The 141,127-nt window shown below is 41.3% G+C and overlaps 11 protein-coding genes and 1 long non-coding RNA gene across 20 annotated transcripts in view; 2 read left to right on the forward strand and 10 right to left on the reverse strand.

The window, feature by feature from the left end:
- Nucleotides 1-331: 331 nt before the first annotated feature.
- LOC113122722 (casein kinase II subunit alpha-like) lies at nt 332-5,681 on the reverse strand. Of its 3 annotated transcripts, none has more exons than XM_026294252.1 (15): nt 5,531-5,681; nt 4,788-4,883; nt 4,563-4,642; nt 4,279-4,407; nt 4,055-4,166; nt 3,827-3,928; nt 3,648-3,698; nt 3,499-3,558; nt 3,317-3,400; nt 3,074-3,184; nt 2,784-2,885; nt 1,934-2,034; nt 1,681-1,829; nt 1,439-1,528; nt 332-1,171 (listed from the first exon to the last, which is right to left on the reverse strand). In XM_026294252.1, the coding sequence occupies exons 4-15, from the start codon at nt 4,377-4,379 to the stop codon at nt 1,056-1,058; spliced, it is 1,179 nt and encodes a 392-aa protein (XP_026150037.1). In that variant the 5' UTR covers nt 4,380-4,407; nt 4,563-4,642; nt 4,788-4,883; nt 5,531-5,681; the 3' UTR covers nt 332-1,055. The 3 variants fall into 3 exon arrangements, with proteins under 3 accessions (XP_026150037.1, XP_026150038.1, XP_026150040.1); XM_026294253.1 differs by having other exon boundaries at nt 5,484-5,601; XM_026294255.1 differs by having other exon boundaries at nt 5,448-5,564.
- A 775-nt stretch (nt 5,682-6,456) lies between these two features.
- On the forward strand, nt 6,457-8,822 carry LOC113122633 (uncharacterized). Of its 3 annotated transcripts, none has more exons than XM_026294109.1 (9): nt 6,457-6,565; nt 6,710-6,771; nt 6,859-6,891; nt 7,058-7,105; nt 7,375-7,422; nt 7,526-7,594; nt 7,829-8,287; nt 8,395-8,457; nt 8,635-8,822. In XM_026294109.1, the coding sequence occupies exons 1-8, from the start codon at nt 6,558-6,560 to the stop codon at nt 8,442-8,444; spliced, it is 777 nt and encodes a 258-aa protein (XP_026149894.1). In that variant the 5' UTR covers nt 6,457-6,557; the 3' UTR covers nt 8,445-8,457; nt 8,635-8,822. The 3 variants fall into 3 exon arrangements, with proteins under 3 accessions (XP_026149894.1, XP_026149895.1, XP_026149896.1); XM_026294110.1 differs by having other exon boundaries at nt 7,544-7,594; XM_026294111.1 differs by lacking the exon at nt 7,058-7,105.
- Nucleotides 8,823-8,981: 159 nt separating this feature from the next.
- On the reverse strand, nt 8,982-11,792 carry tyrobp (transmembrane immune signaling adaptor TYROBP). The gene is made up of 5 exons (XM_026294402.1): nt 9,943-11,792; nt 9,816-9,836; nt 9,566-9,709; nt 9,407-9,474; nt 8,982-9,286 (listed from the first exon to the last, which is right to left on the reverse strand). Exons 1-5 carry the CDS (start codon nt 9,977-9,979, stop codon nt 9,230-9,232), a joined length of 327 nt encoding a protein of 108 aa, XP_026150187.1. The 5' UTR covers nt 9,980-11,792; the 3' UTR covers nt 8,982-9,229.
- Nucleotides 11,793-11,921: 129 nt separating this feature from the next.
- hcst (hematopoietic cell signal transducer) lies at nt 11,922-14,725 on the reverse strand. 3 transcript variants are annotated; one of them, XM_026294404.2, is made up of 6 exons: nt 14,319-14,725; nt 14,042-14,159; nt 13,536-13,608; nt 13,346-13,366; nt 12,880-13,038; nt 11,922-12,373 (listed from the first exon to the last, which is right to left on the reverse strand). In XM_026294404.2, exons 3-6 carry the CDS (start codon nt 13,579-13,581, stop codon nt 12,330-12,332), a joined length of 270 nt encoding a protein of 89 aa, XP_026150189.1. In that variant the 5' UTR covers nt 13,582-13,608; nt 14,042-14,159; nt 14,319-14,725; the 3' UTR covers nt 11,922-12,329. The 3 variants fall into 3 exon arrangements, with proteins under 3 accessions (XP_026150189.1, XP_026150188.1, XP_026150190.1); XM_026294403.2 differs by having other exon boundaries at nt 14,042-14,177; nt 14,319-14,724; XM_026294405.2 differs by having other exon boundaries at nt 12,880-13,014; nt 14,042-14,177; nt 14,319-14,713.
- Nucleotides 14,726-16,320: 1,595 nt separating this feature from the next.
- On the forward strand, nt 16,321-23,353 carry nfkbid (nuclear factor of kappa light polypeptide gene enhancer in B-cells inhibitor, delta). 2 transcript variants are annotated; one of them, XM_026294401.2, is made up of 12 exons: nt 16,321-16,636; nt 19,041-19,177; nt 19,270-19,300; nt 19,668-19,858; nt 19,946-20,142; nt 20,592-20,697; nt 20,816-20,962; nt 21,060-21,111; nt 21,220-21,377; nt 21,623-21,739; nt 21,830-21,994; nt 22,076-23,353. In XM_026294401.2, the coding sequence occupies exons 1-12, from the start codon at nt 16,621-16,623 to the stop codon at nt 22,145-22,147; spliced, it is 1,389 nt and encodes a 462-aa protein (XP_026150186.1). In that variant the 5' UTR covers nt 16,321-16,620; the 3' UTR covers nt 22,148-23,353. The 2 variants fall into 2 exon arrangements, with proteins under 2 accessions (XP_026150186.1, XP_026150185.1); XM_026294400.2 differs by having other exon boundaries at nt 16,322-16,636; nt 19,267-19,300.
- A 3,557-nt stretch (nt 23,354-26,910) lies between these two features.
- LOC113122822 (FXYD domain-containing ion transport regulator 6-like) lies at nt 26,911-33,599 on the reverse strand. Of its 2 annotated transcripts, XM_026294406.2 has the most exons (9): nt 33,378-33,597; nt 31,697-31,753; nt 31,532-31,558; nt 30,427-30,450; nt 30,195-30,218; nt 29,156-29,230; nt 27,851-27,884; nt 27,279-27,316; nt 26,911-27,085 (listed from the first exon to the last, which is right to left on the reverse strand). In XM_026294406.2, exons 1-7 carry the CDS (start codon nt 33,391-33,393, stop codon nt 27,853-27,855), a joined length of 255 nt encoding a protein of 84 aa, XP_026150191.1. In that variant the 5' UTR covers nt 33,394-33,597; the 3' UTR covers nt 26,911-27,085; nt 27,279-27,316; nt 27,851-27,852. The 2 variants fall into 2 exon arrangements, with proteins under 2 accessions (XP_026150191.1, XP_026150192.1); XM_026294407.2 differs by lacking the exon at nt 31,532-31,558 and having other exon boundaries at nt 26,912-27,085; nt 33,378-33,599.
- A 635-nt stretch (nt 33,600-34,234) lies between these two features.
- Nucleotides 34,235-53,149, reverse strand: LOC113122824 (uncharacterized). The gene is made up of 24 exons (XM_026294408.1): nt 53,084-53,149; nt 52,305-52,328; nt 52,052-52,144; nt 51,812-51,919; nt 49,986-51,227; nt 49,721-49,828; nt 47,895-49,136; nt 47,630-47,737; nt 45,804-47,045; nt 45,539-45,646; nt 43,713-44,954; nt 43,448-43,555; nt 41,622-42,863; nt 41,357-41,464; nt 39,531-40,772; nt 39,021-39,373; nt 38,262-38,841; nt 37,570-38,168; nt 36,887-37,454; nt 36,410-36,609; nt 35,731-36,111; nt 35,343-35,629; nt 34,600-34,650; nt 34,235-34,501 (listed from the first exon to the last, which is right to left on the reverse strand). The coding sequence occupies exons 1-23, from the start codon at nt 53,127-53,129 to the stop codon at nt 34,641-34,643; spliced, it is 11,241 nt and encodes a 3,746-aa protein (XP_026150193.1). The 5' UTR covers nt 53,130-53,149; the 3' UTR covers nt 34,235-34,501; nt 34,600-34,640.
- An 11,743-nt stretch (nt 53,150-64,892) lies between these two features.
- On the reverse strand, nt 64,893-83,538 carry LOC113122825 (uncharacterized). Its single transcript, XM_026294416.1, has 27 exons — nt 83,473-83,538; nt 82,694-82,717; nt 82,441-82,533; nt 82,201-82,308; nt 81,716-81,823; nt 81,233-81,337; nt 80,747-80,854; nt 78,921-80,162; nt 78,656-78,763; nt 78,171-78,278; nt 77,688-77,792; nt 77,202-77,309; nt 75,376-76,617; nt 74,627-74,734; nt 72,801-74,042; nt 72,536-72,643; nt 72,051-72,158; nt 70,225-71,466; nt 69,715-70,067; nt 68,958-69,537; nt 68,266-68,864; nt 67,585-68,152; nt 67,110-67,309; nt 66,431-66,811; nt 66,043-66,329; nt 65,337-65,387; nt 64,893-65,238 (listed from the first exon to the last, which is right to left on the reverse strand). Exons 1-26 carry the CDS (start codon nt 83,516-83,518, stop codon nt 65,378-65,380), a joined length of 9,291 nt encoding a protein of 3,096 aa, XP_026150201.1. The 5' UTR covers nt 83,519-83,538; the 3' UTR covers nt 64,893-65,238; nt 65,337-65,377.
- Nucleotides 83,539-97,782: 14,244 nt separating this feature from the next.
- Nucleotides 97,783-108,933, reverse strand: LOC113122676 (IgGFc-binding protein-like). Its single transcript, XM_026294173.1, has 20 exons — nt 108,637-108,933; nt 107,880-108,459; nt 107,188-107,786; nt 106,505-107,072; nt 105,972-106,237; nt 105,539-105,877; nt 104,785-105,358; nt 104,465-104,670; nt 104,012-104,153; nt 103,601-103,929; nt 102,922-103,501; nt 102,242-102,840; nt 101,473-101,929; nt 100,647-101,245; nt 99,973-100,540; nt 99,692-99,891; nt 99,126-99,506; nt 98,738-99,024; nt 97,991-98,041; nt 97,783-97,892 (listed from the first exon to the last, which is right to left on the reverse strand). The coding sequence occupies exons 1-19, from the start codon at nt 108,931-108,933 to the stop codon at nt 98,032-98,034; spliced, it is 7,581 nt and encodes a 2,526-aa protein (XP_026149958.1). The 3' UTR covers nt 97,783-97,892; nt 97,991-98,031.
- Nucleotides 108,934-119,225: 10,292 nt separating this feature from the next.
- On the reverse strand, nt 119,226-134,187 carry LOC113122827 (IgGFc-binding protein-like). The gene is made up of 23 exons (XM_026294434.1): nt 134,099-134,187; nt 133,958-134,005; nt 130,823-132,064; nt 130,313-130,665; nt 129,556-130,135; nt 128,864-129,462; nt 128,181-128,748; nt 127,648-127,913; nt 127,215-127,553; nt 126,466-127,039; nt 126,146-126,345; nt 125,693-125,834; nt 125,282-125,610; nt 124,603-125,182; nt 123,923-124,521; nt 123,043-123,610; nt 122,327-122,925; nt 121,653-122,220; nt 121,372-121,571; nt 120,806-121,186; nt 120,418-120,704; nt 119,671-119,721; nt 119,226-119,572 (listed from the first exon to the last, which is right to left on the reverse strand). Exons 2-22 carry the CDS (start codon nt 134,001-134,003, stop codon nt 119,712-119,714), a joined length of 9,030 nt encoding a protein of 3,009 aa, XP_026150219.1. The 5' UTR covers nt 134,004-134,005; nt 134,099-134,187; the 3' UTR covers nt 119,226-119,572; nt 119,671-119,711.
- Nucleotides 134,188-136,946: 2,759 nt separating this feature from the next.
- On the reverse strand, nt 136,947-139,877 carry LOC113122828 (uncharacterized). Its single transcript, XR_003294907.1, has 3 exons — nt 139,757-139,877; nt 137,274-137,473; nt 136,947-137,118 (listed from the first exon to the last, which is right to left on the reverse strand). It is a non-coding gene; the product is annotated as an uncharacterized LOC113122828 (long non-coding RNA).
- A 1,157-nt stretch (nt 139,878-141,034) lies between these two features.
- The window catches only part of LOC113122826 (IgGFc-binding protein-like), a 15,568-nt gene continuing 15,475 nt past the window's right edge, over nt 141,035-141,127 (reverse strand). The window contains exon 22 of the mRNA XM_026294433.1: nt 141,035-141,127. This exon is cut by the window's right edge and continues 257 nt beyond it. The gene's annotated coding sequence lies outside the window, so the exon portion shown is untranslated.

The following is a 141,127-nucleotide window of genomic DNA, read 5'->3' on the forward strand; positions in this document are numbered from 1 at the left end:
GTGCGTTGTGGATTCCACCCATGTCCACAGGCACTGACAGGAAACTGTTATCTTCATGTGGCTTATTGCTCATATTTACACTTGCAGCACTAAGTCTTTTCAAGCTGTCTACAAATATGCATCCAAAATGATTTCTCTACACACTCAGAACCACATGCACATTAACATACATCTGTACAAACGCTGAAAAACATCCAACTCCTTTGAGTTGTGAATGTGTTAACAGCAACCTGTAAGCTTTATGTCAAAATTCATTATCAAATGACTATTGTGCCAATGCAAACTAGTCCACAGACAGATGTATACTCAATAACATGTAGTGCCTGCAAAACCCTGTTTAAATTGTTTATTTTTGAAGTTGTTCTCCGTAGGTCATGACTCCTCCCAACATAAAACAAAAAGTTACAAAATTGTCTATGTAATCAAAATCATGTGTAAGAGACTTCATAAAAAACAAACACATACATACACATACAGAAGTGAAAGAACATAAAATTGGCAAACTATTGACCCTGTGATACTCAGCATTGGGTGCATGCAACCTGACAGTAGCTGTAGAATATCTACAAAAGTCCAATTAACGAATGATAAAGAGTCTAACAACTTCAAAACGGCAACAACTCCTGCACATTACATCATGTGCAATCAGCGAACACTGTTAGGTGAGGCACACCACATTCCTGACTCTGTGTTGTGAAGTTGTGTAAAGGTTCACAGTGTAATACAGCAGGACCCCCATTAAACAGTTTCAAGCAAGACGGTATATTTGGAACATACAAAATAAATTTTATTATCCATTCTGTTCATGTCTACATCTTATTAGAATTTCTAGACAATGGTTTGTCAAGTAACACACCAAAATTAATTTTAATAATCCCGACAGGTGCCGACAACAATTCTGTCAAGTCCAGGTGTCAAAATATAACTGAATGTGAAAAGCAATTTAACTTCTTTGTTATTTTCCAACATAAAAGGGGAACCATGGCCCTGGGCTGCACTGAGAGCTAGGTGGGACATGGCCATGAGTACACATAAACACAGGTGAGGAAGTGGCTTCAGGGTTGGGCCCCAGTGGCTGCAGGGACTTGTGTGGCCAGAGTGTTGGGGGCAGAGATGACAGGTGATCCAGCAATGTTAGCCAGTGGCTGTGAGGAGGACATTGAGGTGATGCCTGAAAGAGGCAGTAGGTTCATTAATTATTTGGAAATGCTCATGGTTACCTCAATAGAAAACTGGACATGATTTTATTTTTCCCAAAGGTCCCTCTTATGATCGACTTCTAAAAATCTACACCTCTAAAGTTCAGTCAGAAAAACAGTCAGTTTATACATAAACATTTGTTTGCAGCCTCTCACATCCTGGTCGTTTACTTAATCGCAAATTAAAGACTGACACAGATACTGAAAAGAACAGGGGAGTCTTTGAATCAAGGTCTTACCGGCCATCATGCTCGAAGAGCTGACTGGTGTGGAGCTGGCAGCCATCCCTCCTGGAGTGGCCCCCCTTCCCTGATCTTTAACGATGGGATCTGAGAACAGAAGAGGATTTGATCACCACATAAATCACACACAAACTGAAGCCACATTAAATGCTCAACTTGATTTTGTTTTGGAGACATCAGAGTAAAGCAGTAAGAAAGAAACGAAGAAAGGAAGATTTTAACAAGAAGGAAAATCTCACAGAAGTAGGGATGATCCATAGCCTCTCTGGCTGTGAGGCGGGCTTGATGGTCGTAGCGCAGGAGTTTGTCCAAGAAGTCTAGAGCCTCCGTGCTGACCAGGTGTTGGTTCTCACTGTGCACAAACCTCTCCCATCTTTTCCTGGAGTGCCTAAAAACAAACCAGGGATCAGGTTTTAATGCATTTCTGAACCAAAAGCTTGATCAAGATATTCAGTGATGCTTTATTGAGGTTAAACTGTCACAGCGTTTTACCTTCCCAGGATGTCATTGAACCGTGGATCCAATTCAATGTTGTACTTGTCAATGTAGTCGTACAGGTCCTCGGTGCCAAGTACTTTTGCAATCCGCACAAGCTGCAAGTTAGAAGAAACATCATTTAACAATTAAATAAATATAATTTTGTATCTGTTGAATCAGATGAAGGATTTTGAGGAGTATGTATTGTGTATTGTATCGTTTAGAGCATTACTATCAATTAGATGGTGGATCTGTGTGGACGTAGTAATTGTAGGAGACTGATGACAGGAAAAAGAAACAATTTTAAATTGACTGTGTGCATGTTTCATTAAATATTGGTATATTTTGAGAACATGCACATTGTTTTTTTGACTGTCAAACTGGTGGACACAGCTCTGTATCTAACACCTCAGGCTAACTTCCCTATTAAAATCACCATTTCAAAAGCAGGTAAACAAAGGTGCACATAAAAAAAATACCAAATTAGAAATGAAAATACCTGGGAATTATGTAAAAAGGAATGCTATAGTGTGGGTAGAGTTACATTCATAACACACTGACACCACCCTGTTTCACTGGCACAGAATTAAATCGGTCTTTTCCTACTTTGGTTTGTACATTGAGTACATCAAACTGCCACAGCTAATGATTAATAAACTCAGTAACTGAAATATAAATTCCCTTCAAATACAGCAGAGCTGTTATGTTGCCAGTTCAGTAAGAATGTGGTTTGGCAGGGTAAAACAAGTAATGTTATGCATGCAGTCCTAAATACCAGGAAACCACACACAAGACAAGACTCTTTTTAAGCCACAAGGCTTGTGACCACATTCACACCAGATGTTAAAAAACTAATTTTCCAAACCTGATCGTAGTTGTCATGGCCGTGAAAGAAAGGTTCCTTTCTGAAGATCATGCTGGCCAGCATGCAACCCAGACTCCACATGTCCAAGCTGTAGTCATACATCTACGAATCATATAGGAGGGGGAAAGATCTGAATTGACTGCACCGCATTAAAAAGATTAATTGACTTAAATAACATTTTATAAAAATATAAATAACCTAAACCCTAAGTCACATTTTCAACAATTTTGTAAAATAAATAAATAAATAATGGCATGCCTGGACATGTAGAGAGAGACTAAGTGCCTCACCTGGTAGTCTACCAAGAGTTCAGGTCCTTTGAAGTATCTGGATGCCACTCTCACATTATATTCCTGGTTTGGATGGTAGAATTCTGCCAATCCCCAATCAATCAGGCGAAGCTGAAAGTTGGAAAGATAAAAAAAACCAAACAAACATGAATATACTTCAAATCACACTTCGCTGAAGTCACAGCAGAAAGACGGGACGTGAACGAAGAATAAATAAATAAATGTCAACATGTCAGACAATACCTTTCTGTGTTCATGATCAATCATTACATTGTGTGGCTTGACATCTCTGTGCATTATCCCCATACTGTGGCAGTAATCCAGAGCCTGTCAGGTAAAAAAATAATAATCTGTAACCAGCAGTCTGTGAATGATAGAGATGCAATCAGAGCTCCGTATGTTTAGACTGTAAATGATCCAATTACCTTTAGGATTTCATACATGTAGAACCGTATGTCAAAGTCAGATAGTGTTTGATACAATTGCTGTAAAGAGAAATAAAAATGTATGAGCCATTGAAGAATATTTAGTATCAGTATAAACAACACTGCCAGTCAAAAAGCAGCATCTTTACCTTGAAGTCTGTGTTGTTCACATGTTCAAAGACCAGCGCAGGAGTTCTTGACTAAAAAGGTGCAGAGGAAAAAAAAAAAAAAAAAAAGTTTATGCATGAGCATGAATATGAATATGAATGTGTGTGTGTGTGTGTGTGTGTGTCCTGAATGGGTACGGTGCCAAAAAGGAAAAACATACCACAGGATCCTTGACAATATCTAACAATGAGATGATGTTTGGGCCACCCCTCAGATTCTCCAGGATCTTTATTTCTCTCTTGATTTTCTTTTTTTTGACCGGCTGTGAAGAGAGAGAGTCTTGTGAGGCACATGGAAGCGCTACTGAAGTGACAGGATATAAGGACTATGTTCCACTGAAAACATTTACAAATCTCATAAAAGTCCAACCCACTAGTCATCTCCATACCTTCAGTATTTTGACAACCACTTTTTCATTGTTTGTGATGTTTATGGCTTCAAACACTTCACTATATTTGCCTCTTCCTAGTTTTCTGACTAGCTGATAGTCGTCTTGGTTCCTAAAAAACAAACATACACGGTTAACAATGAAAAAAAAAAAAAAAAAAAAAAAAAGCTCACCCAACGAGCAAACAAATACAATTAAAGTAGCAGCAGATCATTTCCCCTTACCCCCACTCAACAACATGGGACTCATAGTCCCAGTATTCCCGAGGTCTCTGTGTGTTTACATCAGGGTAAACTCGAGAGCGGCTTGGAACGGGCCCAGACATATTCTACACAAAATCTTCTCCAAATCTCCTAAAACAGGACAAACGACATCAGAATATGATACAGAGGCAAATATTAATCAGTACTTAAAGCATTTTACGAAACAAACTGCTACTCTAGCATCACAGAGCAGCCTTAAACTCAACACAGGTGATAGTGGCCAATTGATTAGGAATCAGCAATACCTGGGAGGCTCCCTCCAGGATGCTGATGCTGACTGAGGAATTAGAACAGGAGCACTTGAGATGCCTTTATGGTGCAAAAGCTGCAACAGCAGAGACAAAGACGTCCAACACAGATCACTAGTCTGTCCACAGCAACAGATCAACAGCATGTGTGGAGCAGACAAATGGGAATATAAGTTTATGAGACTCTTGACTTTGGACAATGGGTGTCCAGTGTGGGCAGACCTGAATGTTAAATGGGGGCATCCAACCAGTCTAATCAGGAGGCACGGGGTTCAATACAGTCATCACTGGGGGCTAACTACACCAAAGCAGTATCTCCTGTTGGAAAAAGGGGAGAAAGTAGGTTGATTAAAATCAATGCTGTCAGTTAATCAAACAGTGTGAGCCAACGTGCCCCAGTCAACACATCTGCAATGATCCGCGGCTACGAAAGGACCATCGACAAACAGCCGCTCTGCTAACACACTGGTTCACTTATTGCCAGTTTAGCCGCTTAAAGCTGGAGGAGGCACAGGGTCTGTGGTCGGAGGCCTGCACCAGTTAGCACCAGTGCAGCCGAGCTAGCAGTTAGCCGGGCTAACAGTTAGCTCGGCTAGTTAGCGTTAGCTGGAAAGCCGGCTGGAAAGTCTCAGGTAACGCGAGCTCTCCTCCACATTACGAGTCTGAAACACACAGTTCGCACTTAAACAGCCAGGCCATCACCCCGAACGCCACAGTTCACGCAGAGCCAAGTCATAAGCTCCGAGAAATGCATTTCCTTAAGCTAAAAAGTGCTAAGCTAGCAGGCTAGGCGAGGGAACAGCCTCCTGGCTGACAACGCCTCGGAAAAACAGCCCGCAAACACCGGGAGGGCGCAGCCGAAAGGCGCCGCGGCTGGCTCACCGGTTCCCAGCTTCTCCTGACATGTAAAAAACTCACAGGTAGCTCCAAACCCACGGCGATCTGCGATCAAACAACACGGTTACCTCTCAGCGTCGCTGGGACGTCAATATGGCGAAGCTTAGGATGAAGAGCTTAGGGCGAACGGACCTTCCTGCAGGGGGCGCTGTGCTTTTCCTCGTCCACGGGGGAGCCGCCACCATCTGGTCTGACTGAAGCCACGGGTCTCAAATGCGTGTCTGCGTGAGTCTGCGTGAGTCTGCGTGCGCACACGCACACGCACACGCACACAGCTGTGGTGTTGTGTTGTTGGTGAACCTCACCTTTGACCCGACCCAGTAGGTCAGCATCATTTTAACACAGAAAACGTCGAGACCAAAACAGTCTCTTCAGTCTGCAAACCTCAAATAAAAGTTCTGTGCCTCATAATGTTCCACAACACATGGATTTTAATCAGATAAGATAAAATAACGTAAGATAAAACGAACTCTATTTGTCCCACCGTGGGGAAATTACAAGCAGAGAGCCAACAGCAGCAAAGATATGAGATAAATAAGAAATTCAAAATATTTTAAAAATGGGTAAAAAAGTGGAATAAATCTACAAAATAAAATAAAATAAAATAAAGCTACAAAACCTTTAAGTGTGTACAATATGTGCCTATGGGTATGTGCAGTATCTGGACATCAATGGATAAATAAATAAAAGATATATTTTATTAGGAGACTTTCAGTCAGGCCTGTTTCTTCAAAGGTCTTTGTTTAGTGCTGCTCTAGATAAATGGACAGTGGCTCAGAAACACTACGTGGTCTGTGGCAGGAGAAAAGGCCAGGGGCATTTCCTGAAGCAACCACCCACCTGTAATACAAACCCTTTTTGTGACTTCGGACAATTATTTTTATCTGGAACTGATATGATGAATAGGCCTTTGTAATGTTATCAGGAGCTTCTCTGACTGCGGGTCATGCACTGTCGAACACAGAGGCAATTGATACATCTTGTCTGAATCTATAATTAACTAGAGCATTGAAGGTTTAAAAAGTGTCAGTCTATATAAACCCAACAACAGTCGTGCTGCTAAACACTGGACACAGCTGGAGACTGAAGTTAACAATGAAGACGTAAGTTTTTATATTTTTTATCTCTAAAGTATATATTTTTTTCACAGCTGGTTATGACACAATGCTATGAAATTTCTACGAATGTTATCAAATGCTAATGACGATGATGACAGTGAAAAGTCTTTTATTTTTTATTTCTTTCAGGATCATGAGTTGCATCCTAATTCTTCCATTTGCACTGATGGTTGTAACAGCTGCAGTCAGAGGTGACACAAGCTAAAAAATTATTACCTGTTGTTTTGACTTTACTGAACGTTTGGAATAAGACAAAGATTTTGTTCTTTCTTTTTAAGCCCGAAGAGAAAATGTGTTAAGCTTCCTAACTGGTGAGTTTATTTATCTAATGTTTACTTGCAGTATGGTCAGTGTTTATTGTCATATAATATTTTATATGTAGTGCATATCATGTATCATTATATATCATCTAATATTCATATTTATGTCAACACTGTGAACTTTAGTCACAAGTTGTTTTCGCTCACGTTGTCACAGGTGCACTTGGCACAACTACTGAAAAGACCGTAACGGCAAATACCACAGGTCTGTGAGTCACAATGTAGTAATCAAATATACTGAGATATATTCCGTTTTAAAACAGAAAGGTCAAATTATGGTCTGTAGTGACCGCTCATGTCAACAGATCCTCAGAAGCATTGTGGGTTCCCCAGATACATTAACATGAGGTTCAAAGACTGGCTAACAAACGAGGACATTTGTGATATTTGTGTTTTATTCCAGTTTAGCTTCAACGGTTTGTGCTGTAACAAACAACATAACAAATTGCATCATATATTCTCTCCTGACTGCAGGATATGGAAACCCTCCGCGTAAAGTTGTGACAGAGAAAGATTCAGAAGGTACAGCGGTTATCTGAGCACCAGTTTGATTTCTAAATTGCTGTTATGTTTTGGTATTGCCAGTGTCACAGGTTTATCATTAGGAGGTTTTCGTTTTAAACAGCAATAAACTCATTCACAGACGTGTCAGATGCAAAATCTACAGAGAGTTTTGAAACCGATAGACTTACAGGTATGTGCTCTTTAACTCTGACTCAAACATAGAAAAAGTTTCATTTCAATTTTATTATTAATTATTATTGTTATTTTATTTTAAAATTTGTGAAACTAAAGTAGCTGGTAAAAATGGAAGTGAGAGCAGACTGAGTAACCTGTACGTCTAATCTAACCTGCAGTGATCGCAGGTTTCTGACAATATATTGATGCAGATGTCACAGCAGTAAATGTTTATTCTTTCCTGATGCAGTCAAAGACGTTGAAAGCCATGAGATCTTGACCCCTAAAGTTGTGCAGAACGATGAAACACCATTTACAGGAGCAAGCAAAGACAAGGTGGTGCTGTTAGATGTGAGCAGAAGACTGGTTCAAGAACATGGCAGCAGAGAGCGGAGTGGGCCCTGTGGGTCCCACCAAGCAAGCAAAGAGCAGACTGACCTTGACAGCGAGGAAGGAATGACGGTGGATGCTCAGGAGGTGGAAACTGTGTCAGGAAAACAAGTTATGTGCTTAGATGGAGCCAGAATGACTGGCGAGGACAGTCAAGGCCCCACTCTCCAAAGAAAGGCAGGAAGAGTTGAGGGGATGAAAGGCACAGTGGTCTCAGGTGAGAGCAGAGACCTGCTGGACCAGGATAGTTTGGAGGACAACAATAGCAATATTCGCACAGAATCCAGAGAATATATCAGCTCTGAGACTTCTCCAATAGGTAATAACATTTTTCCTTCTACTAATGAATCTTGCAAATACAATTTGATTACGGTGCATAGTGCACTGCCTTCCTGAACATCACTAATTTCTTCCTCTTTCTTCTAGAACGTGTGCCCAGTGGTTTGTCTGTTCCAGCCAAGAACCCAGCCTCCTGAGGACCCTACAAAGGTCTGTTTCCTTTGGATGTGAATGAGACAAAAGCTCTATCCTCCCATCTCAGCTTAGGAAACAACTCCATGTTGTTATGTGGTTACGTGTCGACCACATAACAACATTTAAATTGATCTTGCTTTGTGTTACGAATGTAAAGTCAGACATCAGTTGTTTTTTCCTCTTTTCTTTCAGGTTCTGTTTTTCCTGACACTGAGTCAGGGGCTGCCATCTGTTGACTCATAGGAGGCAGACGGGCTGTTTTCCAATACAGACGCTTCTGGGACTTTTGGACCCAAATTTAGATTTAAACATGGATTTTCCAATATGTGATCATGTGAACAAATGAAAGAAAAAAAGCGTTTTTGCTAATTTTGTGTTGAACTTGCTTGTAGAAACTGGATAAAGAGAGTAAGATCCTACGGGGGGGGGTGATCATCAGTACAAAGTTTTTGTCTCTGTAATGTAAAAGCGTGTAAGTAATCTCCTACAAAAATAAATATCAATACAGGAAACATAAAGAGTGCATCTTTTTCATTTCCTTGGATTTCAAATGTAGTTTAATTTCTAATTAAATACAAATACATATTTCAATACAGATTGAAAGAACCAAAACTGCAATCCAGCAAACATTCAGCACAACAGAGTCTCCAGTAAATAAAATATAAATCAGTTGCCAATACACACATATTGTAATGCTGTGTGAGTAGAGTGTGCGGTGTTATCTGGTTATAGCTTGTGAAACAAATTACACAGAATGCACTGTTGGGATTTTTAGAGCTCCGGTGTTTCATTTCCTAAAGTGCTGAAGCTCACTGTACACGTCTGACTGGACTCCATGTAACTCCTATAAAAAAGTGAAAGCAGTTCTTCATGGAAGCAGAAATAAATCACTAAACTCTAAACCTAAACAACATCATTTGCACATTGTCTTTGAGGCGTAAATAACAACATCGTTCGCTCTTACCTGATAGGGCGACTCTATGACCTCTGTTGCCATTTTCCTTGATACAGACGATGGCAAGCTTCTTCTACCTGTTTAAAAATGCACATTTCTTTGACATGGTGCTGCCCATCATGATGCAGCACAATCAGAAACATCAGTACACGGGCATTTTGCACTCACCGTCATGAGAATCCCATTGTCTCTTTCTTTTGTAGTGAGTTGCAAAGCAGAACACAGAAATAGTGATGAAGAGGGTCAAGATGATATCAGAGACAATAATGGCTATTGCCGAGGCCATGTTTATTTGGTAACAGGAACCACATTCTGTGAAAGAGTGGTGACACTGAAGTGAAACACAAAACCCACACACACAGCTTGTTTTTTCAGCTTCCCACAGCAGAAACAATTTGAAGAAATCTGTTGTAGGTACCTTGTTGTTCTCCAGCAGATCCTGAAAGATAAAGAGTAAATAAAAGCTCAGATCACAACAGCAAAGACTGCCCACACTCATTTATTATTTTACCACGCTGTTAAAACACACAGAGCAAACCACTCACCAAATGATGAACCCACGATGCAAAGAGCGTCAGACATCTTCTTTATGGTGGTTACTGGTCGCAGAGGAAACGAGGCTGACGGTCACCTGTCCTGCCGTCTGTTTTCGAATGAACATAAACAAGGAGGAGGACTCACGGATGAAGAACTGTACACGGGCAGCACCGGCAGTGGTGTGAGGGTTCAGAGGAGGGGGGAGTCCACTCAGAGAAGAGGAAGCTGCTGCGTTTCTGTTTTTTTGCCTAAAATGTCACATTCAGGTGAAGTTTTCTAGCCTGATAAAAAAAAAAAAAAGAAATTATATCAGTCTTTTTAACAAGACTTTGAGTGAACTGAACAAGATAAGACGCCGTCTATTCACTATAGTTGCAGTTTCTGCTAAAATACTTGTGATTGTATCTTCAAATACAGCATTTCCTCATGACCTGTGGTTTTAATGCAGTTCGTTGGCCACAGTCTCAGCTACCTTGTCTAAGCCTTGGTAAACCACATGTTTATCTTTGTTGATGCTGAGCTGCCAGTGAAATGAAACTTTGAAAGGAAACTTCACCTCCACTTCTTTTTTTTGTCTCTGAGATTTTTGTTTCATGTTCAGACACAATTGTCCAAATGATGAAACTGTCTGCACTGATTGTGTTCGGCCTACATGCACATAACAACATTCAACACACAAAAGTCTAAAACTATTTAGATAGAAAATGTCAAATAAATGAGTAGTGCATTAATTAAACCAGACTATTATTTGAACAACAATTTAGGATTAATGCCCAGATTTCTTAAACCAGTGTAAAACAGCAAAAACATCCTCGTCTGTAACTCTCTGGGAATAATAATGATATGTCACCCATTACAATTTGTAAGATGGTGTTTTACAACTGGTCAATTAATCATTTGCTATCAGTTAATAGATCAATTATAGACCATAGTTAAGAGCAGGTTTGGCTTTTTGTATTGACTGTAGTTCATTAGGAATCATCTTTTAATATACAGACTTTCCAGAAAACAAACAATCTTCTGAAAAACATTTGTAATTAAAACATAATTGTTGTATTGATTGTTGTAATGACATGTCATTTCATAATGACTCACCATCTTTTGTTATTATTCACGTCCCTTAAGGTGAAACCCATGACCTTTTGTTAATGGATTCACAAGTAATGATTCATCAGCCGCTTTTCTCACTTATCTGCCATTATAGAAAAACAAACGGCTCTAAGCTAAAGAAAAAAGAAAAACTACACAGACAACCTCTCTGCAACCTCCCATTTTTCTAAACATAAGAACAGAGAGTTTAGCTCTATACCTCACACCTGCCTCTCAAAAAACAAAACAAACTGCTGTGAGTGTTGTTCTATTCTGTTTTCAAAAGTTTCCACGGCACAGAGTAACTAACTGATGGAAAAAAAACGATGAAGGAAAGGAGGTAGATCAGACAGATAGTACTGAACTAGCCTTGGTTACCATATTGTGCGTGTTCTCCTGAAACTGCAAGACAACAGTTTAACCACATTATTATCTCAACACACATTTGGACCTTAAACCGTCTTCCAGAAATCTGATCGGCACTTCTGCATTAGTCACAGTGCACAGATGTCACGTTAGTGCAGCAGGATGACTTCTGACGCTAAAGAGGACGTTGAAAACAAGCACGTGAATCGATGAACCACATACAGATACACAAACACAGTAAATAGCTAACAAATAAAAATATCTATTTCTTTCAGTGAATGTTAGTGAAGCATAAATCTCACCAGGCATGGGAGTTTATTAACACGTCTATACATCAGCAACGCTGTGGTTTGTCACGACATACATTATAAACCACCTATGGAAAATCAACAGGTCTGTTTTTTTCAAACTCACTTATATCCCTAAAATTATTTGCATAAAATCTTCTGGGCCTGCTAAAATACAGTTGAGACATCCTGCCAGCAAACGGCCACTGGAGGGGCTCTGTGGTGTGGAAAATATGAAACTGAAGTGCATTTAGAGATGGTTTATTCACAAGGTTGGTCATTTGGATTTACACACATTAAGTGTCGATTGAACAGGTTGACACAGTTTGGTTCATCAAGGTTTGCAAAATAACTCCTGTAACAGACAGCACGCTGCTGCTTGAACGAAGATCTTTTTTCTGGACTTTTGCAGTTTTTCCTGTAGGACGCTAAAATGTTTTTAGCTACAATGCATTCTGTGTAAAGTGTATTCAAATGTAGTAATAGTCAAAGAAATTCAATTCAGAAATAGTTTCTATGAATAAAGATTATCACTGTCAAATATGTAATCTACCTGTGTGGAGTTATTAAAACAGTTCAGTAAGTCTGTTAAAGCTTGTTGGAATATATTGTTAAAAAGCAGGCACATAATTTGGACCAGCACCGTCTTTAGATTAGCTCTTGCAGTTGGCCCGGACATTCATATACACTTTGTCAGCTGTGAAGAGATGAGAGGGCACAGAGATTATTGGAAAATAGAACGTTGCCAAATGTACAAAAACAGACAGACAGACAAACAGACAGACAGACAGACAGACAAACAGACAGACAGACAGACAGACAGACAGACAGACAGACAGACAGACCAATCGATAGATATTCTATTATAGATATTAGATGCAAATTCAGATTGTCCTGTTGCTCTTATATTAACTTTTACATAGAAATTTCACTATAAAATATAAATTTGAAATATAATTAACAGATAAGAACATATAACATAAATAGCATAACTAGCATATCAACAGTTACTATTAATACTATCAATAGAATGTACTGGATGGATTAATACTGTGATATTGACACTAACAAGTCAACACAAAAATAAATGAGACGTATTGTCAAACTAGCAGAAAAACTTACCACCACTGCAGTCGCTCCAACTCATAACTGCAGATCTAAACATAGCGAGACCATGACTCATTTTAGCCCCTATTGTCTTACCGTTGTCTATTTTCCTCCGCCGAAAGCTGGCGCATCGGTAGGTGACAATGACAATGACAAGAGTCAACAACACATCTGCACAGATGATGCCTGCTATTGTGCCTGGTTCAATCCGGTAACAAGACACGTTGCTGTCTGGCAAACAAACGTAGGCAGAGACTGAACATACAGCCAGAAAAGAAGAATGGGATGGATGGAAAAAATGATTTATCTTTTGGGCTTGGCTAGATTTGCAAAACTTTTGCTTCCTTATCTTATTTTGCATTGTGGTTTATTGTGTTTTGATTCTGTCTCGTGTTTTCTGCTTACTGTTGACATGTGTACAGCACTTTGTGTCAGTTGTTACTGTTTTTAAAGTGTCTTATGAATAAAAGTATTATTATTATTATTAGTCTAGGTTTTGTATGTTGACATGCACGAACACTGAGATTCAAAGTTGTGTGTGTTCTCTCTTTGTTCCACTCACCTGTGAGCACCACAGCCACGTCTTAAAGAAAAGAAAGAAAAGTAAAACAAGGCTTTTTTGTCAGTTAAGTTTCCACCATGCAGAGTGTTTGTGGTTTCATTTTCCTGTGTAAGACCACCCGAATATTTATATGTGTGTGTGCGTGCGTGTGTGTGTGTGTGTGTGTGCGTGCGTGCAAACACATACTTACTGCAAAGCAAAAACAGGACAGTTAGAAAGAATGTGTTGTGTGCCATTGCCAGATTTGCCAAGTTACGTGCCTTCTGAAAGATAAATGGAGACCAGGCTTAGCACACATGCTACGTGCTTCATATTGGCAGTAATACCTGTAGTACACAGTCACAGTGTGTTATGTCCTACATCCTACATGCTTTAAATCCTTAGACTATCACTCTGTTTGGTTTTACTGACACAATCAAATCCCTTAACGCTTTGAAGACAGAAGCCCGTTTATCTGCGTTAGTGAATAAACAGCCTGTTTCACAATGAGTCACATGTCGCTGTGTGGGCATCTGATGAAAGGAAATTTAAAAAAGAAATAAAAGAGTTCTCAGAAATCATTCAAATATCACAACAAATGAATGAACATCAGCAGGATATGGCAGTTGATGTATTCACACGTGTATAAAGCTGATTTTTATCTAGTCCATCTGGGGATGAGGGAGAGAAAGTCGGAGTGAGATAAGATCCTCATACCTGCTCTGCTGGCCGTCTGCTATCCAAAAGCTGATGTGAGTCTAACTTCTCATTGGTTTTCGCTTTTGAGGGCTGACGTCAAATCTTCTGCTCCTCCTCTGCTGGGCTCAAACGCTGCCTGTGTAGTTTGGTAACACTGATGGTTTAACAGTGACAGAGAAGAAGGTATAGATTCTAATTTCAAACTGCGGCTTCAAAAAAGATCTACACAAAATATAAAACATTACACAAGACAAAGGAAAACAATTGCACAAGTAAATCCAGCTGTAGTACCAACCCAGAGTCGGCGGCAGCTTTCTAATGAAAACAAAAACAACAGTCTGACATCCACACGAATAAACTCTCTGTATCGACGGCCCTCACGCAGTGGAGAACATGAGCTGTTTCTTCTTCAGCGCCTGTTTCCGAAGATGCTGCTGGAGAAGAAACCTCAAAACAGGAAGTTTTGAAAGTGCGTAGGTTGTTCGACCGTGAGCTCAGACTGTGACTCTGCTGCTTCTCAGTGGCCACGAGCCTGTATCTTACTCAGACGACTCTGTTTCAAGGATTCATGGATTTAGTCTCTGACTTTTCCAACAACTTTTCAGTTCGAAAACGCTCAACGGTGCAGTCGGCCTGTGTTGGTCTTACTGAGCTGTGAGACGATGCTGTCTTTTTATTTGTGTGCCTCATCTCTGTTTTCACTGCTCTGCCTTGGCAGACTAGTGGTGATTCTGAGTCTTCAACAGCAGAGGGAGCTGAGAGATTACTGGTAGTGTCTGTGGCAACACGGTGCCTGAAACTGAAACTTTTAAGCTGAACAAATTTTTACTCTTTGTTACAGTTCTGCTTTTTTCAACTTCTGCTTTATTCTTGGACTCAACGTAACTTCCCTCGGTCTTCAGTCATGATGAAAACAAGACAGACTAGAATTTAAAAAAATCTGGCAGCTCTCAAGGTTTTATTAATATCGTCTACGTTACAAGAGTAAAACAAAGTCCTGAAAAAGCAGCAGAGTCTCACACATTAGAAACTAGACAAAACCTGTAACACAGCAATTCAGTCTTATACATCACTGATACAACAATGTGGCACATTCTCCTTATTTCACTTTCTTTAAGGTTGAGTTTACTCTATTCGTCAGTTTCTGACATTTCAATATTGTTTATGTAGAAAACACTAAAATCTTAGTCACTTGGTAAAAACACAGTCATCATCATGTTCCAGTGTGATATTGTGTTTGTTTCTAATATGACACAGACATTCCTGTCAAGCTGTGCCCTAAAGATAAATTATATGTATATTCAGATCTATTAAAAACACAATCTGCTAAATAAACCAAACATTAAGCCCAGGTCCAAAAATTTAAACTGCCTGATACAGACAGACAATATAGTAATGAACAGCATTTCTACGCTTTGTAAATGAATCAATAATTTATCAATTAATATGGAAGAAAACACATTTTGACTTGTGATCAGTTAATAAACACATGATGGAGCTGAAACACTTATTAAGTCAAAATATTCATGACAGTGTGTAACTATATTTTCTTTCATTGGTAAAGAAAAAGCCTGATTAGTTTATTTATTGACTTTTTTCAAATAATGAATTAATCAATAATCAATCATTAAATGAATCCTACCACCTGTATTATTTTATACCTCTTTTCTATGTTACAGAAGGAAGAGCTTTGTTTTAGTTTGAGGATATATATACAGATATATATCTATGTATAGATATATATATGAAGTATTCTGTAAGTGGTAACTCTGGTTTCCTCCCACAGTCCAAAAACCTGTATGTCAGGTTGATTGGTGACTCTAAATTGCCCATAGGAGTGAGTGTGAGTGTGTGAGGTTGTTTGTCTCTATGTGGCCCTGTGATGGACTGGTGACCTGTCCAGGGTGGACCCCTGCCTTTCACCCAGAGAGAGCTGGGATAGGCTCCAGCAGATCCCTGGGACCCTGGCTTTCAGGAAAAAGCAGGTATAGAAGATGGATGGATGTAAGTGGTACACTGGAAGGGATTTTTAAAAAGTACTTCAAAACTGAACAAAAGTGCAGTTCTATAAATCAATCACTCGAATGTTTTTTCTTTCTCTCACAGTTACTATATATATATATATATATATGTTTTTGTCTATGATTATATAATTATATATATATATAATATACTTATAATTGACAAACACTAAAATAAATATTAAGATCTATGCTGCTACATACATGTGTGTATTTTGCCCTGAACAGTGTTTCTTGTCCTTCGTGTGAATACGATGTATTTCTAAGTGGTTTTCACGTTCTGGTATTTCAGTGACATGATGTCAATGATAGACTTTCCTCGTACACTTGTCATAGCAGTCGTGTTGTTCACATCGTGTTGTGCCCTCCCCTCTGGGGGCGGGTGCTGGGTCCTGGGGAACCACGTGCTCTGTGTGTACAAGCAGCAGCAGTAAGACAACAAGCCAGACACAGACTTCAGGCTACCAGAACATCACACGACACCTCGGACCCCTCCGGCTCTGGAAATCACTTCATCCCATTTTTCGAACAGATTGGTGACCGACAGGAAAACTTCAAAGTCAAACCGTTTCTGACATGCACTTTGATAAATGTGAGTATGTGCACTTTAAGTTGGTTGATTATGGCACTGTAGCAGATATCTTGTGTTTTCAATGGGTTTTTTGGGGCTAATGTTCAGTGACAGCTCAAACATTTTGAGCCACGTCATTTTGGACGATATACAACGATTTGCCAGTGTTTGAAAAACCATTACAATGAAGCTTTGGTGGTTTATTTCAATCTGACTCCTGTGTGTTTTAAACTATTGTCTACATACAGATCTAAAAGCTTGTGGCTGAATAGCTTTACTAACTATTGTTATTGATAGCAAGTCATTCTGCTGTGTGAGTAATACTTTCATGTACTTGCCTTTCTCTCGGTTTTCAGTGAATGAAAGCACAATTCAGATGAATCCAAGAGTCAGGCCATGATCTGGGGAAACCCTGATAAACATCCACCCTTCATTGCTTGTTTTCACTTCCCCTTTTTGATTAATGCCAGACAAGCAAGCTGTGTGACGTGACCACTTCATTTGCTTCGCTTAACTGTTTTTGTTTGTGCCTTCTTTGACACAGGCTCAAGTGGTGGTTACATATTTTGTCATGTGTACTGGGTCTGTGACACCACAATTTGAGGAAGCTGGCTCTGCACTGCTTCTTTCTTTCTCTCAGATCACAGCCAAAAGAGAAAGGTCGTCGGAATCCCCAGCCTCCCACGCACATGACTCAATGTCCAGGGGTTTCCACAACCATCATTTGAATATAGTGCAGAGTAGCCCCAAGCACCGTGGGAGTGGTTAGTGCGGGCATACATGGGCAGAGTATTGAAAAGCGATCACCTCAATTCAGGTGATTTCAGCAGATTAAGACGTGTGGGGCAAGTTCAGCTGCTGTTCAAAGCAGATTGTGTAGTTCGACACTGGAGTATTACGTCATCTGTGAAAAGGCCAAAGATGTCGTCGTGATATAAAGATCAAATGAGTCAGGATAGTAACACCTTGTGAACTTGAAAATGAAACTTGGTGGTATAGTGACATATACGGACTGATGTCGTATCCTGATAAAGTGACCTTTATTATGTAACGTGGGTACACTTCCCTTAAAGAACCAGGATTTGTTATTTGACAAAGGTTTTCAGGTCAAAATGAAATCACTACTGAGAAGAGAATCTAAACTGGTACGTTCGTGAGCTCATGTCTCTCTCCCATTGGTCAGAATTAGCATTTTTTTCCTTTCTTCAGGAGATACACCCTGTTTTGCATTTCGAGGGTGTGATTTACTACAGTACAGCAGTTAACGCAGAGGGAGTAAAACGAAAAAGAGAAATGAAAAGAACATGCTGCCCCCCCCACCACCCCCCTCCGTCCTGCTCTGCCTCCCAGACATGTAGGTGCAATATAAAGCACAAGGCAACTACACGTGTTGAGGTGACGTGCCAGTGACACACCAAAGGCAGGAAGATGTGGTTTGTCTTTCTGTCAGCGTAACGGAGCGAGACAGGAAGATGTCATAGAAAATAAGTAGTGGCAATCCCATGCTAAAGGTTTTCTGATTAATCTGGTTGGTTTGCATGGCCACATGCACTGTGTTCCTAATGGAGGAGGCTTTTGTCAGAGCTTTATCTTTGTACTTTTGGTTCCACATCAGACAGGGTGGAAATATCACTTTATCTTTCACGTGTGGGGTGAAGTTTTTGAGGAAACAACCTGTGTGGTCACATCATGTCAGCTGGAAACATCAGAATTCTGTTTTGTAATGTTTTTTCCTGTTTTTCTTATTTCCTTTACCTGTTCAGTGGAAATGGTACATTTCGTATGAGCAGGAGGGGAAAGGAGAAACTGTACTCATAGTATAATGGATTTGATATTGATGTTTGCACTTGAGACGAAACATGCCGCTGTGGAGAAAGTGAGCAGGCAGCAGTTTTTAATGATGTTGAGAATCTGATCAGCACTGCATTGCTCAAAATCAGTGATTTCGGCTGACACCATGAATTCTATCTCTATTTATGTTTATATGTATGTTTTCCATATTTAGCATTTAGGTTTGTTAAACTTTAGTCTCCATAAGCTCAAGCTGCTCCTGATGGGAGGATGCTGAAGAAGAACATATTCATGGATTAAATGATCCACAGAAAAATGATCAGAAACTTCTGTAATAATTGATCTCAATTCATTCTCTGGTTTTCTTGTTAATAAATCTTGTTTTATTCAGTAATAGATTATTATAAATGATAGATTATTGTTTCCTGAAGACATTTGAAGAAGTTGCTGTGATGAGCATTTTGGGCACAAACTTAATGAAATGAATAATGAATAATGAAAAATGTTTTAACTGCCTTAACTGTTTTATGTCCCAGCATTACTGATCAGACCTCAATCATTGTGGTTTATTCGTCACATGTGAACATAATATGATCCTTCTGGGGGTATTTATTTATTTGTATTTATTTTTCAGCGCCGAAGGAGAAGCCGTGTTGCACTCTGCCCACAGTTAAGAAACTCTTGGAGGAGAAGAGAAAGCGTGAGACGTCCTCTGCGCCCCCTTCCTGCTCTACCAACGGCCAGAGTCCCGTTCCTCCAAACACTGTCACAGTACGTCAACAACCACAGGAGCTCAGCATCTTACTGAATATTATATTATATCGTATTGTTGTTTAGATTTCTTTTTTCTCTCCTCTCAGCAGTTGTCCTCTTCAGAACCATTTACCTGTACAGGTAAGAGCTGGACACTTTTTGCACAACACCTGGATATGATATAAATAAGGACCGATTTAGAAAAAGAGCAAAACTAACAATGAATTTGTCCCACAAAGTATCACATGTTTGTGATTCTGACAATGAGCTGGGCTGTGTAGGTTATTAATGGTCCTGCTGCTGTACATGTTTGCGATTTGCTTATTATTCAGATTTACGTCTTTATTGAGAACAACTGGGCTGATGCTACAGATTATTATGGATTAAACCCTTAGGTGTTCTGGTATTTTAAGGCGTCAGTAACAAAAGTGTGGACTATCACCAGTCCCTCACTGATTATTTATCTGTAATTGCTCCTGACTGAACGACGCTGCTCTCTCCATCGTAGGTGCATCAAACAGCTACTCGGACATGGCAGTGAGCTACGAGCAGTGGACCTCAGCTTCAGAGTCTCCACTCAATTACTTCCCTACCTATCCAGGACTCAGCTATTCTCCAGGCTACAGCACACAAATGACGTCTGACTATGGCACACAGCAGCAGGTCCCAGGATTTGGAGATACAATGACTCAGACATATGTAAGAGAACTGATGCTGTCTTACTCTCTAAGTCCATAATTACCCCTTAGTGTTTGTCTTAAATTGTATTTACCTCCTTTTGAGCAGGAGTGCCCACAGTTGTCCCAGAGTGCCACGGTTGCAGATCCCAGTATGACGTCATCTTGGCCAGTTCTGAGCCACTGTCAGACCGCACAGGTCAGTTTTGGTTCGTCGGTGGATGCCACCAAACTGGAAGAGGCCAGGATGCTGCTTAGTGGGATGGACTACAGCAGAGCCACCGGGCAGGACGAGGACGGAGACACGTGAGTGACTGCATGTTAGTGAAAAAGACAAGAAGAAACCAGTAACTGGGAAATGTAGACTTTCTTATTTTTCTTTGAGATGATAGATTACAAGACCACAGTATGCACGCACACACGCACACACGCACACACACACACACACACACACACACAGACTATACCGACCTTTTAGATATTCAGCATAGATCATGAAAAGCACATTTTCTTCCTGTGTCAATGTGCATGTAATGATTCGCTTCCCTAAAAGCTTCAACTGCGGCCGTAAGGCAAACACTGGGAGCATTGTTGTCTGTTAGTCCTCGAAAGAGGTGACTCATGCTCGGTTATTAGAAACTCGAATAAAATGGAACAGAGATTTTAACTGTGAAACTCGATAGTGTGAGTTTTAGGGATTACCACATGATTTTCCAGCCTCATTTAGAACTTAATGTTTGTTCTCATTCTGTCAGGATCCTGCACATCTACACCGCCAAGGGGCTCCGGGAGTGTGCCTTTGCTGCTGCTGAGAGGCTGAGGGACATAGGGAAGCTGGATGCTAAAGAACATAAGGGAAAGGTATGAAAAAACAAAAATCACAAATCTTCCAAAGGAAGCAAACTATTATTTCTAGCTCTTCATCCTTTTTTTCTTAATTACAAAGAAACAGTTTTGTGTAATTAATGTACTTGCGCAGACTGCGCTGCTGGTGGCGGTGACAGCAAACCAGCCAGAGATTGTGCAAGATTTGCTGTCATTAGGAGCAGACATCAACTCCTGTGATGTTAAAGGACAAACAGCCCTTCACCTGGCTGCACACTATGGCTTCCCTGGGGTTCTGCAGGTAAAGTAATAGCAGGGCTGAATTATGAATGAATGACTGTCACAGCAGGTCAGAGAAGCCAGTTTTACTCTACCGACCTTTTTCGTTTGTTTTGCAGGCGATTTTGTCCAGCAGACCTGCTGTCAACCTGGAGGCCCGAAACTTTGAGGGTAAAGTTCATGTTCAACCAGTTTTGATGTGAATCAATAAGCAGCAGGGAAGTTAAACGTCTTTAACATCACTAGAGCCTTAAATTAAAGCCGTCTCCTTTGCCTCAGGTATGACTCCTCTGCACTGTGCAGCCATTTCTCACAGCGTCACCATGAAGGCCCTGTCTGCCACTGGGCTGGCAGATATGAGCCTTCAGACCAAGGCCATGGAGAAGCTTTCATGTGTGCAGATGCTGGTCACTGCAGGGGTGTCCCTGCTCAGTCAGGTAGTCTACAGCACCCCCCTTTTGTCTCACTAGCACATGATGGACAGGATGATAAACACTGACCTTTCAGTGCATTTACAGTTCATAGTGGAAGTGCCTGGGTTTTATATAACCATGATGAGGTCATAGGCACTCCCCCCCTCTCTCGCTTTTGTTTTCACTTTCTTGACACCTAAAGGTCTCGCTCTGACAGACTGGTTAGTTTCACTCTGTTTTGCCCATTTCTTCCAATTCTCCAATTCCAGGAAATCAAAAGTAACAAGACTGTGCTGCATTTGGCTGTAAAGGAGGGGAACGTTGATCTGGTGCGTTATCTGCTGAGGATTCCCCTGCCAAACATGAAGGACTTTGTCAACATGAAAGTGAGTCTCTAGCGCTGGAGTTCATGTATTCATTATGTATTCATGTGTCTACATACAAATGTTGTACCTTGTATTGTCCCTCGTCCACAGGCTCATGGCCACACAGCTTTACACATGGCAGCTGGTCTCCACGGTAACCCGCACCAGGAGGAGATCCTGCAGCTGCTGCTGAGCCGAGGAGCTGATCCCAGTATCCGCAACCTGGAGAACGACCAGCCGGCTCACCTGCTGCAGAGCGGCCTTCAGGGAGAGCAGGTGAGCCGCCAATCATTTTAACCACTTTGAGTCCGTCTGTTTCGGTTTTTCATCAAGACTAATTATCATCTGAATTTCTAGCTCAAGCTCATGCTGAAGAAACGAAGTGCTTCCTCACGACGACGTAACATGTCCTTGCAGGACCAGGAATGATTCAAATCAATTGTAATCTCCATTTGGAGGGAATGAGCCAAGGTTTCCTCTGTTTAGAAGGGGGATGTGCAGTTCATTGTTATGGGATTCTGGGAGTCTCTGGCCTATATTATTGTTAACAAACTAGTTTGGCATATTCATTTCTGGGTATAATTCACATTGGATTAGGCAAATGCTGCATATATGAATAAATCTTAAATGATTTGATCTGATTTAGCATCTGTAAAAACTCTAGTGCTTGATTTTTCTACAGGCAGGTTAAAGTATTCAGGTGTAGATCCATTTTAATGTATTGATTTTCTCAAATTGGATCATTTGGAAGCGAAGAGCAATGATGAGCGTTAGATACCGATCAAAATGTAGGAGTTACAGATTGTGCTGTAGAAAGAGAAGCACTATGTGTTTTCCTAACAGGCCACGCTCCCAGTTTTATGTTGATTTCTATGAAATCGTTACCATGACCTCCAGGACAATGTCCCTGAAACCCTGCTGACGCTCTCATCAAAACTCCCCATCACGACAGGTGGTCATATTGATACACTGAGTGATGGTTCTAATTTCAGTCAGCATGTCAACTTATGTTAAGAATGTGTGTTTAAAATGAGAATAATATAATGGATCATATAATTTAACATTGTCTCCGTATGCATCATACTTAGGTTTGTAACAACAGGTAGAATTTTCTGTGTGGAAAAGAGAAACTTTACTGTGTAAAACTATAATGTTTTTGAAACTGATGGTGACAAAGAATGTTTTTTCTTATCACAGAGACATTACACGGGTACAGCGACACATCGTCTGGTAAACTGTCCATTTTAGTCATGAGCAGTGAATACAAGTACAATAACACTGTATTTTAAAGCTCCATCTGATTGTTGGGTGATACAGCCACAGTCCCTCCTAAATGTGAGTACAGAAATTAGCAGGATGGAAAATACACCATCCCACTAGAAAGCCATGTCTACAGCAGTTATTTACACTCACGCTGAAAGGGTTTTTATTTTCAAGCGCTCTGATCTTTACTACAGTGAACTTCAGGAAAAGGTGATTCAGGTTTGGTTTTGATTGTTAGTCGACTTAGCAATAAGGTTTGAGCTGTCTCTCACCTATGTGTCATCTGTGTTACACACACTGTACATTCCTGTAAAGCAACAGAGACATTCTGGTACTATTTGGTTAGAATCAACAACCTAATTTCAGATTAGTAACTCTTCTTCTTCTCCTTTGGGCTGCTCCCTTCAGGGGTCGCCACAGCGAATCATCTGCCTCCATTCAACCCTATCCTCTGTATCCTCCTCACCCACACCAACTGTCCTCATGTCCTCCTTCAGATTACTAATCACACTGATAAAGTCAATGAGAGTAGAGACGACCTTTATTTGAAAGAGTGATCTCATTGTTTAGGTTGTACAGGTCATAACTGCAACACTTTGATGGAAAATAAAGCTAATGCTCACATCCAACCAACCGAACACTTTCAGACACATTTCCTCTATTGTGTTTCCAAAGCATTTTAAAAACTGCAATACATTACTGAATGTTGTTTTTTTCTTTTGTACCAAGGCACCGCGACATCATTTTTGGCATTTTGATTTTAAACACATACTATTTGTTCTATGATTTACTCATTACCCCATTTTCTGTGAAGATATTTATCATTGCTTCTTGGAAAACAGAAATAAAGTCAAATAAAGACCAGAATGTGTGTTGCCTGATTCATGCATGTGTTGGTTAGCGAACTACACTTCCAGGTCTTTATTGAGGAATCATGCTCTTATTGTTGCATCTGATCGACACAACACTCACACAGTTTGGATCAATCTATAGATGCATTAGACATTTTGAATTTCTCAGCATGATTCAATGGGAGACTTAATAAAACCAGGTCTGGACCCTGTTTATTGATCATCCAGATGACTGAGGTATGTTAGCCATAAGAGGACTGGCCATGATCAACTGAAGTGTGTGTGTGTGTGTGTGGGTGGGTGCCCTCTGCGTGGTTGCTGGGACGACTTCCTCTTTCTTTCAAATGTGCTATATTTTCTATACTGTTTGAGGAGGTACTGCAAAAGAAAGAAAAACCTCTTAGAGACAATAAGAGACAATGACCCGAAACAAGATCGTCCTGTGAAGTGAACTCACCTTCTGTCTTTGGAACTTGGGTACCAGAAGAGCTTGAGCTGCAAACAGACAAAAGGAATGAAATGAGTATTTGCATTTTCTTTAAACTCATCAACATGACTGAAGATCAAATATGGTTTTACAGCTTTGAAAACTGTGGCCACAACTTCAGCTTGAAGTGGCATTTGTTTAAGCTTATCAACTTTCAAGATTACAGGATCAAAAAACAGTTGAAGCCACAGGGTTCTGATGTTGGCTAATCCACACACGACTAAAGACCAAAATGCAGTTTTTGTCAGTGGCCCTAGTCTTTCTTCTTCTCTGGCCATACAAGCGGCATGCGATCAGTGCCCACACACTGCCAACACACCAGAGTGAGGTACATACATCATGCTCAAGAGCCAGCGCTAAGAATTTCAAAGCACAACCCACGTGTGATTTGTCACACAAGGTTCTGTGCAAACTCTTCACTGTGTTGGAAGTGTGTTTCAGGTTGTGTATGCAGAACAGGGAAGGGACAATCAAAGAAGTGGCATCCAGGGCAGAGGTAGGAAAAAGTGGGTGAAACTCAGAAACTCAACCTTAGTCAGTACTGAATAGAACAATACTGAAAAAAATTATATTTTCCACACTGGTTGGATATTCCCTTCAAGTCAAATTCATACAGCATGCACAGGCTGAGCTTTTCACATCTCTTACTTGGATGGGGATTTTACACATTTTGTGAATTTTTTACCTGTTTGAGGAATGATAGATTAGTTACAAAGGTAAAATTGTTCCTGTGTATGTCATGAAACCTCTGTATCAAAGGGAACTTACTCAGGGCTATTAAAATGCCAGAGACAAACATAATTATGGCCAGGATAACTCCTGTGGTCCGCAGGGTCTCATAATCTACAAGGGACAGAATCAGGTGGGACGTAACCAAACACAGTCACAGGAGTTTATGGTGACGTTAAGACAAACTGCAATATAAATCAAGTATTTGGTATGTTATACATGCTGCTTTAATCTGAGTAAATGGTGTCAATCTTACCATAATCAAAGTCACTTCTGTCTGGAATCACTGGATCTGCAAAGGAAAAGTCTTATCAGTTAAAGAGCAAACAGAAATAAAGATGATGAGCTCTGCACCAAGGACAAGCAATAAGCAGTAATGGGAGTTTCTCATCCAGCACAATGAACAGCAAGCTTTGCAGCTCTGCACATCTGCAGGCTTGGCTCCAACTCCTCAGGATTTTTTTTTTCCACTGAAAGGTGCTCAATGCAGCATCTTTAGTCAGCAGAAAAAAAACACTGTGAAAAACTGGGTTAGAAACCAGCGGCGGCATACAGGGGTATCAGCACAGCAGCCACCGAAAAAGTAAAGAGTATTTTTGTACAACAAAGAAATACAACGCTAACAGTGTGGGAAGTGAAGAAGTGTTGCAGCTCTAGCCTCTGCCAGACTGTTAGAATATCTGGGCGTCAATAATGCGGCGTGCATGTTGCTGAACCCTCAGTCCCAAGTGGCTGAGCTGGCAGTTTGTATTTCGACAGTTTTCCTTGTCACACAGAGACTGCTCAGCTTTCGAGAAACAGAAGCATTTTAAAGAATTGCTCATTTGTTCAGTGCCCTGGGGGGAATTTATTGAGCAATCTGTCCTACAACACTGACACAGTCTCCAGCAGTTAAATGCTGCAGCCTAATGCAATACACAGAGATAGATGAGAAAGTAAAGCATTTCCATGAAACTGTCTAAAAGAAATGACATCACAGAATCATCAGCTATAACTAATGAAGTAAATCTGCAGACTTATGTTACTCCTGTAAAAGAAGAAGCAACAACAAACCTTTGGTAGCCATGGCTGCACTGCAGAGATGTAGAAGAGCTCTGTCTCCCAGTAATTTAGCAGCTTGCTGGGTTGCAGTTTAAGACGCGTTCAGAAATGAGGTAGCCGCACAGAAAACCAGTGAACCTCCAGTTGAAGTTCAGCAGGAGCCCTCTGCTGGCCAAAACTAACGATGCATTCACAGTGCTGCAATCCAGGGGTATTCCCCATAGTTACAGATCTGTCAGGGTGTGGTGGGTCACCACGGTAGGCCAAAGTTAGAACAAACAGCTTATGTAATCTTACCATAACGTAGACGGGTTAACTGAACTATCTCCAACAAGTTAAGGAAGTAAATGTAGGGCGGCTGTTGGCAGGAGTTTATTACGTTTAAAGGAACACGTCTAAAGCAGAAGAACATGAACTTTCTCACTGTGGAAATGTGGGGCTGCATGTTCAAGATGCACCATTTTGTGTATCATGTGCTGCCTTTTGTGCAGTGAACCTGCTGCTCCAGGGAGAAAATAAAACCTGGGTATTGCAGCTTTTACCTTTGTGGAGGCAGCAACAGCTAAAATCTGCCAAAAACACTGATTTGTTAAAACTGTCTTTTTTTTTTTTAAAGAGCCTTCTCCACAATGCAGCACATAAATCACTCACTGTGCCTCTGCTGGTAGTTAGTACAGCAAGTGTAACTGACCTGCCTGCAGTGTCAGCAGAACCAGCAGTGCAGCAGAACCAGCAGTGCAGCAGAACCAGCAGTGCAGCAGAACCAGCAGTGCAGCAGAGTACTGGTGTTAGCTGGTCAATAAAGGTGCACGAAAGACAAACCCTTTCAAACATTTCTTTTATTGTGTTGCACTAATCTGAAAGTCACAAAAACATAAAAAAGATAAAAAAAACAGTAGCATTATGAAATTGGTGAAAGCTTCATGTGTTCATAGAGATTGTCCTCAGCTGTGATCATAGTTTCTGCTGCCACCAAAAAGGCTCCGGTCAGTAATGCTGTGGAAAGGAGAACATTTGATCAGTTCTGAACCCAAAGGAACATCCTTCAACTTTACTTTTGCGGAACACAGATGGTCCAAATGTGCACGGCTCCTTGACCCTGTGTCTATTAAGCTGTAAAAATTTGTGACTGCTGATTTGTGAAGACCTTTAATATTTATATTATCAGAGAAGAAAGAAAGATATTTACCCCTTGAGACATCTGATTCCACATCAGGACTCCAGGACCTTTGGAAAGTTACAGGTGAAGTTAATGAAACACTGAGATTTTACATAAAAACACACACACACACACACACACACACACACACACGCATTTACAAATGGACCTGTGAGACAAAATGAAAACACTGTGCTGTGCAGAAGTTTTAGTTTCTTATCCCACAACACCATCAGGTGTCTGACTGATCCCAGGTTCCCTGTGCAGGACAACAGGCCCATAAAGAACCCACTAGAGGCAAAAAGAACCAGGAGTCCTGCAGCAGAAGGTCTGCCCCCCCACAGAGCCTTGATCTGGACAGTGTGGAGTCAGTCTGGGGTCACATGAAGAGACAGAAACACTGGGACAGTCTGAATCTACAGAAGAACCGCAACAGCTTCTCCAAGGTTCTGCAAAGTACCTTTAGATTTGGTTCCCTTTACTGGCCTTTGGATGACGTTAACTGATGAATGAAAACTTATTTATATTAAAAACACCCCATTTATGGTTACACCTTTAGCACAGTACTGACATTTATTTATTTTGCCTGGTATTTAACTTACCATTAACTGCTCTTCGAACAGGTACATTTACGGCCTGTTTGGGGGAAAAAAGGACAAAGTGATTACACAAGTTCATGACAACCACTCTGCCAAAGGCATGCAAGAACGTCTACATGTCATTAGCCTAACTCTAGACTCCCCATGGTACTAAAGTAAAGTGCTCTAACCCTTGATACATACACAAATACAGTCTTGAGCTTCCTATATCAAAGCATGATATTACAGATATGTTCACAGCTCACCAGAATACACTGACGTTCATATTTGATATTCAAATACACCCTGAGCTTCTCTGAAAAACAGAAATCCACAAGACTCATAGCAGGGTTATAATGTAATAATGTAATAATGTGTAAAGCTTTGCCCAAGTGTTCGTTATTGCCACATGGTTCGTAAAGCATCATGTGAACTTTACAGTGTAGTTGGCACTGCCAGCTAAACCGATGGGAAATCCCACACCATGCTAGTGACCTACATTCTCTCCAGACTAAGAATAAAGCTGAATGCATCTCCAAAGAGAACATCCATCCTGTACTGACTCACTTTGACACTGGGAGGCGCCAGAGAAAATCGATTGCAATCAGTGATTTATTATTTTTTTTATTGCCAGACAATAATTTACCCAGGGTTTGCTCTTTTTATGTGCTGTAGCATTTGGTGTCACATGCAATTTCTCAAATATATGCTAAATTTGAAATACATAGAAAAAATGTCTTGTATTAACAATTGAAAACAAATTTGTTTCAATGCTAAAAAAAAAAAATACACATGTAGACTAAAATAAAACAATATAAGAAAATATAAATGTCTCTGATCCATCATATCCTGTTAATGGGTGACCTGACACGTGACTGCAGACCCAGTGCTGTGGATTTTGGCAGCACAATGACTCTGACAGTCTGTGCCACAGTTTACCAGAGAAATCTGACTTTCATCAGCAAGCTTTTATATTTCTGCAAACACACCACTCATGCTCATCAGCTCCATTCGTACAGAGCAATTAGGAAGCCGTAAATAAGCAGAGGGGAAGAGTTGAAGAGTGTGTGTGTGTGTCTGTGTGTGTGTGTGCCGCTGATTTTGGCTTCAGCGTGTGCTGAGAGGCAGCAGCAGGGACCTTGGAGGGGAACCGTGAGTGGGAAAAGGGATAATGCATAAAGGGCAAATTGTTGAGTGCTGAGATTGTGCAAGAAACAGCTTTGTGCCTTGCTACCCGAACTCTGAGAAAAACAGAGGCAGGCTTGTTTTACGATGACACTCTGGGTTACACGTGTGCTGTGCTGCTTAGGCCGGTGGTTATAAACTTACTGACAATGAGCACGATGCCCAGGATGAACAGTACCACTGCAAAAACCAGGCCACCGATTCTCAGAGATTCGTAATCTGAAACGGAAAAGTACTTAATATTACTTTCTGAAGTGTACAGTCGTTTTTAGTTACAAAACACCATGAAACACGATGGTGAAGATCAGCTCTGTGGTTGACTGTCATCATCAGACAGAAGAAAATACTGCAGAAGAAATCTAACCTGTACAATTACTGCACATGAAGAAAAAAGGCAGCAGTAACAGTGGGAGAGGAACTACTTCTTGTTATATATGGTGATAATCCCTGAGCCTTTTAACCATAATACTGACATCATCTACTGGAAGGTCTATTATTTATTATTATTTACATGCTTCAAGCATTAACTAGTCTAGTTAAACAACAAGACAGGAAATAGCTTAATTATGGCAAGAAAACACTAATCACAGGTCGTATATTTTTAATATTCGATTTAAAAAGTGAAGGAAACAAATAGAAATGATTTTAAAAAGGTTGTGTAGTGTAACGTGTCCTTCTCAGGCTGGTTAATGAATTGATTTTTAGAGGCCTGAGGAGACATAAATGCCTCAGACCTTTAGCAGGTAAAAGGTAAACAAGATAAAATAAACAAACTATTGTGCAACAGAAATACATGTTTTCTTTTCCTGTGTCTGTTGTTACTGTAACATGCTTCAGTGCTCTTCCAACAGGACCGAATAATTGACTGGAATGGAAGAAAAAGGGTACGGAGAACACCACTTAAAACTGAAGGATAACAACTACCACCCAATGGATGATTGATGGCGATTATTGGTAAATTCTCTCAGTAAATGTGAAGTCATTCTGTGCTCTCCGTGGTCACAGATGAACTTTAAGATCAGAGCTGCACCATAGCGGCCAGGATTAGAAGTGTGTGCTGTGGGACTCTCCCATGACGCTGGCCTTAGGGTCAAACTTTTCCATCATTCTGGAAAAAAACAAGGGGAAAATGCAAACTTGTCTCAAGCTCCCAGATGTTTGCTGTGCACAGGGGTCGACTCACCGTAATGAAAAGGACTGTCATAGTCTGACAGGAGAGAACAGAGAAAAGAAAGCACATGAGAGGCAGATTCACCCAATGACACAGTTCAGAGAGTCCACATGATAAACGACAGCAGTTTTACGGTCTCTGTCATTCACCGAGTCTTTGGTTTGGTGCCAGTATCAACTTATGTCAACTAAAATGAGCATGCAGATTATCTTAATTTGACTGTGTCTATTCAAACAGGACCCACCTTTGTCCTCATCTGCTGCTGAAGCTGTAGAAAAAGAAAAATATTAATAATCTTTACAAGACATTCACGTGCATGACAGCAGTATAAAAACAAATCGCTCTCCAGAAAGTTTCTACACTACCTTCAAACCCCAGCTTGTATTTAAGCAAAGAAATACCCTAAAATCCTAAAAATCTTTTGGATCACGAATTCAGCAGATGTTGCATCTGAATATTATGATCACAATCACAGTCGTGCTCTAATTTACAAATGTATTCATTGCATTAAAAAAAGAGTGCGACACTACTTTGTTCTCCCACAGCAGATGCATCGTATTGCTCTGATCTGGGATAATCTTTGTCTCATCATTGATGTGCCAAAGTACACAGCCTTCCTGCTGTGCCTTTTAAAACTTGCTGCAAGGCATACTATATTTGGTCACAAGCAAAATCACAGTTTCTCCCCTGTGGAATATTTCAAGAGCAGGCACTGCTTCCATAAACACCAGCATTCAGAGAGAACAATATAAGGTTGGAGTAGCACACTGTAGGTCCACTTCACATCATTACTGTCTTGATGTCTTAGTTGCCATTATGCATAAACTCCGATAACTGATGTTGAGCATAATAAAACGATCATCTCTACGTGTTGCTGCTGAAGCTTTTTATCATACTGGCACTGACAAGCCTTTGAAAACAAGGTCTGGCTCTAACCAATTTAACGTCAGTGACGATACCGTCCACCCCCTCTAGTGAAGGGAAATCTGCTTAACATCATGCACAACAGATGGCATGCAAAGCACACAGAGAAACCTCCGTTAACAATGGAAAACTTGGCAGCAGTCGGAATAAATGATTATTCCAACAGGAAACTATTCTGACATTGCTTTTTCTCACAGCAAAACAATGATGTCAAATGAAATGGAAAATATAAAATGTAAATTCTGCTGAAAATAGGAGCCTACTTTATGTATATAAGAGAATAAAAATAACATTTTACACGCCAGAAGGGATGCATGAGAAGCAGCCATACCAAGTAAGTGAGCTATGTAAACCAAAAAAATTCAGATTCAGGATTCTCAAAAGACCATGTTTTGTTAGTGACCACTCTATTGCAGAAAACTTACCAAACATTTCCCTGCCAAACGCTGATCCTGTTGTACAGACACATCAGCTTGTTTAGTATGGAGGGACTTAATAAAGCTATAGAAAGGCGAGGCAGCTGAGAAGCAACATGCACAGATCAGGAAACTTTTAAAACTGCAACACATTTATAAAAACAGGAAGCTCACCGAGTACAGGAGCCAGCCAGGAGCTGAATGCCACCAAAACCACACGCTCCATTATACCTGTCAATAAGAAACAGACATGAACCTTGTTAAAAAGTTGGCACATAAAATGTCCTAATTTGATTATGTAGTCAATGTTTTCTCATTTTGGGTAACTGTTAATTCCTGATGGCAACATACAGAAGTGACAGGAAATGAGTACTAGTTAGTTAATTTCTAGATCAGTAGATCAGACATGGCAGAAAATGTGTGTGTTCATGTGCATTAAACCGCAGTAATGTGATATTTTTAAAGGAGTACTGCAGCAGAAAGGATAATCACATTTAAAGCACCAGAGACTGAAATATACTGACATAAAGCGCCTTTATACATCAGGTAAGACCCTGATTTCATAGAACTTTTTTTTTTTTACTTTGGAAAGATCCAAACTTTAATTAGACCATTTCTGAAAGAGACACAAAGCTGCATCTTGGGTTGGCAGACATAAGATGGGTAAGGGAATAGGGTCTATTTCAGGCACAGCACCTCAGAAAATGGTTACTGGCAGTTGGGGGGAGCAAGGAAAGGCTGGTATTGAGTTGCATTTGATATTTGTTCAGTGGGTTTGGACTGGTTTTGGTGGGTCATCTAGTTAACACATACAGCATAAGCCTCCTGGGGAAGTGCATATACTATCTAGGACACGCTATGACACCTCCTCTACCCATATGTTTACAGACCAAGATTCCACAACCAGGCTGAAACTCTTGACTGGACAAGATGCAAAAGTCCACAATTTAAGGACAATGCATGACAAGTATATTGGTTGCAGGTTTGTCTCCTTCACAGCAACATAATAGCAATAAAATCCCAAGACATGACAAAATATAAAGAAGTCAAACATATAATGAAGGTAAAGCAGTTTTCTGCAGCTACAAACCACAGTAGCACTGAAAAACTTTGACACTTATTAGCAGAACCAAGGTTTCCCTTCGGGGTCCAAAGTGTTGCTTTGGATCTTTGTGAAGGTCTACAGCGAGGGGTGTCAACGTAAAGGCAGAGCAACAGGGTTAACAACAAAACCCTGTCTATCAGGTTTAATCAATGAAACACAGGGTGAGTTATTGGGAAATGTTGTTTGTTATATACTTCTAAAGGTGAAGAAATATGGAGTAGGAAAGAAGGCAAAAAGTAACTATTATTAATAACAGTAAAAATATTAGAGTCTGATTACCATAACCCGTTTAGCTGAAAGCAAACTGTACTGGATTACACTCAACATGAACTACACATACTGAGATTTCAGTTTCCCCCAAAATTGATCATTTCAAATTGTAACCTTTTCCCGTGTTCTCGCGACTTATCGCGATACAAAAAGAAGCACATACAGAACAAGCTGTTCGCTGCAGCGTTGACATAAAAAGCCACCCAAAGCTCACTGAGCTTCTCAGGTGGCGAAAATAGCAAAGACTTGGACGCAAACAGCACAGCACATGGTTTTGCATATATGAGCTGGGCACCGTGTAATTAGATGATCACATGCTTACACGAACATGGGGGGTGGGAAACCGGCTAGAAACTTCTCAAAGGCGAAAAGCGCTTGACAAAGGAACGTGCCTGAGGAGGCTGCAGCTCTGAGGAGTTTCAGATCTTTGAGGCAACAGAACAACAAAAGCTTCAGATGAGCATATTCTGATGAACTTACCGGGCACCGGTCTCATTTGAACTTTATGGGGGTTATTCCCGTCCCTGGTCTTGCCACAACTTTTTAATGTAGCTGAGAAAATCAAGTCTAAAGGCTAAAAAAGAGAAAACGTGTAATGATCAATAATGGATGATTCTGTGCTGCAGAGGTTCTTCGACACTCGTCTGCGACAAGGGAAGCTCGGTTCCTGCGTCTTGTCTCAGGAATGAGGGACATGGGGGTGGGGGTCAGGGTGGGCGGGGTGCTGGAGTGAACACCAGGCCACAGAAGAAGTTACTCCCAAAAAGGTCTCCACAGAGGTAAACAACACAAGGAGACAGACAGTAGCCCACAGTGCCACCGGCAGCAGCATGTTGGAATCAGGCTCGTCCCCCCACAGCCACATCTATTTGTGTCTATGAGACAAACGGAACCGAACAGTGAGCCCGTTGTACTGTGCTGTAACTCACAGGCAGTGAAAATGTGCTGGTGCACACTGGTGCACTTTCATGGCCAGAGCAGTTTTCTCTCAGCTATATGAAAACTGGCTTCGTGAGGTCTTTTCAACACCAAACTGCCAGATTTCCCAGCAGATGTGGAGCTGAGAGGACTAAGCTTTGAACGCACCACATTCTGACCCAATATGGTGAATACAGGCTATGAAGTCCAGTGTGTTTCCCATCTACTGTTGTGGTATGTTAGCTGTACATACCCCTGGATGTTTTTTACTGAACTTTTGTCTCTTCTTCATTACAACTAATCCCAATAAACTGTCTAACAAGAAATCATGTTTATGCAGCTGTGGCAGAAACACCACATCCTGCTGATACCAGACTGAAAATAATAATAGAATAATCACAAATAACACAAGCATACTCTGTAATGAAAAAAAGCATTTATTGGTAAGAACAGAAGGGAAAATACAATAGATGTGTGTATATATCTATATATGAATTATAAGAGATACATGCAATACCCACAACTGTGCTATAATTAATTACTTCCTCCACTAGATGGAGATACTACTCCAAAGTGAACAACCCAAAACCATTTCATGAATCAAGAGGAAGTGCAGAAATAAATGAAAAGTAAGACTGCCTGTAAACCAGCAAGTTTAGCCAAACAACTTCACTTTCTTCTTCATCCTGTTTGATGGGGGTAAAATGCACGATGTCAGTAACTGTTTATTTCACAAGGAATTTTTAAGTCATAGATCTGAAAGGACAAAAACTTTAGTTTTTACCTGTATATCGGCTGCTTTCTTTCACAGCAGAACCAACATTTCTACAGGCCACTAAAATGAGACAAAAAACATTGCAGTCAAAGGACAGTGGAGCAAAAAGGTCCTGTTTACTCATAATACAACACAGATTATAAGCAAAATGTCTGAAACTATTTTAAACGCAAATGCAAACACAGAAGTCATTTCTTGTCTTGGTTAGGGTGTGGTGTTGAGAGGATTCATGAAACAAGACAACTACTCTGCATAAAGGAGGATGCACAAAATGTAATTCTCTAAGGGACTGACTGAAAGTTAAAACACAAAATTAGACAAGGGATCAAATTAATATCACACCAGATGAGTCTTAAGTGTCCTTGGATGACAAGCAGTGATTGGATTGCAAGCTTGGTAGCTTTTGATGGTCGTGCCTGTCACTCTCACCTGCTTTTTATCAGTAATTGCCATAGAGGATTCTCTGGCATTTGTTAATTAAGTTGGACCAAATGCAATTAAAAACCACACTCATTGCTTTAAAAGGGCTCTGTGGAGTCCTTGTTTAGTTCTTGCTGTTAAAAGAATAAGCGGTTGAATGGTCATAGCACCATCCCATCTCTTGCTGATCTGTACTTGATTATTTCAGTGGTCAAATTAAGTCTGCAGTTTGCATAATAAAGGGCAAGATTGAGTTCAAGATTAAAACTTCCACTCTAAGTAGAATTGAAGGTGAAAAGTGAAGCTGAGCGGTGTGTGTTTTAAACACTCACCATCTAGAAAAGTCCCCAGCGCTCCAGGAGCCAATAACCACAGACACGTCAGTGGCGATTTTCCCATCTGCAGTCGTCATATCATCTTTGGAGTTGTTATTGTAGTTTCCACAGGCACCGCACATTTTACCAGACAGGCTGCTATCAACAATAACAGTGACCTCCTGTGACACTGAGTAGGTGACTCGCACAACTGATGCAATATCGATGATCACAGTATTGCCCGAGATTTGGACAGATAGTTCATCCATCACTTTGCTGGGAAGAGACACTTTCCTACCATTTACCTACATGGCATAAAAAAAGGAAAATCAATTTAGACAAATTGACAATATCCTGATTTTTACTGCCAACATGAAACTATGTTGTCTCAGGCAACTCTTCTCACCCATGTCTCCTGCTGGCTGTTCACAGTGACAATGGTTTGCTTGAAGAAAACGTACACAGAGGCAACAGTAGGAGATGCCCCTTCACTGCAGACCCTGACGTCCACGACCACACGGAACCACAGCTTTGTGCTCTCGTCGCACAGGGAGGCTATATCAAACGCCCCCTGAGCTTCTATTGCTCCAGACATGCCATCAAAGGAGGTAAGGAGGCCAACTTGGTTGATCTTACAGCGGCCCTGTTTAACGTGACAACCTCTGACCCCATCTCTTAAACCACATTCCTCCCCACTGGCACAGGACAGTTTTTCACACTTCATCAGCCCAGATGCCTGGCACACACACTTGGAGCTGCAGTCTTTGTCCACCACTGCTTGGCCCACCTAGAAACATATATTTTGTATAGTTACAGAAGGGTCTAGACTATGTTTATTCAATCTTTACAAGAAAGAAATCTAGACAGCCAGATAATTATATGTCAGGAGAAATCCTCTGTACCCATTTCTATGACTCAAAAAGGCCCTGCCTTGTCAACAATAATGCCACAGTACTGTGGAAAAAGTAAAGGCATCTTCATTTCCTAGTCAGCATGGTGGGGAGTAGCTTAGACCTCTTTGATCCTCAAAAGTGAACACTTGTATATTACTGTGTATGAAATGGCTTTTTGGTGCTGAATTTTACCGTATAGGTTTTTCCATTCTCATAGCAGCCACACTGAGAAAAGGGAACGCAGGTATCTCCACTGAGGATGGATCCCTCGTCACAGGAGCAGCCTTCCTTACACTGACCCCGACAGCCTTGAGGAGGGCCCAGACTCTGACAAGTGGCAGGGCAGGCAGTCGCACAAATGTCATAGTGGCTGTTGGCTGGACATTTCACAGCTGTACACAAGACACATAAAAGGCAACGTGAGGACAGATTCCACGAGGCAGGTATTACAAAACTGCATAAAACCCTAGAAAAGTAGAAAACACATTGTGAAGTACACGTAAACAAGGACTACACTCACAGAGCAGTAGAATAAAGTAAAATTACAAAGTTTCTTTTTTTTAAATTAATTTCTTCCATATTTTGTAATGCTTTCTATACTACTACAATAAACCATGTTGACTGTACTTTTTATATAAATTATTTAATTTAAATTCATGTATTTCTCACCACAGAACTGACTGGTTCTCCAGCTGTATACTGTGGCCCCAGCGGTCTGGCAGGCAGATGTGTATGCTGTAATAGCCTGACACAGCACATCCTTCTTCCCATTGTACATGCAAACGTCATAAACACAGTCTTCAAAGAAGCCAGCTGGGTCCACCTTAGCATGGCAATCACGGAAAGGCCCTTTGGGGTCTGTCAGTATACCGCAGAAATCTCCTGTTTCATACTGAGCCTTCTTTCTAGTGTCACAACTAGGACATACCCCCTCACATCCACGGACACAGCCTGGAATCTCAGCCACTTGCCAGCTGTCACCAAAGTCTGCTGGTGAGACAGGTTTGTCACCATTCTTGGGAATCAGGTCATCCTGGGGTTTGCCGTTATAGTTGCCACAGAGTCCACAAACAGCTTCCATGTAGGTACTTGGCAGTGTTACAAATGCAGCACTTTCCCAGTTGAAGGAGAGTTTGAGGCCAAAATCTGTGGTAACAACAGCAAACATGCCACTCAAATATACAGATACCCGTCCTTCTGCCAGCGAGACAGGCAAGTTGAGTAGCTCATCATTCACCTGGAGAAGGACACATCATGATATTTACATAAAGAGATGAAAAAAATCAAACACAGAATCTGAACAAATCACTCAGAATTAAACTTTCACATACTAGATAACACACAGCACTTACCAAAATCCGACCCTTGTATGTCTTGGTTATGACAATGCTGAGGGAATACACTTTGATCTCCACTAACTTGGTGTAGGAAACCACCTTGCTGCCTCTGTGGTCATTCTGCACCAGCACTTCAAAAGGCACTAACTCCTTGTTCTTGGAGCAGAGTGCAACTAGTTGGTAGACACATGTACCCTGGAAGTCAAACTTCTGCTTGTCAAAGGTCTTATAATGGGGGTCACCTGTGGCCTGGCAGGTGCTGTGGGAGGCTGCTTTGCACTTTCTAATGCCTTCAACCACCTGGCACTGCTGCCCTGCCCCACAGGTTTTATCCTGGCACTCCACACGTCTGCTACCAGCAACACATTTACACCATCGCTGACAGCCCTGGTCAGCCCAGAACGATTCCCCAGCCGGGACGTATCGGCCCTCATGGGTACAACCGCACTGAGTGTCAGGCACACACTGATTTCCGCTCAAAAGAAAGCCTGCATTGCAGGTGCAGGTCTCCACACAGGGGCGCTTGCATTTGGATGGAGCAGTAGGATCAGAACAAGTGGCTGGACAGGAACTGCCACAGAGTTCATAGTGGCTGTTGGCTGGACATTTGGGAGCTTGAGGGAGAAAACGGAGAACAGATTGTAATAAATGCTTGCAACAGCATAGAAGAAAACGTATGCACATACAGTGTTTTGTACAGTACTTACGGCATTGAGCAATTGTCCTCCAATCTTCAATCTGGATCTCAGCAAGCTGGCAGGCTTCAGTGTAAGCCTCCAGTGCCTTGCAAAGAAAATGTCGAAGGCCACCTCCCATACAGACGTCATATTTACAGTTTTCCAGGTATGCTTGTGGGTCGATGGCAGCATGACATTTGCTGAATGGCCCATTTATTGTAAGTGTGATCAGCCCACAAAACGAGTCACCTGCCCAGATGTTCATCAGGCTGTTTTCACAGCGCTCACACCCTCCCACACAGTCATCTCTGCACAGAGCATCTTCTATCAGCCCTGGAACCTTCCAGCTGCTCGCAAAGGCCACAAGCCCATCTGCCTGGGTGCCAGAGGGTGTAGTGAAATCATCTTTGGGGTTGCCATTGAAATTGCCACAGAGACCACAAGTCTTACCAGCGTAACTATCAGATAAAGTGACCACAAGAAAGTTATTGTAGTCATACCGGACATTTAGACCAAAATCAGCCTCAATGACAACAGAGCGACCGCTCTGAAACATCATCAGTTTGTTGTTGTTCAAGGCTACTGGTAGACTCCACAGAGTGTTGTCAATCTGCAGAGAAGAAAACAAATAGTGTAGTCTGAGTATATAACAGACATGTACAGGAATGAATGTCTGCATTTCAGTCCGTCACACAAAAAAAATACTTTACTATTTATAATAAGCTAAGTAAAGATCATATTAAAACATTGTATTTGAAATAGTTTATTAACAGAAATATGAAGTCTTACCCTAACACGACCTGTTTCAGACCGAACTACTGTGATGGTGAAACCATACACCTTTACTGTGACCAAGCCGACATAAGACACCCTGAGGCTTTCTCTGTTCTCATTCTGGGCGAGAACCTCAAAGTCTGGAAGCTGGCCGTCTGTTCCACGTTTTTTAGCAATGACGTATGTGCAGGTACCCATGAAGTCATAGTATCGGCCGTCAAAGGTTCGGTAGTGAGGATCTCCCACTGCCCAGCAGGTACCACGTTTTCTTTTCACTGGCTTGGGGACACAGGATGGAGAGCCTCCCTTCATCTCACACACCTCATTGGCATTGCAGGTGATACTGCTGCAGGACAAAGGTCCTTCTACTAGAAAACCATAGAGAATACAAAGAAAATGGCCACATCATTCCAGTAAATGTATGTATGTCATCTCTTCAGTAAATATCCTGGTTATCATAACATCACTTTGCAACTGATTTGTGAGGGAAATAATCAGTCCTTAAACAGTGTGAGCACACCTTACCTGGCTGTAGACATTGTGCTGGGCTGCCATAACCATTCATGTGGCTGAAACCAATAGTGTAGAGAGCAAAGCTGGAACCTGAGCTGCTCACAGTGTGTCTGTTTCTGTCAGGTGTGTATTTGACAAGCATCTCTGCCCAAGAGAAATCTGTCCCTGTAACCTTTTTCCACTGGACAGTAGCCGGGAGATTCACACCATCAATCCGGAGTTCTGCTATGGCACTGGTCTGTGCTACAATTAGGATTTGGTTTTCAAAGTCCTGCAAAGCTTCTATTGAGTAGGAGGAGCAGTAGCGGTCTGTAGACAGGATTGTCATCAAGAAAGGGTCATAATATTTATCCTTGTTCAGTGTGACACCATTGAAGAACAGGAGGACCTGAATGTCTTGATCAGCCTGAATGGACAGTGTTTCAGGACTGTGGTACTGGAGCTCCTTAAACTGCCCCCCAGTCAAACTCAAAACATCTTGACGGCTGGGATATTGCACTGTGACTTTGGTGGGCTGCGAGGCCTGGAGGAACACACTGTCATATTTTGTCTGGATGCTCAGGGGAGGCACAATGAAGCTGGATCCCCAGCCGCTTACCGGCAGGAGCTGCTCAAAAACAAAGTTACATTTTGAAAATTGCCAGGTGCAAGTGTGACCCGTGAAAACTGCAACAGGGCGTTGGGAGGTAACTCTGGTGCCAGAAAGGTCATGTGGGCTCTGGAGCTGGACACTTTCATATGGCTGCAGATCTATTACCATCTGGCTGCCGCTACCATAGACACGACCCTGGAAACTGATTGAGCCTTGTGGAAAAATCTCTACTTTGTTGCTCTCTTTACCATTTGTGACTGAGAACTCTTTGAAGGAGCCTTGGGGAGTTCCAGTAGGTGTAAAGATGAAATATTCTGTTCCCCAGTCAGTGACAGGAAATATCACAGCAGTGTCTGCTGTGTACTGCTTGTAGCTCAAGGCAGTTACAGTCACATCTGCTGAGGCTTCAATGTGCACTGTGTTGGGAGACTTCACACTGCCATATATCTCAACAGTCGTAGGGAGACTGAAGGTGGCCCCATTTCCTGCATTTATTGTGTGCTCTTCCTTAAACTTTAACGAAGGCACCTGCACTGTCACTCTCGCATTGGGTTGAACAGCAGTGATGTAGAGCTGAAAGCGAGGTGCATCATAATTTGGAAGATAATTCTGCATGAATGAGAGGAAGAACTCCCTCCCAGGCCATCCAACGTGATGTGGAACTGACAGACGGGAAGAGAAGACAAAGAGAAAAACATGTCAAAAATGATTTCTTTTTCAGTTACCTAAATCAAGGAGCCAAGAACAAAACTGTGGCTCACAAATCTTATTGATGAAGAAAATACATCAAAACAGCATTAGGAAATAAATGAGACTAGTTGTGTGAATAGAAAAACTGCCTTGAGACATCTTGGATTGTGTTAGAAAGCAACAATAGGAAACCAAAGAGAAAGTGACTCAAAATATTTTCACTTCCAACTTAAATAAAAAGTGATGATTGTGGTCTGTAATGGACAGACTGCATTGTGTCTTGATAAACATTATGTGGGATTTAGTCAGAGAAATAATCACTTGACTGGTTCTATGCAGCACCCTGTATGGCACTTTCAGAGACAATATAATTTATAATGGATATGTTATCAATACTTGTGCCTTTGCTGTGTAAAATACATTTCTGGTCAACGTCAGAACCTGAGGAATTTAGATCACAGTCCTGTTTCACCCATTCAGGTTATTAATTCCACCTTTATAGCAACTGAAGGTCAATGCAAATCCCAACAAAAGCAAATTTTGATTAAACACGTACCAGGTTTTCTTTTCACTGGCTTGGGGACACAGGATGGAGAGCCTCCCTTCATCTCACACACCTCATTGGCATTGCAGGTGATACTGCTGCAGGACAAAGGTCCTTCTACTAGAAAACCATAGAGAATACAAAGAAAATGGCCACATCATTCCAGTAAATGTATGTATGTCATCTCTTCAGTAAATATCCTGGTTATCATAACATCACTTTGCAACTGATTTGTGAGGGAAATAATCAGTCCTTAAACAGTGTGAGCACACCTTACCTGGCTGTAGACAATGTGCTGGGCTGCCATAACCATTCATGTGGCTGAAACCAATAGTGTAGAGAGCAAAGCTGGAACCTGAGCTGCTCACAGTGTGTCTGTTTCTGTCAGGTGTGTATTTGACAGGCATCTCTGCCCAAGAGAAATCTGTCCCTGTAACCTTTTTCCACTGGACAGTAGCCGGGAGATTCACACCATCAATCCGGAGTTCTGCTATGGCACTGGTCTGTGCTACAATTAGGATTTGGTTTTCAAAGTCCTGCAAAGCTTCTATTGAGTAGGAGGAGCAGTAGCGGTCTGTAGACAGGATTGTCATCAAGAAAGGGTCATAATATTTATCCAAGTTCAGTGTGACACCATTGAAGAACAGGAGGACCTGAATGCCTTGATCAGCCTGAATGGACAGTGTTTCAGGACTGTGGTACTGGAGCTCCTTAAACTGCCCCCCAGTCAAACTCAAAACATCTTGACGGCTGGGATATTGCACTGTGACTTTGGTGGGCTGCGAGGCCTGGAGGAACACACTGTCATATTTTGTCTGGATGCTCAGGGGAGGCACAATGAAGCTGGATCCCCAGCCGCTTACCGGCAGGAGCTGCTCAAAAACAAAGTTACATTTTGAAAACTGCCAGGTGCAAGAGTGACCCGTGAAAACTGCAACAGGGCGTTGGGAGGTAACTCTGGTGCCAGAAAGGTCATGTGGGCTCTGGAGCTGGACACTTTCATATGGCTGCAGATCTATTACCATCTGGCTGCCACTATCATACACACGACCCTGGAAACTGATTGAGGCTCGTGGAAAAATCTCTACTTTGTTGCTCTCTTTACCATTTGTGACTGAGAACTCTTTGAAGAAGCCTTGGGGAGTTCCAGTAGGTGTAAAGATGAAATATTCTGTTCCCCAGTCAGTGACAGGAAATATCACAGCAGTGTCTGCTGTGTACTGCTTGTAGCTCAAGGCAGTTACAGTCACATCTGCTGAGGCTTCAATGTGCACTGTGTTGGGAGACTTCACACTGCCATATATCTCAACAGTCGTAGGGAGACTGAAGGTGGCCCCATTTCCTGCATTTATTGTGTGCTCTTCCTTAAACTTTAACGAAGGCACCTGCACTGTCACTCTCGCATTGGGTTGAACAGCAGTGATGTAGAGCTGAAAGCGAGGTGCATCATAATTTGGAAGATAATTCTGCATGAATGAGAGGAAGAACTCCCTCCCAGGCCATCCAACGTGATGTGGAACTGACAGACGGGAAGAGAAGACAAAGAGAAAAACATGTCAAAAGTGATTTCTTTTTCAGTTACCTAAATCAAGGAGCCAAGAACAAAACTGTGGCTCACAAATCTTATTGATGAAGAAAATACATCAAAACAGCATTAGGAAATAAATGAGACTAGTTGTGTGAATAGAAAAACTGCCTTGAGACATCTTGGATTGTGTTAGAAAGCAACAATAGGAAACCAAAGAGAAAGTGACTCAAAATATTTTCACTTCCAACTTAAATAAAAAGTGATGATTGTGGTCTGTAATGGACAGACTGCATTGTGTCTTGATAAACATTATGTGGGATTTAGTCAGAGAAATAATCACTTGACTGGTTCTATGCAGCACCCTGTATGGCACTTTCAGAGACAATATAATTTATAATGGATATGTTATCAATACTTGTGCCTTTGCTGTCTAAAGAACATTTCTAGTCAACGTCAGAACCTGAGGAATTTAGATCACAGTCCTGTTTCACCCATTCAGGTTATTAATTCCACCTTTATAGCAACTGAAGGTCAATGCAAATCCCAACAAAAGCAAATTTTGATTAAACACGTACCAGGTTTTCTTTTCACTGGCTTGGGGACACAGGATGGAGAGCCTCCCTTCATCTCACACACCTCATTGGCATTGCAGGTGATACTGCTGCAGGACAAAGGTCCTTCTACTAGAAAACCATAGAGAATACAAAGAAAATGGCCACATCATTCCAGTAAATGTATGTATATCATCTCTTCGGTAAATATCCTGGTTATCATAACATCACTTTGCAACTGATTTGTGAGGGAAATAATCAGTCCTTAAACAGTGTGAGCACACCTTACCTGGCTGTAGACATTGTGCTGGGCTGCCATAACCATTCATGTGGCTGAAACCAATAGTGTAGAGAGCAAAGCTGGAACCTGAGCTGCTCACAGTGTGTCTGTTTCTGTCAGGTGTGTATTTGACAGGCATCTCTGCCCAAGAGAAATCCGTCCCTGTAACCTTTTTCCACTGGACAGTAGCCGGGAGATTCACACCATCAATCCGGAGTTCTGCTATGGCACTGGTCTGTGCTACAATTAGGATTTGGTTTTCAAAGTCCTGCAAAGCTTCTATTGAGTAGGAGGAGCAGTAGCGGTCTGTAGACAGGATTGTCATCAAGAAAGGGTCATAATATTTATCCAAGTTCAGTGTGACACCATTGAAGAACAGGAGGACCTGAATGTCTTGATCAGCCTGAATGGACAGTGTTTCAGGACTGTGGTACTGGAGCTCCTTAAACTGCCCCCCAGTCAAACTCAAAACATCTTGACGGCTGGGATATTGCACTGTGACTTTGGTGGGCTGCGAGGCCTGGAGGAACACACTGTCATATTTTGTCTGGATGCTCAGGGGAGGCACAATGAAGCTGGATCCCCAGCCGCTTACCGGCAGGAGCTGCTCAAAAACAAAGTTACATTTTGAAAATTGCCAGGTGCAAGTGTGACCCGTGAAAACTGCAACAGGGCGTTGGGAGGTAACTCTGGTGCCAGAAAGGTCATGTGGGCTCTGGAGCTGGACACTTTCATATGGCTGCAGATCTATTACCATCTGGCTGCCACTACCATAGACACGACCCTGGAAACTGATTGAGCCTTGTGGAAAAATCTCTACTTTGTTGCTCTCTTTACCATTTGTGACTGAGAACTCTTTGAAGGAGCCTTGGGGAGTTCCAGTAGGTGTAAAGATGAAATATTCTGTTCCCCAGTCAGTGACAGGAAATATCACAGCAGTGTCTGCTGTGTACTGCTTGTAGCTCAAGGCAGTTACAGTCACATCTGCTGAGGCTTCAATGTGCACTGTGTTGGGAGACTTCACACTGCCATATATCTCAACAGTCGTAGGGAGACTGAAGGTGGCCCCATTTCCTGCATTTATTGTGTGCTCTTCCTTAAACTTTAACGAAGGCACCTGCACTGTCACTCTCGCATTGGGTTGAACAGCAGTGATGTAGAGCTGAAAGCGAGGTGCATCATAATTTGGAAGATAATTCTGCATGAATGAGAGGAAGAACTCCCTCCCAGGCCATCCAACGTGATGTGGAACTGACAGACGGGAAGAGAAGACATAGAGAAAAACATGTCAAAAATGATTTCTTTTTCAGTTACCTAAATCAAGGAGCCAAGAACAAAACTGTGGCTCACAAATCTTATTGATGAAGAAAATACATCAAAACAGCATTAGGAAATAAATGAGACTAGTTGTGTGAATAGAAAAACTGCCTTGAGACATCTTGGATTGTGTTAGAAAGCAACAATAGGAAACCAAAGAGAAAGTGACTCAAAATATTTTCACTTCCAACTTAAATAAAAAGTGATGATTGTGGTCTGTAATGGACAGACTGCATTGTGTCTTGATAAACATTATGTGGGATTTAGTCAGAGAAATAATCACTTGACTGGTTCTATGCAGCACCCTGTATGGCACTTTCAGAGACAATATAATTTATAATGGAAATGTTATCAATACTTGTGCCTTTGCTGTCTAAAGAACATTTCTGGTCAACGTCAGAACCTGAGGAATTTAGATCACAGTCTGGTTTCACCCATTCAGGTTATTAATTCCACCTTTATAGCAACTGAAGGTCAATGCAAATCCCAACAAAAGCAAATTTTGATTAAACACGTACCAGGTTTTCTTTTCACTGGCTTGGGGACACAGGATGGAGAGCCTCCCTTCATCTCACACACCTCATTGGCATTGCAGGTGATACTGCTGCAGGACAAAGGTCCTTCTACTAGAAAACCATAGAGAATACAAAGAAAATGGCCACATCATTCCAGTAAATGTATGTATATCATCTCTTCGGTAAATATCCTGGTTATCATAACATCACTTTGCAACTGATTTGTGAGGGAAATAATCAGTCCTTAAACAGTGTGAGCACACCTTACCTGGCTGTAGACAATGTGCTGGGCTGCCATAACCATTCATGTGGCTGAAACCAATAGTGTAGAGAGCAAAGCTGGAACCTGAGCTGCTCACAGTGTGTCTGTTTCTGTCAGGTGTGTATTTGACAGGCATCTCTGCCCAAGAGAAATCTGTCCCTGTAACCTTTTTCCACTGGACAGTAGCCGGGAGATTCACACCATCAATCCGGAGTTCTGCTATGACACTGGTCTGTGCTACAATTAGGATTTGGTTTTCAAAGTCCTGCAAAGCTTCTATTGAGTAGGAGGAGCAGTAGCGGTCTGTAGACAGGATTGTCATCAAGAAAGGGTCATAATATTTATCCAAGTTCAGTGTGACACCATTGAAGAACAGGAGGACCTGAATGCCTTGATCAGCCTGAATGGACAGTGTTTCAGGACTGTGGTACTGGAGCTCCTTAAACTGCCCCCCAGTCAAACTCAAAACATCTTGACGGCTGGGATATTGCACTGTGACTTTGGTGGGCTGCGAGGCCTGGAGGAACACACTGTCATATTTTGTCTGGATGCTCAGGGGAGGCACAATGAAGCTGGATCCCCAGCCGCTTACCGGCAGGAGCTGCTCAAAAACAAAGTTACATTTTGAAAACTGCCAGGTGCAAGAGTGACCCGTGAAAACTGCAACAGGGCGTTGGGAGGTAACTCTGGTGCCAGAAAGGTCATGTGGGCTCTGGAGCTGGACACTTTCATATGGCTGCAGATCTATTACCATCTGGCTGCCACTATCATACACACGACCCTGGAAACTGATTGAGCCTTGTGGAAAAATCTCTACTTTGTTGCTCTCTTTACCATTTGTGACTGAGAACTCTTTGAAGGAGCCTTGGGGAGTTCCAGTAGGTGTAAAGATGAAATATTCTGTTCCCCAGTCAGTGACAGGAAATATCACAGCAGTGTCTGCTGTGTACTGCTTGTAGCTCAAGGCAGTTACAGTCACATCTGCTGAGGCTTCAATGTGCACTGTGTTGGGAGACTTCACACTGCCATATATCTCAACAGTCGTAGGGAGACTGAAGGTGGCCCCATTTCCTGCATTTATTGTTTGCTCTTCCTTAAACTTTAACGAAGGCACCTGCACTGTCACTCTCGAATTGGGCTGAACAGCAGTGATGTAGAGCTGAAAGCGAGGTGCATCATAATTTGGAAGATAATTCTGCATGAATGAGAGGAAGAACTCCCTCCCAGGCCATCCAACGTGATGTGGAACTGACAGACGGGAAGAGAAGACAAAGAGAAAAACATGTCAAAAATGATTTCTTTTTCAGTTACCTAAATCAAGGAGCCAAGAACAAAACTGTGGCTCACAAATCTTATTGATGAAGAAAATACATCAAAACAGCATTAGGAAATAAATGAGACTAGTTGTGTGAATAGAAAAACTGCCTTGAGACATCTTGGGTTGTGTTAGAAAGCAACAATAGGAAACCAAAGAGAAAGTGACTCAAAATATTTTCACTTCCAACTTAAATAAAAAGTGATGATTGTGGTCTGTAATGGACAGACTGCATTGTGTCTTGATAAACATTATGTGGGATTTAGTCAGAGAAATAATCACTTGACTGGTTCTATGCAGCACCCTGTATGGCACTTTCAGAGACAATATAATTTATAATGGAAATGTTATCAATACTTGTGCCTTTGCTGTCTAAAGAACATTTCTGGTCAACGTCAGAACCTGAGGAATTTAGATCACAGTCCTGTTTCACCCATTCAGGTTATTAATTCCACCTTTATAGCAACTGAAGGTCAATGCAAATCCCAACAAAAGCAAATTTTGATTAAACACGTACCAGGTTTTCTTTTCACTGGCTTGGGAACACAGGATGGAGAGCCTCCCTTCATCTCACACACCTCATTGGCATTGCAGGTGATACTGCTGCAGGACAAAGGTCCTTCTACTAGAAAACCATAGAGAATACAAAGAAAATGGCCACATCATTCCAGTAAATGTATGTATATCATCTCTTCGGTAAATATCCTGGTTATCATAACATCACTTTGCAACTGATTTGTGAGGGAAATAATCAGTCCTTAAACAGTGTGAGCACACCTTACCTGGCTGTAGACATTGTGCTGGGCTGCCATAACCATTCATGTGGCTGAAACCAATAGTGTAGAGAGCAAAGCTGGAACCTGAGCTGCTCACAGTGTGTCTGTTTCTGTCAGGTGTGTATTTGACAGGCATCTCTGCCCAAGAGAAATCTGTCCCTGTAACCTTTTTCCACTGGACAGTAGCCGGGAGATTCACACCATCAATCCGGAGTTCTGCTATGGCACTGGTCTGTGCTACAATTAGGATTTGGTTTTCAAAGTCCTGCAAAGCTTCTATTGAGTAGGAGGAGCAGTAGCGGTCTGTAGACAGGATTGTCATCAAGAAAGAGTCATAATATTTATCCAAGTTCAGTGTGACACCATTGAAGAACAGGAGGACCTGAATGCCTTGATCAGCCTGAATGGACAGTGTTTCAGGACTGTGGTACTGGAGCTCCTTAAACTGCCCCCCAGTCAAACTCAAAACATCTTGACGGCTGGGATATTGCACTGTGACTTTGGTGGGCTGCGAGGCCTGGAGGAACACACTGTCATATTTTGTCTGGATGCTCAGGGGAGGCACAATGAAGCTGGATCCCCAGCCGCTTACCGGCAGGAGCTGCTCAAAAACAAAGTTACATTTTGAAAACTGCCAGGTGCAAGTGTGACCCGTGAAAACTGCAACAGGGCGTTGGGAGGTAACTCTGGTGCCAGAAAGGTCATGTGGGCTCTGGAGCTGGACACTTTCATATGGCTGCAGATCTATTACCATCTGGCTGCCACTATCATACACACGACCCTGGAAACTGATTGAGCCTTGTGGAAAAATCTCTACTTTGTTGCTCTCTTTACCATTTGTGACTGAGAACTCTTTGAAGGAGCCTTGGGGAGTTCCAGTAGGTGTAAAGATGAAATATTCTGTTCCCCAGTCAGTGACAGGAAATATCACAGCAGTGTCTGCTGTGTACTGCTTGTAGCTCAAGGCAGTTACAGTCACATCTGCTGAGGCTTCAATGTGCACTGTGTTGGGAGACTTCACACTGCCATATATCTCAACAGTAGTAGGGAGACTGAAGGTGGCCCCATTTCCTGCATTTATTGTTTGCTCTTCCTTAAACTTTAACGAAGGCACCTGCACTGTCACTCTCGAATTGGGCTGAACAGCAGTGATGTAGAGCTGAAAGCGAGGTGCATCATAATTTGGAAGATAATTCTGCATGAATGAGAGGAAGAACTCCCTCCCAGGCCATCCAACGTGATGTGGAACTGACAGACGGGAAGAGAAGACAAAGAGAAAAACATGTCAAAAATGATTTCTTTTTCAGTTACCTAAATCAAGGAGCCAAGAACAAAACTGTGGCTCACAAATCTTATTGATGAAGAAAATACATCAAAACAGCATTAGGAAATAAATGAGACTAGTTGTGTGAATAGAAAAACTGCCTTGAGACATCTTGGATTGTGTTAGAAAGCAACAATAGGAAACCAAAGAGAAAGTGACTCAAAATATTTTCACTTCCAACTTAAATAAAAAGTGATGATTGTGGTCTGTAATGGACAGACTGCATTGTGTCTTGATAAACATTATGTGGGATTTAGTCAGAGAAATAATCACTTGACTGGTTATATGCAGCACCCTGTATGGCACTTTCAGAGACAATATAATTTATAATGGAAATGTTATCAATACTTGTGCCTTTGCTGTCTAAAGAACATTTCTGGTCAACGTCAGAACCTGAGGAATTTAGATCACAGTCCTGTTTCACCCATTCAGGTTATTAATTCCACCTTTATAGCAACTGAAGGTCAATGCAAATCCCAACAAAAGCAAATTTTGATTAAACACGTACCAGGTTTTCTTTTCACTGGCTTGGGAACACAGGATGGAGAGCCTCCCTTCATCTCACACACCTCATTGGCATTGCAGGTGATACTGCTGCAGGACAAAGGTCCTTCTACTAGAAAACCATAGAGAATACAAAGAAAATGGCCACATCATTCCAGTAAATGTATGTATATCATCTCTTCGGTAAATATCCTGGTTATCATAACATCACTTTGCAACTGATTTGTGAGGGAAATAATCAGTCCTTAAACAGTGTGAGCACACCTTACCTGGCTGTAGACATTGTGCTGGGCTGCCATAACCATTCATGTGGCTGAAACCAATAGTGTAGAGAGCAAAGCTGGAACCTGAGCTGCTCACAGTGTGTCTGTTTCTGTCAGGTGTGTATTTGACAGGCATCTCTGCCCAAGAGAAATCTGTCCCTGTAACCTTTTTCCACTGGACAGTAGCCGGGAGATTCACACCATCAATCCGGAGTTCTGCTATGGCACTGGTCTGTGCTACAATTAGGATTTGGTTTTCAAAGTCCTGCAAAGCTTCTATTGAGTAGGAGGAGCAGTAGCGGTCTGTAGACAGGATTGTCATCAAGAAAGAGTCATAATATTTATCCAAGTTCAGTGTGACACCATTGAAGAACAGGAGGACCTGAATGCCTTGATCAGCCTGAATGGACAGTGTTTCAGGACTGTGGTACTGGAGCTCCTTAAACTGCCCCCCAGTCAAACTCAAAACATCTTGACGGCTGGGATATTGCACTGTGACTTTGGTGGGCTGCGAGGCCTGGAGGAACACACTGTCATATTTTGTCTGGATGCTCAGGGGAGGCACAATGAAGCTGGATCCCCAGCCGCTTACCGGCAGGAGCTGCTCAAAAACAAAGTTACATTTTGAAAACTGCCAGGTGCAAGTGTGACCCGTGAAAACTGCAACAGGGCGTTGGGAGGTAACTCTGGTGCCAGAAAGGTCATGTGGGCTCTGGAGCTGGACACTTTCATATGGCTGCAGATCTATTACCATCTGGCTGCCACTATCATACACACGACCCTGGAAACTGATTGAGCCTTGTGGAAAAATCTCTACTTTGTTGCTCTCTTTACCATTTGTGACTGAGAACTCTTTGAAGGAGCCTTGGGGAGTTCCAGTAGGTGTAAAGATGAAATATTCTGTTCCCCAGTCAGTGACAGGAAATATCACAGCAGTGTCTGCTGTGTACTGCTTGTAGCTCAAGGCAGTTACAGTCACATCTGCTGAGGCTTCAATGTGCACTGTGTTGGGAGACTTCACACTGCCATATATCTCAACAGTCGTAGGGAGACTGAAGGTGGCCCCATTTCCTGCATTTATTGTGTGCTCTTCCTTAAACTTTAACGAAGGCACCTGCACTGTCACTCTCGCATTGGGTTGAACAGCAGTGATGTAGAGCTGAAAGCGAGGTGCATCATAATTTGGAAGATAATTCTGCATGAATGAGAGGAAGAACTCCCTCCCAGGCCATCCAACGTGATGTGGAACTGACAGACGGGAAGAGAAGACAAAGAGAAAAACATGTCAAAAATGATTTCTTTTTCAGTTACCTAAATCAAGGAGCCAAGAACAAAACTGTGGCTCACAAATCTTATTGATGAAGAAAATACATCAAAACAGCATTAGGAAATAAATGAGACTAGTTGTGTGAATAGAAAAACTGCCTTGAGACATCTTGGATTGTGTTAGAAAGCAACAATAGGAAACCAAAGAGAAAGTGACTCAAAATATTTTCACTTCCAACTTAAATAAAAAGTGATGATTGTGGTCTGTAATGGACAGACTGCATTGTGTCTTGATAAACATTATGTGGGATTTAGTCAGAGAAATAATCACTTGACTGGTTCTATGCAGCACCCTGTATGGCACTTTCAGAGACAATATAATTTATAATGGAAATGTTATCAATACTTGTGCCTTTGCTGTCTAAAGAACATTTCTGGTCAACGTCAGAACCTGAGGAATTTAGATCACAGTCTGGTTTCACCCATTCAGTTTATTAATTCCACCTTTATAGCAACTGAAGGTCAATGCAAATCCCAACAAAAGCAAATTTTGATTCAACAGGTACCAGGTTTGACTTCCACTGGCTTGGGAACACAGGATGGAGAACCTCCCTTCATCTCACACACCTCATTGGCTTTGCAGGTAATACTGCTGCAGGACAAAGATCCTTCTCCTACAAATCCACAAAAAATACCAAGAAAATGCCCACATCATTACAGCAAATTTATGTATATCATCTCTCTCAGTACATACTCCTCAGACTACCTTTTTTCTTGATAACCTTGATGTGGTATTTAGTATTTACCAGATTTGGGGACACAGGATGGATAGTCTCCCGACATCTCACACACCTCATCCTCACTGCAGGTGATACTACTGCAGGACAAACCTTCTTCGTCTAGAAAACCACAAAAAATACAAAGAAAATGTCCACATCACTCCAGTAAATTTATGTATGATATCATCTCTTCAGTAAATATCCTTGTTATCATAACATCACTTTGGAACTGAATTGTGAGGGAAATAATCAGTCCTTAAACAGTGTGTGCACACCTTACCTGACTCTAGACATTGTGCTGGACCTGTCAGGGGAGAAGATGAGAGAAGAAAACAAGTCAAAAATAATGGTTTTTTTTCAGCTAACTAAAATGAAGAAGCCAAAAACAAAACTGTTACTTACAATTCATATTTATAAAGAAAATACATCAAAACAGCATTATAAAAACTGGCTTAAGACATCATAGACTGTGTTGAAAATAAACAAGATAAGGACCCAAAAATATTTTAATTTCTGAGATAAAACCAGGGATCAATACTGGCTGTTATGAAGCCTTGATAAAAATTTTGTCACATGGGATTTAGACAGAGAAACAGTCACTTGACTGACCCACGCTGTCCCACAATATAATTGTATTATTTAAATATCATCCATAGTTATGTCTTTGCTTTTAAAATAACATTTCAGGGCAAAGTCAAAGACTGAAGAATTTACATTACAGTTCTGTTTCCCCTATTCAGTATAACAGTTTCAGCTTAACAGCAGCGTAAGGTAAATTGTATTTCCAACAAAAGCAAATTGCAATTTGGACTTCAGTCCCTTATGCACTGCACTCTCAACTTATTCACCTGTTTAACATTCTACTTATTTCACACCAGCACCTGGGAAGGCTACACAACGATGGGGTTGACAACTTTGATAAACTGCTGCAAGCAGAATAACTACTTGGCTTCATATTTTGCTGGGGAATTAATTAGTATGTTTAATATTTGTTCATACATTTTTTTAAAAAACAGTAAAGAATTAAGCGTATGACCAAAAAAATAAATAAAAACTTACAGCTGAGTAAAACCCCCAACGCACAAAGCAGCAACCGACTCCCCATGGCTGAAACAGAGAAATTATTTTAGTATGTTATGAGTACAATAAATGTATCCATGTGAGCCAAAGCAACACAGAGTGAATAGTGCTTACCTGCAAAGTATGATGATTTTTTTTGGTTCCATCTTTTTAAATACTCTGATGGAAAGACACCCACCCAATCTGAATTTTAAAGCCCAACAGGTATGAAACTGAAAACAAAAAAAAATTCTCTAAAACAAATTAAGGAAGATATCCCGTGGCCTGTTTACATACTGCATCATCCTTGTCTTTTGTAACACACCCATGCAGTGTCATTTATTTCCAATAAACTGCTGAAAATACCTATGAACCTGGATAACCTTCTTTAGAGACATACTTTAATTCTCCTTAAGTGTAAAGTTACATAATAATGACAATTTCATTTCAATGACATGTCATTAACACACTATGTGTTCAAGTTCTATAGCTGGAATTCCAGTGACATTGGCTGTATAACTATAATTAGGTCAATTTGATTATTTGTTCACATTGAGCTGGACAGTAGATTCTGAACAAAATAACATTGTCCATCTTATCTTCTAACTTCCAACATAATCTGAAAACACCTCATTAACTATTCCACCTATTGTGCATCATATTACTAGTACACATTTCCTTCTGTAGTAATAATTTACCATTTATTCCGGCTATACAATGCGAGAGGTGGGGTACACCCTGGACAAATCGCCACTACATCACAGATCTAACAAAGAAAGAATTTACCTTACTCATTTCTGTCAATGTTTACACAGTATCATCTCTCTTCTCCAGAACAGAGTCGGGAACAAAGGCGGCACTCCATAAAAAAAATTGCATGGAAATCATCCCATGCATTAATTATTGCTTAACTTATAAATTGATTATTTAAATATCTTCATTTTGGCAAGTTTGTATATGTAAACAAAGATTTCACTTACAAAGCTTGTGAAATGGGTGGATAATTCCACGAAACTACTCAAGTCAATCTTAACCAAACAGCTTTTGGCAGTGACAGTTGTTGGATGTGATGGGTGGTTCTGTTAGTTTTGCGGGTATTGCATAAATACACAGCACAGAGTTTATGGAGATAAGAGAAAAAGCAAATATTACTTGGCCCTTAAAAGTTTGCATTGGACCATTTTAAACAATGATAAAAAATATCAAACATTGAATCTGTGTTTATTTGGTGGGAAGACTTTGGGCAGGCCAACAGTGAGCACAGTTTAGTTTTTTACTGCCTCAAACAACACTTGCCTTGGATGACCTGATCTAAAAAATTGGTATTTATTTTATTTCACAAAATTCATCAACAGATTAATACAGATAAATGCAATCGTGTTATCCATCATCTGTGAAAAGGGAATCCTCAGAAGCTAACCAGAGCTTGTATGGCTTAAATGATATGAAAAATGGAAACAAAATGGAAACAAGTCACAAAAAGCATTCAAATGGCACAACCCACAATGTTTAAACTGTTTTTAGATTTAAGAAGTACTTTATTAATCCCCAAGGGGAAATTCAATTGTTACAGCAGTTATTCTAGTTTAAAGTTATTAAATTTAATATTATGTAAAATATATTAATTAATAGTAATTAAAGTAATTAATGAAGTAATTAATTTGTATGGAGAAAAGTAAAGTAATTATTTTTGGGGGTTTGTGTGTGTGTGTTTGTGTGAGTGCGTTATTGTTTATATTGTGGAATTATAGAGTCTTATGGCCGTGGACACAAAAGACTTCCTGAATCTCTCAGTCTTGGCTTTAGGAGGAATAAGTCTGTGGCTGAATGAACTTCCCATTGGCCACAGTTCCTCATGAAGTGGGTGGGCAGGATTTTCCAGTATGGAGTTGATTTTGTCCACCAGCCTCGTCTCTGCCACAACCTCCAGACTGTCAAGTTCCAGTCCAACAACAGATTTTGCCTTCCTGATCAACTTGTTTAGCCTGTTGGCCTCACCAGCCTTGATGCCACCTCCCCAGCACACAACTGCAAAGAAGGCATCAGCTAAGGTGGTGGAGGGAGGAGGGATGGTGTGTGAGGGCACTGGGTCAGTAAGAAGCAGAGGTGGTGAACAGGTTAAGTTTATTAGCAAACTTTGAGTCTCCTTCCACAGCAGTCCTGTCCTTATTTATCCATGGCTTATTATTGGGGAGACAACTAACTTTTTTTGGATGGAACAACATTGTCCTCACAGAAGCAGATGTAGTCTGTGATACAGTGAGAGATGCCTTCAATGTCCTCACCATGAGTGTCCATGAAAAGGTCCCAGTTTGTAACCCTGAAGCACTCCTGCAGGGCCGCCTCGGCATTCTTTGAACAAACTTACATACCTCCTGGTAGCAAACTGTTGTCTTACTACGGGCTTGTATGTTGGTACTGGATATATTAAGTTGTGGTCTGATCGAGTGGGGGTGTGGGGTGGGGGGCTGAGGAGCTGTACGCCTCCTTCATATTGGCGTAAAGGAGATCAAGAATCTTATTTTCTCATGTTGCACAGTTCACATACTGTTTGAAGTTGGTCAGAGTTCCCAAAATACTGACATGGTAAAAACCACCATTAATTACTATAAGGGCACTGGGGTGTTTTGTCTGGAGACCAGCGACAGCTGTGTGGATGATGTCACATGCACCCTGTGCTGCAGCTGATCGAGAAATGTAAACAGTCACAACAATGGTGTGTGAAAACTCATGGGGCAGGTAGTATGGCCTCAGTCCAACCACTAATAGCTTAATGTCTGGAGTGCAGATGCAGTCTTTCACTGTTACATGCCCAGGGTTGCACCATTTGGAGTTAACAAACACAGTGAGACCACCTCCCCTTTTCTTGCCGCTCTGTCCACTCGCACTAGTGAGAACCCAGACACTTCAAACAAGCTGTTCAAGTATATTTTCATTCAGTCAGGTCTTGGTGAAGCAAAGCAAGCTACACTCTCTGTACTCTCGCTGGCTGCTAGCTAAAGAGTGACCTCACATTCCCCATAATAATTGCTGGGAGAAATGATTTAAATCTATGTTTTTCTCGATGCTTCTATGAGCTTATATATGCTTCTATGCTTCTCGAGGCTAATAAGACATTTTCAACAAAGCACTTTAATCGGGACATTAAAATGTCCAGTCATCAGCCACCAAAAATATAATTCATTTTAAAATTAATTTTTTAACTTGAGAGACTTTTTAGTAAATGCACACATTGTATGGTTGTGGAACACACTTTTTTAATCTTTGACCAACGAAAATGACTGTTCTACGGTTTTATTTTGCCTTTATTTAACTAGGAAGTCCCATTGACATTGGAGGTCTCGTTTGCAAGAGAGACCTGGCCAAGACAACAGCTATACAAAGTCGGTACATATAAAATACACAATGAACAAAAAATAATAAAATAACAGCTATTCATAAATAATTGCTTCTCAAGAAAAGCAGCAACATTTCTCCCTCACTGCACTCTTTATGATACTCTTGAACTCATTAATGGATATGAGTCTTTTTAGTTTAAGTGTTCTTTGCAGATTATTCCACGATTATGGTGCATGGTAGGAAAATGCTGTTTTACCAAGGTTTGTCCAAGCCCAGGGAACATTTAGGAGCAACCATTTGGAGGCACAAAAAATACAGCTGACAAAGAGATGAGTACTGAGGTATTCTGGGAGTTTGCCCAGCAACGCTTTATAGATGAACACATACCAGTGTTGTTGACTACAAATAGTTAATGGTCCAGCCAACTAAGTCATTTAAGCTGAAATGTAGAGACGCATGATACGCTCAAAGTACTTCACTTCTTAGTCTTTAAAAGTATTTATTTAAAGATATGAATGTTAGTATATTGTTAGCAAGACAGAAGTTAACACTATGTCATATGGTATGTATGACCATAGTGAATAATTTTCAGCACTAAATATTGTATTCACTCTTAGACGACATGAAATGAGATTTCCTCCAGGTATCTGTCAAATATCGTGTTGAAAAAAATGGGTCAGAGGGGATCACACTGCCCTAGTAGTGCGAGTCCAGTTTAACAAGAACTATGGTATTACAGACAAAGATTACATGCATACCAGAGCCTGTTTTTAGCAAAGCTTTACCTTCCCTGTCAGAGATCTAGATCTAATCTCACAACACAAAACAGTTCAGGACTTTTACACAGAAACAGACAACTCTCACTCCTACCTATGGCCAATTTAGAGTTACCCACAAACACACCCTGCATCTCTTCGGACTGCAGAGCACACCAAGAAAACTACTGCAACCAGAGGTCAACTCCACAGAGGGTTGACCGGAGTTTGAACCATTGCTGTGAACTATTGCTGTGAGAAAGGGCTGCCCACTCAACCACTGTGGTGCCCAGAAAAGGGATTAACAAAAAATAAAAGAAACTGCCAATAAATAATATTGGAACATGTTTAATAAAGAGATACAATATTAATGTCAATTGATTCTTAAAATCATGTAAAATAATTTATAATTTAAGGTTGGTAAATTAATAGTACCGTGTGCCTCGGATAACCAAGTATTTTTTTAGGATGCTCATTAGTGTTCCTGAAAAACACGGTCTGAGACTGGCTGCTGTAAATCTCCCCATCCTCTTTCACTTTGCTTTCCTATCTGTGCCTACTAATTAAACAAAATACAAAAAAATGTATTGTTAAAATAAGCATTCTCTCACCGTCTATCCAGCCACAATGCTCTGCTGGCACAATAGTAAAGCCATAAGTATTACATTGGCAACCTTTCTCAAAGTGCCCCAGGAACTGCACTGTTTGGCTAAAGTCATACACTGAGGTACAACCACTAATACAGTGGCTGAACTGAGGACACTGAAAATATGTAAAATAAAATATGTGATACCAAGGTCAATATTCACCTTCATGTTTTACTATATACACTCAACTAAACCTTCAGTAAATAAACATAAGACTAGAGACAGCTACTGACATTTATCCACTGGTCAACAATACTTCCTGCCTCAAAGGCCCGCAGTGGATCACACATGTTTCAGGGCTGTTTCTGTGCAATACAAAACTTTTCCATGCTGAATGAGTAGTGTCTCGATGGCTAGCTATTCTTCTGATGTACAGTGATGTTCTGGTACAGTGACAGACCCTTGTATAATTTACCTGCAAGAAATAATTTACTTTTAAACGTAATATACAATACAGCCTATTTCATTTGTACTTCACATGCTAAGATTAAGAAATAAATCGTTTTCAATGTTGTGAATTACTTGTCTTTACATGTCTTTAAATACATTTAATGGACTTGCAGGTAAATTTGAGTGTGTGATCACTGTGGTCCTTCTGTGCAGCTGCCAGAACTGGATTACCATCCAGTTTCTTGACAGAGTACATCAGCACCAGGGTGTTATCACATGAACTACAAAGTTTAAATACCCATCGATCAAATATGGCGCCAGTAACAGAGCAGACCTCTAACCTTGAACACTTCTCATAAGCTTAGGCTCCTCACCCTCTCCACAGAAGACACTATAACAACTGATATGTCTTCCAACCTGACATAAACCGCTTTGTCCACACAGACAGACAGACAGACAGACAGCCTGTGTCCTGCTCTGCCCTGTGTCCTTCAGGTAGGCATTTCTATTCTGCCAGCCAAGGTAGAGCTAAACAGAGACAAAACTCATGTTACAACTGGCAGTGGAGAGACTGGACGAGTCTATACAGATACAGAGAGACAGCAGTCACTTAGTGCAAGAGAGCACAAAAATGGTGTACAGGTTATGGATGACTAGTGATACGTTACTACCATCTAGTGGTCCAACAACCGTAATAGAAAGATCAATTTTCCACATAATATATACAAAAATGTTCAACTTGCAATATGTACATAATGGAACAAACTTTAAAGTGACATTTATATGCAATTATTGTCCATTTTTAAATGTTATGTGACCAATAGCAAAATCAGTCCAAACATGAATTGTTCTATGCTTGCACAGGCACCTACAAACTCTTCATATTTCATGTGATGTGCAATAATGCTGAACTCCAAACAGCAGAGTCACAATTGTAGAAGACAATTTAATTTACTTGCACAGCAGAGCTGGGAACTCCATTAACACTCACAGCAAAATCTTCAAGGTATAACCTGTAGCCCGAGGGAAAGGCAGGCAGCAGTATACTATGAAAGGGGGTGACACAGTGAAGGCTGGAGACCTTCATGAAGACACAGGATACTGTTGCAAAGCTTATAAAACCTGTCAGGGTTCAATTTTCAATGACAGTATTTGAAGTGTCTATTAACTTCCAGAATCTTCCTATATGCCACCAGGTCAGAGAAGAGGACCAGTTGCTCAGATGAACATTTTGGGCAATTCCCTCCAAGACAACGAGCCACACAACAGGTATTCTGCTCATTTCTCCAAACTCTTCTAAAATGTTCTAGGCAGAGATGCTCCTGCATGCCATTTGCTAAGAGGTCAGATGCAGGATTAGTGTGTAGAAGTAGTAATGGGATCTTTACTCGGGAGACTAATGCTAACCAAATCAAAACCCATGTCTGTGTAGATGTAAGTGAGCAGCTCCAAAGAGAAAACAAGTGCAGCAGTGTTGATGTGACAGGGCATGTAGGCCTACCTCTTGACACCATCAACCTGTAAGAGATGCCAAAATTGAAGCTGATTGTTAGCACAATGTAACACATTTTGAAAACTTTTCTTTGTCAAGTTTGGATTTTTATTTTTTAGGACCTAATAAAGTTTCAAAAGATAATACTTTGTATGACTTATAATTGAAAAAAAAAAATACAGAGGGTAATTGCACTCACCTCAGTGTTCTTTGATGTTTTTGCTGCTTCACACCACTCATGGATCAGAACATGCAGAAGGTGCATTTTGTCACCTCCACCACTTCCCTTCCAGCGCAGGCAAAGTCGCATGACAGCATGCTCAACAGATGGCATGCAGTGTGCAGCGAGAAGCAAACCAAAAACCAGTGTAGCCTAGTAATCACTGTCAGATTGCTACATTCAGGGAAGCTCTCATAGCATTGACCCAGGAAATAACAGACCAGAGACCAGGAAGGAAGTCTGAACGGCCAACTTTGTTTTACGTATATAAAATATAAAGTCGTAGACATAAATTGGTAGGCTACCTCTGATAACACAAAATCATTGTGGACTATTAAGTCAGAAATCACATTTGGTCACATCACCTCCGAGGAATGAATATTTTTCCCTCTTTGTATATCAGTAAATCTGATGTGAACCTGTTGTTTTATCCACTTTTTCTAATTATACTTTTTACAGGCATTCAAAGTTCTCTTTTATTTATTGTAACTAATAAACAACATAAACATTCAGTAAGAAACTTCAACTACAAAACTACCAGATTCCAGAAAAAGAAAATAAACCAAAATGTAATGAAAAATTATTTTAAAAATAAATAAAGTTAATTACACTTTTTCAGTTCTATTTTAAATGTATTTTTTCCCTGTGTACTCTAGCCACGGTTTGCAGCAACCTAAATCCTACCGCTAGATGCCCTTACCCACAGTTTGGCCCACGTGCTCTTGTTCCTCAGCGGTTGGTGTACAACACCAGCAGACATTTCAAACCAATGCAAAAACCCAGCCTGTTGCATGCCTGTGCAATATATCCTACATAAAAATAAAACGTGAAAGTTTACAATAACTATGAAGAATGTATACTTAGATTTAGTTTAAGTATTAATTTACTCTGTACCATGCCTAGCTAATAGTGGAGTGGTCTGCATTTCGTTAACAGATAACATAAGCTTGCATGACATTTGCTAGCTAACGTAAGATGCTACCATCTGGCTCCTGCTTGTGGCATCTTAATGTAGGTTACTTTACACAGTGCATACTGACAAAACACATACTCTGAAACTTTCTAACATCTTGACATACAGGTTACCCAAGTAACCATACTTAAGTTAGACTATGCATTTCCCTCTGAAACAAAAGTAGGTTTACATCCCAATTAACCATTAGCATAAACAAGGTAAGAAAAACAAAGCTGAACTTACCAAGTCTTCATTCACGAGGCACAAAAAAAAAACAAAAAACAAAAAAAAAAAACAGAATACAGCAGTTCTGGTTCTAGTTTGTCTGACTACCAAAGAGACTTTCTCTGTATGTTTGCTAAATGCTATACTCTCATTTTTTTGTCATAATTTGAGTAAGCAGCTAGAGCTAAGCTGATTGGCTTATGTCAACATGTTTAAAGAAGTATAACCACTATTACATTACTCAACTTGAGCTTGAACACAAAATAAGAAATGTTAACATGAAATGAATAACTTTATTACTAATGTAACCTAGCTTTACTGGCAGTAACCTTCCAGAGCTATATTGGCTACACCACAAGGTTACACCACATCCCTGCTGAATGCTGATGGACAAACTCATCAGCTAGTATGGAGGGACTTAATACAGCTATAGAAAGGCGAGGCAGCTGAGAAGCAACATGCACAGGTCAGGAAACTTTTAAAGCTGCAACACATTTAGAGAAAAAGGAAGCTCACCGAGTACAGGAGCTGAATGCCACCGAAACCACACGATCCATTATACCTGTCAATAAGAAACAGACACGAACCTTGTTAAAAAGTTGGCACATAAAATGTCCTAATTTGATTATGTAGTCAATGTTTTCTCATTTTGGGTAACTGTTAATTCCTGATGGCAACATACAGAAGTGACAGGAAATTATATGTAATTCACTAATGAAATCAGGAACTAATGACTCTCTCCTCACTAGAATAACTCAGCAATGTAAACTACCTTGCCAGTGGAGAGGAGTCTGGTTAACACCCTGTGGAGATAACGTTTAGGTAAGATAGTACTAGTTAGTTAATTTCCAGATCAATAAGTTCAGACATACTGTTGCCTCAGAGCAAGTTTCCTGGTTTGAAACCCACCAGGGGCTGTCTGGAGATGCCCTGTGGAGATACAGTTCAGGTAAGGTAGTACTAATTAATTTTCAGATCAGTAGATCAGACGTGGTAGAAAATACGAGTGTTTATGTGCATTAAACTGCAGTTTAATGCGTATCCATCAATTATCTTGACCCACTTATTCCTACTAAGGGTAATAGGGATCTGCTAGAAACTATCCCAGCAAACATGCCCTTCTGGGACCTGGGTGGGGAAAAAGGGCCTTGTTGGGGCAGCCTAGTTTGGGTCTCATTACATTACAATGCTAACCACCAAGCCACCGTGTAATGTCACTTCACATTTCATTTAAAATGACACAGCTCACCTTCTGACCACAGAGGTAACATTAACACAAACTTCTCACAAAGGTTCGTAGGTTCAGAGGTTAACGGCTAATTATCGATTAGCTTAACTCGCAAATACCATGCTAACAAATTATATTAATTAGGTTGTTAAAACATTACGATACGACAAATAACGTTACACACGTCAACTATGACTGCTCACCTAACAGAAGAATGTTATACTAGCAGGTAATTTAAGGCTGATGAGTGAAGAAAGTAGGCAGCTCGCCAATGGACTGTCGCGAAAAGGCCACAAAGCGGCGCTGTCGTAATACCTCAGAGGCATTGCACAAAAACTGTATCCCAATTCAGGGGGCGCATCCTTTGAAGGACTCGGTCTACAAAAGGACAGTCTTCGTAGCCGTAGAGAACCGCTTAGCAGAGCGAAGCTGAAACAAAATACGACGGCGTAGTCTTCGGAGGATTTCCTCACCAACTGTTCCCGCCTTTACCGTTGACTTACGAAGCGCCGCTCCTGTTGCCTAGCAACCATGACCACAGTTGGTCAACGCAATTGGCGATTTTCTCACGTAATAACGGTATTTATCAAAAATATTACGGATAAAATATTAATTGACATTCAGCTCCGGGACCATGGCAAGATATTAGTTTGTAGGGGGACCCTGTTATGGTCATTAATATTAAAACCCGCGCTCTAGTAGCAAGCTGTTCTCTCCGCAGCCTTCAGACTGACCTGAATAAAAACATTAGCTAACCGCTTGCCTGGTTTAGAGGCGCATGTGGTGAGTATCACAGTTTTAAAATTACAACAATTTTAGCCTGCTTCACATGGGTGTTTGATTTCACTTAATGTTTGTGTAGGTAATGAAGCAGTGTAATCCATAGACAGGCTATACAGTTGTAAAAAGGCACAGTGGAGTAACTAGCTAACGTTAGCTTAATTACATTCGGTCGGACTTGTCGAATCACTCCATCAAACAGACCCTCATGGTTTGCAAACCATGTCAGATGTCGAGATAAAAAAAAAAGTCCCCTTAGATTTAATAATCACCAAATGAAATGTAGAGGTTGCTCACACGCAGCCACGTTTACTCCAGTTTCACTGCACTTTTCCCTCCCAACCGTGTTGTGTCGTGTGCAGGGCCTGTGACTGTCTTGTCACTACTTTTGTCCAGTTGGGGGAGACAATCGGACTCACGGTCAGTACTCTAAGTTGATTAGGTTGGGAACCTTCGATCTAAAGCCAATTGAGTCAGGGACTCAGGGGTTAGGAACCCTGGCGCTTTAGTGTTATCCTTAGAATACGGGTCTAAACAGCTGTAGACTTAAATCAGGGGTTTGGAATCTCCAGCTGTAGTCTACTCGATCCTAGACGTAAGAGTCCGGGACTCAGGATCGTCTCCGCAGATAGTCTGTGTTGAGGTACTTTTAGTCCATTAGGGATGGGACAAACTGAAAGTAGGGGACCCACATATATGGGTCAGCGTGGTCCGATAGTCGATATCATAAGGGGCAAATATGGTGACAAAGTGGTGGCATGCCTTTTTATTTTTTATTCTTGCTTATGTATTTTTAACCTTTCTTTTATTTCTGTAAAGCACTTTGAATTACTCTGTGTATGAATTGTGCTATATAAATAAAATTGCCTTGCCTTGCCTTCTATCAAGGTTCACTGCTTTGGTATGTAAATTAAAATTGGTAAATTATGCAAGTTGCTATATAAAATACTATACCACAATGACAATTTTAATCCAAAACCTCAATATCAAATTATATAAAAATATGTAACTAATGTGAAATAGGCGATTGCCTAAATGTTCACTCCTGTAAAAATTTTGTGAAGCTGTGTGGCTGGTTTGTTAGGGTTTGGTGCTGTCAGAATGGTTTGTCCATTAAAACACAAGAGAATCCATGACTTCTATTTCCAGTTTATGTGTTTGTATGCTGATTCAGGATTCCATAAACGGATATTGTTGGTATCTACAATTACACAAACGAATGCAGTAAGTAAACTAATAAAGAAAGTACATTCACAGAATATTAAATTAACCTCAAACATATTCCAAATATAAACTGAATTTATTACTCTATATAAACACTAAATCGACATAGAGCACTACTTCAAATAAACATTCTAAAGAAAACGATGTGACAGATCTTACATCAACTATGCTGATACAGCTAGACAATTAATATACCTACAGCGTATATTACAGCACAGATAGCGCGACTCAACGCTAATACAGGTGAATAGTAGCGATAAACCCTCTCGAGAACATGCAGACCCCACAGAGAAGGGCCCCTGCTGGGTTTTGAACCAGGAACCTTACTTCAGCAGAAAGGATAATCATATTTAAAGCATCAGAGGCTGAAATAAACTGACTGAGCAAGGAAAGGCTGGTATTGAGTTGCATTTGATATTTGTTCAATGGGTTTGGACTGGTTTGCTTACTGGTGGACAGTAACCCTCAAGGACTGGAGTTTGACAACCCTGCTCTAGAGGTTTTGTAGAATTAAACAGTAAACATTTGGGGAATAATCACAAATAAGTCAAACATACATAGTAATGAAAAAGTATTTATTCGTAAGAACAGTAATGAGATCATATTTTGTGAAACACAGACCCTTAAAACTTATGATAAAGAGATGCAATTTTTATTATTTCTTATTCTCAGTTGTAGTCATGTGGAAAGGAAAGGATATAACTGCATCCTCCACCAGATGGAGATGTTTATCAAGAATGAGACAAACTTTGCTACTATTCTAAAGTGAACAACAGACCAGACTGTCAGTAACAACCCAAAACCATGTCATGAATCAAGAGGAAGTGCAGAAATAAATGAAAAGTAAGACTGCCTGTAAACCAGCAAGTTTAGCCAAACAACTTCACTTTCTTCTTCATCCTGTTTGATGGGGGTAAAATGCACGATGTCAGTAACTGTTTATTTCACAAGGAATTTTTAAGTCATAGATCTGAAAGGACAAAAACTTTAGTTTTTACCTGTATATCGGCTGCTTTCTTTCACAGCAGAACCAACATTTCTACAGGCCACTAAAATGAGAAAAAAAACATTGCAGTCAAAGGACAGTGGAGCAAAAAGGTCCTGTTTACTCATAATACAACACAGATTATAAGCAAAATGTCTGAAACTATTTTAAACGCAAATGCAAACACAGAAGTCATTTCTTGTCTTGGTTAGGGTGTGGTGTTGAGAGGATTCATGAAACAAGACAACTACTCTGCATAAAGGAGGATGCACAAAATGTAATTCTCTAAGGGACTGACTGAAAGTTAAAACACAAACTTAGACAAGGGATCAAATTAATATCACACCAGATGAGTCTTAAGTGTCCTTGGATGACAAGCAGTGATTGGATTGCAAGCTTGGTAGCTTTTGATGGTCGTGCCTGTCACTCTCACCTGCTTTTTATCAGTAATTGCCATAGAGGATTCTCTGGCATTTGTTAATTAAGTTGGACCAAATGCAATTAAAAACCACACTCATTGCTTTAAAAGGGCTCTGTGGAGTCCTTGTTTAGTTCTTGCACCATCCCATCTCTTGCTGATCTGTACTTGATTATTTCAGTGGTCAAAGTCTGCAGTTTGCATAATAAAGGGCAAGATTGAGTTCAAGATTAAAACTTCCACTCTAAGTAGAATTGAAGGTGAAAAGTGAAGCTGAGCGGTGTGTGTTTTAAACACTCACCATCTAGAAAAGTCCCCAGCGCTCCAGGAGCCAATAACCACAGACACGTCAGTGGCGATTTTCCCATCTGCAGTCGTCATATCATCTTTGGAGTTGTTATTGTAGTTTCCACAGGCACCGCACATTTTACCAGACAGGCTGCTATCAACAATAACAGTGACCTCCTGTGACACTGAGTAGGTGACTCGCACAACTGATGCCCTCTCGATGATCACAGTATTGCCTGAGATTTGGACAGATAGTTCATCCATCACTTTGCTGGGAAGAGACACTTTCCTACCATTTACCTGCATGGCATAAAAAAAGGAAAATCAATTTAGACAAATTGACAATATCCTGATTTTTACTGCCAACATGAAACTATGTTGTCTCAGGCAACTCTTCTCACCCATGTCTCCTGCTGGCTGTTCACAGTGACAAAAGATTCCTTGAAGAAAACGTACACAGAGGCAACAGTAGGAGATGCCCCTTCACTGCAGACCCTGACGTCCACGACCACACGGAACCACAGCTTTGTGCTCTCGTCGCACAGGGAGGCTATATCAAACGCCCCCTGAGCTTCTATTGCTCCAGACATGCCATCAAAGGAGGTAAGGAGGCCAACTTGGTTGATCTTACAGCGGCCCTGTTTAACGTGACAACCTCTGACCCCATCTCTTAAACCACATTCCTCCCCACTGGCACAGGACAGTTTTTCACACTTCATCAGCCCAGATGCCTGGCACACACACTTGGAGCTGCAGTCTTTGTCCACCACTGCTTGGCCCACCTAGAAACATATATTTTGTATAGTTACAGAAGGGTCTAGACTATGTTTATTCAATCTTTACAAGAAAGAAATCTAGACAGCCAGATAATTATATGTCAGGAGAAATCCTCTGTACCCATTTCTATGACTCAAAAAGGCCCTGCCTTGTCAACAATAATGCCACAGTACTGTGGAAAAAGTAAAGGCATCTTCATTTCCTAGTCAGCATGGTGGGGAGTAGCTTAGACCTCTTTGATCCTCAAAAGTGAACACTTGTATATTACTGTGTATGAAATGGCTTTTTGGTGCTGAATTTTACCGTATAGGTTTTTCCATTCTCATAGCAGCCACACTGAGAAAAGGGAACGCAGGTATCTCCACTGAGGATGGATCCCTCGTCACAGGAGCAGCCTTCCTTACACTGACCCCGGCAGCCTTGAGGAGGGCCCAGACTCTGACAAGTGGCAGGGCAGGCAGTCGCACAAATGTCATAGTGGCTGTTGGCTGGACATTTCACAGCTGTACACAAGACACATAAAAGGCAACGTGAGGACAGATTCCACGAGGCAGGTATTACAAAACTGCATAAAACCCTAGAAAAGTAGAAAACACATTGTGAAGTACACATAAACAAGGACTACACTCAGAGCAGTAGAATAAAGTAAAATTACAAAGTTTCTTTTTTTTAAATTAATTTCTTCCATATTTTGTAATGCTTTCTATACTACTACAATAAACCATGTTGACTGTACTTTTTATATAAATTATTTAATTTAAATTAATGTATTTCTCACCACAGAACTGACTGGTTCTCCAGCTGTACACTGTGGCCCCAGCGGTCTGGCAGGCAGATGTGTATGCTGTAATAGCCTGACACAGCACATCCTTCTTCCCATTGTACATGCAAACGTCATAAACACAGTCTTCAAAGAAGCCAGCTGGGTCCACCTTAGCATGGCAATCACGGAAAGGCCCTTTGGGGTCTGTCAGTATACCGCAGAAATCTCCTGTTTCATACTGAGCCTTCTTTCTAGTGTCACAACTAGGACATACCCCCTCACATCCACGGACACAGCCTGGAATCTCAGCCACTTGCCAGCTGTCACCAAAGTCTGCTGGTGAGACAGGTTTGTCACCATTCTTGGGAATCAGGTCATCCTGGGGTTTGCCGTCATAGTTGCCACAGAGTCCACAAACAGCTTCCATGTAGGTACTTGGCAGTGTTACAAATGCAGCACTTTCCCAGTTGAAGGAGAGTTTGAGGCCAAACTCTGTGGTAACAACAGCAAACATGCCACTCAAATATACAGATACCCGTCCTTCTGCCAGCGAGACAGGCAAGTTGAGTAGCTCATCATTCACCTGGAGAAGGACACATCATGATATTTACATAAACAGATGAAAAAAATCAAACAGAATCTGAACAAATCACTCAGAATTAAATTTTCACATACTAGATAACACACAGCACTTACCAAAATCCGACCCTTGTATGTCTTGGTTATGACAATGCTGAGGGAATACACTTTGATCTCCACTAACTTGGTGTAGGAAACCACCTTGCTGCCTCTGTGGTCATTCTGCACCAGCACTTCAAAAGGCACTAACTCCTTGTTCTTGGAGCAGAGTGCAACTAGTTGGTAGACACATGTACCCTGGAAGTCAAACTTCTGCTTGTCAAAGGTCTTATAATGGGGGTCACCTGTGGCCTGGCAGGTGCTGTGAGAGACTGCTTTGCACTTTCTAATGCCTTCAACCACCTGGCACTGCTGCCCTGCCCCACAGGTTTTATCCTGGCACTCCACACGTCTGCTATCAGCAACACATTTACACCATCGCTGACAGCCCTGGTCAGCCCAGAACGATTCCCCAGCCGGGACGTATCGGCCCTCATGGGTACAACCGCACTGAGTGTCAGGCACACACTGATTTCCGCTCAAAAGAAAGCCTGCATTGCAGGTGCAGGTCTCCACACAGGGGCGCTTGCATTTGGATGGAGCAGTAGGATCAGAACAAGTGGCTGGACAGGAACTGCCACAGAGTTCATAGTGGCTGTTGGCTGGACATTTGGGAGCTTGAGGGAGAAAACGGAGAACAGATTGTAATAAATGCTTGCAACAGCATAGAAGAAAACGTATGCACATACAGTGTTTTGTACAGTACTTACGGCATTGAGCAATTGTCCTCCAATCTTCAATCTGGATCTCAGCAAGCTGGCAGGCTTCAGTGTAAGCCTCTAGTGCCTTGCAAAGAAAATGTCGAAGGCCACCTCCCATACAGACGTCATATTTACAGTTTTCCAGGTATGCTTGTGGGTCGATGGCAGCATGACATTTGCTGAATGGCCCATTTATTGTAAGTGTGATCAGCCCACAAAACGAGTCACCTGCCCAGATGTTCATCAGGCTGTTTTCACAGCGCTCACATCCTCCCACACAGTCATCTCTGCACAGAGCATCTTCTATCAGCCCTGGAACCTTCCAGCTGCTCGCAAAGGCCACAAGCCCATCTGCCTGGGTGCCAGAGGGTGTAGTGAAATCATCTTTGGGGTTGCCATTGAAATTGCCACAGAGACCACAAGTCTTACCAACATAACTATCAGACAAAGAGACCACAAGAAAGTTTTCGTAGTCATAACGGACATTTAGACCAAAATCAGCCTCAATGACAACAGAGCGACCGCTCTGAAACATCATCAGTTTGTTGTTGTTCAAGGCTACTGGTAGACTCCACAGAGTGTTGTCAATCTGCAGAGAAGAAAACAAATAGTGTAGTCTGAGTATATAACAGACATGTACAGGAATGAATGTCTGCATTTCAGTCCGTCACACAAAAAATACTTTACTATTTATAATAAGCTAAGTAAAGATCATATTAAAACATTGTATTTGAAATAGTTTATTAACAGAAATATGAAGTCTTACCCTAACCCGACCTGTTTCAGACCGAACTACTGTGATGGTGACACCATACACCTTTACTGTGACCAAGCCGACATAAGACACCCTGAGGCTTTCTCTGTTCTCATTCTGGGCGAGAACCTCAAAGTCTGGAAGCTGGCTGTCTGTTCCACAGTTTTTAGCAATGACGTATGTGCAGGTACCCATGAAGTCATAGTATCGGCCGTCAAAGGTTCGGTAGTGAGGATCTCCCACTGCCCAGCAGGTACCACGTTTTCTTTTCACTGGCTTGGGGACACAGGATGGAGAGCCTCCCTTCATCTCACACATCTCATTGGCATTGCAGGTGATACTGCTGCAGGACAAAGGTCCTTCTACTAGAAAACCATAGAGAATACAAAGAAAATGGCCACATCATTCCAGTAAATGTATGTATATCATCTCTTCAGTAAATATCCTGGTTATCATAACATCACTTTGCAACTGATTTGTGAGGGAAATAATCAGTCCTTAAACAGTGTGAGCACACCTTACCTGGCTGTAGACATTGTGCTGGGCTGCCATAAGCATTCCTTTGGATGAAACCAATAGTGTAGAGAGCAAAGCTGGAACCTGAGCTGCTCACAATGTGTCTGTTTCTGTCAGGTGTGTATTTGACAGGCATCTCTGCCCAAGAGAAATCTGTCCCTGTAACCTTTTTCCACTGGACAGTAGCCGGGAGATTCACACCATCAATCCGGAGTTCTGCTATGGCACTGGTCTGTGCTACAATTAGGATTTGGTTTTCAAAGTCCTGCAAAGCTTCTATTGAGTAGGAGGAGCAGTAGCGGTCTGTAGACAGGATTGTCATCAAGAAAGAGTCATAATATTTATCCTTGTTCAGTGTGACACCATTGAAGAACAGGAGGACCTGAATGCCTTGATCAGCCTGAATGGACAGTGTTTCAGGACTGTGGTACTGGAGCTCCTTAAACTGCCCCCCAGTCAAACTCAAAACATCTTGACGGCTGGGATATTGCACTGTGACTTTGGTGGGCTGCGAGGCCTGGAGGAACACACTGTCATATTTTGTCTGGATGCTCAGGGGAGGCACAATGAAGCTGGATCCCCAGCCGCTTACCGGCAGGAGCTGCTCAAAAACAAAGTTACATTTTGAAAACTGCCAGGTGCAAGAGTGACCCGTGAAAACTGCAACAGGGCGTTGGGAGGTAACTCTGGTGCCAGAAAGGTCATGTGGGCTCTGGAGCTGGACACTTTCATATGGCTGCAGATCTATTACCATCTGGCTGCCGCTACCATAGACACGACCCTGGAAACTGATTGAGGCTCGTGGAAAAATCTCTACTTTGTTGCTCTCTTTACCATTTGTGACTGAGAACTCTTTGAAGGAGCCTTGGGGAGTTCCAGTAGGTGTAAAGATGAAATATTCTGTTCCCCAGTCAGTGACAGGAAATATCACAGCAGTGTCTGCTGTGTCCTGCTTGTAGCTCAAGGCAGTTACAGTCACATCTGCTGAGGCTTCAATGTGCACTGTGTTGGGAGACTTCACACTGCCATATATCTCAACAGTAGTAGGGAGACTGAAGGTGGCCCCATTTCCTGCATTTATTGTTTTCTCTTCCTTAAACTTTAACGAAGGCACCTGCACTGTCACTCCCGCATTGGGCTGAACAGCAGTGATGTAGAGCTGAAAGCGAGGTGCATCATAATTTGGAAGATAATTCTGCATGAATGAGAGGAAGAACTCCCTCCCAGGCCATCCAACGTGATGTGGAACTGACAGACGGGAAGAGAAGACAAAGAGAAAAACATGTCAAAAATGATTTCTTTTTCAGTTACCTAAATCAAGGAGCCAAGAACAAAACTGTGGCTCACAAATCTTATTGATGAAGAAAATACATCAAAACAGCATTAGGAAATAAATGAGACTAGTTGTGTGAATAGAAAAACTGCCTTGAGACATCTTGGATTGTGTTAGAAAGCAACAATAGGAAACCAAAGAGAAAGTGACTCAAAATATTTTCACTTCCAACTTAAATAAAAAGTGATGATTGTGGTCTGTAATGGACAGACTGCATTGTGTCTTGATAAACATTATGTGGGATTTAGTCAAAGAAATAATCACTTGACTGGTTCTATGCAGCACCCTGTATGGCACTTTCAGAGACAATATAACTTATAATGGAAATGTTATCAATACTTGTGCCTTTGCTGTGTAAAATACATTTCTGGTCAACGTCAGAACCTGAGGAATTTAGATCACAGTCCTGTTTCACCCATTCAGTTTATTAATTCCACCTTTATAGCAACTGAAGGTCAATGCAAATCCCAACAAAAGCAAATTTTGATTCAACAGGTACCAGGTTTTCTTTTCACTGGCTTGGGGACACAGGATGGAGAGCCTCCCTTCATCTCACACATCTCATTGGCATTGCAGGTGATACTGCTGCAGGACAAAGGTCCTTCTACTAGAAAACCATAGAGAATACAAAGAAAATGGCCACATCATTCCAGTAAATGTATGTATATCATCTCTTCAGTAAATATCCTGGTTAGACTGCCTTTTTACTTGAGAAACATAACGTGAGATTTAGTCAGAGAAATAATCACTTGACTGGTTCTATGCAGCACCCTGTATGGCACTTTCAGAGAGAATATAATTTGTAATGGAAATGTTATCAATACTTGTGCCTTTGCTGTCTAAAGAACATTTCTGGTCAACGTCAGAACCTGAGGAATTTAGATCACAGTCCTGTTTCACCCATTCAGTTTATTAATTCCACCTTTATAGCAACTGAAGGTCAATGCAAATCTCAACAAAAGCAAATTCTGATTCAACAGGTACCAGGTTTTCTTTTCACTGGCTTGGGGACACAGGATGGAGAGCCTCCCTTCATCTCACACATCTCATTGGCATTGCAGGTGATACTGCTGCAAGACAAAGGTCCTTCTACTAGAAAACCATAGAGAATACAAAGAAAATGGCCACATCATTCCAGTAAATGTATGTATATCATCTCTTCAGTAAATATCCTGGTTATCATAACATCACTTTGCAACTGATTTGTGAGGGAAATAATCAGTCCTTAAACAGTGTGAGCACACCTTACCTGGCTGTAGACATTGTGCTGGGCTGCCATAAGCATTCCTTTGGATGAAACCAAAAGTGTAGAGAGCAAAGCTGGAACCTGAGCTGCTCACAATGTGTCTGTTTCTGTCAGGTGTGTATTTGACAGGCATCTCTGCCCAAGAGAAATCTGTCCCTGTAACCTTTTTCCACTGGACAGTAGCCGGGAGATTCACACCATCAATCCGGAGTTCTGCTATGGCACTGGTCTGTGCTACAATTAGGATTTGGTTTTCAAAGTCCCGCAAAGCTTCTATTGAGTAGGAGGAGCAGTAGCGGTCTGTAGACAGGATTGTCATCAAGAAAGAGTCATAATATTTATCCTTGTTCAGTGTGACACCATTGAAGAACAGGAGGACCTGAATGCCTTGATCAGCCTGAATGGACAGTGTTTCAGGACTGTGGTACTGGAGCTCCTTAAACTGCCCCCCAGTCAAACTCAAAACATCTTGACGGCTGGGATATTGCACTGTGACTTTGGTGGGCTGCGAGGCCTGGAGGAACACACTGTCATATTTTGTCTGGATGCTCAGGGGAGGCACAATGAAGCTGGATCCCCAGCCGCTTACTGGCAGGAGCTGCTCAAAAACAAAGTTACATTTTGAAAACTGCCAGGTGCAAGTGTGACCCGTGAAAACTGCAACAGGGCGTTGGGAGGTAACTCTGGTGCCAGAAAGGTCATGTGGGCTCTGGAGCTGGACACTTTCATATGGCTGCAGATCTATTACCATCTGGCTGCCGCTACCATAGACACGACCCTGGAAACTGATTGAGGCTCGTGGAAAAATCTCTACTTTGTTGCTCTCTTTACCATTTGTGACTGAGAACTCTTTGAAGGAGCCTTGGGGAGTTCCAGTAGGTGTAAAGATGAAATATTCTGTTCCCCAGTCAGTGACAGGAAATATCACAGCAGTGTCTGCTGTGTCCTGCTTGTAGCTCAAGGCAGTTACAGTCACATCTGCTGAGGCTTTAATGTGCACTGTGTTGGGAGACTTCACACTGCCATATATCTCAACAGTAGTAGGGAGACTGAAGGTGGCCCCATTTCCTGCATTTATTGTTTTCTCTTCCTTAAACTTTAACGAAGGCACCTGCACTGTCACTCCCGCATTGGGCTGAACAGCAGTGATGTAGAGCTGAAAGCGAGGTGCATCATAATTTGGAAGATAATTCTGCATGAATGAGAGGAAGAACTCCCTCCCAGGCCATCCAACGTGATGTGGAACTGACAGACGGGAAGAGAAGACAAAGAGAAAAACATGTCAAAAATGATTTCTTTTTCAGTTACCTAAATCAAGGAGCCAAGAACAAAACTGTGGCTCACAAATCTTATTGATGAAGAAAATACATCAAAACAGCATTAGGAAATAAATGAGACTAGTTGTGTGAATAGAAAAACTGCCTTGAGACATCTTGGATTGTGTTAGAAAGCAACAATAGGAAACCAAAGAGAAAGTGACTCAAAATATTTTCACTTCCAACTTAAATAAAAAGTGATGATTGTGGTCTGTAATGGACAGACTGCATTGTGTCTTGATAAACATTATGTGGGATTTAGTCAAAGAAATAATCACTTGACTGGTTCTATGCAGCACCCTGTATGGCACTTTCAGAGACAATATAACTTATAATGGAAATGTTATCAATACTTGTGCCTTTGCTGTGTAAAATACATTTCTGGTCAACGTCAGAACCTGAGGAATTTAGATCACAGTCCTGTTTCACCCATTCAGTTTATTAATTCCACCTTTATAGCAACTGAAGGTCAATGCAAATCCCAACAAAAGCAAATTTTGATTCAACAGGTACCAGGTTTTCTTTTCACTGGCTTGGGGACACAGGATGGAGAGCCTCCCTTCATCTCACACATCTCATTGGCATTGCAGGTGATACTGCTGCAGGACAAAGGTCCTTCTACTAGAAAACCATAGAGAATACAAAGAAAATGGCCACATCATTCCAGTAAATGTATGTATATCATCTCTTCAGTAAATATCCTGGTTAGACTGCCTTTTTACTTGAGAAACATAACGTGAGATTTAGTCAGAGAAATAATCACTTGACTGGTTCTATGCAGCACCCTGTATGGCACTTTCAGAGAGAATATAATTTGTAATGGAAATGTTATCAATACTTGTGCCTTTGCTGTCTAAAGAACATTTCTGGTCAACGTCAGAACCTGAGGAATTTAGATCACAGTCCTGTTTCACCCATTCAGTTTATTAATTCCACCTTTATAGCAACTGAAGGTCAATGCAAATCTCAACAAAAGCAAATTCTGATTCAACAGGTACCAGGTTTTCTTTCACTGGCTTGGGGACACAGGATGGAGAGCCTCCCTTCATCTCACACATCTCATTGGCATTGCAGGTGATACTGCTGCAAGACAAAGGTCCTTCTACTAGAAAACCATAGAGAATACAAAGAAAATGGCCACATCATTCCAGTAAATGTATGTATATCATCTCTTCAGTAAATATCCTGGTTATCATAACATCACTTTGCAACTGATTTGTGAGGGAAATAATCAGTCCTTAAACAGTGTGAGCACACCTTACCTGGCTGTAGACATTGTGCTGGGCTGCCATAAGCATTCCTTTGGATGAAACCAAAAGTGTAGAGAGCAAAGCTGGAACCTGAGCTGCTCACAATGTGTCTGTTTCTGTCAGGTGTGTATTTGACAGGCATCTCTGCCCAAGAGAAATCTGTCCCTGTAACCTTTTTCCACTGGACAGTAGCCGGGAGATTCACACCATCAATCCGGAGTTCTGCTATGGCACTGGTCTGTGCTACAATTAGGATTTGGTTTTCAAAGTCCCGCAAAGCTTCTATTGAGTAGGAGGAGCAGTAGCGGTCTGTAGACAGGATTGTCATCAAGAAAGAGTCATAATATTTATCCTTGTTCAGTGTGACACCATTGAAGAACAGGAGGACCTGAATGCCTTGATCAGCCTGAATGGACAGTGTTTCAGGACTGTGGTACTGGAGCTCCTTAAACTGCCCCCCAGTCAAACTCAAAACATCTTGACGGCTGGGATATTGCACTGTGACTTTGGTGGGCTGCGAGGCCTGGAGGAACACACTGTCATATTTTGTCTGGATGCTCAGGGGAGGCACAATGAAGCTGGATCCCCAGCCGCTTACTGGCAGGAGCTGCTCAAAAACAAAGTTACATTTTGAAAACTGCCAGGTGCAAGTGTGACCCGTGAAAACTGCAACAGGGCGTTGGGAGGTAACTCTGGTGCCAGAAAGGTCATGTGGGCTCTGGAGCTGGACACTTTCATATGGCTGCAGATCTATTACCATCTGGCTGCCGCTACCATAGACACGACCCTGGAAACTGATTGAGGCTCGTGGAAAAATCTCTACTTTGTTGCTCTCTTTACCATTTGTGACTGAGAACTCTTTGAAGGAGCCTTGGGGAGTTCCAGTAGGTGTAAAGATGAAATATTCTGTTCCCCAGTCAGTGACAGGAAATATCACAGCAGTGTCTGCTGTGTCCTGCTTGTAGCTCAAGGCAGTTACAGTCACATCTGCTGAGGCTTTAATGTGCACTGTGTTGGGAGACTTCACACTGCCATATATCTCAACAGTCGTAGGGAGACTGAAGGTGGCCCCATTTCCTGCATTTATTGTGTGCTCTTCCTTAAACTTTAACGAAGGCACCTGCACTGTCACTCTCGCATTGGGTTGAACAGCAGTGATGTAGAGCTGAAAGCGAGGTGCATCATAATTTGGAAGATAATTCTGCATGAATGAGAGGAAGAACTCCCTCCCAGGCCATCCAACGTGATGTGGAACTGACAGACGGGAAGAGAAGACAAAGAGAAAAACATGTCAAAAATGATTTCTTTTTCAGTTACCTAAATCAAGGAGCCAAGAACAAAACTGTGGCTCACAAATCTTATTGATGAAGAAAATACATCAAAACAGCATTAGGAAATAAATGAGACTAGTTGTGTGAATAGAAAAACTGCCTTGAGACATCTTGGATTGTGTTAGAAAGCAACAATAGGAAACCAAAGAGAAAGTGACTCAAAATATTTTCACTTCCAACTTAAATAAAAAGTGATGATTGTGGTCTGTAATGGACAGACTGCATTGTGTCTTGATAAACATTATGTGGGATTTAGTCAAAGAAATAATCACTTGACTGGTTCTATGCAGCACCCTGTATGGCACTTTCAGAGACAATATAATTTATAATGGAAATGTTATCAATACTTGTGCCTTTGCTGTCTAAAGAACATTTCTGGTCAACGTCAGAACCTGAGGAATTTAGATCACAGTCCTGTTTCACCCATTCAGTTTATTAATTCCACCTTTATAGCAACTGAAGGTCAATGCAAATCCCAACAAAAGCAAATTTTGATTCAACAGGTACCAGGTTTTCTTTTCACTGGCTTGGGAACACAGGATGGAGAGCCTCCCTTCATCTCACACACCTCATTGGCTTTGCAGGTGATACTGCTGCAGGACAAAGGTCCTTCTACTAGAAAACCATAGAGAATACAAAGAAAATGGCCACATCATTCCAGTAAATGTATGTATATCATCTCTTCAGTAAATATCCTGGTTAGACTGCCTTTTTACTTGAGAAACATAACGTGAGATTCAGTCAGAGAAATAATCACTTGACTGGTTCTATGCAGCACCCTGTATGGCACTTTCAGAAACAATATAATTTTATAATGGAAATGTTATCAATACTTGTGCCTTTGCTGTCTAAAGAACATTTCTGGTCAACGTCAGAACCTGAGGAATTTAGATCACAGTCCTGTTTCACCCATTCAGGTTATTAATTCCACCTTTATAGCAACTGAAGGTCAATGCAAATCCCAACAAAAGTAAATGTTGATTAAACAGGTACCAGGTTTGACTTCCACTGGCTTGGGAACACAGGATGGAGAGCCTCCCTTCATCTCACACACCTCATTGGCTTTGCAGGTGATACTGCTGCAGGACAAAGGTCCTTCTAGAAAACCATAGAGAATACAAAGAAAATGGCCACATCATTCCAGTAAATGTATGTATATCATCTCTTCAGTAAATATCCTGGTTAGACTGCCTTTTTACTTGAGAAACATAACGTGAGATTCAGTCAGAGAAATAATCACTTGACTGGTTCTATGCAGCACCCTGTATGGCACTTTCAGAAACAATATAATTTTATAATGGAAATGTTATCAATACTTGTGCCTTTGCTGTCTAAAGAACATTTCTGGTCAACGTCAGAACCTGAGGAATTTAGATCACAGTCCTGTTTCACCCATTCAGGTTATTAATTCCACCTTTATAGCAACTGAAGGTCAATGCAAATCCCAACAAAAGTAAATGTTGATTAAACAGGTACCAGGTTTGACTTCCACTGGCTTGGGAACACAGGATGGAGAGCCTCCCTTCATCTCACACACCTCATTGGCTTTGCAGGTGATACTGCTGCAGGACAAAGGTCCTTCTACTAGAAAACCATAGAGAATACAAAGAAAATGGCCACATCATTCCAGTAAATGTATGTATATCATCTCTTCAGTAAATATCCTGGTTAGACTGCCTTTTTATTTGAGAAGCATTATGTGAGATTCAGTCAGAGAAATAATCACTTGACTGGTTCTATGCAGCACCCTGTATGGCACTTTCAGAGACAATATAATTTATAATGGAAATGTTATCAATACTTGTGCCTTTGCTGTCTAAAGAACATTTCTGGTCAATGTCAGAACCTGAGGAATTTAGATCACAGTCCTGTTTCACCCATTCAGGTTATTAATTCCACCTTTATAGCAACTGAAGGTCAATGCAAATCCCAACAAAAGCAAATTTTGATTAAACACGTACCAGGTTTTCTTTTCACTGGCTTGGGAACACAGGATGGAGAGCCTCCCTTCATCTCACACACCTCATTGGCATTGCAGGTGATACTGCTGCAGGACAAAGGTCCTTCTACTAGAAAACCATAGAGAATACAAAGAAAATGGCCACATCATTCCAGTAAATGTATGTATATCATCTCTTCGGTAAATATCCTGGTTATCATAACATCACTTTGCAACTGATTTGTGAGGGAAATAATCAGTCCTTAAACAGTGTGAGCACACCTTACCTGGCTGTAGACATTGTGCTGGGCTGCCATAACCATTCATGTGGCTGAAACCAATAGTGTAGAGAGCAAAGCTGGAACCTGAGCTGCTCACAGTGTGTCTGTTTCTGTCAGGTGTGTATTTGACAGGCATCTCTGCCCAAGAGAAATCTGTCCCTGTAACCTTTTTCCACTGGACAGTAGCCGGGAGATTCACACCATCAATCCGGAGTTCTGCTATGGCACTGGTCTGTGCTACAATTAGGATTTGGTTTTCAAAGTCCCGCAAAGCTTCTATTGAGTAGGAGGAGCAGTAGCGGTCTGTAGACAGGATTGTCATCAAGAAAGAGTCATAATATTTATCCTTGTTCAGTGTGACACCATTGAAGAACAGGAGGACCTGAATGCCTTGATCAGCCTGAATGGACAGTGTTTCAGGACTGTGGTACTGGAGCTCCTTAAACTGCCCCCCAGTCAAACTCAAAACATCTTGACGGCTGGGATATTGCACTGTGACTTTGGTGGGCTGCGAGGCCTGGAGGAACACACTGTCATATTTTGTCTGGATGCTCAGGGGAGGCACAATGAAGCTGGATCCCCAGCCGCTTACTGGCAGGAGCTGCTCAAAAACAAAGTTACATTTTGAAAACTGCCAGGTGCAAGAGTGACCCGTGAAAACTGCAACAGGGCGTTGGGAGGTAACTCTGGTGCCAGAAAGGTCATGTGGGCTCTGGAGCTGGACACTTTCATATGGCTGCAGATCTATTACCATCTGGCTGCCGCTACCATAGACACGACCCTGGAAACTGATTGAGGCTCGTGGAAAAATCTCTACTTTGTTGCTCTCTTTACCATTTGTGACTGAGAACTCTTTGAAGGAGCCTTGGGGAGTTCCAGTAGGTGTAAAGATGAAATATTCTGTTCCCCAGTCAGTGACAGGAAATATCACAGCAGTGTCTGCTGTGTCCTGCTTGTAGCTCAAGGCAGTTACAGTCACATCTGCTGAGGCTTTAATGTGCACTGTGTTGGGAGACTTCACACTGCCATATATCTCAACAGTCGTAGGGAGACTGAAGGTGGCCCCATTTCCTGCATTTATTGTGTGCTCTTCCTTAAACTTTAACGAAGGCACCTGCACTGTCACTCTCGCATTGGGTTGAACAGCAGTGATGTAGAGCTGAAAGCGAGGTGCATCATAATTTGGAAGATAATTCTGCATGAATGAGAGGAAGAACTCCCTCCCAGGCCATCCAACGTGATGTGGAACTGACAGACGGGAAGAGAAGACAAAGAGAAAAACATGTCAAAAATGATTTCTTTTTCAGTTACCTAAATCAAGGAGCCAAGAACAAAACTGTGGCTCACAAATCTTATTGATGAAGAAAATACATCAAAACAGCATTAGGAAATAAATGAGACTAGTTGTGTGAATAGAAAAACTGCCTTGAGACATCTTGGATTGTGTTAGAAAGCAACAATAGGAAACCAAAGAGAAAGTGACTCAAAATATTTTCACTTCCAACTTAAATAAAAAGTGATGATTGTGGTCTGTAATGGACAGACTGCATTGTGTCTTGATAAACATTATGTGGGATTTAGTCAAAGAAATAATCACTTGACTGGTTCTATGCAGCACCCTGTATGGCACTTTCAGAGACAATATAATTTATAATGGAAATGTTATCAATACTTGTGCCTTTGCTGTCTAAAGAACATTTCTGGTCAACGTCAGAACCTGAGGAATTTAGATCACAGTCCTGTTTCACCCATTCAGTTTATTAATTCCACCTTTATAGCAACTGAAGGTCAATGCAAATCCCAACAAAAGCAAATTTTGATTCAACAGGTACCAGGTTTTCTTTTCACTGGCTTGGGAACACAGGATGGAGAGCCTCCCTTCATCTCACACACCTCATTGGCTTTGCAGGTGATACTGCTGCAGGACAAAGGTCCTTCTACTAGAAAACCATAGAGAATACAAAGAAAATGGCCACATCATTCCAGTAAATGTATGTATATCATCTCTTCAGTAAATATCCTGGTTAGACTGCCTTTTTACTTGAGAAACATAACGTGAGATTCAGTCAGAGAAATAATCACTTGACTGGTTCTATGCAGCACCCTGTATGGCACTTTCAGAAACAATATAATTTTATAATGGAAATGTTATCAATACTTGTGCCTTTGCTGTCTAAAGAACATTTCTGGTCAACGTCAGAACCTGAGGAATTTAGATCACAGTCCTGTTTCACCCATTCAGGTTATTAATTCCACCTTTATAGCAACTGAAGGTCAATGCAAATCCCAACAAAAGTAAATGTTGATTAAACAGGTACCAGGTTTGACTTCCACTGGCTTGGGAACACAGGATGGAGAGCCTCCCTTCATCTCACACACCTCATTGGCTTTGCAGGTGATACTGCTGCAGGACAAAGGTCCTTCTAGAAAACCATAGAGAATACAAAGAAAATGGCCACATCATTCCAGTAAATGTATGTATATCATCTCTTCAGTAAATATCCTGGTTAGACTGCCTTTTTACTTGAGAAACATAACGTGAGATTCAGTCAGAGAAATAATCACTTGACTGGTTCTATGCAGCACCCTGTATGGCACTTTCAGAAACAATATAATTTTATAATGGAAATGTTATCAATACTTGTGCCTTTGCTGTCTAAAGAACATTTCTGGTCAACGTCAGAACCTGAGGAATTTAGATCACAGTCCTGTTTCACCCATTCAGGTTATTAATTCCACCTTTATAGCAACTGAAGGTCAATGCAAATCCCAACAAAAGTAAATGTTGATTAAACAGGTACCAGGTTTGACTTCCACTGGCTTGGGAACACAGGATGGAGAGCCTCCCTTCATCTCACACACCTCATTGGCTTTGCAGGTGATACTGCTGCAGGACAAAGGTCCTTCTACTAGAAAACCATAGAGAATACAAAGAAAATGGCCACATCATTCCAGTAAATGTATGTATATCATCTCTTCAGTAAATATCCTGGTTAGACTGCCTTTTTATTTGAGAAGCATTATGTGAGATTCAGTCAGAGAAATAATCACTTGACTGGTTCTATGCAGCACCCTGTATGGCACTTTCAGAGACAATATAATTTATAATGGAAATGTTATCAATACTTGTGCCTTTGCTGTCTAAAGAACATTTCTGGTCAATGTCAGAACCTGAGGAATTTAGATCACAGTCCTGTTTCACCCATTCAGGTTATTAATTTCACCTTTATAGCAACTGAAGGTCAATGCAAATCCCAACAAAAGTAAATGTTGATTAAACAGGTACCAGGTTTGACTTCCACTGGCTTGGGAACACAGGATGGAGAGCCTCCCTTCATCTCACACACCTCATTGGCTTTGCAGGTAATACTGCTGCAGGACAAAGATCCTTCTCCTACAAATCCACAAAAAATACCAAGAAAATGCCCACATCATTACAGCAAATTTATGTATATCATCTCTCTCAGTACATACTCCTCAGACTACCTTTTTTCTTGATAACCTTGATGTGGTATTTAGTATTTACCAGATTTGGGGACACAGGATGGATAGTCTCCCGACATCTCACACACCTCATCCTCACTGCAGGTGATACTACTGCAGGACAAACCTTCTTCGTCTAGAAAACCACAAAAAATACAAAGAAAATGTCCACATCACTCCAGTAAATTTATGTATGATATCATCTCTTCAGTAAATATCCTTGTTATCATAACATCACTTTGGAACTGAATTGTGAGGGAAATAATCAGTCCTTAAACAGTGTGTGCACACCTTACCTGACTCTAGACATTGTGCTGGACCTGTCAGGGGAGAAGATGAGAGAAGAAAACAAGTCAAAAATGATGGTTTTTTTTCAGCTAACTAAAATGAAGAAGCCAAAAACAAAACTGTTACTTACAATTCATATTTATAAAGAAAATACATCAAAACAGCATTATAAAAACTGGCTTAAGACATCATAGACTGTGTTGAAAATAAACAAGATAAGGACCCAAAAATATTTTAATTTCTGAGATAAAACCAGGGATCAATACTGGCTGTTATGAAGCCTTGATAAAAATTTAGTCACATGGGATTTAGACAGAGAAACAGTCACTTGACTGACCCACGCTGTCCCACAATATAATTGTATTATTTAAATATCATCCATAGTTATGTCTTTGCTTTTAAAATAACATTTCAGGGCAAAGTCAAAGACTGAAGAATTTACATTACAGTTCTGTTTCCCCTATTCAGTATAACAGCTTCAGCTTAACAGCAGCGTAAGGTAAATTGTATTTCCAACAAAAGCAAATTGCAATTTGGACTTCAGTCCCTTATGCACTGCACTCTCAACTTATTCACCTGTTTAACATTCTACTTATTTCACACCAGCACCTGGGAAGGCTACACAACGATGGGGTTGACAACTTTGATAAACTGCTGCAAGCAGAATAACTACTTGGCTTCATATTTTGCTGGGGAATTAATTAGTATGTTTAATATTTGTTCATACATTTTTTTAAAAAACAGTAAAGAATTAAGCGTATGACCAAAAAAATAAATAAAAACTTACAGCTGAGTAAAACCCCCAACGCACAAAGCAGCAACCGACTCCCCATGGCTGAAACAGAGAAATTATTTTAGTATGTTATGAGTACAATAAATGTATCCATGTGAGCCAAAGCAACACAGAGTGAATAGTGCTTACCTGCAAAGTATGATGATTTTTTTTGGTTCCATCTTTTTAAATACTCTGATGGAAAGACACCCACCCAATCTGAATTTTAAAGCCCAACAGGTATGAAACTGAAAACAAAAAAAAATTCTCTAAAACAAATTAAGGAAGATATCCTGTGGCCTGTTTACATACTGCATCATCCTTGTCTTTTGTAACACACCCATGCAGTGTCATTTATTTCCAATAAACTGCTGAAAATACCTATGAACCTGGATAACCTTCTTTAGAGACATACTTTAATTCTCCTTAAGTGTAAAGTTACATAATAATGACAATTTCATTTCAATGACATGTCATTAACACACTATGTGTTCAAGTTCTATAGCTGGAATTCCAGTGACATTGGCTGTATAACTATAATTAGGTCAATTTGATTATTTGTTCACATTGAGCTGGACAGTAGATTCTGAACAAAATAACATTGTCCATCTTATCTTCTAACTTCCAACATAATCTGAAAACACCTCATTAACTATTCCACCTATTGTGCATCATATTACTAGTACACATTTCCTTCTGTAGTAATAATTTACCATTTATTCCGGCTATACAATGCGAGAGGTGGGGTACACCCTGGACAAATCGCCACTACATCACAGATCTAACAAAGAAAGAATTTACCTTACTCATTTCTGTCAATGTTTACACAGTATCATCTCTCTTCTCCAGAACAGAGTCGGGAACAAAGGCGGCACTCCATAAAAAAAATTGCATGGAAATCATCCCATGCATTAATTATTGCTTAACTTATAAATTGATTATTTAAATATCTTCATTTTGGCAAGTTTGTATATGTAAACAAAGATTTCACTTACAAAGCTTGTGAAATGGGTGGATAATTCCACGAAACTACTCAAGTCAATCTTAACCAAACAGCTTTTGGCAGTGACAGTTGTTGGATGTGATGGGTGGTTCTGTTAGTTTTGCGGGTATTGCATAAATACACAGCACAGAGTTTATGGAGATAAGAGAAAAAGCAAATATTACTTGGCCCTTAAAAGTTTGCATTGGACCATTTTAAACAATGATAAAAAATATCAAACATTGAATCTGTGTTTATTTGGTGGGAAGACTTTGGGCAGGCCAACAGTGAGCACAGTTTAGTTTTTTACTGCCTCAAACAACACTTGCCTTGGATGACCTGATCTAAAAAATTGGTATTTATTTTATTTCACAAAATTCATCAACAGATTAATACAGATAAATGCAATCGTGTTATCCATCATCTGTGAAAAGGGAATCCTCAGAAGCTAACCAGAGCTTGTATGGCTTAAATGATATGAAAAATGGAAACAAAATGGAAACAAGTCACAAAAAGCATTCAAATGGCACAACCCACAATGTTTAAACTGTTTTTAGATTTAAGAAGTACTTTATTAATCCCCAAGGGGAAATTCAATTGTTACAGCAGTTATTCTAGTTTAAAGTTATTAAATTTAATATTATGTAAAATATATTAATTAATAGTAATTAAAGTAATTAATGAAGTAATTAATTTGTATGGAGAAAAGTAAAGTAATTATTTTTGGGGGTTTGTGTGTGTGTGTTTGTGTGAGTGCGTTATTGTTTATATTGTGGAATTATAGAGTCTTATGGCCGTGGACACAAAAGACTTCCTGAATTTCTCAGTCTTGGCTTTAGGAGGAATAAGTCTGTGGCTGAATGAACTTCCCATTGGCCACAGTTCCTCATGAAGTGGGTGGGCAGGATTTTCCAGTATGGAGTTGATTTTGTCCACCAGCCTCGTCTCTGCCACAACCTCCAGACTGTCAAGTTCCAGTCCAACAACAGATTTTGCCTTCCTGATCAACTTGTTTAGCCTGTTGGCCTCACCAGCCTTGATGCCACCTCCCCAGCACACAACTGCAAAGAAGGCATCAGCTAAGGTGGTGGAGGGAGGAGGGATGGTGTGTGAGGGCACTGGGTCAGTAAGAAGCAGAGGTGGTGAACAGGTTAAGTTTATTAGCAAACTTTGAGTCTCCTTCCACAGCAGTCCTGTCCTTATTTATCCATGGCTTATTATTGGGGAGACAACTAACTTTTTTTGGATGGAACAACATTGTCCTCACAGAAGCAGATGTAGTCTGTGATACAGTGAGAGATGCCTTCAATGTCCTCACCATGAGTGTCCATGAAAAGGTCCCAGTTTGTAACCCTGAAGCACTCCTGCAGGGCCGCCTCGGCATTCTTTGAACAAACTTACATACCTCCTGGTAGCAAACTGTTGTCTTACTACGGGCTTGTATGTTGGTACTGGATATATTAAGTTGTGGTCTGATCGAGTGGGGGTGTGGGGTGGGGGGCTGAGGAGCTGTACGCCTCCTTCATATTGGCGTAAAGGAGATCAAGAATCTTATTTTCTCATGTTGCACAGTTCACATACTGTTTGAAGTTGGTCAGAGTTCCCAAAATACTGACATGGTAAAAACCACCATTAATTACTATAAGGGCACTGGGGTGTTTTGTCTGGAGACCAGCGACAGCTGTGTGGATGATGTCACATGCACCCTGTGCTGCAGCTGATCGAGAAATGTAAACAGTCACAACAATGGTGTGTGAAAACTCATGGGGCAGGTAGTATGGCCTCAGTCCAACCACTAATAGCTTAATGTCTGGAGTGCAGATGCAGTCTTTCACTGTTACATGCCCAGGGTTGCACCATTTGGAGTTAACAAACACAGTGAGACCACCTCCCCTTTTCTTGCCGCTCTGTCCACTCGCACTAGTGAGAACCCAGACACTTCAAACAAGCTGTTCAGGTATATTTTCATTCAGTCAGGTCTTGGTGAAGCAAAGCAAGCTACACTCTCTGTACTCTCGCTGGCTGCTAGCTAAAGAGTGACCTCACATTCCCCATAATAATTGCTGGGAGAAATGATTTAAATCTATGTTTTTCTCGATGCTTCTATGAGCTTATATATGCTTCTATGCTTCTCGAGGCTAATAAGACATTTTCAACAAAGCACTTTAATCGGGACATTAAAATGTCCAGTCATCAGCCACCAAAAATATAATTCATTTTAAAATTAATTTTTTAACTTGAGAGACTTTTTAGTAAATGCACACATTGTATGGTTGTGGAACACACTTTTTTAATCTTTGACCAACGAAAATGACTGTTCTACGGTTTTATTTTGCCTTTATTTAACTAGGAAGTCCCATTGACATTGGAGGTCTCGTTTGCAAGAGAGACCTGGCCAAGACAACAGCTATACAAAGTCGGTACATATAAAATACACAATGAACAAAAAATAATAAAATAACAGCTATTCATAAATAATTGCTTCTCAAGAAAAGCAGCAACATTTCTCCCTCACTGCACTCTTTATGATACTCTTGAACTCATTAATGGATATGAGTCTTTTTAGTTTAAGTGTTCTTTGCAGATTATTCCACGATTATGGTGCATGGTAGGAAAATGCTGTTTTACCAAGGTTTGTCCAAGCCCAGGGAACATTTAGGAGCAACCATTTGGAGGCACAAAAAATACAGCTGACAAAGAGATGAGTACTGAGGTATTCTGGGAGTTTGCCCAGCAACGCTTTATAGATGAACACATACCAGTGTTGTTGACTACAAATAGTTAATGGTCCAGCCAACTAAGTCATTTAAGCTGAAATGTAGAGACGCATGATACGCTCAAAGTACTTCACTTCTTAGTCTTTAAAAGTATTTATTTAAAGATATGAATGTTAGTATATTGTTAGCAAGACAGAAGTTAACACTATGTCATATGGTATGTATGACCATAGTGAATAATTTTCAGCACTAAATATTGTATTCACTCTTAGACGACATGAAATGAGATTTCCTCCAGGTATTTGTCAAATATCGTGTTGAAAAAAATGGGTCAGAGGGGATCACACTGCCCTAGTAGTGCGAGTCCAGTTTAACAAGAACTATGGTATTACAGACAAAGATTACATGCATACCAGAGCCTGTTTTTAGCAAAGCTTTACCTTCCCTGTCAGAGATCTAGATCTAATCTCACAACACAAAACAGTTCAGGACTTTTACACAGAAACAGACAACTCTCACTCCTACCTATGGCCAATTTAGAGTTACCCACAAACACACCCTGCATCTCTTCGGACTGCAGAGCACACCAAGAAAACTACTGCAACCAGAGGTCAACTCCACAGAGGGTTGACCGGAGTTTGAACCATTGCTGTGAACTATTGCTGTGAGAAAGGGCTGCCCACTCAACCACTGTGGTGCCCAGAAAAGGGATTAACAAAAAATAAAAGAAACTGCCAATAAATAATATTGGAACATGTTTAATAAAGAGATACAATATTAATGTCAATTGATTCTTAAAATCATGTAAAATAATTTATAATTTAAGGTTGGTAAATTAATAGTACCGTGTGCCTCGGATAACAAAGTATTTTTTTAGGATGCTCATTAGTGTTCCTGAAAAACACGGTCTGAGACTGGCTGCTGTAAATCTCCCCATCCTCTTTCACTTTGCTTTCCTATCTGTGCCTACTAATTAAACAAAATACAAAAAAATGTATTGTTAAAATAAGCATTCTCTCACCGTCTATCCAGCCACAATGCTCTGCTGGCACAATAGTAAAGCCATAAGTATTACATTGGCAACCTTTCTCAAAGTGCCCCAGGAACTGCACTGTTTGGCTAAAGTCATACACTGAGGTACAACCACTAATACAGTGGCTGAACTGAGGACACTGAAAATATGTAAAATAAAATATGTGATACCAAGGTCAATATTCACCTTCATGTTTTACTATATACACTCAACTAAACCTTCAGTAAATAAACATCAGACTAGAGACAGCTACTGACATTTATCCACTGGTCAACAATACTTCCTGCCTCAAAGGCCCGCAGTGGATCACACATGTTTCAGGGCTGTTTCTGTGCAATACAAAACTTTTCCATGCTGAATGAGTAGTGTCTCGATGGCTAGCTATTCTTCTGATGTACAGTGATGTTCTGGTACAGTGACAGACCCTTGTATAATTTACCTGCAAGAAATAATTTACTTTTAAACGTAATATACAATACAGCCTATTTCATTTGTACTTCACATGCTAAGATTAAGAAATAAATCGTTTTCAATGTTGTGAATTACTTGTCTTTACATGTCTTTAAATACATTTAATGGACTTGCAGGTAAATTTGAGTGTGTGATCACTGTGGTCCTTCTGTGCAGCTGCCAGAACTGGATTACCATCCAGTTTCTTGACAGAGTACATCAGCACCAGGGTGTTATCACATGAACTACAAAGTTTAAATACCCATCGATCAAATATGGCGCCAGTAACAGAGCAGACCTCTAACCTTGAACACTTCTCATAAGCTTAGGCTCCTCACCCTCTCCACAGAAGACACTATAACAACTGATATGTCTTCCAACCTGACATAAACCGCTTTGTCCACACAGACAGACAGACAGACAGACAGCCTGTGTCCTGCTCTGCCTTGTGTCCTTCAGGTAGGCATTTCTATTCTGCCAGCCAAGGTAGAGCTAAACAGAGACAAAACTCATGTTACAACTGGCAGTGGAGAGACTGGACGAGTCTATACAGATACAGAGAGACAGCAGTCACTTAGTGCAAGAGAGCACAAAAATGGTGTACAGGTTATGGATGACTAGTGATATGTTACTACCATCTAGTGGTCCAACAACCGTAATAGAAAGATCAATTTTCCACATAATATATACAAAAATGTTCAACTTGCAATATGTACATAATGGAACAAACTTTAAAGTGACATTTATATGCAATTATTGTCTATTAACTTCCAGAATCTTCCTATATGCCACCAGGTCAGAGAAAAGGACCAATTGCTCAGATGAACATTTTGGGCAATTCCCTCCAAGACAACGAGCCACACAACAGGTATTCTGCTCATTTCTCCAAACTCTTCTAAAATGTTCTAGGCAGAGATGCTCCTGCATGCCATTTGCTAAGAGGTCAGAAGCAGGATTAGTGTGTAGAAGTAGTAATGAGGTATTTACTTGGGAGACTAATGCTAACCAAATCAAAACCCATGTCTGTGTAGATGTAAGTGAGCAGCTCCAAAGAGAAAACAAGTGCAGCAGTGTTGATGTGACAGGGCATGTAGGCCTACCTCTTGACACCATCAACCTGTAAGAGATGCCAAAATTGAAGCTGATTGTTAGCACAATGTAACACATTTTGAAAACTTTTCTTTGTCAAGTTTGGATTTTTATTTTTTAGGACCTAATAAAGTTTCAAAAGATAATACTTTGTATGACTTATAATTGAAAAAAAAAATACAGAGGGTAATTGCACTCACCTCAGTGTTCTTTGATGTTTTTGCTGCTTCACACCACTCATGGATCAGAACATGCAGAAGGTGCATTTTGTCACCTCCACCACTTCCCTTCCAGCGCAGGCAAAGTCGCATGACAGCATGCTCAACAGATGGCATGCAGTGTGCAGCGAGAAGCAAACCAAAAACCAGTGTAGCCTAGTAATCACTGTCAGATTGCTACATTCGGGGAAGCTCTCATAGCATTGACCCAGGAAATAACAGACCAGAGACCAGGAAGGAAGTCTGAACGGCCAACTTTGTTTTACGTATATAAAATATAAAGTCGTAGACATAAATTGGTAGGCTACCTCTGATAACACAAAATCATTGTGGACTATTAAGTCAGAAATCACATTTGGTCACATCACCTCCGAGGAATGAATATTTTTCCCTCTTTGTATATCAGTAAATCTGATGTGAACCTGTGTTGTTTTATTCACCTTTTTTCTAATTATACTTTTTACAGGCATTCAAAGTTCTCTTTTATTTATTGTAACTAATAAACAACATAAACATTCAGTATGAAACTTCAACTGCAAAACTACCAGATTCCAGAAAAGGAAAATAAACCAAAATGTAATGAAAAACTATTTAAAAAATAAATAAAGTTAATTACACTTTTTCAGTTCTATTTTAAATGTATTTTTCACTGTGTACTCTAGCCACGGTTTGCAGCAACCTAAATCCTACCGCTAGATGCCCTTACCCACAGTTTGGCCCACGTGCTCTTGTTCCTCAGCGGTTGGTGTACAACACCAGCAGACATTTCAAACCAATGCAAAAACCCAGCCTGTTGCATGTCTGTGCAATATATCCTACATAAAAATAAAACGTGAAAGTTTACAATAACTATGAAGAATGTATACTTAGATTTAGTTTAAGTATTAATTTACTCTGTACCATGCCTAGCTAATAGTGGAGTGGTCTGCATTTCGTTAACAGATAACATAAGCTTGCATGACATTTGCTAGCTAACGTAACATGCTACCATCTGGCTCCTGCTTGTGGCATCTTAATGTAGGTTACTTTACACAGTGCATACTGACAATACACATACTCTGAAACTTTCTAACATCTTGACATACAGGTTACCCAAGTAACCATACTTAAGTTAGACTATGCATTTCCCTCTGAAACAAAAGTAGGTTTACATCCCAATTAACCATTAGCATAAACAAGGTAAGAAAAACAAAGCTGAACTTACCAAGTCTTCATTCACGAGGCACAAAAAAAAAACAAAAAACAAAAAAAAAAAACAGAATACAGCAGTTCTGGTTCTAGTTTGTCTGACTACCAAAGAGACTTTCTCTGTATGTTTGCTAAATGCTATACTCTCATTTTTTTGTCATAATTTGAGTAAGCAGCTAGAGCTAAGCTGATTGGCTTATGTCAACATGTTTAAAGAAGTATAACCACTATTACATTACTCAACTTGAGCTTGAACACAAAATAAGAAATGTTAACATGAAATGAATAACTTTATTACTAATGTAACCTAGCTTTACTGGCAGTAACCTTCCAGAGCTATATTGGCTACACCACAAGGTTACACCACATCCCTGCTGAATGCTGATGGACAAACTCATCAGCTAGTATGGAGGGACTTAATACAGCTATAGAAAGGCGAGGCAGCTGAGAAGCAACATGCACAGGTCAGGAAACTTTTAAAGCTGCAACACATTTAGAGAAAAAGGAAGCTCACCGAGTACAGGAGCTGAATGCCACCGAACGATCCATTATACCTGTCAATAAGAAACAGACACGAACCTTGTTAAAAAGTTGGCACATAAAATGTCCTAATTTGATTATGTAGTCAATGTTTTCTCATTTTGGGTAACTGTTAATTCCTGATGGCAACATACAGAAGTGACAGGAAATTATATGTAATTCACTAATGAAATCAGGAACTAATGACTCTCTCCTCACTAGAATAACTCAGCAATGTAAACTACCTTGCCAGTGGAGAGGAGTCTGGTTAACACCCTGTGGAGATAACGTTTAGGTAAGATAGTACTAGTTAGTTAATTTCCAGATCAATAAGTTCAGACATACTGTTGCCTCAGAGCAAGTTTCCTGGTTTGAAACCCACCAGGGGCTGTCTGGAGATGCCCTGTGGAGATACAGTTTAGGTAAGGTAGTACTAATTAATTTTCAGATCAGTAGATCAGACGTGGTAGAAAATACGAGTGTTTATGTGCATTAAACTGCAGTTTAATGCGTATCCATCAATTATCTTGAACCACTTATTCCTACCAAGGGTAATAGGGATCTGCTAGAAACTATCCCAGCAAACATGCCCTTCTGGGACCTGGGTGGGGAAAAAGGGCCTTGTTGGGGCAGCCTAGTTTGGGTCTCATTACATTACAATGCTAACCACCAAGCCACCGTGTAATGCCACTTCACATTTCATTTAAAATGACACAGCTCACCTTCTGACCACAGAGGTAACATTAACACAAACTTCTCACAAAGGTTCGTAGGTTCAGAGGTTAACGGCTAATTATCGATTAGCTTAACTCGCAAATACCATGCTAACAAATTATATTATTTAGATTGTTAAAACATTACGATACGACAAATAACGTTACACACGTCACCTATGACTGTTCACCTAACAGAAGAATGTTATACAAGCAGGTAATTTAAGGCTGATGAGTGCAGAAAGTAGGCAGCTAGCTAGCTCTCACAGCTTCACTCCGCCTCAGCCAAAACTAGCCCGCCCTGCACTCTCCCGCTAATGGACTGTCGCGAAAAGGCCACAAAGCGGCGCTGTCGTAATACCTCAGAGGCATTGCACAAAAACTGTATCCCAATTCAGGGGGCGCATCCTTTGAAGGACTCGGTCTACAAAAGGACAGTCTTCGTAGCCGTAGAGAACCGCTTAGCAGAGCGAAGCTGAAACAAAATACGACGGCGTAGTCTTCGGAGGATTTCCTCACCAACTGTTCCCGCCTTTACCGTTGCCTAGCAACCATGACCACAGTTGAATAAAAACATTAGCTAACCGCTTGCCTGGTTTAGAGGCGCATGTGGTGAGTATCACAGTTTTAAAATTACAACAATTTTAGCCTGCTTCACATGGGTGTTTGATTTCACTTAATGTTTGTGTAGGTAATGAAGCAGTTTAATCCATAGACAGGCTATACAGTTGTAAAAAGGCACAGTGGAGTAACTAGCTAACGTTAGCTTAATTACATTCGGTCGGACTTGTCGAATCACTCCATCAAACAGACCCTCATGGTTTGCAAACCATGTCAGATGTCGAGATAAAAAAAAAAGTCCCCTTAGATTTAATAATCACCAAATGAAATGTAGAGGTTGCTCACACGCAGCCACGTTTACTCCAGTTTCACTGCACTTTTCCCTCCCAACCGTGTTGTGTCGTGTGCAGGGCCTGTTCTACCAAGGTTCACTGCTTTGGTATGTAAATTAAAATTGGTAAATTATGCAAGTTTCTATATAAAATACTATACCACAGTGACCATTTTAATCCAAAACCTCTTAATATCAAATTATATAAAAATATGTAACTAATGTGAAATAGGTGATTGCCTAAATGTTCACTCCTGTAAAAATTTTGTGAAGCTGTGTGGCTGGTTTGTTAGGGTTTGGTGCTGTCAGAATGGTTTGTCCATTAAAACACAAGAGAATCCATGACTTCTATTTCCAGTTTATTTGTTTGTATGCTGATTCAGGATTCCATAAACGGATATTGTTGGTATCTACAATTACACAAACGAATGCAGTAAGTAAACTAATAAAGAAAGTACATTCACAGAATATTAAATTAACCTCAAACATATTCCAAATATAAACTGAATTTATTACTCTATATAAACACTAAATCAACATAGAGCACTACTTCAAATAAACATTCTAAAGAAAACGATGTGACAGATCTTACATCAACTATGCTGATACAGCTAGACAATTAATATACCTACAGCATATATTACAGCACAGATAGCGCGACTGAACGCTAATACAGGTGAATAGTAGTGATAAACCCTCTCGAGAACATGCAGACCCCACAGAGAAGGGCCCCTGCTGGGTTTTGAACCAGGAACCTTACTTCAGCAGAAAGGATAATCATATTTAAAGCATCAGAGGCTGAAATAAACTGACTGAGCAAGGAAAGGCTGGTATTGAGTTGCATTTGATATTTGTTCAATGGGTTTGGACTGGTTTGGTTACTGGTGGACAGTAACCCTCAAGGACTGTAACGAGTAACGAGACAGTAACCCTGCTCTAGAGGTTTTGTAGAATTAAACAGTAAACATTTGGGGAATAATCACAAATAAGTCAAACATACAGAGTAATGAAAAAGTATTTATTGGTAAGAACAGTAAATATAGCCGCAAGCGGCGATGATCGGCCCTCGCCTCGAGCGGACCGCCCCCCCCGGCGCGGCGCCCCCGCGAGCGAACCGCGTCCCCCAGCGAACGGCCCCCCCGAACGAAACGCCTCCCCCGGCCCGCCGCCCCCGCGAGCGACCCGCGGCCGAAGCCGAGCTCAAACCGCGCAGCCGACCTGAAACAGCAGCAGTTGAAAGCACAGTTGCACATTTCCAGACGTACCGAGACACAGAGGTGAGGTGTGTGGGATCTTAACCGCTGCAGAGGTCACATCAGTGATACAGGCACATACAGACACACATTCAAACTTGATTGCCCTTACAAAGGCAGCCTATCGTGACTTTGATCGGTCACGTGGGTTCAGGCCTGCGGGGAGTGTAATTGATTCAAATGTGACAACACAGCATCAGAGCCCATCTCCTGAGCCTGGGTTTGTCAGAGGTTTTCTTCCGTTAAAGGGAGTTTTTCCTCTGCTTTGCCAAGAGGTTTTCTTCCGTTAAAGGGAGTTTTTCCTGTACTTTGTCAAGAGGTTTTCTTCCGTTAAAGGGAGTTTTTCCTCTACTTTGTCAGAGGTTTTCTTCCATTAAAGGGAGTTTTTCCTCTACACCAATAGTCAGTGCTCAAGGAATGAATTGGTTACTTTAGTTTCTGTATTTTGTACATAATGAAGTTGACTTAATGAAATAGTTGAAATTGTTGTGGACTCTGTCATTTACAGTGTTTTTCTTTGTCTTGTTGAGGCATATAGTGCCCATCTCCTGAGCCTGGGTTTCTCAGAGATTTTCTTCTGTAAAAGGGAGTTTTTCCTCTACACCAGTAGTCTCTGCTGAAGGAATAAATGAGTTACTTTTGTTTCTGTATTTTGTACATAATAAAGTTGAGTTAGTGAAACAGTTGAACTTGTTGTGGAGTCTGTCATTTTTAACATGAAATCATTTTGATATTTTACAATGTTGCATATTGGCCGTATTGCCTTCTACTGTGTCACTTTAAGTCACAGGATGCAGAGGCCACAGTTCAGATGAAAAAGTGAAATTTTCCACCTCATCACAGTGAAAAGAGTCTTGTCTCTTATAAAACCACAAGATTTATTTAATACCAAGACCAAACTGTGATTCTGAGTGGCCAATGGCTGATTTCAGAAGGCATGGGTCCGATTGGCTTTTATGATTAGGATGCCCTAAAGGATGTCTGTGCCAAATTTGGTCCATTTCTGACAAAGTAAGTGGAAGTACACAACATGTGCATCTTTTGGTTTAAAACTCCCTTTGCTTTTATGATTAGGATGCCCTAAAGGATGTCTGTGCCAAATTTGGTCCATTTCTGACAAAGTAAGTGGAAGTACACAACATGTGCATCTTTTGGTTTAAAACTCCCTTTGAAAAGCAATGCTGGATGTCACAGAAAGAGTGTGGAAAATAGAGCTCTGCTGCCATCTGGTGGCAGAACTGAGGATGTGCTCCCAAACAACACTCAAGTCAAGTCTGTTGATTCATTGTCACAGAAAGAATGTGGTACATGGAGCTCTACTGCCATCTTTTGGCAAAACAGAGGACGTGCTCCCAAACAACACTCAAGTCAAAAGTGTGTTGTTCAAAACAGTGAAACCGCTGCACAGAAACTTACAGTTAAACAGTTGTAAACACACATTTCCAGATGTCCTGAGACACAAAAACACACTGACACACATATTAAGACATTAACAGAATAATCCCAAGGCCACAGTACAAATGAAAAGCTCACATGTCACAACATCACAGTGAAAAGAGTATTGTCTCTCAGAAAACACAAGATTTATTCAATGCCAAAGTCAAACTGTGGATCCACTGGGAGCCTTTTAAGTGACAGGACAATTTGCACCCGGAAAGGTGAGGTGTGTGGGATTTTAACCGCTGCAGAGGTCACATCTCTACGGCCACAGTGATACAGACACATACAGACACACATACAGACACACAGAAATGCAGGACGGCAGCAGTCTCCTGGAAAGGTGAGGTGTGTGTGGGATTTTCACTGCTGCAAAGGTCACATCTCTGCGGCCACAGTGATACAGGCACATACAGACACACATTCAAACTTGAAGGCCCTTACAAAGGCAGCGCCACTGCCGCTGTGACTTTGATCGGTCATGTGGGTTCAGGCCTGCGGGGAGTGTAATTGATTCAAATGTGACAACACAGCAGCTGCAGATCTTGCTGCAGCATTTGCATCTTTAAATGTAAAACACCCTTAGGAAATGAATGGTGGGTGTGTGTCATCTCCAAGGCAAGAGCGTGGAAAATAGAGCATGGCTGTCATTGGCTTTTTTGCTCAGAATGCCCTAAAGGATTTGTGTGCAAACTTTGGTCCATTTCTGACAAACTAAATGTGTATTTCCTAATACAAATTTCTGCAAATATTCACATTGTTATATAGGGGGCGCTATAGGGCCTACAGTGATTTTGTTCAGTCACCTGGACTCAGGCCCCCGGGGTCTACAATTCATCAATTGGTCCGATTCCAATCCGACCATGCGTGTGAGAGTTATTACACGTTGAAGAACTGGCGGCGAGCCAAAAACCTGGGCCAACTTGCAGCGCCCGCCAAAGGAAAACCGTAATACTTATTCAAAGATTTTGGATAACTTTTGCAGCCCCATGGGTCTCGGTGACGCCGGCCAAAGATGAGCTCGATCGGTCAAAAGCCCAAGGAGGAGTTCGAAAGAATACGAGGTGAGCAAAATCAACGAACTCAATGACCTCCAGATAAACCCCCAGCTGGTGGACTTCCTGTCGGTCACACGACCTGGACACGATAAGCTTTTTTGCCTGGCCTGACATGAAGAAGATGTGTGCCAGGTTTTTCCGACTGTACGATGAAAAAAGTGTCACATGACCTCCCATAGGCCCAATGTATTTTGACCTTTGTCGGGGGCGGTGAAGAGCCATTCTTTTGAGGTCGTTTATGAAACCCATGAAATATCAAATTTTCACGCGATTCTGAGGGCCCTGCAAATTTTGGTGAGTTTTCACACACGTTCAGGGGGTCAAATTTGAGGTTATTTCGGTAAAAATAGAATAATAATAAAAAAAAAAATAAGAATCCTAACAATTTCCAGGGCCACGGCCGCGCGACACCGGCACACTATACATTTTCTGAAAGGTCTAACGCCCAGTAACGTCATGGTGGGGTGTGGGGAGACACTAGATGATGCCTGAAGCCGCCCCCTTGCGAAGTCGTCCCTTGCACGTTGAGCGATAACAATAGTCCCTGCGCTGGGACCTTGGTCCCTGCTCGGGCCTAATGAGATCATATTTTGTGAAACACAGACACGTAAAACTTGGTAGAGAGATGCAGTTTTTATTATTATTTCTTATTCTCAGTTGTAGTCATGTGGAAAGGAAAGGATATAACCTACATCCTCCACCAGATGGAGATGTTTATCAAGAATGAGACAAACTTGGCAACTATTCTAAAGTGAACAACAGACCAGACTGTCAGTAACAACCCAAAACCATTTCATGAATCAAGAGGAAGTGCAGAAATAAATGAAAAGTAAGACTGCCTGTAAACCAGCAAGTTTAGCCAAACAACTTCACTTTCTTCTTCATCCTGTTTGATGGGGGTAAAATGCACGATGTCAGTAACTGTTTATTTCACAAGGAATTTTTAAGTCATAGATCTGAAAGGACAAAAACTTTAGTTTTTACCTGTATATCGGCTGCTTTCTTTCACAGCAGAACCAACATTTCTACAGGCCACTAAAATGAGACAAAAAACATTGCAGTCAAAGGACAGTGGAGCAAAAAGGTCCTGTTTACTCATAATACAACACAGATTATAAACAAAATGTCTGAAACTTTATTTTAAAGGCAAAAGCAAACACTCAGAAGTCATTTCTTGTCTTGGTTAGGGTGTGGTGTTGAGAGGATTCATGAAACAAGACAACTACTCTGCATAAAGGAGGATGCACAAAATGTAATTCTCTAAGGGACTGACTGAAAGTTAAAACACAAACTTAGACAAGGGATCAAATTAATATCACACCAGATGAGTCTTAAGTGTCCTTGGATGACAAGCAGTGATTGGATTGCAAGCTTGGTAGCTTTTGATGGTCGTGCCTGTCACTCTCACCTGCTTTTTATCAGTAATTGCCATAGAGGATTCTCTGGCATTTGTTAATTAAGTTGGACTAAATGCAATTAAAAACCACACTCATTGCTTTAAAAGGGCTCTGTGGAGTCCTTGTTTAGTTCTTGCTGTTAAAAGAATAAGCGGTTGAATGGTCATAGCACCATCCCATCTCTTGCTGATGTGGACTTGATTATTTCAGTGGTCAAATTAAGTCTGCAGTTTGCATAATAAAGGGCAAGATTGAGTTCAAGATTAAAACTTCCACTCTAAGTAGAATTGAAGGTGAAAAGTGAAGCTGAGCGGTGTGTGTTTTAAACACTCACCATCTAGAAAAGTCCCCAGCGCTCCAGGAGCCAATAACCACAGACACGTCAGTGGCGATTTTCCCATCTGCAGTCGTCATATCATCTTTGGAGTTGTTATTGTAGTTTCCACAGGCACCGCACATTTTACCAGACAGGCTGCTATCAACAATAACAGTGACCTCCTGTGACACTGAGTAGGTGACTCGCACAACTGATGCAATATCGATGATCACAGTATTGCCTGAGATTTGGACAGATAGTTCATCCATCACTTTGCTGGGAAGAGACACTTTCCTACCATTTACCTGCATGGCATAAAAAAAGGAAAATCAATTTAGACAAATTGACAATATCCTGATTTTTACTGCCAACATGAAACTATGTTGTCTCAGGCAACTCTTCTCACCCATGTCTCCTGCTGGCTGTTCACAGTGACAATGGTTTGCTTGAAGAAAACGTACACAGAGGCAACAGTAGGAGATGCCCCTTCACTGCAGACCCTGACGTCCACGACCACACGGAACCACAGCTTTGTGCTCTCGTCGCACAGGGAGGCTATATCAAACGCCCCCTGAGCTTCTATTACTCCAGACATGCCATCAAAGGAGGTAAGGAGGCCAATATGGTTGATCTTACAGCGGCCCTGTTTAACGTGACAACCTCTGACCCCATCTCTTAAACCACATTCCTCCCCACTGGCACAGGACAGTTTTTCACACTTCGTCAGCCCAGATGCCTGGCACACACACTTGGAGCTACAGTCTTTGTCCACCACTGCTTGGCCCACCTAGAAACATATATTTTGTTTAATGTTCAAATGATTTCTCTTCCAGGTCACATGGGTAAATGTTATGACAGGAACAGACAATGTCAAGTTATTTTTAGATGCAAAAGGTATTTTGTTCCTGACTAACTTTGTGTCTTAGCACAATTACTATGTTTGATATCAAAGTAAAATGTCAGTAGTTTTACCGTCAGATATCTGCCGTCATGCAGACATCCACAGTTTTCCAAGGGAACACATTGGACACTATCAAAAACGAAGCCAGCATCACACTGACATCCTTCAAAAGAGCTTGCAGAACAGGAAAATGGGTAAATAAAGCCGGCACAAGTTTCAGTGCAGGTGTTGGCCCATAACTCATAGTGACTGTGTGGAGGGCAGGAAGCAGCTACAAGACAAGAAGACATTTGTAAGAAATGTAAAGAAAAACCAAGGGACATTTCTTCACTCTAGGTTTTGTGTAACTCACGGCAGAAGGAGCTGCTCCTCCATGGCTGGATTTGAGCTCCTGCACTCTGGCAGGCCAAAGCGTAGGCCTGCACACTGTTACACAGAGTATCTTTGTTGTCACCCACAGCACAAACATCAAAGATACAATGAGACACATGTGCTGCTGGGTCAACTTTACTGTGACAAGCTTTGAAAGGCCCATCAGGTGCACTTATGATGCCACAGGAATCAGGTTTTTCATACAAAGCAGCCTTGGCCTGATCACACACTGGGCACTGTCCTCCACAACCTCCACACCGAAATCCAGGCAAGTCCACCACCCACGCTTTCCCAAAGTCATCGACATTGTTTGTTTGTTTGCCGTCAGGAAGTAAGAAGTCATCACCACCATCCTTGTTGTAGTTGCCACAAAGACCAGACATCTTATCCTGATATGTAGAAGGCACAATCACCTCAACATAATAGACAGTGTCATAGAGGACTTTCAGTCCAAAGTCTGTCTCGACAATTATGTTGAGGCCATTCTGGGTGACTCTGACACGACCATTGTCCAGGGAGAGAGGAAGGTTGAAAAGTTCATCATCAACCTGAATAAGGAAACAAGTGGAATCTCAGAAACTATTTCATGGTTGAAATTAAATTATGTACAAATGAAACCACAATACTGTTCTGGATAAATGCTGTTCCACTCACAATGACTTTCCATGGTTCTCGCTGCTGGATGTAGATGACATAACCATAAACTGCCACTGCAACTGACTTGGTAACAGCTACCTTTCCATTTCCATATTTCTCATTCCCCTGAGTTACAGTGAATGGTGTCAGTTGCCCTTTGTCATCATCAGAAACCTTGGCCAACACATAGACACAGGTACCCTGGAAATCAAACTTCCTTCCATCAAAAGAAATATAATGGGGGTCACCTGAAGCCACACACTTGCCTTGTCCCTCAGGGTGGCAGCCTTTCACTCCGTTCACAACTTTACAGATCTCTCCTACACGGCACTTGGCCTTTTGGCAAGACACTGCACCATTCTCTCCACAGATGCATTGCTCTGCACATTCGTTTTCAGGATAGAAGATATCTCCTTTCCTGTAGTACTGACCATTGTACGAACAGCCACAGTCTCCCACAGGTACACAGGTACCCTCACTCAGGAGGTAATTTTCGTCACATTCGCAGGCTTCTGTACAACTCCTGTCGCAAGTGGCAAAGGAGGTTATGCTGGCACAGGTGAGTGGGCAACCCTTGGCACACAGAGCATAGTGGCTGTTAGCTGGACACACCATTGCTGTGGAACAGGATGGGAAGAGGGAGAGAAAAACAAGATAGAAGATTTAGGAAACATTTTGAAATAAGAGATTTGAATCATGAAAACATTAAAGGAAAACATAAAAAAAAACTCACGACAGAAGGTATCTGTTCTCCAGGAGTAGATGGTGATTCCTAAGCTCTGACAGGTTGAGACATACACTTTCACTGCATCACAGACTGACCTTTGATGACCATGATACTGACAGGCATCATACACACAGTCCTCCAAGTAAGGAGCAGGATCCACGTGGCTGTGGCAATCTCTGAAAGGCCCTGTCTTGTCAGAAATAATGCCACAGTACTTCTCGCCTTGGTACGCTTTACTTTCAGAGTCGGAGCAGGCCTGGCACCCTGCCCCCTGGCAGACTGATGAACACCCTGGTACAAGGGCCACCTGCCAGCTCTTCCCCAGCTTGGCTCCATCAGTGGCAGTCTGGCCATTTGGCATGGTCAGGTCATCCTCAGCTTTTCCATTGTAGTTGCCACAAAGACCAGAGACTGCACCCTGATAGGTGCTGGGCAGAGTAACTCTCACTGTGCTCCACCAGTCAAAGGTCACAGTGATACCAGCAGCTGTCTTGACTACAGCTGTCCGGCCACTGAGAATCACCACCACCTGATTATCGTAATTCAGTGGCAATGAAGCAAGCTGCCCATTGAGCTGAAGTGCAGAAAAAAAAGGGAGGGAGAAATATTTTTAGATACTAATAGATTTAACAATTTTTCTGTTGTTGCTAATCCTACATGAAGGGTATTTAAATCTTACTTTGGTTATGTCTGTCTGGATCTGTCAGCAATTAAATGTCTATGGCAGAGGGCATTACCACCCAATTATTTGAATATGGATGTGTCTTATTTTTCAGTACTGTAATGGGAGTAGATGCTGTTTCTTCTAACATTAGTGTCTGATGACTTCAACAATCAATCAACAACATTATGTTTCATATATCCACACTGATCCATCCATACTTACCAGGACCTTGTAGGGGAATTCTTTGCTGATGGTGAGGGTAATGCCATATATGGACAACGTGACCGTCCTTGTGTAGGATACGACTTTGTTTCCCCGGTTGTCGTTCTGCACAGTCACATTGAACGGCACTAACTCAGGCTGCTGAGAGCACAGTCCCACCAGCTGATATGCACACGTCCCCTGAAAGTCATACTTGTAGCCATCAAAAGTGCGGTAGTGTGGGTCACCTGAGGCTGTGCATGTGGCATGACTGATGGCATGGCAGCCACGCTCTCCATCCACTATGGTGCATCTTTCTTTGGCAGAGCAGGATGCCTCACGGCATGTAACCATGCCCATTGTGGCATGACACTCACATAGGCGAGTGCAGGGCTCATCAGCCCAGAAGCGCTGGCCGGGCTTGTAATAGCGACCCTGATAGGAGCAACCACATGTTTTAATAGGCACACAGACACCGGCACTGAGGACGTAACCTTCATCACACACACAGGTCTCAACACAGGTACCACTGCAGGTCTGCTTTTGATCAGGGAATGAGCAGGATGGCTGGCATGGGCTGGCGCAGTCTTCATAGTGGCTGTTGCGTTGACAGTTCATTGCTGGGCAGAAATTAAAAGACATCAGTCAAATAAAGAATATTTTAAAAGATTCTTTGACAAATTGTTTACTGAGATACTCACGACAGTTAAACTGTTTCCTCCAGTCCTTGATGATAATCCCTTGCTCACGACACTGCTTATTGTAAGAGGCCAATGCCTGGCACAGCATTTTCTTGTCTCCTTTATTCATACACACATCATACACACAGCTGTTCATGAAGGCCTGGGGGTCAACACTTCCATGACATTTCTGGAACACACCATTGGTCTTGGCTGCGAGGGCCCCACAAAAAGCCTCAGTCTCATAGAGCTTAACTTGGCTACCATCACAAGTAGGGCAGGTTTCCTCACAGGTGTCCCAGCAAGGATGATCTTTGTCCTGGTCAGGGGTTTGCCAACTCTTGCCCCACTCTATAACTGAGGAGACAGGTTTCCCGGCTGGATTCAGGAGCTCATCACTAATGTCACCATTGAAATTACCACACAGACCACAGACCAGGCCATAGTAGCTGCTGGGGAGCTTAATGACTAATTCCCAGTTCCAGTCGTACTGGACAACTAAGCCAAAGTTAGTCTGTAGTACTGCAGTGAGACCACTCTGGTATACTGAAACTTCACCGTCACCCAGTTTTAATGGCAGATTCTGCAGCTCCCCATTCACCTAAAGGAAACAGATTAGAACACTAGAATAAACAATACTGTACACTGTAGAATGAAATACTACAAATCAAACACATCAGAAAATAAACAAAAATCTTACCATAACTCGACCAATCTGGCTCTTGACAATGGTAATGGTGTACCCATATACAGATACATCTACCTCTCTCACAAAGGAAACTGCTGTGTATCCTCGATTATCATTTCTCTCTGTGATTGAGAAAGGAACTAGCCCATCCAAGTTTCCACAAGTCTTGGAGATGACGTACTTGCAGGTGCCCTGGAAGTCATAGTTGTAACCATCAAAGGTGTGGTAGTGTGGGTCACCCCAGGCCCAGCAGATTCCAGTGAAATCAGGGACGCACACAGCTTCACCATTCTCAACAAGACACCGCTCCTTGACCCGACAATTAGCATCTTTGCAGGGATCTACACAGGTTATAAAGGGAATTTAATAAATTCAAGTCAAAAACAGTTAAATCTGGTAATACAGTGCAGTTATTTGCCTTGCCTGTGTTGTAACAGGCCCTGATTCCTTTCTTGACCATGCATTTGGTGCTTTGAGGGCAGGAGTACTTTTCGCAGATTAGTCCTTTTGCTGGATTACAGGTGCACTTCGTGTTACAGTCGTCTTCATACACAACCTCCTCAGGCTGGACAAAGGCAAAAATAGGAGAAGACATTACACGTTATAGAAGGGTCTAGACCATGTTCATTCAATCTTTACAAGAAAGAAATCTAGACAGCCAGATAGTTATATGTCAGGAGAAATCCTCTGTACCCATTTCTATGACTCAAAAAGGCAGGGCCTTGTCAACAATAATGCCACAGTACTGTGGAAAAAGTAAAGGCATCTTTATTTCCTAGTTAGCATGGTGGGGAGTAGCTTAGGCCCCTTCGATCCTCAAAAGCAAACACTTGTATATTACTGTGTATGAAATGGCTTTTTGGTGCTGAATTTTACCTTATAGGTTTTTCCATTCTCATAGCAGCCACACTCAGAAAGTCTAACACATGTCTGTCCATTGAATACAAAGCCAGCGTCACATTCACAGCCCTCTGTACATTTGGTGGAGCACTGAACAATCTGTGTGAGGCCTGGGCAGGGGTCAGAACAAGCATCTGCACACACCTCATAGTGACTGTTGGCTGGGCAGTTCATGGCTAAAAATGATCACAAGACAGGAAGAGAAACTTTTAGAGTAGAACCTGTTCTTAGTTTTAATAAGCACAATAGCTTTCAGAAGGCAGATGAGAATAAGAGGTTGACTCCTCCTAACTTACGACAAAACGAAGCAGTCCTCCAGTTGTTTACATCCACTCCTGCCATGTGACAGTTGAAGGCGTAGGATGCAATGCTGTTACACAACACCTTTTCATCACCATTGGCAACACACACATCAAATATACAGTCATTAAAGTAAGGCTGTGGGTCAAGTTTTTTATGGCACGCTGCAAAAGGTCCACTGGGTGACGTAACCATTCCACAGTTAGTGGTCTTTGAAAACACAGCCTTGCGAGCTGGGTCACATTTTGGACAGTAGTCCCCTTCGCAGCCATTGTCACACACCACATTAGGGACAGTCACCTTCCAGGAACCTCCAAACTCATTGACGTTGGTGGTGAGCTGGCGATTGGGCATTTGGAAGTCATCTTTTTGGTCACCATTGAAGTTGCCACACAAGCCACAGACTTTATCACGGTAAGTACCAGGTACTGTGACTGTCACTTGGTAGACCAGGTCATAAGTGACTAGCAGTCCGAAATTTGTTGCAACAACATAGCGCATGCCTTGTTGATAAACGAGCACAGCTCCATCATTTAGATTCAGGGGAAGGTAGTTAAACACTCCATTTACCTAAAGAAGGGACGAGGGTTATTGAGGGTAAGAATGTTAAAATATATTTGACAAGTTTGTTTTATGTCTCTCTGCATTTATACTATGTGCTGCTACATGACAGAACCAACAGATTCCATTGTTTTCCAAATATGAATCTTTGTTATACGAAGAACATGAACATTTAATGTCGTTACTCACCAGGACTCCATACATGTTGTTCCTCATGATAAGAGTGAAGCCATAGACCTCCACAGCAACCAGCTTAGTGACAGACACCCCTTTGGCTTTCATCTTGGTCCATTCCACGTTCTCCACCTCAACAGAGAAGGCCACCAGGAGGGTACCTTCCAGCCCACAGCTCTTGGAAAGTGTGTAGGTGCAGGTGCCTTGGAAATCAAATGTTTTCCCATCAAAAGAGCGGTAATGGGGGTCACCAGAGGCTTGGCATACACCGTTACCAACAGGGTGACATTTCTGGATGCCATTCTCTACTTTACACTTCTCATTTGGGCCACAAGTGAACTTTTTGCACACAGTCTGAGAAAAAGAGACACAAGAGAAAGGTTGAAAAGTCCAAGAGTTCACACCAACCAGTATAAAGTTAAAATTATTATTTACTTCATCACAATACCTCTCCATTTTGTGTGCATTTGCATTCCTCTTCACACTGCCCACTGGGATAAAACACTTGGCTGACGTGGTAGTAGCGATCTTTGTAGAAGCAGCCACATTGAGAAAAGGGAACGCAGGTATCTCCACTGAGGATGGATCCCTCGTCACAGGAGCAGCCTTCCTTACACTGACCCTGGCAGCCTTGAGGAGGGCCCAGACTCTGACAAGTGGCAGGGCAGGCAGTCGCACAAATGTCATAGTGGCTGTTGGCTGGACATTTCACAGCTGTACACAAGACACATAAAAGGCAACGTGAGGACAGATTCCACGAGGCAGGTATTACAAAACTGCATAAAACCCTAGAAAAGTAGAAAACACATTGTGAAGTACACATAAACAAGGACTACACTCAGAGCAGTAGAATAAAGTAAAATTAAAGTTTATTTTTTTTAAATTAATTTCTTCAATATTTGCTTTCTATACTACTACAATAAACCATGTTGACTGTACTTTTTATATAAATTATTTAATTTAAATTCATGTATTTCTCACCACAGAACTGACTGGTTCTCCAGCTGTACACTGTGGCCCCAGCGGTCTGGCAGGCAGATGTGTATGCTGTAATAGCCTGACACAGCACATCCTTCCTACCATTGTACATGCAAACGTCATAAACACAGTCTTCAAAGAAGCCAGCTGGGTCCACCTTAGCATGGCAATCACGGAAAGGCCCTTTGGGGTCTGTCAGTATACCGCAGAAATCTCCTGTTTCATACTGAACCTTCTGGGTAATGTCACAACTAGGACATACCCCCTTACAGCCACGGACACAGCCTGGGATCTCAGCCACTTGCCAGCTGTCACCAAAGTCTGCTGGTGAGACAGGTTTGTCACCATTCTTGGGAATCAGGTCATCCTGGGGTTTGCCGTTATAGTTGCCACAGAGTCCACAAACAGCTTCCATGTAGGTACTTGGCAGTGTTACAAATGCAGCACTTTCCCAGTTGAAGGAGAGTTTGAGGCCAAAATCTGTGGTAACAACAGCAAACATGCCACTCAAATATACAGATACCCGTCCTTCTGCCAGCGAGACAGGCAAGTTGAGTAGCTCATCATTCACCTGGAGAAGGACACATCATGATATTTACATAAACAGATGAAAAAAATCAAACACAGACTCTGAACAAATCACTCAGAATTAAACTTTCACATACTAGATAACACACAGCACTTACCAAAATCCGACCCTTGTATGTCTTGGTTATGACAATGCTGAGGGAATACACTTTGATCTCCACTAACTTGGTGTAGGAAACCACCTTGCTGCCTCTGTGCTCATTCTGCACCAGCACTTCAAAAGGCACTAACTCCTTGTTCTTGGAGCAGAGTGCAACTAGTTGGTAGACACATGTACCCTGGAAGTCAAACTTCTGCTTGTCAAAGGTCTTATAATGGGGGTCACCTGTGGCCTGGCAGGTGCTGTGGGAGGCTGCTTTGCACTTTCTAATGCCTTCAACCACCTGGCACTGCTGCCCTGCCCCACAGGTTTTATCCTGGCACTCCACACGTCTGCTACCAGCAACACATTTACACCATCGCTGACAGCCCTGGTCAGCCCAGAACGATTCCCCAGCTGGGACGTATCGGCCCTCATGGGTACAACCGCACTGAGTGTCAGGCACACACTGATTTCCGCTCAAAAGAAAGCCTGCATTGCAGGTGCAGGTCTCCACACAGGGGCGCTTGCATTTGGATGGAGCAGTAGGATCAGAACAAGTGGCTGGACAGGAACTGCCACAGAGTTCATAGTGGCTGTTGGCTGGACATTTGGGAGCTTGAGGGAGAAAACGGAGAACAGATTGTAATAAATGCTTGCAACAGCATAGAAGAAAACGTATGCACATACAGTGTTTTGTACAGTACTTACGGCATTGAGCAATTGTCCTCCAATCTTCAATCTGGATCTCAGCAAGCTGGCAGGCTTCAGTGTAAGCCTCCAGTGCCTTGCAAAGAAAATGTCGAAGGCCACCTCCCATACAGACGTCATATTTACAGTTTTCCAGGTATGCTTGTGGGTCGATGGCAGCATGACATTTGCTGAATGGCCCATTTATTGTAAGTGTGATCAGCCCACAAAACGAGTCACCTGCCCAGATGTTCATCAGGCTGTTTTCACAGCGCTCACACCCTCCCACACAGTCATCTCTGCACAGAGCATCTTCTATCAGCCCTGGAACCTTCCAGCTGCTCGCAAAGGCCACAAGCCCATCTGCCTGGGTGCCAGAGGGTGTAGTGAAATCATCTTTGGGGTTGCCATTGAAATTGCCACAGAGACCACAAGTCTTACCAACATAACTATCAGACAAAGAGACCACAAGAAAGTTTTCGTAGTCATAACGGACATTTAGACCAAAATCAGCCTCAATGACAACAGAGCGACCGCTCTGAAACATCATCAGTTTGTTGTTGTTCAAGGCTACTGGTAGACTCCACAGAGTGTTGTCAATCTGCAGAGAAGAAAACAAATAGTGTAGTCTGAGTATATAACAGACATGTACAGGAATGAATGTCTGCATTTCAGTCCGTCACACAAAAAATACTTTACTATTTATAATAAGCTAAGTAAAGATCATATTAAAACATTGTATTTGAAATAGTTTATTAACAGAAATATGAAGTCTTACCCTAACACGACCTGTTTCAGACCGAACTACTGTGATGGTGACACCATACACCTTTACTGTGACTGAGCCGACATAAGACACCCTAAGGCTTCCTCTGTTCTCATTCTGGGCAAGAACCTCAAAGTCTGGAAGCTGGCCGTCTGTTCCACGGTTTTTAGCAATGACGTATGTGCAGGTACCCATGAAGTCATAGTATCGGCCGTCAAAGGTTCGGTAGTGAGGATCTCCCACGGCCCAGCAGGTACCACGTTTTCTTTTCACTGGCTTGGGGACACAGGATGGAGAGCCTCCCTTCATCTCACACACCTCATTGGCATTGCAGGTGATACTGCTGCAGGACAAAGGTCCTACTAGAAAACCATAAAGAATACAAAGAAAATAGAAAAGAAAATAATCACTTGACTGGTTCTATGCAGCACCCTGTATGGCACTTTCAGAAACAGTATAATTTTATAATGGAAATGTTATCAATACTTGTGCCTTTGCTGTCTAAAGAACATTTCTGGTCAATGTCAGAACCTGAGGAATTTAGATCACAGTCCTGTTTCACCCATTCAGGTTATTAATTCCACGTTTATAGCAACTGAAGGTCAATGCAAATCCCAACAAAAGCAAATTTTGATTAAACAGGTACCGGGTTTGATTTCCACTGGCTTGGGGACACAGGATGGAGAGCCTCCCTTCATCTCACACATCTCATTGGCATTGCAGGTGATACTGCTGCAGGACAAAGGTCCTTCTACTAGAAAACCATAGAGAATACAAAGAAAATGGCCACATCATTCCAGTAAATGTATGTATATCATCTCTTCAGTAAATATCCTGGTTATCATAACATCACTTTGCAACTGATTTGTGAGGGAAATAATCAGTCCTTAAACAGTGTGAGCACACCTTACCTGGCTGTAGACATTGTGCTGGGCTGCCATAACCATTCATGTGGCTGAAACCAATAGTGTAGAGAGCAAAGCTGGAACCTGAGCTGCTCACAATGTGTCTGTTTCTGTCCGCTGTGTATTTGACAAACATCTCTGCCCAAGAGAAATCTGTCCCTGTAACCTTTTTCCACTGGACAGTAGACGGGAGATTCACACCATCAATCCGGAGTTCTGCTATGGCACTGGTCTGTGCTACAATTAGGATTTGGTTTTCAAAGTCCTGCAAAGTTTCTATTGAGTAGGAGGAGCAGTAGCGGTCTGTAGACAGGATTGTCATCAAGAAAGGGTCGTAATATTTATCCAGGTTCAGTGTGACACCATTGAAGAACAGGAGGACCTGAATGCCTTGATCAGCCTGAATGGACAGTGTTTCAGGACTGTGGTACTGGAGCTCCTTAAACTGCCCCCCAGTCAAACTCAAAACATCTTGACGGCTGGGATATTGCACTGTGACTTTGGTGGGCTGCGAGGCCTGGAGGAACACACTGTCATATTTTGTCTGGATGCTCAGGGGAGGCACAATGAAGCTGGATCCCCAGCCGCTTACCGGCAGGAGCTGCTCAAAAACAAAGTTACATTTTGAAAATTGCCAGGTGCAAGAGTGACCCGTGAAAACTGCAACAGGGCGTTGGGAGGTAACTCTGGTGCCAGAAAGGTCATGTGGGCTCTGGAGCTGGACACTTTCATATGGCTGCAGATCTATTACCATCTGGCTGCCACTATCATACACACGACCCTGGAAACTGATTGAATCTTGTGGAAAAATCTCTACTTTGTTGCTCTCTTTACCATTTGTGACTGAGAACTCTTTGAAGAAGCCTTGGGGAGTTCCAGTAGGTGTAAAGATGAAATATTCTGTACCCCAGTCAGTGACAGGAAATATCACAGCAGTGTCTGCTGTGTACTGCTTGTAGCTCAAGGCAGTTACAGTCACATCTGCTGAGGCTTCAATGCGCACCGTGTCAGGACACTTCACACTGCCATATATCTCAACAGTAGTAGGGAGACTGAAGGTGGCCCCATTTCCTGCATTTATTGTTTTCTCTTCCTTAAACTTTAACGAAGGCACCTGCACTGTCACTCTCGCATTGGGCTGAACAGCAGTGATGTAGAGCTGAAAGCGAGGTGTATCATAATTTGGAAGATAATTCTGCATGAATGAGAGGAAGAACTCCCTCCCAGGCCATCCAACGTGATGTGGAACTGACAGACGGGAAGAGAAGACATAGAGAAAAACATGTCAAAAATGATTTCTTTTTCAGTTACCTAAATCAAGGAGCCAAGAACAAAACTGTGGCTCACAAATCTTATTGATGAAGAAAATACATCAAAACAGCATTAGGAAATAAATGAGACTAGTTGTGTGAATAGAAAAACTGCCTTGAGACATCTTGGATTGTGTTAGAAAGCAACAATAGGAAACCAAAGAGAAAGTGACTCAAAATATTTTAACTTCCAACTTAAATAAAATGGGATGATTGTGGTCTGTAATGGACAGACTGCATTGTTTCTTGATAAACATTATGTGGGATTTAGTCAAAGAAATAATCACTTGACTGGTTCTATGCAGCACCCTGTATGGCACTTTCAGAGGCAACTTAAATTTATAATGGAAATGTTATCAATACTTGTGCCTTTGCTGTCTAAAGAACATTTCTGGTCAACATCAGAACCTGAGGAATTTAGATCACAGTCCTGTTTCACCCATTCAGGTTGTTAATTCCACCTTTATAGCAACTGAAGGTCAATGCAAATCCCAACAAAAGCAAATTTTGATTAAACAGGTACCAGGTTTGATTTCCACTGGCTTGGGGACACAGGATGGAGAGCCTCCCTTCATCTCACACACCTCATTGGCATTGCAGGTGATACTACTGCAGGACAAAGGTCCTCTTCCTAGAAAACCATGAAGAATACCAAGAAAATGCCCACATCATTACAGGAAATTTATGTATATCATCTCTCTCAGTACATATACTCGTTAGACTACCTTTTTTCTTGATAACCCTGATGTGGTATTTAGTATTTACCAGATTTGGGGACACAGGATGGATAGTCTCCCGACATCTCACACACCTCATCCTCACTGCAGGTGATACTACTGCAGGACAAACCTTCTTCGTTTAGAAAACCATAGAGAATACAAAGAAAATGGCCACATCACTCCAGTAAATTTATGTATGATATCATCTCTTCAGTAAATATCCTCGTTATCATAACATCACTTTGGAACTGAATTGTGAGGGAAATAATCAGTCCTTAAACAGTGTGTGCACACCTTACCTGACTCTAGACATTGTGCTGGACCTGTCAGGGGAGAAGATGAGAGAAGAAAACAAGTCAAAAATGATTTTTTTTTTCAGCTAACTAAAATGAAGAAGCCAAAAACAAAACTGTTACTTACAATTCATATTTATGAAAAAAATACATCAAAACAGCATTATTAAAACTGGCATAAGACATCGTAGATTGTGTTAAAAATAAACAAGATAAGGACTAAAAATACTTTAATTTCTGAGCTAAAACCAGGGATCAATACGGGCTGTTATGAAGACTGCCTTTTACCTTGATTTTACCTACGATACAACAAAGAAACAGTCACTTGACTGACACATGCTGACAAACAATATAATTCAGTTACCAGTTCATCACAGGACTACAATATAATTGTATTATGGAAATATCATCCATAGTTATGTCTTTGCTTTTAAAATAATATTTCAGACAAGTCAAAGTGAAAGACTGAAGAATTTACATTACAGTCCTGTTTCCCCTATTCAGTATAACAGTTTCAGCTTAACAGCAGCGTAAGGTAAATTGTATTTCCAACAAAAGCAAATTGCAATTTGGACTTCAGTCCCTTATGCACTGCACTCTCAACTTATTCACCTGTTTAACATTCTACTTATTTCACACCAGCACCTGGGAAGGCTACACAACGATGGGGTTGACAACTTTGATACACTGCTGCAAGCCGAATAACTACTTGGCTTCATATTTTGCTGGGGAATTAATTAATATGTTTAATAATTGTTCATGCATTTTTTTAAAAAACAGTAAAGAATTAAGCGTATGACCAAAAAAATAAATAAAAACTTACAGCTGAGTAAAACCCCCAACGCACAAAGCAGCAACCGACTCCCCATGGCTGAAACAGAGAAATTATTTTAGTATGTTATGAGTACAATAAATGTATCCATGTGAGCCAAAGCAACACAGAGTGAATAGTGCTTACCTGCAAAGTATGATGATTTTTTTTGGTTCCATCTTTTTAAATACTCTGATGGAAAGACACCCACCCAATCTGAGTTTTAAAGCCCAACAGGTATGAAACTGGAGGAAAAAAAACCTGTTCTCTAAAACAAATTAAGGAAGATGTCCTGTGGCCTGTTTACATACTGCTGAAAATACCTATGAACCTGGACAACCTTCTTTAGACACATACTTTAATTCTCCTTAAGTCTAAAGTTACACAATAATGACAATTTCATTTCAATGACACGTCATTAACACACTATGGTTCTTCAGTGTGTTCAAGTTCTATAGCAGGAATTCCAGTGACATTGGCTGTATATCTATAATCAGGTCAATTTATTTGTTCACATTGAGCTGGACAGTAGATACTGAACAAAATAACATTGTCCATAGTAATTTACTTTGTTTAACTTATCTAACTTCCAACATAATCTGAAAACACCTCATTAACTATTCGACCTATTGTGCATCATATTACTAGTACGCATTTCCTTCTGTAGTAATAATCTACCATTTATTCCGGCTATACAATGCGAGAGGTGGGGTACACCCTGGACAAATCGCCACTACATCACAGATCTAACAAAGAAAGAATTTACCTTACTCATTTCTGTCAATGTTTGCACAGTATCATCTCTCTTCTCCAGAACAGAGTCTCGAACAAAGGCAGCACTCCATAAAAAAAAATGCATGGAAATCATCTCATGCATTACTTATTGCTTAACTTATAAATGGCTTATTTAAATATCTTCCTTTTGGCAAGTTTGTATATGTGAACAAAAATTTCACTTAAAAAGCTTGTGAAATGGGTGGATAATTCCATGAAACTACTCAAGTCAATCTTAACCAAACAGCTTTTGGCAGTGACAGTTGTTGGACGCAATGGGTGGTTTTGTGTTTTGTTAGTTTTGCAGGTACTGCATAAATACACAGCACAGTTCATGGAGAAAAAGAAAGTGTAATAAGAGAAAAAGCGAACTTGGCCCTTAAAAGTCTACATTGGACCATTTTAAACAGTATTAACAAAAAAACCCTCAAAAATTTAATCTGTGTTTATTTGGTGGTGAGACTGTAAGCAGGGCCACAGTGAACACAATTTAGTTACTTTACATATGTTTGAAGTTTAAACTAGGGTGTGCCCTTAGTTTTTTACTGGCTCATAAACAACACTGGCCTTGGATGACATGCATATGGGTTAACTTATATGAGCTGTGCTGGTAAAAATGTACCAGCACAGTCACACAAATGGTACGACCCACAATTTTTAAACCGTTTTTAGATTTAATAAGACAGATTTTCAACAAAGCACTTTAATCAGGACATTAAGATGTTCAATTATCAACCACCTTCAAAAGAAAAGATATACTTCATCCCAAAATTAAACTTAAGACAAGCAGCAGTGCTGACGGTCGGTGACACAGTGACAGCTGGAGACTTCCCGTAAGACAGATGTCACATGTCACTGATGTAGCGCTTGCAGAAGCTGGTGCGGTTCACTTTTCCATGACAGAAATTGAAGTATGTCTGTGAAGATTCTCAGTTGTCCAGGTAAAGTTATCTAGAGGTTGAGACTGATCAAGCTCCCTGGATGAGTAGTGAGACATTTTGACCTAAAAATTAGTAGTGACTCCTCTAGATGACATTATTTCTGCAGTATTAACAGTAGACAGTATTAACTTCCAAAATTCTATATGCAACCAGGTCAGAGAAGAGGACCAATTGCTCAGATGAACATTTTGGGCAATTCCCTCCAAGACAACGAGCCACACAACAGGTATTCTGCTCATTTCTCCAAACTCTTCTAAAATGTTCTAGGCAGAGATGCTCCTGCATGCCATTTGCTAAGAGGTCAGAAGCAGGATTAGTGTGTAGAAGTAGTAATGAGGTATTTACTTGGGAGACTAATGCTAACCAAATCAAAACCCATGTCTGTGTAGATGTAAGTGAGCAGCTCCAAAGAGAAAACAAGTGCAGCAGTGTTGATGTGACAGGGCATGTAGGCCTACCTCTTGACACCATCAACCTGTAAGAGATGCCAAAATTGAAGCTGATTGTTAGCACAATGTAACACATTTTGAAAACTTTTCTTTGTCAAGTTTGGATTTTTATTTTTTAGGACCTAATAAAGTTTCAAAAGATAATACTTTGTATGACTTATAATTGAAAAAAATAAAAAATACAGAGGGCAATTGCACTCACCTCAATGTTCTCTGCTCAGCTTCACACCACTCATGGATCAGAACATGCAGAAGGTGCATTTTGTCACCTCCACCACTTCCCTTCCAGCGCAGGCAAAGTCGCATGACAGCATGCTCAACAGATGGCATGCAGTGTGCAGCGAGAAGCAAACCAAAAACCAGTGTAGCCTAGTAATCACTGTCAGATTGCTACATTCGGGGAAGCTCTCATAGCATTGACCCAGGAAATAACAGACCAGAGACCAGGAAGGAAGTCTGAACGGCCAACTTTGTTTTACGTATATAAAATATAAAGTCGTAGACATAAATTGGTAGGCTACCTCTGATAACACAAAATCATTGTGGACTATTAAGTCAGAAATCACATTTGATTACATCACCTCTGAGGAATGAATATTTTTCCCTCTTTGTATATCAGTAAATCTGATGTGAACCTGTGTTGTTTTATTCACCTTTTTTCTAATTATACTTTTTACAGGCATTCAAAGTTCTTTTATTTATTGTAACTAATAAACAACATAAACATTCAGTATGAAACTTCAACTGCAAAACTACCAGATTCCAGAAAAGGAAAATAAACCAAAATGTAATGAAAAACTATTTAAAAAATAAATAAAGTTAATTACACTTTTTCAGTTCTATTTTAAATGTATTTTTCACTGTGTACTCTAGCCACGGTTTGCAGCAACCTAAATCCTACCGCTAGATGCCCTTACCCACAGTTTGGCCCACGTGCTCTTGTTCCTCAGCGGTTGGTGTACAACACCAGCAGACATTTCAAACCAATGCAAAAACCCAGCCTGTTGCATGTCTGTGCAATATATCCTACATAAAAATAAAACGTGAAAGTTTACAATAACTATGAAGAATGTATACTTAGATTTAGTTTAAGTATTAATTTACTCTGTACCATGCCTAGCTAATAGTGGAGTGGTCTGCATTTCGTTAACAGATAACATAAGCTTGCATGACATTTGCTAGCTAACGTAAGATGCTACCATCTGGCTCCTGCTTGTTCTGGTTCTAGTTTGTCTGACTACCAAAGAGACTTTCTCTGTATGTTTGCTAAATGCTATACTCTCATTTTTTTGTCATAATTTGAGTAAGCAGCTAGAGCTAAGCTGATTGGCTTATGTCAACATGTTTAAAGAAGTATAACCACTATTACATTACTCAACTTGAGCTTGAACACAAAATAAGAAATGTTAACATGAAATGAATAACTTTATTACTAATGTAACCTAGCTTTACTGGCAGTAACCTTCCAGAGCTATATTGGCTACACCACAAGGTTACACCACATCCCTGCTGAATGCTGATGGACAAACTCATCAGCTAGTATGGAGGGACTTAATAAAGCTATAGAAAGGCGAGGCAGCTGAGAAGCAACATGCACAGGTCAGGAAACTTTTAAAACTGCAACACATTTAGAGAAAAAGGAAGCTCACCGAGTACAGGAGCTGAATGCCACCGAAACCACACGATCCATTATACCTGTCAATAAGAAACAGACACGAACCTTGTTAAAAAGTTGGCACATAAAATGTCCTAATTTGATTATGTACAGTCAATATTTTGTCATTTTGGGTAACTGTTAATTCCTGATGGCAACGTACAGAAGTGACAGGAAATTATATGTAATTCATTAATGAAATCAGGAACTAATGATTCCCTCCTCACTAGAATAACTTAGCAATGTAAACTACCTTGCCAGTGGAGAGGAGTCTGGTTAACACCCTGTGGAGATAACGTTTAGGTAAGATAGTCTAGTTAGTTAATTTCCAGATCAGTAGTTCAGACATACTGTTGCCTCGCAGCAAGGTTCCTGGTTTGAAACCCGTCAGGGGCTGTCTGGAGATGCCCTGTGGAGATACAGTTCAGGTAAGGTTGTACTAGTTAATTTCCAGATCAGTAGATCAGACGTGGTAGAAAATGCGAGTGTTTATGTGCATTAAACCGCAGTTTAATGCGTATCCATCAATTATCTTGAACCACTTATTCCTACTAAGGGTAATAGGGATCTGCTAGAAACTATCCCAGCAAACATGCCCTTCTGGGACCTGGGTGGGGAAAAAGGGCCTTGTTGGGGCAGCCTAGTTTGGGTCTCATTACATTACAATGCTAACCACCAAGCCACCGTGTAATGTCACTTCACATTTCATTTAAAATGACACAGCTCACCTTCTGACCACAGAGGTAACATTAACACAAACTTCTCACAAAGGTTCGTAGGTTCAGAGGTTAACGGCTAATTATCGATTAGCTTAACTCGCAAATACCATGCTAACAAATTATATTAATTAGGTTGTTAAAACATTACGATACGACAAATAACGTTACACACGTCAACTATGACTGCTCACCTAACAGAAGAATGTTATACTAGCAGGTAATTTAAGGCTGATGAGTGAAGAAAGTAGGCAGCTCGCCAATGGACTGTCGCGAAAAGGCCACAAAGCGGCGCTGTCGTAATACCTCAGAGGCATTGCACAAAAACTGTATCCCAATTCAGGGGGCGCATCCTTTGAAGGACTCGGTCTACAAAAGGACAGTCTTCGTAGCCGTAGAGAACCGCTTAGCAGAGCGAAGCTGAAACAAAATACGACGGCGTAGTCTTCGGAGGATTTCCTCACCAACTGTTCCCGCCTTTACCGTTGACTTACGAAGCGCCGCTCCTGTTGCCTAGCAACCATGACCACAGTTGGTCAACGCAATTGGCGATTTTCTCACGTAATAACGGTATTTATCAAAAATATTACGGATAAAATATTAATTGACATTCAGCTCCGGGACCATGGCAAGATATTAGTTTGTAGGGGGACCCTGTTATGGTCATTAATATTAAAACCCGCGCTCTAGTAGCAAGCTGTTCTCTCCGCAGCCTTCAGACTGACCTGAATAAAAACATTAGCTAACCGCTTGCCTGGTTTAGAGGCGCATGTGGTGAGTATCACAGTTTTAAAATTACAACAATTTTAGCCTGCTTCACATGGGTGTTTGATTTCACTTAATGTTTGTGTAGGTAATGAAGCAGTGTAATCCATAGACAGGCTATACAGTTGTAAAAAGGCACAGTGGAGTAACTAGCTAACGTTAGCTTAATTACATTCGGTCGGACTTGTCGAATCACTCCATCAAACAGACCCTCATGGTTTGCAAACCATGTCAGATGTCGAGATAAAAAAAAAGTCCCCTTAGATTTAATAATCACCAAATGAAATGTAGAGGTTGCTCACACGCAGCCACGTTTACTCCAGTTTCACTGCACTTTTCCCTCCCAACCGTGTTGTGTCGTGTGCAGGGCCTGTTCTACCAAGGTTCACTGCTTTGGTATGTAAATTAAAATTTGTAAATTATGCAAGTTTCTATATAAAATACTATACCACAGACGATTTTAATCCAAAACCTCTCAATATCAAATTATATAAAAATATGTAACTAATGTGAAATAGGCGATTGCCTAAATGTTCACTCCTGTAAAAATTTTGTGAAGCTGTGTGGCTGGTTTGTTAGGGTTTGGTGCTGTCAGAATGGTGTGTCCATTAAAATACAAGAGAATCCATGACTTCTATTTCCAGTTTATTTGTTTGTATGCTGATTCAGGATTCCATAAACGGATATTGTTGGTATCTACAATTACACAAACGAATGCAGTAAGTAAACTAATAAAGAAAGTACATTCACAGAATATTAAATTAACCTCAAACATATTCCAAATATAAACTGAATTTATTACTCTATATAAACACTAAATCAACATAGAGCACTACTTCAAATAAACATTCTAAAGAAAACGATGTGACAGATCTTACATCAACTATGCTGATACAGCTAGACAATTAATATACCTACAGCGTATATTACAGCACAGATAGCGCGACTCAACGCTAATACAGGTGAATAGTAGCGATAAACCCTCTCGAGAACATGCAGACCCCACAGAGAAGGGCCCCTGCTGGGTTTTGAACCAGGAACCTTACTTCAGCAGAAAGGATAATCATATTTAAGGCTGAAATAGACTGACTGAGCAAGGAAAGGCTGGTATTGAGTTGCATTTGATATTTGTTAAATGGGTTTGGACTGGTTTGGTTACTGGTGGACAGTAACCCTCAAGGACTAGAGTTTGACAACCCTGCTCTAGAGGTTTTGTAGAATTAAACAGTAAACATTTGGGGAATAATCACAAATAAGTCAAACATACAGAGTAATGAAAAAGTATTTATTGGTAAGAACAGTAATGAGATCATATTTTGTGAAACACAGACACGTAAAACTTGATAGAGAGATGCAGTTTTTATTATTATTTCTTATTCTCAGTTGTAGTCATGTGGAAAGGAAAGGATATAACTACATCCTCCACCAGATGGAGATGTTTATCAAGAATGAGACAAACTTTGCTACTATTCTAAAGTGAACAACAGACCAGACTGTCAGTAACAACCCAAAACCATTTCATGAATCAAGAGGAAGTGCAGAAATAAATGAAAAGTAAGATTGCCTGTAAACCAGCAAGTTTAGCCAAACAACTTCACTTTCTTCTTCATCCTGTTTGATGGGGGTAAAATGCACGATGTCAGTAACTGTTTATTTCACAAGGAATTTTTAAGTCATAGATCTGAAAGGACAAAAACTTTAGTTTTTACCTGTATAACGGCTGCTTTCTTTCACAGCAGAACCAACATTTCTACAGGCCACTAAAATGAGACAAAAAACATTGCAGTCAAAGGGCAGTGGAGCAAAAAGGTCCTGTTTACTCATAATACAACACAGATTATAAGCAAAATGTCTGAAACTTTATTTTAAAGGCAAATGCAAACACTCAGAAGTCATTTCTTGTCTTGGTTAGGGTGTGGTGTTGAGAGGATTCATGAAACAAGACAACTACTCTGCATAAAGGAGGATGCACAAAATGTAATTCTCTAAGGGACTGACTGAAAGTTAAAACACAAAATTAGACAAGGGATCAAATTAATATCGCACCAGATGAGTCTTAAGTGTCCTTGGATGACAAGCAGTGATTGGATTGCAAGCTTGGTAGCTTTTGTTGGTCGTGCCTGTCACTCTCACCTGCTTTTTATCAGTAATTGCCATAGAGGATTCTCTGGCATTTGTTAATTAAGTTGGACCAAATGCAATTAAAAACCACACTCATTGCTTTAAAAGGGCTCTGTGGAGTCCTTGTTTAGTTCTTGCTGTTAAAAGAATAAGCGGTTGAATGGTCATAGCACCATCCCATCTCTTGCTGATCTGTACTTGATTATTTCAGTGGTCAAATTAAGTCTGCAGTTTGCATAATAAAGGGCAAGATTGAGTTCAAGATTAAAACTTCCACTCTAAGTAGAATTGAAGGTGAAAAGTGAAGCTGAGCGGTGTGTGTTTTAAACACTCACCATCTAGAAAAGTCCCCAGCGCTCCAGGAGCCAATAACCACAGACACGTCAGTGGCGATTTTCCCATCTGCAGTCGTCATATCATCTTTGGAGTTGTTATTGTAGTTTCCACAGGCACCGCACATTTTACCAGACAGGCTGCTATCAACAATAACAGTGACCTTCTGTGACACTGAGTAGGTGACTCGCACAACTGATGCAATATCGATGATCACAGTATTGCCTGAGATTTGGACAGATAGTTCATCCATCACTTTGCTGGGAAGAGACACTTTCCTACCATTTACCTGCATGGCATAAAAAAAGGAAAATCAATTTAGACAAATTGACAATATCCTGATTATTACTGCCAACATGAAACTATGTTGTCTCAGGCAACTCTTCTCACCCATGTCTCCTGCTGGCTGTTCACAGTGACAATGGTTTGCTTGAAGAAAACGTACACAGAGGCAACAGTAGGAGATGCCCCTTCACTGCAGACCCTGACGTCCACGACCACACGGAACCACAGCTTTGTGCTCTCGTCGCACAGGGAGGCTATATCAAACGCCCCCTGAGCTTCTATTACTCCAGACATGCCATCAAAGGAGGTAAGGAGGCCAATATGGTTGATCTTACAGCGGCCCTGTTTAACGTGACAACCTCTGACCCCATCTCTTAAACCACATTCCTCCCCACTGGCACAGGACAGTTTTTCACACTTCATCAGCCCAGATGCCTGGCACACACACTTGGAGCTACAGTCTTTGTCCACCACTGCTTGGCCCACCTAGAAACATATATTTTGTATAATGTTCAAATGATTTCTCTTCCAGGTCACATGGGTAAATGTTATGACAGGAACAGACAATGTCATGTTATTTTTAGATGCAAAAGGTATTTTGTTCCTGACTAACTTTGTGTTGTAGCACAATTACTATGTTTGATATCAAAGTAAAATGTCAGTAGTTTTACCGTCAGATATCTGCCGTCATGCAGACATCCACAGTTTTCCAAGGGAACACATTGGACACTATCAAAAACGAAGCCAGCATCACACTGACATCCTTCAAAAGAGCTTGCAGAACAGGAAAATGGGTAAATAAAGCCGGCACAAGTTTCAGTGCAGGTGTTGGCCCATAACTCATAGTGACTGTGTGGAGGGCAGGAAGCAGCTACAAGACAAGAAGACATTTGTAAGAAATGTAAAGAAAAACCAAGGGACATTTCTTCACTCTAGGTTTTGTGTAACTCACGGCAGAAGGAGCTGCTCCTCCATGGCTGGATTTGAGCTCCTGCACTTTGGCAGGCCAAAGCGTAGGCCTGCACACTGTTACACAGACTATCTTTGTTGTCACCCACAGCACAAACATCAAAGATACAATGAGACACATATGCTGCTGGGTCAACTTTACTGTGACAAGCTTTGAAAAGCCCATCAGGTGCACTTATGATGCCACAGGAATCAGGTTTTTCATACAAAGCAGCCTTGGCCTGATCACACACTGGGCACTGTCCTCCACAACCTCCACACCGAAATCCAGGCAAGTCCACCACCCACGCTTTCCCAAAGTCATCGACATTGTTTGTTTGTTTGCCGTCAGGAAGTAAGAAGTCATCACCACCATCCTTGTTGTAGTTGCCACAAAGACCAGACATCTTACCCTGATATGTAGAAGGCACAATCACCTCAACATAATAGACACTGTCATAGAGGACTTTCAGTCCAAAGTCTGTCTCGACAATTATGTTGAGGCCATTCTGGGTGACTCTGACACGACCATTGTCCAGGGAGAGAGGAAGGTTGAAAAGTTCATCATCAACCTGAATAAGGAAACAAGTGGAATCTCAGAAACTATTTCATGGTTGAAATTAAATTATGTACAAATGAAACCACAATACTATTCTGGATAAATGCTGTTCCACTCACAATGACTTTCCATGGCACTCGCTGCTGGATGTAGATGACATAACCATAAACTGCCACTGCAACTGACTTGGTAACAGCTACCTTTCCATTTCCATATTTCTCATTCCCCTGAGTTACAGTGAATGGTGTCAGTTGCCCTTTGTCATCATCAGAAACCTTGGCCAACACATAGACACAGGTACCCTGGAAATCAAACTTCCTTCCATCAAAAGAAATATAATGGGGGTCACCTGAAGCCACACATTTGCCTTGTCCCTCAGGGTGGCAGCCTTTCACTCCGTTCACAACTTTACAGATCTCTCCTGCACGGCACTTGGCCTTTTGGCAAGACACTGCACCATTCTCTCCACAGATGCATTGCTCTGCACATTCGTTTTCAGGATAGAAGATATCTCCTTTCCTGTAGTACTGACCATTGTACGAACAGCCACAGTCTCCCACAGGTACACAGGTACCCTCACTCAGGAGGTAATTTTCGTCACATTCGCAGGCTTCTGTACAACTCCTGTCGCAAGTGGCAAAGGAGGTTATGCTGGCACAGGTGAGTGGGCAACCCTTGGCACACAGAGCATAGTGGCTGTTAGCTGGACACACCATTGCTGTGGAACAGGATGGGAAGAGGGAGAGAAAAACAAGATAGAAGATTTAGGAAACATTTTGAAATAAGAGATTTGAATCATGAAAACATTAAAGGAAAACATAAAAAAAAAACTCACGACAGAAGGTATCTGTTCTCCAGGAGTAGATGGTGATTCCTAAGCTCTGACAGGTTGAGACATACACTTTCACTGCATCACAGACTGACCTTTGATGACCATGATACTGACAGGCATCATACACACAGTCCTCCAAGTAAGGAGCAGGATCCACGTGGCTGTGGCAATCTCTGAAAGGCCCCGTCTTGTCAGAAATAATGCCACAGTACTTCTCGCCTTGGTACGCTTTACTTTCAGAGTCGGAGCAGGCCTGGCACCCTGCCCCCTGGCAGACTGATGAACACCCTGGTACAAGGGCCACCTGCCAGCTCTCCCCCAGCTTGGCTCCATCAGTGGCAGTCTGGCCATTTGGCATGGTCAGGTCATCCTCAGCTTTTCCATTGTAGTTGCCACAAAGACCAGAGACTGCACCCTGATAGGTGCTGGGCAGAGTAACTCTCACTGTGCTCCACCAGTCAAAGGTCACAGTGATACCAGCAGCTGTCTTGACTACAGCTGTCCGGCCACTGAGAATCACCACCACCTGATTATCGTAATTCAGTGGCAATGAAGCAAGCTGCCCATTGAGCTGAAGTGCAGAAAAAAAAGGGAGGGAGAAATATTATTAGATAATAATAGATTTAACAATCTTTCTGTTGTTATTAATCCTACATGAAGGGTATTTAAATCTTACTTTGGTTATGTCTGTCTGGATCTGTCAGCAATTAAATGTCTATGGCAGAGGGCATTACCACCCAATTATTTGAATATGGATGTGTCTTATTTTTCAGTACTGTAATGGGAGTAGATGCTGTTTCTTCTAACATTAGTGTCTGATGACTTCAACAATCAATCAACAACATTATGTTTCATATATCCACACTGATCCATCCATACTTACCAGGACCTTGTAGGGGAATTCTTTGCTGATGGTGAGGGTAATGCCATATATGGACAACGTGACCGTCCTTGTGTAGGATACGACTTTGTTTCCCCGGTTGTCGTTCTGCACAGTCACATTGAACGGCACCAACTCAGGCTGCTGAGAGCACAGTCCCACCAGCTGATATACACACGTCCCCTGAAAGTCATACTTGTAGCCATCAAAAGTGCGGTAGTGTGGGTCACCTGAGGCTGTGCATGTGGCATGACTGATGGCATGGCAGCCACGCTCTCCATCCACTATGGTGCATCTTTCTTTGGCAGAGCAGGATGCCTCACGGCATGTAACCATGCCCATTGTGGCATGACACTCACATAGGCGAGTGCAGGGCTCATCAGCCCAGAAGCGCTGGCCGGGCTTGTAATAGCGACCCTGATAGGAGCAACCACATGTTTTAATAGGCACACAGACACCGGCACTGAGGACGTAACCTTCATCACACACACAGGTCTCAACACAGGTACCACTGCAGGTCTGCTTTTGATCAGGGAATGGGCAGGATGGCTGGCATGGGCTGGCGCAGTCTTCATAGTGGCTGTTGCGTTGACAGTTCATTGCTGGGCAGAAATTAAAAGACATCAGTCAAATAAAGAATATTTCAAAAGATTCTTTGACAAATTGTTTACTGAGATACTCACGACAGTTAAACTGTTTCCTCCAGTCCTTGATGATAATCCCTTGCTGACGACACTGCTTGTTGTAAGAGGCCAATGCCTGGCACAGCATTTTCTTGTCTCCTTTATTCATACACACATCATACACACAGCTGTTCATGAAGGCCTGCGGGTCAACACTTCCATGACATTTCTGGAACACACCATTGGTCTTGGCTGCGAGGGCCCCACAAAAAGCCTCAGTCTCATAGAGCTTAACTTGGCTACCATCACAAGCAGGGCAGGTTTTCTCACAGGTGTCCCAGCAAGGATGATCTTTGTCCTGGTCAGGGGTTTGCCAACTCTTGCCCCACTCTATAACTGAGGAGACAGGTTTCCCGGCTGGATTCAGGAGCTCATCACTAATGTCACCATTGAAATTACCACACAGACCAGAGACGAGGCCATAGTAGCTGCTGGGGAGCTTAATGACTAATTCCCAGTTCCAGTCGTACTGGACAACTAAGCCAAAGTTAGTCTGTAGTACTGCAGTGAGACCACTCTGGTATACTGAAACTTCACCGTCACCCAGTTTTAATGGCAGATTCTGCAGCTCCCCATTCACCTAAAGGAAACAGATTAGAACACTAGAATAAACAATACTGTACACTGTAGAATGAAATACTACAAATCAAACACATCAGAAAATAAACAAAAATCTTACCATAACTCGACCAATCTGGCTCTTGACAATGGTAATGGTGTACCCATATACAGATACATCTACCTCTCTCACAAAGGAAACTGCTGTGTTTCCTCGATTATCATTTCTCTCTGTGATTGAGAAAGGAACTAGCCCATCCAAGTTTCCATAAGTCTTAGAGATGATGTACTTGCAGGTGCCCTGGAAGTCATAGTTGTAACCATCAAAGGTGTGGTAGTGTGGGTCACCCCAGGCCCAGCAGATTCCAGTGAAATCAGGGACGCACACAGCTTCACCATTCTCAACAAGACACCGCTCCTTGACCCGACAATTAGCATCTTTGCAGGGATCTACACAGGTTATAAAGGGAATTTAATAAATTCAAGTCAAAAACAGTTAAATCTGGTAATACAGTGCAGTTATTTGCCTTGCCTGTGTTGTAACAGGCCCTGATTCCTTTCTTGACCATGCATTTGGTGCTTTGAGGGCAGGAGTACTTTTCGCAGATTAGTCCTTTTGCTGGATTACAGGTGCACTTCGTGTTACAGTCGTCTTCATACACAACCTCCTCAGGCTGGACAAAGGCAAAAATAGGAGAAGACATTACACGTTATAGAAGGGTCTAGACCATGTTCATTCAATCTTTACAAGAAAGAAATCTAGACAGCCAGATAGTTATATGTCAGGAGAAATCCTCTGTACCCATTTCTATGACTCAAAAAGGCAGGGCCTTGTCAACAATAATGCCACAGTACTGTGGAAAAAGTAAAGGCATCTTTATTTCCTAGTTAGCATGGTGGGGAGTAGCTTAGGCCCCTTCGATCCTCAAAAGCAAACACTTGTATATTACTGTGTATGAAATGGCTTTTTGGTGCTGAATTTTACCTTATAGGTTTTTCCATTCTCATAGCAGCCACACTCAGAAAGTCTAACACATGTCTGTCCATTGAATACAAAGCCAGCGTCACATTCACAGCCCTCTGTACATTTGGTGGAGCACTGAACAATCTGTGTGAGGCCTGGGCAGGGGTCAGAACAAGCATCTGCACACACCTCATAGTGACTGTTGGCTGGGCAGTTCATGGCTAAAAATGATCACAAGACAGGAAGAGAAACTTTTAGAGTAGAACCTGTTCTTAGTTTTAATAAGCACAATAGCTTTCAGAAGGCAGATGAGAATAAGAGGTTGACTCCTCCTAACTTACGACAAAATGAAGCAGTCCTCCAGTTGTTTACATCCACTCCTGCCATGTGACAGTTGAAGGCGTAGGATGCAATGCTGTTACACAACACCTTTTCATCACCATTGGCAACACACACATCAAATATACAGTCATTAAAGTAAGGCTGTGGGTCAAGTTTTTTATGGCACGCTGCAAAAGGTCCACTGGGTGACGTAACCATTCCACAGTTAGTGGTCTTTGAAAACACAGCCTTGCGAGCTGGGTCACATTTTGGACAGTAGTCCCCTTCGCAGCCATTGTCACACACCACATTAGGGACAGTCACCTTCCAGGAACCTCCAAACTCATTGACGTTGGTGGTGAGCTGGCGATTGGGCATTTGGAAGTCATCTTTTTGGTCACCATTGAAGTTGCCACACAAGCCACAGACTTTATCACGGTAAGTACCAGGTACTGTGACTGTCACTTGGTAGACCAGGTCATAAGTGACTAGCAGTCCGAAATTTGTTGCAACAACATAGCGCATGCCTTGTTGATAAACGAGCACAGCTCCATCATTTAGATTCAGGGGAAGGTAGTTAAACACTCCATTTACCTAAAGAAGGGACGAGGGTTATTGAGGGAAAGAATGTTAAAATATATTTGACAAGTTTATGTCTCTCTGCATTTATACTATGTGCTGCTACATGACAGAACCAACAGATTCCATTGTTTTCCAAATATGAATCTTTGTTATACGAAGAACATGAACATTTAATGTCGTTACTCACCAGGACTCCATACATGTTGTTCCTCATGATAAGAGTGAAGCCATAGACCTCCACAGCAACCAGCTTAGTGACAGACACCCCTTTGGCTTTCATCTTGGTCCATTCCACATTCTCCACCTCAACAGAGAAGGCCACCAGGTGGGTACCTTCCAGCCCACAGCTCTTGGAAAGTGTGTAGGTGCAGGTGCCTTGGAAATCAAATGTTTTCCCATCAAAAGAGCGGTAATGGGGGTCACCAGAGGCTTGGCATACACCGTTACCAACAGGGTGACATTTCTGGATGCCATTCTCTACTTTACACTTCTCATTTGGGCCACAAGTGAACTTTTTGCACACAGTCTGAGAAAAAGAGACACAAGAGAAAGGTTGAAAAGTCCAAGAGTTCACACCAACCAGTATAAAGTTAAAATTATTATTTACTTCATCACAATACCTCTCCATTTTGTGTGCATTTGCATTCCTCTTCACACTGCCCACTGGGATAAAACACTTGGCTGACGTGGTAGTAGCGATCTTTGTAGAAGCAGCCACATTGAGAAAAGGGAACGCAGGTATCTCCACTGAGGATGGATCCCTCGTCACAGGAGCAGCCTTCCTTACACTGACCCTGGCAGCCTTGAGGAGGGCCCAGACTCTGACAAGTGGCAGGGCAGGCAGTCGCACAAATGTCATAGTGGCTGTTGGCTGGACATTTCACAGCTGTACACAAGACACATAAAAGGCAACGTGAGGACAGATTCCACGAGGCAGGTATTACAAAACTGCATAAAACCCTAGAAAAGTAGAAAACACATTGTGAAGTACACATAAACAAGGACTACACTCAGAGCAGTAGAATAAAGTAAAATTAAAGTTTATTTTTTTTAAATTAATTTCTTCAATATTTGCTTTCTATACTACTACAATAAACCATGTTGACTGTACTTTTTATATAAATTATTTAATTTAAATTCATGTATTTCTCACCACAGAACTGACTGGTTCTCCAGCTGTATACTGTGGCCCCAGCGGTCTGGCAGGCAGATGTGTATGCTGTAATAGCCTGACACAGCACATCCTTCCTACCATTGTACATGCAAACGTCATAAACACAGTCTTCAAAGAAGCCAGCTGGGTCCACCTTAGCATGGCAATCACGGAAAGGCCCTTTGGGGTCTGTCAGTATACCGCAGAAATCTCCTGTTTCATACTGAACCTTCTGGGTAATGTCACAACTAGGACATACCCCCTTACAGCCACGAACACAGCCTGGGATCTCAGCCACTTGCCAGCTGTCACCAAAGTCTGCTGGTGAGACAGGTTTGTCACCATTCTTGGGAATCAGGTCATCCTGGGGTTTGCCGTTATAGTTGCCACAGAGTCCACAAACAGCTTCCATGTAGGTACTTGGCAGTGTTACAAATGCAGCACTTTCCCAGTTGAAGGAGAGTTTGAGGCCAAAATCTGTGGTAACAACAGCAAACATGCCACTCAAATATACAGATACCCGTCCTTCTGCCAGCGAGACAGGCAAGTTGAGTAGCTCATCATTCACCTGGAGAAGGACACATCATGATATTTACATAAAGAGATGAAAAAAATCAAACACAGAATCTGAACAAATCACTCAGAATTAAACTTTCACATACTAGATAACACACAGCACTTACCAAAATCCGACCCTTGTATGTCTTGGTTATGACAATGCTGAGGGAATACACTTTGATCTCCACTAACTTGGTGTAGGAAACCACCTTGCTGCCTCTGTGCTCATTCTGCACCAGCACTTCAAAAGGCACTAACTCCTTGTTCTTGGAGCAGAGTGCAACTAGTTGGTAGACACATGTACCCTGGAAGTCAAACTTCTGCTTGTCAAAGGTCTTATAATGGGGGTCACCTGTGGCCTGGCAGGTGCTGTGGGAGGCTGCTTTGCACTTTCTAATGCCTTCAACCACCTGGCACTGCTGCCCTGCCCCACAGGTTTTATCCTGGCACTCCACACGTCTGCTACCAGCAACACATTTACACCATCGCTGACAGCCCTGGTCAGCCCAGAACGATTCCCCAGCCGGGACGTATCGGCCCTCATGGGTACAACCGCACTGAGTGTCAGGCACACACTGATTTCCGCTCAAAAGAAAGCCTGCATTGCAGGTGCAGGTCTCCACACAGGGGCGCTTGCATTTGGATGGAGCAGTAGGATCAGAACAAGTGGCTGGACAGGAACTGCCACAGAGTTCATAGTGGCTGTTGGCTGGACATTTGGGAGCTTGAGGGAGAAAACGGAGAACAGATTGTAATAAATGCTTGCAACAGCATAGAAGAAAACGTATGCACATACAGTGTTTTGTACAGTACTTACGGCATTGAGCAATTGTCCTCCAATCTTCAATCTGGATCTCAGCAAGCTGGCAGGCTTCAGTGTAAGCCTCCAGTGCCTTGCAAAGAAAATGTCGAAGGCCACCTCCCATACAGACGTCATATTTACAGTTTTCCAGGTATGCTTGTGGGTCGATGGCAGCATGACATTTGCTGAATGGCCCATTTATTGTAAGTGTGATCAGCCCACAAAACGAGTCACCTGCCCAGATGTTCATCAGGCTGTTTTCACAGCGCTCACACCCTCCCACACAGTCATCTCTGCACAGAGCATCTTCTATCAGCCCTGGAACCTTCCAGCTGCTCGCAAAGGCCACAAGCCCATCTGCCTGGGTGCCAGAGGGTGTAGTGAAATCATCTTTGGGGTTGCCATTGAAATTGCCACAGAGACCACAAGTCTTACCAGCATAACTATCAGACAAAGTGACCACAAGAAAGTTATTGTAGTCATACCGGACATTTAGACCAAAATCAGCCTCAATGACAACAGAGCGACCGCTCTGAAACATCATCAGTTTGTTGTTGTTCAAGGCTACTGGTAGACTCCACAGAGTGTTGTCAATCTGCAGAGAAGAAAACAAATAGTGTAGTCTGAGTATATAACAGACATGTACAGGAATGAATGTCTGCATTTCAGTCTGTCACACAAAAAATACTTTACTATTTATAATAAGCTAAGTAAAGATCATATTAAAACATTGTATTTGAAATAGTTTATTAACAGAAATATGAAGTCTTACCCTAACACGACCTGTTTCAGACCGAACTACTGTGATGGTGACACCATACACCTTTACCGTGACCAAGCCGACATAAGACACCCTGAGGCTTTCTCTGTTCTCATTCTGGGCGAGAACCTCAAAGTCTGGAAGCTGGCCATCTGTTCCACAGTTTTTAGCAATGACATATGTGCAGGTACCCATGAAGTCATAGTATCGGCCGTCAAAGGTTCGGTAGTGAGGATCTCCCACGGCCCAGCAGGTACCACGTTTTCTTTTCACTGGCTTGGCAACACAGGATGGAGAGCCCCCCTTCATCTCACACACCTCATTGGCATTGCAGGTGATACTGCTGCAGGACAAAGGTCCTCTTCCTAGAAAACCGTAAAGAATACCAAGAAAATGCCCATGTCATTCCAGTAAATGTATGTATATCATCTCTTCAGTATTTATCCTGGTTATCATAACATCACTTTGCAACTGATTTGTGAGGGAAATAATCAGTCCTTAAACAGTGTGAGCACACCTTACCTGGCTGTAGACATTGTGCTGGGCTGCCATAACCATTCATGTGGCTGAAACCAATAGTGTAGAGAGCAAAGGTGGAACCTGAGCTGCTCACAATGTGTCTGTTCCTGCCAGGTGTGTATTTGACAGGCATCTCTGCCCAAGAGAAATCTGTCCCTGTAACCTTTTTCCACTGGACAGTAGCCGGGAGATTCACACCATCAATCCGGAGTTCTGCTATGGCACTGGTCTGTGCTACAATTAGGATTTGATTTTCAAAGTCCTTTATAGCTTTTATTGAGTAGGAGGAGCAGTAGCGGTCTGTAGACAGGATTGTCATCAAGAAAGGGTCATAATATTTATTCAAGTTCAGTGTGACACCATTGAAGAACAGGAGGACCTGAATGCCTTGATCAGCCTGAATGGACAGTGTTTCAGGACTGTGGTACTGGAGCTCCTTAAACTGCCCCCCAGTCAAACTCAAAACATCTTGACGGCTGGGATATTGCACTGTGACTTTGGTGGGCTGCGAGGCCTGGAGGAACACACTGTCATATTTTGTCTGGATGCTCAGGGGAGGCACAATGAAGCTGGATCCCCAGCCGCTTACCGGCAGGAGCTGCTCAAAAACAAAGTTACATTTTGAAAACTGCCAGGTGCAAGAGTGACCCGTGAAAACTGCAACAGGGCGTTGGGAGGTAACTCTGGTGCCAGAAAGGTCATGTGGGCTCTGGAGCTGGACACTTTCATATGGCTGCAGATCTATTACCATCTGGCTGCCGCTATTATAGACATAACCCTGGAAACTGATTGAGGCTCGTGGAAAAATTTCTACTTTGTTGCTCTCTTTACCATTTGTGATTAAGAACTCTTTGAAGAAGCCTTGGGGAGTTCCAGTAGGTGTAAAGATGAAATATTCTGTTCCCCAGTCAGTGACAGGAAATATCACAGCAGTGTCTGCTGTGTACTGCTTGTAGCTCAAGGCAGTTACAGTCACATCTGCCGAGGTTTCAATGCGCACTGTGTTCGGACACTTCACATTGCCATACATCTCAACAGGAGTAGGGAGGCAAAAGGTGGCAACATCTCCTGTATTCATTGTTTTCTCTTTCTTAAAGTTTAACGATGGCACCTGCACTGTCACTCTCGCATTGGGCTGAACAGCAGTGATGTAGAGCTGAAAGCGAGGTGTATCATAATTTTGAAGATAATTCTGCATGAATGAGAGAACGAACTCCCTTCCTGCCCATCCAGCACTAGTTGGATCTGACAAAAAAGAATAGTAACAGATATTTTGGCTTGTGTTAGAAAGAAATAGTAAACCTAAGAAGTGTACCTAAAAATACTTTTAATTTCCAAGTTAAAAAACAGATGAATGCAATGAAGGCAATCTTTTTGTAATGGACAGATTGACTGATCCTTGGGTACACTAATCACTAATCTAATTGTATAATGAAAATATTATCAATACTTGCTGTTAAAATCACATTTCAGGGAAATGTCAGAGACCAATCAATTTAAATTGCAGTCCTGTTTCACCTATTCAGTAAAATTTGTCCATGTCAATACAGCCGAGGGTAAATGGTATTTCCAGTAAATGCACATTTAAATCTAGACGATAATCCTTTATTCACTGTACACTTAACCTATTCACCTGTTTAACATTCTACTTATTTTACACCAACATGTAGCATATATGATATGAATCAAAAGAAAGATTTTCTGACACGTTTCTACATAACACTCATGTGGGTCCTCCCACAATTAAAGAATAAATCATAGATTCACTAGAAAATTGCATTTCCTGTGGAAGATATGTGTGAATGCTGAAAGCTGAACAAAGCTGCCCAACAATAGCTGAAATGCATTTCTGAATAAGCTGAATGCTGAAGAATCCTGGAAGCTGAAATGTAAAACTGGAGTTGGAAGCTTAACTTGTTTAGCTAAAAAACTATTCAACATTGCTGAAATGGGTGGAAAGAGAATGATATGATGAAGTAGAAATAAATTGGTTTTCAATTAATAAAGAAAGAAGTGAAACTAATATGAAAGAAGACAGTGTAGTGAAGGAACGTAGTAGGAGAGAGAAGGAAGGAAGATCTGAAGGAATTATATATGAGTTAAAGAAAGAAAAACAAGAATGAAACAACAAAAATGCACAATTGTAGAAAGACTGTATAGTGTAGTTTAAAAACAGATGTTGCTGAAAAATACAGAAGGTAAATGATGTATAACCAAAGCTGGTGTATTTGAAGGAAGGTTTTTTTAGAAGAAGTAAAAAGAATGAATAACTGAAAAAAGGGAAGAAATGAAGGAATGAAAGCAGCATGAGTGAAGAATTAAGTGATGTGGGAGGGGGAGTGACAGTGACACACAACTTCAAGCGCACACAGAGGAGAAGCTGAGAAAAAACTTCACCTCACAAAATGGAAGATTACAGAAAAACTATAAGACCTATCAAAATAATTATTTCACTAACAGAGCCAGGAGGCTTCAACAAAGAGACTGATCCATTTTTGGAAAATGAAGGATTAGTGGTGAGTTAGAAACAGCCTTCATTTGTGTTTTTCACCAGAACTCCTGGATCTCTTTTATAATGGGAGTTATTGAGAGACTGACCAGGCACTCTCTGTGGTTTTGGCCACCTGGTGGAAAAACCGTAGGTCCTATCAAAATGAGAAAAGCATTACCCGAAAGAAGACAAAAATCTCTACAACTTTTGAGAAAATGGTGTATGAAGAGGCAAAATTGCAGCCGTGACAGCAAATTAGAGAGAAAATTATTCAATAAACAAAAAACAGCTTCTCCCACTGTATCTGATGATGTCACCACTCTACTGCGAACATTCCGCTCCCATAGAAACCAATGTAAAATTCAGAAAAGGCCTAAAAACACCATAAAACTTAAACTGCAATTAATCAAAAACTAACAGATATCAAAAAGCTGAATACAGGACTAATAGATTATTGCCTTTAGACCTCTTTAAAGGTTGAATGGTGTTTCTAGCTGAAAGTGTGCTGAAGAAGATAGCGACCGAAAACCATAGGGATAATATGAATAATAATAAAGACACAGGATAACAATACTATGAATGCTGATTCAGCATTCACACTAATGAAATTCTAAAATAAAATTCGGCATAAGAGAAAACATACTTACAGCTGAGTAAAGCCACCAAAGCACAAAGCAGCAACAGATTCCCCATGGCTGAAAGACAGAAATTCTTATTTTAGTATGTTATTTCCGTACAATAAATGTATTCATATGACCAAACAGCTAAAACACTTGCACAGTGCTTACCTGCAAAGTATGATGATTTCTTATAGCTCTATCCTTTTTCACATGCTCTGTCAGGAACTCAACCAATAAAAGTCTTTGATGTGACTTAAAAAAAAAATACACTTCCTCTAAAATAAATTAAGGAAAAACTTGGCAATGAGTTTTTCCTCCTGAGGCGTGTTTACATACTGCATCATCTTTGTCTTTTGTTGCACACCCAGTGACATGCACAGTGTCATTTATTTGCAGTAATTCACTTAAAAATACCTATGAATCTGGACAACCTTCCCTAGAAACATACTTTTATTTCCCTTAAGTGTAAAATAACACAATAATGACAATGGCATTTGAATGACACATCATTAACACTCTATGGTTCTTCAGTGTGCCCCAGTTTTATACTTTTTATCAGCAGGAATTCCAGTGTGATTTGCTGTATAATTCCCCATTGAATTAGGTCAATTCCATTATTTGCCCAGTCACCTTGACAGTATATTCTGGTGTAACTAAATAATATTGCCCATTTTATTATATTGTGTAACTTATAAGTTAAACTATACTCTCAAAGCAGATATCCAACAACCTTGTTTGATAATAGGGCTGGGTTTCAGAAATACAAAAATACAGAAACTATTTGTGTCATATTGATATCTCATTACATGGATTTCCAAATTCTGGTTTTTCTAGTAATAATATACATTTTTAAAAATGACCTCTATAGAAATCAATGTGCAGATGCAAGTGTTAAATATGTTACATGCTGACATCTGCTACAAAAATCTTATTTACCTTTATTTCTTTGCTTTTTTGTTTTTGTTTTGCTGTCTCTTAGTGTGTTATTTATCAGCAGAAAAACACATTGGTAATCACACTGCCTATTGTGCATCATGTAATATCTGCTCTATCATCTGCACTTTTGCCTGCTATATGAGGCTGCAGGAGGGCAGGTGTAGCCAGCTGATGTTAGGTAAGAGGCAAGATATACTCTGGACAGACTGCCATTCCATTACAGAGTTTATGCATAGATAAAGACACTCACACTCATGTTCATACCTACAGCCTTTAATCCTCAGACATTTCTCTCAGTGTGTATACTGTATCATCTCTCTGCTCCAGAACAAAGTTGGGAGGAAAGGCGGCACATCATAAACAAAATTGCATGAAAAACACTTCATGCATTAATTATAGATTAAACCGTTTTAAATGGATTGTTTACATAGTGCTCTTTAGGCAAGTTTGTGTAAGTAAGCAAAGATGTGACTCTTGCAAAGCTTGCGAAATGGGTGGATAATTTCATGAAACTGCTCACGCTAACCTTAACCAAACAGCTTTTGGCAGTGGCAGTTGTTGGCCCTAATGGGTGTTTCTGTTTGTTTTGCGTGTAACACATGAATAAACACCATGTATTCTGCAAAGCAAATTTCTGATAAGAGAGAAAGTAAATATAACTTGGCCCTTAAAAGTTTGCATTGGATCATATCATCTCAAACAGTAATAAAAAAACTAGTAGATATTCATTTGGTTAAAAGGCATTAGGCGGTGTTTAGTTTCCTTAGAAAAGAAAAAATAGAATTTATTGTGGAGCTATAAATGCATACAGTACTGCTGTGGAGAACACCAATTAGCAATCAGGAAAGTCAGAGATAACCCTTGACACTCAGACTGTCTGAGTTTATGTTCACATCAGTTTTCCACAGAGACCACACCGTTTGACTGAGGGTCAAGGGGACCTTGACCATGGTTTTTCAAATGTCACTCAACTCTGACTTGATCTCAGTATCATTTTTGTGCAATTTTCAAATTGTAAAATGCAACTATCCTTTCATTCTTTAGCTTATTCATTGTGTTACACGTAACAAAAACATAATATAAAAACATGTTCTGGTCCTCACCCAGGGAGAAGAAGTGAAGAGTGTGATGTTATATTTGATAACTTGTCTCAGTGTCTCTACAATAGGCTGTGGTAGATGGGGAACTACACATCATTTCATTGATGTGTCAAACTGGATGCTTCAGGTGGTCATTACTGCCATTACACTGTAGAATAACAATGGAATGCACTGACTGTGACTTGAACCATCAACCTACAAATTCAGCTCAGTTCATCCATGACTCCAAGTGGATGTTGGTGCCAGAAGAAATGAGATTTCCTCCAGGTATTTGTTAAATATCGTGTTGACAAAAATGGGTCAGAGGGGATCACACTGCCCTAGTAGTGCGAGTCCAGTTTAACAAGAACTATGGTATTACAGACAAAGATTACATGCATACCAGAGCCTGTTTTTAGCAAAGCTTACCCACAAACACACCCTGGATCTCTTTGGACTGCGGAGCACCCCAAGAAAACTACTGCAACCAGAGGTCAATTCCACAGAGGGTTGACCGGAGTTTGAACCGAACCCATATTTCTGTGAGAAAGGACTACCCACTCAACCACTGTGGTGCCCAGAAAATTTATTTAAAAAGAAACTGCCAATAAACAATATTGGGACATGTTTAATAAAGAGATACAATATTAATTTACATTGATTTTTTTTAAAATTAAAAGTGTTTGTAGGCATTTCTATTCTGGGTCTAGACTGGACGAGTCTATACAGATACAGAGAGACAGCAGTCACTTAGGGCAAGAGAGCACAAAAAGTTATGGATGACTAGTGATGCATTAGTACCATCTAGTGGTCCAACAACAAAATTCAGTGACATCCTACTATCAAACTCACACAAAAATCACAAACACATAAGGAAACACATTTTACATTTATTCACAGCAGTATCTTCAAGGTATAACCTGTAGCCCGAGGGAAAGGCAGGCAGCAGTATACTATGAAAGGGGGTGACACAGTGAAGGACGGAGACCTTCATGAAGACACAGGACACTGTTGCAAAACCTGTAAAAGCTGGCAGGGTCCAATTTTCAATGACAGTGTTTGAAGTATCTATTAACTTCCAGAATCTTCCCATAGTCCTCACACAAGTATTTTGCCCACCCTTCCAAACTCTTCCTAAATGCCGAGGACCAAGATTCTCCTGAATGCAATTTGCTGACAAGTCAGAAGCAGGATCGGCGTTACCTCACACACAGGCCACAAGTAATGTTAGCATATTTACTGGGGAGAATAAGGTCTGTGTAAATGTAATTGTGCAGCTTCAAAGAGAAGACAAATAAAAAGGTAACGTATCGTTAGTGACCACTTACCAAACATTTGCCTGCTGAATGCTGATGGACAAAGTCATCAGCTAGTATGGAGGAACTTAATAAAGCTATAGAAAGGCGAGGCAGCTGAGAAGCAACATGCACAGGTCAGGAAACTTTTAAAACTGCAACACATTTAGAGAAAAAGGAAGCTCACCGAGTACAGGAGCTGAATGCCACCGAAACCACACGATCCATTATACCTGTCAATAAGAAACAGACACGAACCTTGTTAAAAAGTTGGCACATAAAATGTCCTAATTTGATTATGTAGTCAATGTTTTCTCATTTTGGGTAACTGTTAATTCCTGATGGCAACATACAGAAGTGACAGGAAATTATATGTAATTCACTAATGAAATCAGGAACTAATGATTCCCTCCTCACTAGAATAACTCAGCAATGTAAACTACCTTGCCAGTGGAGAGGAGTCTGGTTAACACCCTGTGGAGATAACGTTTAGGTAAGATAGTACTAGTTAGTTAATTTCCAGATCAGTAGTTCAGACATACTGTTGCCTCGCAGCAAGGCTCCTGGTTTGAAACCCGTCAGGGGCCTTTCTGTGTGGAGTCTGCATGTTCTTCCTGTGCTTGTGTGGGTTTTCTCCAGGTACTCTGGTTTCCTCCCACAGTCCAAAAACATGTATGTCAGGTTGATTGATGACTCTAAATTGCCCATAGGAGTGAGTGTGAGTGTGTGAGGTTGTTGGTCTCTATGTGGCCCTGTGATGGACTGGGGACCTGTCCAGGGTGGACCCCTGCCTTTCACCCAAAGAGAGTTGGGATAGGCTCCAGCTGATCCCTGGGACCCTGGTTAGGAATAAGGGGGTGGATGGATAGATCACACAAGGTAGAATCCCCCAGTTCAGTTGGCAGGGTGGTGAGACAGCCTGCACAGCGAACACAATCTCTCAGCCTCCAAAATAAATACACAACCCAAGTGTGTTATGGCATTGACATAACACCCTGGACAATTCCATAATACAACTGAAGACAATAGGTCACTAGACCTATAGGAATGAAGCTGAGCTGCAGTAAAACAGAGTACATGTGTGTAAATGAGAGGGAGAAGGTGGAGGATTTTAAGTACCTGGGGTCAACAGTCCAGAGCAACGGAGAGTGTGGAAAAGAAGTGAAGAGACGTGTGCAAGCAGGTTGGAACGGGTGGAGGAAAGTGTCAGGTGTGATGTGTGACAAAAGAGTGTCAGCAAGAATGAAAGGAAAGGTGGACAAGACAGTGGTGAGACCAGCAATGTTGTCTGGTTTAGAGACAGTGGCACTGAGACAAAGACAGGAGGCAGAGCTGGAGGTAGCAGAGCTGAAGATGTTGAGGTTCTCTCTGGGAGTGACGAGGATGGATAGGATCAGGAATTGCTTACTCTAGAGCGACACTATACAATGTTTTCAAGGGGTAATCTATTAAATAGATCATTTTTGGAAGAGACGCAAAGATTCATCTTGGTTTGACATACACATAACATCATCACAGATTATAGATACTGTGATTGGATGTTAAGTTTGCTTAACAGCGCAAAGAATAGAGGAGGATAGTGATGGAAACAAGGGGAGAGAATCTTCCCATTGTCACCAGACAGACCCACAGACCCCTGTGTAACATCCCACCCACTAGGTGTCTCACTAGAATCACAATGGTTGATATATGTGTGTTGTTACTGAAGGTCTCACGAGATTGTAGGAGATTTTTCGGTGTGATCAAGTATGGTTGAGTAAACAAGTAATCGTCTCCAGTGTTCATTTAGCTGACAATACGATCTAGCATCATACAAAGTATTAAAAACATTACACCCTGGGAGAGAGCATAGGGACCTGTATAAATGGAACATTCTCCTTGGGGGCTGAGCCTCCCTAAAAGCCTCAAACTATAATCCCCCCTGCAAGGCAAAAAAGCGCAGGTATCAAGCGAACACGAAGAAACAACATGCAACCATTTATTCACGAAGCGCCACAGAATCACCGAGTAACATCCCCAGTGTCATCAATATTTTCCGGAGACACAGAGTGTATGATGAGGATAAATAAGGTTGTATTTAACAGTGGCAACACCAGTCCAAGGACAAAATACAACAGTATCGAGTGATACATCCACAGATTGTGCGAGATTTTGCAAGTTGTGACAATCAGAGCACGGATTAAGTGACTGTGTCCACAGTTTAGTAGCCTGATTGCAGAGCACGAATTACTAGTCACAGCTCAATGTTTGGTTTGATCAATGGCACCTGCGGGACTGCGTAAAAACGCGTTGAACTTGGCATTTATAAGTAAAGTCCAAGCGGCGGTTTGATGGAATTAAACATGAGACACTGGCTAAAGAAAAACATTTGTAAGAAAAACAAAAAAAGTGACGACAGAACTGTGTATGCAGATTTGAGGCATTTAAACTCCTAGATGCTTAAACACTGAATGGTGATGTATTTAAAAGAAATTGCATTAGTTTATGAGCATATTTGGACATTTGAATGGACTTACCGTGCATCAGTCTCATGTTAACTCCTGAGTTAAAACATCCCCTCAATGTTCCCTTAAAATATTGTCCAGTTTCTACTTAAGGTAAGAAATAAAATATGAAGAAAAACACGGTTTTAAATCTGAACTCTGTCTTGCGTTTTGTACAGATTCAGTTGTCAGTAGTGTCTAGTAAAGCTCTGCTCTTCTGTCTCATTTCAGGATACACGTGGTGGGGTGGGTGGGGTGTTGGAGTGAACAGCAAGCCACTGACGTTTCATCAGTAAGACTGATGGAAAACATCCCAATGGCCTGTAAATCAGACTCATTGCCCACACATCCACATACACATGTCGATAAAAGACAAACAGTATATTTGGGTTGCTGATTGTAAAATGGCACCTGCTTAAATTAACAACTTAATTTCATTACATTTGGAGTCAAAATATGTTATAAATGGTCTTTTTTAAGTCACTTTTTTAAAAAAGATTTAAAGCAACATTTCTAAGTGTTGTCATATCTACTTTTATTTTGAAAAAGGTCAAACATTAAATCTAAATATAAATATTAAATCTAAACCTTAACTTTAAACCTAAATGTGTAAGTGGACTACATTTGCAACATAGTTTGACTCTAAATGTGGTTAAATTTAGCTGTTAATTTAAACGTGCCATTTTACATTTGGCACCCCATAACATTGATTCTGTAGTACTGTGGTGAAATGTGAAGGCTTTGGAGAGCAGCTCAGTGAACACATGAACACTGGTGCACTTTTATGAACAGATTAGTCTGTCAAGTCAGTCAAGAGCATCACCAAGTGCTGGCCATGAGTAGCAGTAGTCACTGATAAATGCGTTTTCAGATTTGTAACCTGAGTATGGATACAATGACTTATGCTTCCTAGTAAAAAATAAAACCATACATTGTGTAGCTGTCACAGTATATGTAGTCTACTCTTCAACTGCTTCTCTTAATAAGAAATATGTTAATAGCTCGTATTTCTACAGATTGTTCATATCGGGGGTAGTTTTGACTTTGTACTGTATTTTACCGTGTGCCACCCCATAAAAATCAATAGCCACAACATTCAGAATTTTCTCCTTGTGCTGCTTTTGTCAGTTATAGTTTTCTCTCAGCTATATGACAACTGTCTTCCCAAGGTCTCTCCCCACACCAAACTGCCAGATTTCCCCTTTGCTAGTTGCAGATATCCTCAAGGACTGGAGTTTGACAGCCCTGCTCTAGAGGTTTTGTAGAATTAAACAGTAAACATTTGGGGAATAATCACAAATAAGTCAAACATACAGAGTAATGGAAAAGTATTTATTGGTAAGAACAGTAATGACAGCATATTTTGTAAAACACAGACACTTAAAACTTATGATAGAGAGATAC

Source organism: Mastacembelus armatus, chromosome 16 (assembly GCF_900324485.2).
Source record: "Mastacembelus armatus chromosome 16, fMasArm1.2, whole genome shotgun sequence".
NCBI classification, from domain to species: domain Eukaryota; kingdom Metazoa; phylum Chordata; class Actinopteri; order Synbranchiformes; family Mastacembelidae; genus Mastacembelus; species Mastacembelus armatus.

Excerpts from the sequence above, each read along its gene's own strand:
- LOC113122825 (XM_026294416.1), bottom strand. The coding sequence starts at position 83,518 with ATGGGGAGTCGGTTGCTGCTTTGTGCGTTGGGGGTTTTACTCAGCT. Across the intron at positions 68,865-68,957 it reads GAGGACAATTGCTCAATGCC|CTCCCAAATGTCCAGCCAAC; the intron begins GTAAGTACTGTA and ends TTCTCCCTCAAG. Across the intron at positions 68,153-68,265 it reads CATACAAGGGTCGGATTTTG|GTGAATGATGAGCTACTCAA; the intron begins GTAAGTGCTGTG and ends GTCCTTCTCCAG.
- tyrobp (XM_026294402.1), bottom strand. The coding sequence starts at position 9,979 with ATGTCTGACGCTCTTTGCATCGTGGGTTCATCATTTG. Across the intron at positions 9,837-9,942 it reads CATCGTGGGTTCATCATTTG|GATCTGCTGGAGAACAACAA; the intron begins GTGAGTGGTTTG and ends TTTATCTTTCAG. Across the intron at positions 9,287-9,406 it reads TCATAGAGTCGCCCTATCAG|GAGTTACATGGAGTCCAGTC; the intron begins GTAAGAGCGAAC and ends ACTTTTTTATAG.
- LOC113122722 (XM_026294252.1), bottom strand. The coding sequence starts at position 4,379 with ATGTCTGGGCCCGTTCCAAGCCGCTCTCGAGTTTACCCTGATGTAAAC. Across the intron at positions 3,401-3,498 it reads ACATGTATGAAATCCTAAAG|GCTCTGGATTACTGCCACAG; the intron begins GTAATTGGATCA and ends TTTACCTGACAG. Across the intron at positions 2,886-3,073 it reads AACTCTTGGTAGACTACCAG|ATGTATGACTACAGCTTGGA; the intron begins GTGAGGCACTTA and ends TATGATTCGTAG.
- LOC113122827 (XM_026294434.1), bottom strand. The coding sequence starts at position 134,003 with ATGGGGAATCTGTTGCTGCTTTGTGCTTTGGTGGCTTTACTCAGCT. Across the intron at positions 128,749-128,863 it reads CATACAAGGGTCGGATTTTG|GTGAATGATGAGCTACTCAA; the intron begins GTAAGTGCTGTG and ends GTCCTTCTCCAG. Across the intron at positions 120,705-120,805 it reads ACAGCCAGCAGGAGACATGG|GTAAATGGTAGGAAAGTGTC; the intron begins GTGAGAAGAGTT and ends TATGCCATGCAG.
- nfkbid (XM_026294400.2), top strand. Across the intron at positions 19,178-19,266 it reads TTCCTCCAAACACTGTCACA|CAGTTGTCCTCTTCAGAACC; the intron begins GTACGTCAACAA and ends CTCTCCTCTCAG. Across the intron at positions 21,378-21,622 it reads GGGTGTCCCTGCTCAGTCAG|GAAATCAAAAGTAACAAGAC; the intron begins GTAGTCTACAGC and ends CTCCAATTCCAG.
- LOC113122633 (XM_026294109.1), top strand. Across the intron at positions 7,106-7,374 it reads CGTAACGGCAAATACCACAG|GATATGGAAACCCTCCGCGT; the intron begins GTCTGTGAGTCA and ends TCCTGACTGCAG. Across the intron at positions 8,288-8,394 it reads CTCTGAGACTTCTCCAATAG|AACGTGTGCCCAGTGGTTTG; the intron begins GTAATAACATTT and ends TCTTTCTTCTAG.
- LOC113122676 (XM_026294173.1), bottom strand. The coding sequence starts at position 108,933 with ATGAAGGGAGGCTCTCCATCCTGTGTCCCCAAGCCAGTGAAAAGAAAA. Across the intron at positions 107,073-107,187 it reads CATACAAGGGTCGGATTTTG|GTGAATGATGAGCTACTCAA; the intron begins GTAAGTGCTGTG and ends GTCCTTCTCCAG. Across the intron at positions 105,359-105,538 it reads ACAACATGTATGGAGTCCTG|GTAAATGGAGTGTTTAACTA; the intron begins GTGAGTAACGAC and ends TCCCTTCTTTAG.
- LOC113122824 (XM_026294408.1), bottom strand. The coding sequence starts at position 53,129 with ATGGGGAGTCGGTTGCTGCTTTGTGCGTTGGGGGTTTTACTCAGCT. Across the intron at positions 41,465-41,621 it reads AGCACATTGTCTACAGCCAG|TAGAAGGACCTTTGTCCTGC; the intron begins GTAAGGTGTGCT and ends ATGGTTTTCTAG. Across the intron at positions 36,610-36,886 it reads GAGAACCAGTCAGTTCTGTG|CTGTGAAATGTCCAGCCAAC; the intron begins GTGAGAAATACA and ends TCTTGTGTACAG.
- LOC113122822 (XM_026294406.2), bottom strand. Across the intron at positions 30,451-31,531 it reads GTTTGGCAGGGAAATGTTTG|CTTCAGCAGCAGATGAGGAC; the intron begins GTAAGTTTTCTG and ends CTTTTTCTACAG. Across the intron at positions 27,885-29,155 it reads GGGCATCGTGCTCATTGTCA|GCCGTAAATGTACCTGTTCG; the intron begins GTAAGTTTATAA and ends TCCCCCAAACAG.
- hcst (XM_026294404.2), bottom strand. The coding sequence starts at position 13,581 with ATGGCACACAACACATTCTTTCTAACTGTCCTGTTTTTGCTTTGCA. Across the intron at positions 13,039-13,345 it reads CGTGGCTGTGGTGCTCACAG|TCTCTGCCTACGTTTGTTTG; the intron begins GTGAGTGGAACA and ends CTGTATGTTCAG. Across the intron at positions 12,374-12,879 it reads GCGGAGGAAAATAGACAACG|CTGACAAAGTGTATATGAAT; the intron begins GTAAGACAATAG and ends ATCTCTTCACAG.